Source organism: Dipodomys spectabilis, unplaced genomic scaffold (genome assembly GCF_019054845.1).
Source record: "Dipodomys spectabilis isolate Male_0828 unplaced genomic scaffold, ASM1905484v1 ptg000069l, whole genome shotgun sequence".
Classification (NCBI taxonomy): domain Eukaryota; kingdom Metazoa; phylum Chordata; class Mammalia; order Rodentia; family Heteromyidae; genus Dipodomys; species Dipodomys spectabilis.
The window spans coordinates 24646285-24787137 of NW_024870746.1; the positions used below are offsets into that span (position 1 = coordinate 24646285).

At 45.9% G+C, this 140853-nt stretch overlaps 4 protein-coding genes and 1 non-coding gene across 7 annotated transcripts; 3 read left to right on the top strand and 2 right to left on the bottom strand.

Moving 5' to 3' along the window:
- The first annotated feature begins 10422 nt into the window (after positions 1–10422).
- Positions 10423–71069, top strand: Dstyk (dual serine/threonine and tyrosine protein kinase). The gene is made up of 13 exons (XM_042681328.1): positions 10423–10769; positions 32693–33081; positions 49811–50474; positions 56108–56340; positions 56728–56811; positions 57469–57645; positions 58255–58384; positions 58743–58899; positions 59381–59513; positions 63110–63223; positions 65747–65861; positions 68320–68454; positions 68840–71069. Exons 1-13 carry the CDS (start codon positions 10469–10471, stop codon positions 69025–69027), a joined length of 2820 nt encoding a protein of 939 aa, XP_042537262.1. The 5' UTR covers positions 10423–10468; the 3' UTR covers positions 69028–71069.
- A 6892-nt stretch (positions 71070–77961) lies between these two features.
- Positions 77962–105169, top strand: Rbbp5 (RB binding protein 5, histone lysine methyltransferase complex subunit). Of its 2 annotated transcripts, none has more exons than XM_042681329.1 (14): positions 77962–78080; positions 83709–83734; positions 85161–85333; positions 87425–87565; positions 89510–89672; positions 91099–91208; positions 93163–93282; positions 93371–93524; positions 93622–93693; positions 94173–94290; positions 95585–95654; positions 96018–96247; positions 97878–98069; positions 103107–105169. In XM_042681329.1, exons 1-14 carry the CDS (start codon positions 78062–78064, stop codon positions 103133–103135), a joined length of 1617 nt encoding a protein of 538 aa, XP_042537263.1. In that variant the 5' UTR covers positions 77962–78061; the 3' UTR covers positions 103136–105169. The 2 variants fall into 2 exon arrangements, with proteins under 2 accessions (XP_042537263.1, XP_042537264.1); XM_042681330.1 differs by having other exon boundaries at positions 97878–97955.
- Positions 88452–88558, bottom strand: LOC122109795. Its single transcript, XR_006147760.1, has one exon. It is a non-coding gene; the product is annotated as a U6 spliceosomal RNA (small nuclear RNA).
- A 1392-nt stretch (positions 105170–106561) lies between the features above and the next one.
- Tmem81 (transmembrane protein 81) lies at positions 106562–107434 on the top strand. Its single transcript, XM_042681919.1, has one exon. It carries the CDS (start codon positions 106562–106564, stop codon positions 107432–107434), a length of 873 nt encoding a protein of 290 aa, XP_042537853.1.
- A 6086-nt stretch (positions 107435–113520) lies between these two features.
- Cntn2 (contactin 2) lies at positions 113521–131670 on the bottom strand. 2 transcript variants are annotated; one of them, XM_042681882.1, is made up of 23 exons: positions 131560–131670; positions 126502–126646; positions 126242–126417; positions 125956–126051; positions 125442–125651; positions 125072–125171; positions 123875–124050; positions 123323–123334; positions 123079–123215; positions 122596–122725; positions 121108–121258; positions 120861–120988; positions 120548–120723; positions 120340–120460; positions 119660–119818; positions 119212–119361; positions 116824–116894; positions 116309–116543; positions 115978–116090; positions 115344–115530; positions 114741–114853; positions 114170–114338; positions 113521–113805 (listed from the first exon to the last, which is right to left on the bottom strand). In XM_042681882.1, the coding sequence occupies exons 1-23, from the start codon at positions 131639–131641 to the stop codon at positions 113696–113698; spliced, it is 3147 nt and encodes a 1048-aa protein (XP_042537816.1). In that variant the 5' UTR covers positions 131642–131670; the 3' UTR covers positions 113521–113695. The 2 variants fall into 2 exon arrangements, with proteins under 2 accessions (XP_042537816.1, XP_042537818.1); XM_042681884.1 differs by lacking the exon at positions 123323–123334.
- Positions 131671–140853: the final 9183 nt, after the last annotated feature.

Consider the following 140853-nt stretch of genomic DNA (forward strand, 5'->3'; position numbering starts at 1 on the left):
GTGGGTTAGGTACGCGGGCGGAGGGTTCCTGGGGGCTCAGCATTGGAGGGACCCTGTCAAGGGAAGAGTCTCGCCCATCTCGCTGTGTTGGCGGTGTGTGTGTGTAATAAGGGTGTTTTGTCATCCTGCCCCGCACACATTGCACGCGGGGTTGTATCCATCCCTCCCAATTCGGGAGACACGAGCCCTTCGAGGATACCTCGTGTGAGTCACCAACCTACGGCTCACTTAAAGCAGGAGGAGGGGCCAGCCCACCACCCCCTCTCTGTTTGCACCTCTCGCGAGTACTTGGTGCTTTGTGCTCAGAAATTGACACTTGCACAGTGAGCGTAGCGACTTGGGTGAGAATCTCCTGTTCTTGTGAAGCAGCTTCGAAATAAGAATGGGTACTTAGGGCAGGAAGAGGATACATACAGAAGCGGGGGGGGGGGGAAGGGGGGAGATATTGTCTCTTTTCCCATCAGTCAAAAGGCTTGGAGCAAATCAACACGGAAGAGTGCAAACGCTGGGGATCCCAAGATAGACAGCATAGGAATAGTAACTACCTGTGTGGCAGATTGCACACCTACTGTGCTAAAAACGGAGGGTGCGTCTCCAGAAAGCAGAGGACCAGCAGGATCAAGCATCGCCCGGGAACCGCATCCAATGTAAATTCTTGGCTGGGGGCAGGATAGACGGAATCAGAAGTAGTGAGCCCACAAGTCCGTGTTTTGACAAGCCCTCCGGGAAATTCGCATGCCAACCAACATCTGAGAACCACTGGCTTACACTGTGACAATGAAGGACTCAGTCTGGGAGTCACAGTGACATCTGAAGGATTTTACAGTTTACCAGTCTCTTTCACACACAAGGGAGGCATTCTAGCCTCCCTGCCATCCCACTGCTCTGTGAACTTCCTCTGTTCCATATCCTTCCCATTCTAACCACTCATTTCAATGTGTATCCTAAAAGAGATTGAGTTGTTAGGGATTTGCTAAAGTCAGCAGCCACTTTCTAAACTAAGCCGCTCCGTTTTTAGAAGACAGAAATTTAGGATGGGCTGAAAAGGAAAACCTCTCTCCTCACCCCCAACACACACACATACACAACACACACACAACACACACACACATATCCACTACACGATCAGCCCAGCCAACATGTAAAAATACAAAGCTATAAGCCTTTGGCATTTTCAATGGTGAGAAAGGGCAGAGTAGATGGTGGGCAAGATTAGACAGAACCAAAGGGGACAGCTTACCCTGGTACAAAATGTAAGGGAGATGAACACACTGCCTCTGTCCAAGCTGGCCCAGAAGGCCAAGGCCCCACAAATCCTAGGCAAGGGACAGGCTAAGTGGTATGCTAGCAAATAGCCTATATTCTTGACTTCAAGCTGGAAAAAAGTAGGATTCTATAGAAATCCTAAGGAAATAGAGAACATAATTTTGAATTATGGCTCATTTTGATACTGGATTGAAGTTGATCTTAAATTTGGGGGTTTATTTTGTTTTGTTGAGACATGCTCTTGCTTTTAGCCCAGCCTGGTTTCAAACTCCATCTTTCTGCCTCAGTATCCCAGGTACTGGGATTCTGCATGTGTGATATCACATCCTGCTTCAATTTGATTTTTGTATTATTTTGTACTTATATACAACATCACAGCCAAGCAAGGCTTAATATAGGCCAGGAAAAAGGTTTTGGTGTTTGTTTTTGATGCTGAGGATTGAAGTCAGGGTAGGCTAAGCATGCACTTTACCACTGAGTTACATCCCCAGCTCTCATTCCCTGTGTCCTAGTTTCCTAGCTATTTGCAATAGGGCTAGAAGCAATACCTACCTTTTAGCATGTTGGGTAGCGTATGTCAAGTTCTTAGACATTTTCTGACACACAATAAGTCCCATCGCTCTGTGTTACAAAAGGGTTACATGCTTCAGTCTAATGGTTCTATCCTTGGAAGCTCAAGCTCAATTTCAAGCAGTGACAGTGTGTTTTGTAGTAATGAATATACTACTGCCAAACAAGTTTGAATGGTGAGTCAGTATAGAGACCTGAGGGACATCAGCCACTGTTTTCCAGCCAATTGCAGATTCTCATTGACCACAAATGATTGAGTACTTCAGATACATAGAACTTGAAAGTACTTGGGCTCCTTGATTTAATTTAAAGGATGGGATCATTCTACTGTGTTGTGATTCTTCAGGGGAAAAACGCAAAAAAAAAACTATGTTTTTATATTTAAGATAAGACAAAACATTTGCAGATTTACAATGCAAGTGGTTCTGTTTAGTATGTAAGCATTTGCCATTCTATTTTGGCACATTTAGTTAATTGTAAGTAAATGAATGGTGTAGTGGGAAGAATGCTGGTCTGGATATTAGAATTTCATGTTAGAATTCAGGTTCTATTACTCTGTGAGTTTTTGTACAGTTGAATATATTCACCTCTTTCATCTTTGTTTTTCTCACCTGTAAATAAGGACTAATCCTATCTGCTCTTGAGTAGTTACTTGAAGATTTAAGTAGCTAAAGCAGATGACACTGAGGGAATGGCTCAAGTAGTAAAGCACTTGCTGAGAAAAACAAAAAACAAAAACAACAAACAAGAGCCAGAGTTCAATCCCCAGTATCACCCTCACCCAAAAAAAAAAAAAAAAAAAATTCCTTGTTTCTTGTTAGAGCTATGGCTTCGTGATAAGAGTACCTGCCTATAAGCATGAGAAGGCCCTGAATTCAAACCCCAGTATATCCAAAAGCAAACAAGACAGCCCAGATGAAGTGAACATAATTAACTTGTCCAAGCCCCCTGAATGACAGATAAAAAAGGCAGATTTAACCCATGGAGCCAAGTACATTCTCCGTGGAAACCTCAGTTAGATGATAAAAGCATTCGGAAGTATCAAAGCTGGTCAACCAGTAAGTACATATCAAGGAGGATGCAGAGCAGTTACAACATCTTGTTCCCTGGCCAACACTCAGATCCTATGGTTTGATAAATGATGGCTTTTTAATTGCAGAGGATAAGGTGCCAAGATTAAAGTGAGTTTTCTTTTTATAACAGCAATTAGGTCTGAATAAAACTTTTTTTTTTTATTTTTTGCCAGTAGTATAAGGCTTGTCAAGTATCAAAGAAAATAATTTCCTACTTTGTACGAATGTTTGTCTTTAAAAATTTTAACTCTAAAGTTGGATTAGCATCTATCTATAACATTAGGGAGCATCATTTTGTTGGTACTGGAGTCTAAACTCAGGTCTCAGGCTTGCTGCCGGGCACTCACCACGTGAGCCACTCCTCCAGCACACACACCCCCTCTTTTTTACACCAGCATTTAAACATCTAACAGTTAAACATCAAACGGATAGGATAAGTAGTCGTCAGAGAGCTACTTAAAGATTTAACATAAGATAAAAGTGCTGCCTGGAGGGACAAGATCTAATTTTGAACACTATATTTGGATAGCAATACCATTACAAATACATCTTTGTTAATATAATTTTCTTCCTTTTCTGCTGCAAAGTCATACTTCCACTCAAGGCTTTTCCTTAAAAGAAACTGAGTTCTGTTGGATTAGAAGGAGTAAACTATGCAAATACTCATCAAAGAGATTGGCTGTCTTATTGGTGATGTCACAATCCCACCACCTAAATAGGAGGTTTTTATTGGCTATTACAAGAGACTGGAAAGACCGGGAAGATTCTGCATCACTCTAGAATTGGAGAAAGCCCTAAGCTAAATTTATCCTGCTTTGTTTGTTTTTCTCTTTAAAATGTACACTGAAATATTTTCCACATTACTCTATTTCACACATTATTCCATGTTATTCCTTGGTCATATTCTGCATATCTAAATAAGTATTTTCAAGAGTTGTTTAACATTCTATCAGCTGAACATTTGTCATGATTTAACCACTGTCCACCTCATTCATAAACGCTAAGAATTGTTTCAGATTTTTTTTTCCACCTTTAGAAATAAAGGTTCAATGACTATATAATATGGAAACAGTATGTATTATTTCCTCTGTGGTGTAGAGTCTCTCGTATATCACTGGCAATATTTCAAAGGCGTAGGCAAACCTCAATTGCCTACTTGTGCTCACTACTGTCACAGTGTGTCCCTAAACTGCACAGGACACCCCAGTTCCTAGTTTACTCCTAGAGCTGGTGAGCCTCCTCCCCAAAATATGGAAAGCTGGAAGTTCTTCTCAGTTCAGGTAGGATTCATATTCCTTATCTGGATACTCGTCAGTAAAGGGAGAAATATCATGATAACCATATAAACAGAGATGATCTGCCTAAACTTAAACCCTGATTGTGCTGTGCTGTGTGAAAGCCTAGACTATCAAAATGGCTGCTTTGTGTCTTTTCCCATCTCTGTGGGGGAATCTACACATTTTTCAGGACAATCTGTTACTTAAAGCTTAAAATGCTACACCTTAAAAACAATGTAAGAGAAAATACCAGCTTCACTTGGAGAGCATCAGTTGCTATTTTACATCTGAAAATAAATATCTAAAGCAGTTCTGCCTTAGATATTTTAGGTATACCTTTTAGATATGATAGAACAAGTGTCCACTGCTTAGAGAAACTGCAGATATGAGGCATTGTGAACACTCTCACACAAGGTAAATATTCTTCCTGTTCTATTATGAGAGAAACATAGGTTAGGGCATTTATGTACCTGGGGCTCAGTTCTGCAACGAACACTAATTTGAATCCAAACCTAAAAGTCTAAATAGCTCATCCTTTCAGGACTGTAATCCTGAGCCACTCTATAGTAAAGAATTTTTCAGTGACTATGAATCTAACGGTCAATATACATATCCATATTTACTAAAATGTATTTCTGGTCAAGTGCCTGTGGCTTATACCTATAACACCGGAGGCTGAAATCAGAATTGTGATTCAAAGTCAGCCCTGGCAGACAAATCATGAAACCCTAATCTCTAATTAACCAGCAAAAAGCCAGAAGTAGAAGTGTTGCTCAAACGGTAGAGCCCCATCCTTGAGTGAAAAAGCTAAGGGAGAGTATGCACTCTGGCCTGAGTTCCAGCCCAGTGTCAAATATGGTCTTTACAAGATGTACAACACACCTGCATCTCTATTATGGGAGTTAAAACAATGAAATGTTAGCCAAGTGCGGTGGCTCATGCCTATAATCCTAGCTACTGGGGGTGAGGGGTGGGGGCTGAGAGCTGAGGATGGAGGTTCGAAGTCAGACTGGACAGGAAAATCCATGAGACTCTTATCTCAAATTAATCAACAAAAAGCTTGAAGTGAGGTATAGTTCAAGTGGTAGAGTGCTAGCTTTGAGCACAAAAGCTCCGGGACAGCGCCTAGGCCCTCACTTCAAGCTTCACTACTAGCACACACACACACACACACACACACACACACACACACACACACACACACACCACACACACACACACACACACACACCTACACAAGAATGAAGCATTGCAGCCGGGCGCTGGTGGCTCACACCTGTAATCCTAGCTACTCAGGAAGCTGAGATCTGAGGATCGCGGTTCAAAGCCAGCCCGGGCAGGAAAGACCGTGAGACTCCTATTTCCAATAAACCACCAGAAAACCGGAAGTGGCGCCGTAGCTCAAATGGTAGAGTGCTCGCCTTGAGCTGAAGAGCTGAGGGACAGCACCCAGGCCCGGAGTTCAAGCCCCACGACCGACAAAAAAAAAAAAAAAAAATGAATGAAGCATTGCTTTTGGACAATCTTAATTTCTTTAAGTAGGTAAGAACTGCATAAATTGTCTTGAAAATAGAATCATTCCATATTTAGGTCTTTTGGACACTGTAGAGTTTCTGTGGCATATTGGAGATAATGTGAGTTGCTTCTCCTTCCCTTCTCTTTTTACTTCTCCTTATTCTTACTCTCTGGCCCTGTAGGGCCGTGTTTCTTAAAGTATAGTTTAGAGGTTTAAGCCATAAACATGTTTAAGCAACATAAACAACTTGGAATTTAGTTGTTGTTTATGAAGGTTCCTTAGAAATTTAATTTCTGGGGAGGGAGCCTGAAAATTTGCTCAACATGTGATTTATTTCAACCTTTTGGTACCAAGTGTAGAATGAAAAATCGAGAGCTAAAGTGTAGTCCTTGTTTCTAAAACCCACCATTACTTTTTATCCCACACAGGAGTAAGAGCTGTTATCTGAATCAATTGTTTGGAAAACCTTCTGCTGATCTTATGACTTCAAAAAGACAAGTCAATCAAGGAAGGGCGAATCATACCAACTCATGTGAGATCTTATTCTGGAATAACCATACTTATGTCATAAATCATGTTCAAGGAGTGTTAGAAGGCCCTAGGGCAAACCCACACAGACAGAAGCACAAAAGACTGCTTTCATTATTGAATCCACCAGTCTTGCCTTATAGCTCTCACAAAGGGCTGGGGAAAGAAGATAGTATACTCATTCAAGATGCAATGATACAGTAGAATTCTTTCAGAGGACTGTTAAGTTATATATATAGAGAGAGGGGGGGGGGAGGGAGGAGAAAGCCAAATAGATATTTATAAACCTTTCACTCAGTGATACCTTCCTGGGAATTTGTCTTCAGGAAATAATGTACAAGACAAAAAGAAGCTACCAGAACAACAAAATTTCTAGCTGGGAACTCATGGCTCATGCTTATAATCCTAGCTACTGAGGAGGCTGAGATCTCAGGATCACTGTTCAAAGCTAGCCTGGGCAGGAAATCCTGAGAGACTCTTAATCTCCCAATAACCACCAAAAAATCATGAGTAGAGCTCAGGGACAGCCCCAAAGCCTGAATTAAAGCCTCAGAGAGAGAGAGAGAGACAGAGACAGAGACAGAGACAGAGACACAGACACAGACACAGACACAGAGAGACACACAGAGATAGAGAGACAGAGAGACACAGACAGAGACAGAGACACAGACAGACAGATAGATAGACAAACAGAAAGAAAGATCACTTTGTTGTTGTTGTTTCTGTTAGTTGTGGGGCTTGAACTCAGGGCCTGGGTGCTGTCCTTGAGCTTTATCAACTCAAAGCTAGCACTCTACCACTTTGAGCCACAGTGCCACTTCTAGTTTTCTGGTGGTTAATTGAAGTTAAAAGTTTCACAGACTTTCCTGCCCAGTCTGGCTTTGAACCACAATCCTTAGACCTCAGCTTACTGAGTAGCTAGGATTACCCAGGCATGACCCATATATCATAGGTTTTTATGTAACTGCTTTCTCCTTCCAGGATCAACCCAGACTGAAGAACATACCCTGTTATAAGGTTTGATTCTAAGTAAGGAAAAAACAAAACAAAACAAAAACAAAGATGGGTCCTGAACTGTCAAAGCTACAACCATTGAGACTTGAAAAAGTCATACCTACCTACTAATCTTATTGATACAAAGTAGTAACTTGTAGCAAAACTAAGTTTGGGGCTGTTTCTGAAAAGATTTGGTTTACTCTAAAACATTTTTTTTCTTGAAAACATTGTTATTGCACTTGGCAGTGAAGCCCAGATGAACTTTGTTTGAGGTTATAGCAAATTGCCTTTAATTGATTGCTTTTTTCCCCATGGTCTGCACCCTAACAGCCAGGGATGCCACTGATGAAATATTCAGCATCCGATGATACTTGATGTATAATTAAATAGGGTGCTTTTTGCAGTTCAATTTCCTAGACCTTTAATCTTCAAGTTACTAAAGCTTCATGGAGAGAATCTCCTAAGCAAAACCAAAATATTCTTGGAAATACTACCCTAGTTACTGTAGATAGAAAAGAAGATGTATCTTAAACATAATAACTATGCCAGCTAAGGTGGTACACATTAGGTCATTTCATCTTCACAAGTTTGCTATATATGTAGCACTAGTATCCCTACCCCATATGGAAGAAGTAATGAAGGCTCAAAGAGGTTGAATGGTTTGTATAAGATCACTAAATAAGTAAGTACCACAGCCAGGACTGGAACTCAGGTCAAATTCTCTGGGACTCTATTGCACTTCTCTAAAAATTTACAGGGTTTCCATTTCACTTACCATGGCTCACCTAATCCTTCTAATAACCCAGTAACATTGAGCACAATTACAAGAGTTTTCCTTTTATCAGAAATCACAGACTAGGAGTAGACTCAAGGTTTCTCACCATCATCACCACCATCATCACCATCACCATTACTACCACCACCACCACCACCACCACCACCTGATCATCATCATCTCAGTTACCTTTGTTGGGTGCCTTCTATGCATAGGCTCTGTGTGAAGCACTTTTGATTCTTATATTTTCATTCTAATCTCACAATAACTTCTGGGGTGGGCATTCTTTTTCTCCCAGTTGATAGATGGGAAACTCAGACTTAGATACAGAGCTAATCAGGGGCCAAAGATTTGCTCAAGACTGTTGAGTAGTAAGTCAGAACTAGAACAAGATGTGTAATTATAACACAATTGAAAAAAGCATCTGTCATTTATAGTTTTGTCATATAGCAGATTATGCTTTAATAAAAACATTCATTTTGCCCACATTTGAGATTAGTTGATCTAGCTCTTTTAGTCCTCACATTACTGAAGAAAGTACAATTATTCCTAAGACTCATTGAAAATAAGTAAGGTCTTCAAGAGTATACAAACGAAGATTTGAATGCACTTTCTTTGGCTTATTTCCTTAACTATGACACAATGCTGACTCTTGGTATGTCTCCTTACATCCATGCTGCCTAACCTGGGGTCCAGAGGTTAGCAGTATTGGCACCACCATGGAGCTGGTTATAAATGTGAAGTCTCAAGAATCACTACAGATGTTCTGGACAAGATCCTTTGGCCCTTAGGATGTGAGAGGCCTTGTTTGCCTCACTACCAATGATATATGGAATAGACAGAAGGGAGCAATGTTGTCTAAAGCAATCTAGATCTAAACAGGCTCTTTAGGAAAGCTGTGTTGGGCTGGGAAAAGATATACTTTGTAGCCAAATTTAATATTGGCAGTCATCTCGCAAGTTGGAGGAAAAAGTAAGCCAATAAATGGTATTTTATCATTTTTCTTTGCACCATTTTCCTTAAAGTAAGTTTTTTTGTGTGAAAATACTGTACATAGGGGTTACAATTACAATTACATGAGCAAGGTAATGAGTACATTTCTTATCAAGCATTGTTGCCTCCTCCTTTGTTTTCCCCTACCATCCCTTCTCTCCCATCTCCACAACTACACTCCCCCCACTTTCCTTTTTTTTTTTTTACGAGTCCAATTTCCCTGACCTGTTAGTAACTTTAGGAGATTATAATAATTGAACATGTAGCAATGAAATCAGTGCCTTTGAAAAATTTAGGTATACACAAATTTGCTTATTATATATATTATTATATATATTTAAAAATTTTTGGACTTGGGATTGTTATTTCATGTTGCTTTACAGGAAACTGGTTATGCTTTCGGTCATTAACTTGGTCTTAATTTATACGGTAGAACCGACTGTTCATTTTCCACGTTTTACAAACCCCAATTCCTACCTACATGCAGAGGAGGATTAAGAGTTCAGAATATCTTCAGAAATAATCTATTAAATAAGAATAATTTATAATAGCAAAGTAAAGTTAGAAAGACAATTTCTCTGCCAAGCATGTGAGGGCATACCTGGTGACGAGCAGCAAAAAAAATAAGAAAGAGTGGGAAATGGGAAAACGGGTGGTAGGGGTCAAATTGTCCCTTTGATGTTTGTGTGCAGAGATTTATGTCAATGGCAGAAGTACACATTGGCAGAAGTAGAGTTAAGATAATCAGAAATGGTTTTGGAAGGCTGCAAACCTCAACTTCCCCTTACCCAGACCCATTTCCCTACTTCAAGAAGCAACCATTTAGAAGTTTTAGTGATCCTTTCACATTCCCACTTTTCACATCTGGAGGAGAGAAGATGGAAAAGGAGAAAGTAAAACAGCCCGTTAGCTTGAGCCCGTGCTCAAGTATCTGCTGTGTCCAGAAAGTGAGAGAGCCATTTAGGTAACCATGGAAATATTAGTGGCCCACGTCTTATTTTCTTCCTTTCTTGGCCATTAAAATCTTTTGCTCTGATTTCAGTAAGGCACCCCACTTCTGCTAGCTCCGCAGCTCCCCACTGTCCACGGGGACTCATTCAGGGAGCAAGAATACATATTTGAATCAATGCAGCATATTTAAGCCCCAGGGCCGGTGAAGACAGTCACCTCCTTACAGGGGTTAGGGGGTCAGTAATTCATCTGGCTTTGGGACCGAACTAGAACTACAAGTCCCAGGAGACTGCGCGGCGACGGCGCCCTTAAAAACTCTTCCCGAGTCTCCCGGAGAGCGGAAAATAAGGTTCCACGAGCGGCGCATTGCGCGGGTGGTTGCAAGAGACCGAGGCTGGAAGCCCGGCGGACTTGCAGGCGGGGGCGTCGGGTTCCGCCTCTTGGGAGCACTGAGGGGCGGGGAGGGAGGAGGGGGGCCGGGCCAGCGCCGGGGACCGAGCCGCGGAGACAGCGGGCCAAGGCGATGGAGGGCGACGGGCTGCTGTTGGGTGGCGAGCCCGTCTCGGGACCCGGCCCGGGCCCGGGGGGCGGCGGCGGTGGGGGCGGCGGAATGATCCGCGAGCTGTGCCGGGGCTTCGGTCGCTACCGCCGCTACCTGGGACGGCTGCGGCAGAACCTGCGGGAAACCCAAAAGTTCTTCCGCGACGTCAAGTGCTCCCACGACCACAGCTGTCCGCCCTCCCCCGCGGGCGGCGGCGGCGGCGGCGGCGGCGGGGCCGAGCCGGGCCCGGGCGGCGACGTCGCCGAACTCGAGCTGCAGGCGGGTAAGGAGGCCAGGCCGGAGGAGGAGCGGGAAAGTGGAGGGTGGGGCGCCCCGGTCCGACGGACCCCGGCTGGAGGCGGAAAGTGGGAACCGGGTCTAGAGGGGGCGAGGCCGTCCCGGGGTGGGGCTGGGGGCGGAGGGCGCCGAGGGCTCAGCTGCGGACCTGGAGGCCCGGGGTCCGCGGATGCCCAGGCCGGGGAGCCGGCCGCGCGTGGGCAGGGCCGGGCCGGGGAGGGCCCGAGCTTTGCGGAGTGGGGGAAAGTTGCTCTGAGTGCGGGGGGAGGGGGGCTGGGGGGGGCGCCAGTGGGGATCGGAGTCCCGGATCCGGGATGGAGGAGATGAAGCTGGCAGGGTGTCCACTGTAATGATGTGTGTAAGTGTGGGACATGCTTGCACACCGATGATGAAGCAGCTCAGTGAAGGAGGAGGAATGTTCTCTAAATAGCGTGGGGGAGTTGCCAAAGAAAATCATGATCTGATGGGTGCCAGGGAAATTAGTTGCCCAGAAATGTTGCTTCTGCTTATGGTGAAGGAAAGGAAGGGATGTTTTTCTTCTTGTTGTTCGTTGGGTTTTGTTTCTGTGGGGTTTGTTTGTGGTCCTGGGTGTCCTGAGAACTCGGTACTGTTGCCCGTTCTTGACATGGATCTTTTCTGCAATGAGCCAGCCATCCCCCAAATCCTGTATGATTTTCAGGCTTTTCTAACATCGTGCTTTCTTTCTAACTACTCTTGGTTGGGGGAACTGGAGGGTTTTATTCACAACTACTTATTAGGAATAAGGATGGGACTGGCACCCATATAGGTAAATATTTGGGGAACATTGTAGATGTGGGTTTCACTTAGGGAGTCTCAAGCTGAAGTTCTTATTAAAATCACCCAGGATCATATTTAAAAAAATGCCATGTCCCAGATTGCTCACAGATTCTGACTGAGTGTGATAAGTGATTTTAAGAATCTCATTTGAACATGAGAAGACTAGGGTTTTGATGCAGGTGCCCTGAAACACTTTTGAAAACATACATTTAGACATTGATAACTAATTTCAAACTTGTGGTGAGTTTGTACGTTGGACCCTGTATTCCCCAAAGTGTGTGTTGAGTGGTTTAAATTTGTCCGAGGCCCCTGAAATGGTAATAAAAATGAGCTCACAGGATGCTGAGGTCCATTCAGTTGCCCTGCATATCAACTAAGAAACTTTTCTTGTATCTTGGGATACAGGGCATTAGGGGGTTCACTAGCATTTTTGCAAGTGTGTTTAGACATGTACGGGGAATGTACATTCAGGAGATGAACTTGTAGAGGAAGCTGACTTCAGGGAGGTTGTGAGAAGACAGCTGGGAAGGGGAAAGGCGGGTGCTTAGAAAGGACCCCCAGGTCACACACTTTCACCCCTTAGCAGTACCTCCAGCCGCTTGCCTGCTCATCAGCTTCTCTTGAAAAGGCCTTTGCTGCTGCTGCTCTTATTTTAAAACAAGTATTTTAGTTACTCTTTTCAAAAAATTAGAATAAGTTTGCCTTATGGTTTGCTTTTGTTTTTATTTTTTAAAGGCTAGTTTAAGGAATGCAGTAAGTATCCCTCTGGGCTGGGCTCCAGTGGCTCATGTCTATAGCTACTTAGGAAGCAGCGATCAGTAGAATAGCCTTCTAGGCCTGCCCAAGCAATAAAGTTCTTGAGACCCCCATCTCGATCAATAACTGGGCATGGTATCTGCACCTGTCTTAGCTACACTGGAGGTTGAGATCAGAGTAAGGTTCCTGGCCAGCCTAACTGCAGGTTGATATCAGAGTGAACTTCCTGGCCAGCCTAGATAAAAAAAAGTCTGCTGGATCCCCATCTTAACAGAAAAAGCTGAGTGTGCTGATGTGGGCCTGTCAACCCAGCTGTATTCGGAAGCATAAATAGGAGGATTTTGGTCCAGGCTTGTTTGGGCAAAAAGTGAGACTTTATCTTAAGAATTACCAGGACAAAAAGGGCCAGAGGCACGGTTCAATTGGTAGGGCACCTTTCTGGTGAGTGGGAAACCCTGAATTCAAATCCTCATATTGCCCCAAAAGGAAAAACAGGGTTGCCTTTGAATTGGATTATGAGTTAATCTTTCTATAATCAACTTTTCACCCTCTAGTATCTATCCACCCCCCAAAATAACCCAGGAGGATGCGGATGACAGGATCGGGGACAAAGAGATTTTGTTTCATAAAATGCTTGGAGGAAAATTTATTTTGGGGAAAGAGGATATGCCAGGGAAAATAAGGTGACACTTTCTAGGTATACTTTAGAGATGCCCAAGACGAGAATGGTCCTGTTCTTTTCCCAGTTTATCTTTGTGAGGTCAGTCATTCAAACCCTGTCTCAACTCTTGTTTTGTGAATGTTTGTTTCTACTTAGTAGGAATTTGGAATGTGAAGGAAGTAGGCATTTCTTTCCTTCTTTCTTCTCCTTTTCTTTTTTTGCTAGTCTTGGGGACTGAACTTTAGACTTGGGCAATATTCCTGAGCTGCTTTTGTTCAAGGCTAGCACTCTACCACTTGAGCCACAGCACCACTTCCTGCCTTTTCTGTTTATGTGGTACTGAGGAATCGAATCCAGTGCTTCATGCATGCTAGGCAAGCACTCTACACCTGGAAGCAACTACTTCTTAATTTAATGATCTCTGCAAGATTTAGGATTGGAACTGTTTCTAGGTTTGATGCAGTACTTGAACAACTGAAGATCAGGAACTGACTCTACATTTGAAATTGTTGGACTGCAAGGACAGCAGCAATAGCAAAACAATTTTCCTATCTCTTTATATACTGTTTTCTGTCCTGTAATACCAAGAAGTTGCATTTCACTCTCAACCACAAAGAACTGGGAAGAACCCCAAACTAAAGCTTTCCTTTTAATTTGGATAGTTTTCTGTTTACTTGGGTTAGGGTAGAGATTGTATAATGTTCCTAATGTTTTAGAAGTTAAATAGAGGGCTGGGAAGGTGGCTCAGTGGTAGAATGCTTGCCTAGCATGCATCAAGCCCTGGGTTCGGTTCCTCAGTGCCACATAAATAGAAGAAGCTGGAAGTGGTGTTGTGGCTCAAGTGGTAGAGTGCTAGCCTTGAGCAAAAGAAGCTCAGGGACAGTGACTAGATCCAGAGTTCAGGCCCCAGGACTGGAAAAAGTTAAATAGAAGATGGAATTAAATTCTATAATGACAAAGTTTTGTGCGGCTTGAACTCTGGGCCAGGGCGCTGCCCCTCAGCTCTTCAGCTCAAGGCGAGCACTCTACCACTTGAACTACAGTGCCACTTCCGGTTTTCTGGTAGTTTATTGGAGATAGGAGTCTCATGATCTTTCCTGCCCAGGCTGGCTTTGAACTGAGATCCTCAGATCTCAGGCTCCTGAGGAGCTAGGATTATAGGCGTGAGCCACCAGCGCCCGGCAATGACAAAATTTTTAGAGTAGCTTGCCTTTTACAAAGAAAACTGAATTGTAAGTGAAATTTTCTTATTTGGTTCTTCCTCTGTTGTCCATTCATTGTCTGCCTTTTGACTTAACTGTAGAGAATAATCAACCTCTAGTTGGTGATTATTTTCTTTGTCATAGGTTCAGAAGTAACTTATTTATATTTATTTGTTCATTTATTTAATGAGCAGGAACTCAGCCCAGACTGGCCTGGACCTCATTCACTATGCAGCCCAAGCCATCTTCAATCTTTTTTTTTTTTGGGTCCGGTCGTGGGCCTGAACTCTAGTCCTGGGCGCTGTCCCTCAGCTCTTCAGCTCAAGGCCAGCGCTCTACCACTTGAGCCACAGTGTCACTTCCGGCTTTTTTTTTCCCTGCTTATGTGGTGCTGAGGAATTGAACCCAGGGCCTCAGGCATGCAAGGCAAGCACTCTACCACTGAGCCACCTTCCCAGCCTGCCATCTTCAATCTTGATCCCTCCTGCCCTGCCTCCCTAAGGGGACTTAGAGCGCATCTGAAAAAGGCAAAGTAGAATATTACAAAGCAGAAAAAGGAAAAGTACTTTTCTTTATGACCTAGTAGCAGTCCTAAGTATTACAGTTTGTCATAAACCTCTCAATTTTAAGAAGATGGAATGACTGAAAAGTGTCCAGTTGGAATGCTGTCACTTGGGCTATCCTCCATTCCTGTTCTACTTCCTAACTGAATGACCTTTGACAAGTCACAGCTTCACTGTGCTACACTTTCTCATCTGGAAAAGGGGACTATAATATTCGTTACGGCTAGGATTGTTGAGAACTAAGGTATGTACGTGTTTAGAACGATGCCTGATTAGATGCTATATAAGTATTAGGTATTATTTGTTTACTTGTTTCTCAAACAGCATCTCACTGTGTGCTAGGCTGGCCTTAAACTCCTGGACTTAAGTGATCCTCCTGCTGCCTCCTCCCAAATGTTGACTTATAGGCCAGGGAACCATGCCTGGCCACATATTAAATAGACATTAATTATTAAAAAGATGTTTGAATACCTAGGATTGTGTTGGTCACTGTGTTGTTCACGGGGATAAAGAGCCAAGTAAAGAAAGATAGTGATCTTGGCCTCAGGCTAGTGAAGGTCAGTCTTTCCCTTTTGTATGCTTTCTTCTCTTCCCTGCCATCGTTCCTCTCCCCTCTCCTCTTACCTTTCAAAATAGGTTCTCAAGATACAGTCCAGGCTGGCCTTGAACTCACAGTGTAGACCAGGCTGGCTCAAGCTTGAAATCCTGCTGCCTCAGCCTGCCAGTGCTGTGTTACTGTGCCCAGCCTACCCTTTGCTTATAAGAAAGAAAAAAGATAATTATCATCATTAAAGTTTGCTAATTTGGTTATATTGGATGATGGATAACAAAAAGGACTAGAAAACTGAACTTGGTCCTCTATGGAAGTATAATCTAAGTCCTACATATCTAGAATACAGAAAGCTGGAGGAAGAAAGAGAAAGCTAAGGTATGGCTAGATTATTGACATTTTAGGTGAATTTTAATTCTTTGGTTTTAAGAGCTCTCTACCTTTTGTTAGCCAACCGCTGTGTTTCCCCAAGATTCTTTTTTTTTTTTGGTCCAGTTGTGGGTCTGAACTCTGGGCCTGGACGCTGTCCCTCAGCTCTTCAGCGCAAGGCTAGCGCTCTACCACTTGAGCCACAGCGCCACTTCCGGCTTTTTTCTTTTTGCTTATGTGGTGCTGAGGAATGGAACCCAGGGCCTCAAGCATGCAAGGCAAGCGCTCTACCACTGGGCCACCTTCCCAGCCCCTCCCCAAGATTCTTTACAGACTTTATTATTTAAAAAAATCACACCTAGTATAAACTGGTTGCCAGAATTTTTAAAGAGGAAAAACACAGGTGCTGCACTTAGTTAAAATACACATTGTCCTAGGAATTTGTATGAATAATAAAGAGAAATATTTTGAGAAGGGTCAAAATGTTGGGGAGAAAGGACCTAGTTTCCCTTTGGTTTGTTTTTTGTAGTGCTGGGGATCCAACCTAGTGCCTTGCACTCTACTGCTGAGCTACATCCCTGATCCTTATGATTGACATATTTATATATATATACATACTTATATACATATTTATATTTATATACGTATACATAATTTTAAAAATATCTTTGGGTAGTTGTACAAAAGGGTTTCAATTCAGCATGTCAGTTAATGAATACAGTGTATCTTAGTGTTACCCCTCCCATAATCTTTCCTTTTTTTTTTTCCTTTTTGAGAGTGGGTATTACTGTGTAGCCCAGATTGACAAGGAACTTATTATGTATCCAAAGCTGTCCTTGAACTCCCAATCTTCTGGCCTCAACTTTTCCAAGTACTAGGATTATAAGCTTATAAGCATATGTCATTATCTCCTGCTTTGGTTTGTTTTGAGATAGGGATTTGTGTGGCCCAGGCTGGTCTGGAACTTTCTGTGTAGCTCAGGTTAGCTTTGAACTCTTGATCCTCCTGTCTCAGCTACCCAAGTATACAGGTTAGAGGCATGCACCACCATGCTTCGCCGTTTTCTTTCAGCTGCCATCATGATGGGGCTGAGAGATGTCAAGACAGCAGGGTTGGGGACTGGGAAGGTGGCTCAGTGGTAGAGCGCTTGCCTTGCATGCCTGAGGCCCTGGGTTCTATTCCTCAGTACTACAGAAGCAGAAAAAGCCAGAAGGGGTGCTGTGGCTCAAGTGGTAGAGTACTAGCCTTGAGCAAAAGAAGCTCAGAGACAGTGAGTTGAAGCCCGAAGACTGACCAAAAAAAAAAAACAAAAAAAAAAAGACAGCAGGGTTGTTAGTTGAAGTGGCTTTCTGGTACTTTACCAGGATCTTTTGGAAGAGTTGCTTATGTATGCCCATTTAAGCTCAGTAGAGACAGTGCCGTAGTTGTTGTCACTTTTTTTTGTTTTATCAGTCAGGGGTTTGAACTCTGGGCCTGAGACTGTCCCTCAACTCTTCAGCTCAAGGCTAGTGCTCTATCACTTGAGCCTCCGTGCCACTTTTGGTTTTCTGGTGGTTTATTGGAGATAAGTCTCACAGACTTTCCTTCCTGGGCTGGCTTTGAATGGCAATCCTCAGATCTCAGCTTCCTGAGTAGCTAGGATTACAGGCTTGAGCCACTGGTGCCTGGCTCCCCCCTCCCCTCCCCAGGTCATGGGGCTTGAACTCTGGGCTTGGGCACTATCCCTCAGCTCTTCAGCTCAAGGCAAGCGCTCTACCCGCTTGAACTACAGAGCCACTTCCAGTTTTCTAATGGTTTATTGGAGATAAGAGTCTCAGGGACTTTCCTGTACGAGCTTTTCATTCTCCTGAGTAGCTGGGATTACAGGCGTGAGCCACCAGCGCCTGACTTTTTTAAAAATTACTATAGATTAACAGTCTCCTTTCCCAAAGTAAAATGATCTCTTGCTTTCTCACCTTTGTTTCCATGTGGATGCTGCATGCAGTGGTCAAAAGTAAGCACAACCATTGAACTAGCTTTGGGGTCCTACTGTAGTGCATCTTACTTAGGCAAGTTTCTTCGCCTGTTCGTCTTGGGTTCTTTCTGTGCAGAATAGGAGTGATAAACATGCCACATACTGTGATTATATTTATATGTAGTGTCTCAAACAGGCACATTTCTAGAGATAGAAAGTAGATTAGTAGTTGCCAGGGAATGTGGGACGTTCTGGTGGATCTCTTACCTTTGTAGGGGAAGGGCTAGTAAGGGACTAAGACTGACCTTGGGCTAGTAGAGATCAGTTTTTCTACACTTTTCTCCTATGAAAGAAATAGAAAAATTATAATAGTAATTTTTTTTTGTGGGTAGGGGGTTGAAAATGCTTTGGAACTATATAGCGGGAGTAGTTGTACAACTCTGTGAACGTACAGAAAACCACAGAAGGCCAGTCATGGTGCTTAAGGCCTGTAATCCTAGTTACTTGGGAAACTGAAGCAGGAGGTTTGAAAGATCAAAGTTAATCTGAGTAATACCTGGCACCCTGTCTCAAAAAGTAGGGGGAGGGCTGAGAAGGTGGCTCAGTGGTAGAGTGCTTCCCTTGCATGCATAAGGCCTTGGGTTCAATTCCTCAGCACCACATAAGCAGAAAAAACTGGAAGTGGTACTGTGGCTCAAGTACTAGAGCACTAGCCTTGAGCTGAAGAGCTGAGGGACAGCACCCAGGCCACGAGTTCAGGCCCCACAATACACACACACACACATACACACACACACACACACACACACACACACACACACACACACACACACACACACACGAAGAAGGGGGAGTGGACCACTGGTGGCTCACACCTGTAATCTAAGCTACTCAGAAGGCTGAGATCTGAGGATCATGGTTCAAAGCCAGCTTGGGCAGGAAAGTCCATGAAACTTTTCATATCCAATTAATCACAGAAAAACCTGGAAGTGTTGCTCTGGCTCAAGTGGTAGAGTACTATCCTTGAGCAAAAGGAGTTCAGGGACATTGTCCAGGCCCAGAGTTCAAGCCCCATACCCACACACAAAAAAAAAAAAAAAAAAAAAGAAGGAGGAGTTGGGAGTGTGTGGTAATTTAGTGGTAGAACACTTCCCTAGCTTGTGAGAGGCCCTCGGTTCAATCTATAGTACCACAAATGAACAAATAAAGCCATAAGCCCCACTGAATTGTACATTTATAAAGGGTTTATTCTGGGCTCTCAAAACTAGTGCCGAGAGACTGAGGCAGAGGATCAAGGGCTTAAGGTCAGCCTGGGCTATGTAGTGAGACCCTGTCTCAAATGTCAATAACACTAACAACAAACAAACAAGTGTTAATTATATCTCAAGAAGTAAAAAGGAGTGATAATGACTATCTCACAAAATCGTGCTATTTGTTGACAAAAACTCAGGAATATAGTTAGTGCTGTTTGTGTCAGGAGCAGGCCGTTGGAACAGGGTTTGGAGGAAGAATAAGCCAGCAAGAGGTAATACGGGACAGAACAATTTAGTTGGTTGATTTAGGCCCAGGCCTCTGGGTTCTCAGTCCAGTTCTGCTTCTGCAGCTCCTCATTCTTCTTTGCCCTAGCTATGGGAATACAATGTACACTCAGTAGCAGAGACTTTGGTAGTGAGTCATAGCTCAGGCTCCATAGCTTGCCATGGCCCATCATTCACTTTACTAGGAGACTGTCTGGATCAGTGAACATAATGTGACATGGCCTACTTAGGGCCTTCTTGCCCTTTCCCCCTGCTGAGATTCAGGGTGTCAGGCCCCTTTTATTTGACCAGGGAGGAAATGGCTTCCCAAACATAATAGCGCTCTATACTCTTTTCCTTTTTAGCCTGTCTTTCCCCTTCCTAATCTTCCTTTCCTGGGAAGATCTGTAACCCATGGCATAGGGCAGCCTGTTATTTTAAAATTCTGCTTGGTCCTAAAAGAAAAAAAATCATTGCTTTTAAGTCTGTTATCAATCGCAGTTTATCATTACATACTTCAATATATTTCAGTATAGCTTGTTCGGTATACATTCCTTCAGTCTTGGAAGTAGTTCTTATTTGCTTATTTTTATTTTTGTTTGCGCACTGGCCAAGAACTCTTGATCCTACTGCCTCAGCCTCTCAAATGCTGGAATTCTGGACATGGTCCACTTTGCTGAGCTTTCGCAAGTTATTTTTCAGGTAGTATTAGAGTTTGAACTTAGAGTTTGCACTTGCGAGGCAAGTCCTCTTACCATCAGCTCTACACCTCAGCCGTCTTTGCTTTAGCAGTTTTTCAGATAGAGCTTGCACTTCTCACCTGGTTCACGTAGGACAGTGATTCTCCTTCCTGTGTCTTCTGCATAGCTGAAATTATGACACCATGTCTGGCTTGTTGTTCTTTGAGATAAAGTTTTGCAGACTCCCCCACTACCTCCTGCAGTCACAGATTTCAGGTACGATCATTGCTTCTGGTCTTGCATGTAGTTTATAAGAAAGCAAGCATTGAAATATGGTGGTTGTGTGTGTGTGTGTGTGTGTGTGTGTGTGTTTGGTCGATTGTGGGGGACAGGGCCTGGCACTGTCCCTAAGCTTTTTCTGCTGAAGGCTTGAACTTTACCACTTAGAGCCACAGCTCAAAGCCACACCAGCCACTTCTGGTTTTCTGGTGGTTATTTGGAGGTAAGAGTCTCATGGACTTTCCTGCCCAGTCTGGCTTCAAACTGTGATCCTCAGATCTCAGCCTTCTGAATAGCTAGGATTACAGGTGTGAGCCACTGGTGCCATCCATTAAATTTGTTTTGCTATATCTACTTTCTCTTTCCTGTTTTCTCTGCTTATTGAGTGTGTTGATCCTTTGGCTCAAACTCAGGACCTAGGTGCTGTCCTTGTGCTTTTTTTTAGCTCAAGGCTAGTGCTTCTATCACTTGAGTTAAAGTTTCCACTTCTGGGTGTGTGTGTGTGTGTGTGTGTGTGTGTGTGTGTGTGTGTTGTCTGTGTGTGTGTGTGTGTGTGTGTGTGTGTGTGTGTTGTCCAGGGTCATGAACTTAGGGCCCGGGTGCTGCCCCTGATCTTTCTTTAATCTTGGCTAGTGCTCTACCACTACTTGTAGCTTTTTGATGTTTAATTGGAGAAAAGAGTCTTTTCTTCCCAGGCTAGCTTTGAACCTCCATCTTCAGATCTCAGCCTTGTAGGTGGCTGGGATTACAGGCATGAGCCCCTGGCACTTGGCATCTGTCTTGTTTTCTGTTTCACTAGATTGCTAGAACAAAAAAGGAATCTTCCTGTGATAACTGCACTTCAAAAACAATCTTTTGAGATGAGTGCAGTGGCTCAGAACTATAATCTGAGCTACTATAGCCTTAAATCAGGAGGATGTCATTTTAAGGCCAGTCTGGTGAAAAAATATCCCATCTCAACCAGTGAAAAAAAACTGTTATCCCAGTTATGCAGGAAATATAAATAGGAGGATCAAGGCTGACCCATGCAAAAAGCAAGATCCTATTTGAAAAACAATAAAAGCAAAAAAAAATGCTGGAGGCATAGCTTAAGTAGTAGAGTGCCTGTCTAGCAAGCATAAGGCCCTGAGTTAAAAATCTAGTTAAAAAACTAGAATTGCACTGGGGGTGCCAGTGGCTCAGACCTGTAATCCTTGCTACTCAGGCTGAGATCTGATGATCGCAGTTCCTGTGAGACTTTATCTCCAATTAACTACTTAACAAATGGAAGTGAAGCTATGGCTCAAAGTGGTAGAACACTAGCAAAAGAGCTCAGGAACAGTGCCCAGGCCCTGCGTTCAAGCCCTGTAACAAACAACAACAATAAAGTCCACAATTGGCTCCTCAAAAAAAATACTAATCTTTTGATGCTGAGGATGTATCTCAGTGTCAGATTATTTAAATCAGCACATGTAATGCTTTAGGTTCAGTCTCCAATACTGAAAAAAAAGAAAAAAATGATACTGTGAAAATAAAACCAAGTAATATGCAATTGAAGTAAACAGAAAGGACAATTTCACATTAGGCGTGTTGCTTAATTCCTATAAGCTCTATAAAAGCAGGTCATACTTTTATTTGCTTTTTTTTTTTTGGTCTTTATCCTACTGACTAAAGACTGTTATTACTCATCATTATATCCCTTGTACCACTGTACTTCATATATAGGGGTAAATTAATGTATTAAATTATTTCCATGTCTGGAGGGGTGGGTCTGATCAAAGTCCATTGTATGTATCTACAGGTATGTTAAAATGAAACACCCTTGTACAACTAATTGGTACTAATAAAAAGTAGAAGAAAGACACAGAAAGGTATTTTCAAGTCTGGTAGATACTGAAGTAATCTCTTGAAAGATGTTCTGAAGTTAAACACAATTTAATTTCTACTCCTGAAGGGCATTTTCCCCTATAGAGGGTATGGAGTTTTGTAGAATCACTCACATTTTGCTGTTTGGATCCTTTTAGAGAGAAAAAAGAATAGTGATACCCATTTGATAGATGACCAGTTGGGCTGGAGTTTTTGTTTGTTTTTAATGTTATTTTTTATTGTTTTATAAAGGTGATGCACAGAGGGGTTACAGCTACGTAATATTTGTTTTTTGAGATAGAGTTTTACTCTGTTGCCCTGGCTGGCTTCGAACCTCCATACCCAGCTCTCAGCCTCCTGACAGGCTAGGAATAGAGGTGTGAGCCTCTTTCAGAGCTGCTCTATTTCCATGTCCTTCTTATTACAGAAGAGCCAGTAGCTAGAGTGTGAGGGATATGGGTGGATGCGGTTTCTTTTCCTAACAGTTGTAAGACCTAAGGTGACTTTGCCTCTTCTGGTAGGAAAGTAGTCAGTATCCAGTATGATGGCTTCTGCTTCCTGCATGGCTTTGGTGTCAGCCCTAACAAGAACAGAGGGTGAATCCATGTGGAAGATGCGGGTTTTCCTTCTTGCTTCCCAGAAACCTGACTGGAGTCCTTTTAAGGACTTCTTTTCTCTGATTCAGTTCTTTGCCAGATGAAGAGTTTTGTGATCTTGGGATCCTAGAACTAGATACCTGACAACATCAGTGTCTGTAGGTGAGATATGAACCCCTTCCTTCCTTTCACCTGTGAATCAGGGTCTCTGAGAAAGTCCCATAGGCATAATGTTCCTTTAAAGTCTAAACCAAAGCTGAAGGGAAGTTGGTCAAAGCATAGGACCATGGTCCCCTGTGGGGACTGGGTTAAAGTGCCCATCACACGCAGTCTCTTTTCCTGTCATCTTTATTAGGCAGTAAGAATGATTTAGGTGTATTCCCCAGTGGTGTACCATGTGGCTGTGGGAACCTTTTGGCCACTACTTTCTTTGTGTGGTGCTTCCGTTCCCAGGGGTGCTGTTCTGTGGGCAGGACCATGGGAAAGAGGAGTTGAGGTTGTTTTGCCTTTCACTTGAATAGCTAAATGATGTATCAGAACTGTCCCAAAGAATGATATCTTGTTAGGAAAGCTTTTGATTTTTTTTTTTTTTTTTTTGGTTGGTCATGGGGCTTGAACTCTGGGCCTGAATGCTGTCCCTCAGCTTTTTATCTGAAGGCTAGTGCTCTACCACTTGAGCCACAGTGCCACTTCCAGCCTTTTCTGCTTATGTGGTGCTGAGGAATCAAACTCAGGGCCTCATGCATGTGAGACAAGCACTCTACCACTGAGCTACCTTCCCAGCCCAAGCTTTTGATTTTTTTTTTAACTCACATTTCTTTTCTAAAAACTGCTTTTATTTTGTTTTATTTACTTATTTATTCTTGGGTCCGGTCATAGGGCCTGAACTTTGGGCCTGGGCGCTGTCCCTCAGCTCTTCAGCTCAAGGCTAGCACGCTACCACTTGAGCCATAGCACCACTTCCGGCTTTTTTTTTTTCTGCTTATGTGGTGCTGAGGAATCGAACCCAGGGCCTCATGCATGCAAGGCAAGCACTCTATCACTGAGCCAACTTCTCAGCCCCTTTATTTTTTTAATTTGTATGTGAAGTGTCTAAATTTAGCTTCATCAGATTGAGAGTTGTAGTGCCTTTTTTATCCTTTCTAGTCCAGATAATGGGAGAGAAATTCCCCAGCTCTCTTTCTTCTCCATTCCCCTTCCCTCTCCTTTTCTCTCTTTCTTTGAACTGCAGTGCTCAGATCTCAGCCTCCTGAGTAGCTAGGATTACAGGCATAAGCCACTAGCACCCAGCCCAGCTGGCACCAAAAATTAAAAAAATAAGTTAAAAAAAGTTCAAACATACATAAATGATTCCAGAACAAAATACAGAGCTGTCTTACCTGCTTTTTGCAGATCTCCCAGTTGTTAATGTTTTAATGTGTTTGATCCATAACCAGCTTCTTGCCTTACATCTATTATGTTGTGTCTCTTTCAGAACTATTTAAGAGCAAATTACAGACAGGTTCTTTTATCTGAAGAGTCCAGTGCATAGTTCTTGCAAACAAAAATAATCTTTCACATATAGTGTACACCTCCAAGTTAGGAAATGAGCATGGCTTCCATGCTGCTCCTCAGTCCCGAGACCACAGGCAGGTTTGCTAAGTGCTCTACAGTGACTTTGCTCCAGTGCTATCCAGGAGCACATGTTGCCTTTCACTGTCGTGCTTCTTCAGGCTCCCTTAATACGGAACAGTTAGTTTTTTGGTCTTGACGTTTTTGTCTTTGATAAGCTCAAAGAGTAGGTGAGGAGTTCCATTTTATAGGATAACCTTAAACCTGATCCTCATGACTACTCAGGTCATGACCCCTTAACAGGGAGAACCAGGCTGCATGCTGCCTCAGCAAGCGCAGGCTCCTCTCTCCCCTGTGTTAGGTTTGATCTCGAGTCAGGTGGGTGTCTTCTAGATTTCTCCCCCTCAAGCTCACCATTTCCCGCTTTGTACTTGATTAGTCTTGTGGGAGGTATCCTGACATTTCACTGATGCCCTGTTCCTCAAAATATGGTCTTCTGGACAATGCCCTCCCACTTCAGAGGTGCTTTTTATATTCATCATTCTTTCTATACTTATTTAGTTCATTTCTGCCATAAAGTAGGGATTTTCCTTTTCCCTTGTTAATTCATTTATATCAGCATGGGCTGAGTTTTCCACTGGATTTTAACTCACTGTTGTTCTATCTGTGTCCGTCCGTCCGTCCGTCCGTCCGTCCGTCCGTCTACCTACCTACCTACCTACCTACCTACCTACCTATCTGACTAAGTTACTTTGCAGGTCCTGAGGTTTGAACTCAAAGCCTGGTCCTTGAGTTAGTTTCTTTGTTTTTGCTTAAGTCTTTGCTCTATCACCGAGCCACAACTTCACTGGTGACTTTTGATGGTTCATTGGAAATAAGAGTCTCACAGACTTTCCAGCCCTGGCTTCAAACCATAATCCTCAGATCTCAGCCTCTGATTAGTCAGGATTATAGGCATGGGCCATCAGTGTCTGGCTTTTTTTTTATTTTTATGCATAAAAAATGCATCCCTACCTTTGAATCACTCTTTTTTTTTTTTGCTGGTCATGGGCTTGAACTCTGGGCTTGGGAGCTGTCCTTGCGCTGTTTAGCTCAAGGCGAGTGCTCTACAGCTTGAGCCACAGCGCCACTTCCAGTTTTCTAGTGGTTTATTGGAGATAAGAGTTTCATGGGGCTGGGAAGGTGGCTCAAGTGGTAGAGCACTAGCCTTGAGTTGAAGAGCTGAGGGACAGTGCCCAGGCCCAGAGTTCAGGTCCCACGACCGGACCCAAAAAAATTTTTTTTTCATGGTCTTTCCTGCCCAAGCTGACTTTGCACCGCGATCCTCAGATCTCAGGCTCCTGACTAGCTAGGATTACAGGCGCCACCAGCTCCCGGCTCTTTTGAATCACTCTTAATAGTGGTAAGCTGCTAGTATTCTTCCTTCCAGATGACAGAATTTTAGTCTTCTTTAAAGCATAGGTTTGGCTTGCTTCAAGGAACCACTTCCATCTCTGTCCCATAAACCGCAGTCACCAGCTGCCAGCTGTGTTTCCCTTCCCTCTGGAGCATGCCCAGCCTCAGGAGCAGTTTCACCCAGAAGGGAACTTGTCAGCAGGATGCTTAGTGCCTTCTCATCATTTCACTAGGATTCCAGGGGAAGGAAGCCTCTGGGGAGGATGTCTCTCTCTCTTTCTAGGTACCAGTATAGCCTACTTTTATTCTTATTTTTTGGCAGTACTGGGGATTGAACCTCAGGTCCTCATGCTTGCTAAGTAGATGCTCTGTCATTTCTGCTGCTCCACTATGCTTTTTGCATTGACTCTTTTCAAATTAGGGTCTTTATACCCAGCAGGCTATTGCTCTTCTTCTGTAGCTGTATGATAAAAAATGTTCTTGTCTAGTATTTTTTCCTCAGCTCCTTGGATTTTTTTTTTTTTTTTTTGGTTGTTGTTGCTCATGGGGCTTGAACTCTGGGCCTGGGCGCTCTTTAGCTCAAGGCAAGCTACCATTTGAGCCACAGTGCCACTTCTGGGAGATCAGAGTCTCCCAGACTTTCCTGCCTGGGCTGGCTTTGAATGTCAATTCTCAGATTTCAGCCTCCTGAGTAGCTAGGATTACAGGTGTGAGCCACCAGTGCTCCCAGGATTTTTGCAGCTCAATATTTTGAAGCTTGTAGTAGAGTGATACAGTGGGAAGAGAATATAAAACCTTTGCTTTGCTTTGCTTTGCTTTGCTTTGCTTTGCTTTGCTTTGCTTTGCTTTGCTTTCCTTTCCTTTCCTTTCCTTTCCCTCCCTCCCTCCCTCCTTCCCTCCCCCCCCTTGTTTTGTCATGGAGTTTGAACTCAGGGCCTGAGTGATGTCTTTTAGCGTTTTCTGCCAAGGCTATCACTCTACGATTTTGAGCTACATCTCCACTTCCAATTTTTGTGGTTAATTGTACATAAGAGTCTATGGACTTTCCTGCCCAGGCTGGCTTCAAACATTGATCCACAGATATCAGCCTCCTAAATAGCTAGGATTATCTATGTGAACCACCAGTGCCCTGCTTAGAAAGTAATTTTTTTTTTTTTTTTGGTTGGTTGTGGGGCTTGAACTCTAGGCCTGGGCTTTGTCCCTGCACTCGTTAGCTCAAGGTGAGCACTCTACCCCTTGAGCCACTGTGCCACTTCTGTTTTTTTTTTTTCCTGGTGGTTAATAATTATAGTTAAAGAGTCTCGTGGACTTTCCTGCCCCAGCTGGCTTTGAACCATGATCCTCAGATCTCAGCCACCTGAATAGCTAGGATTAAAAGTGTTAGTCACCGGCACCTGGCTACAAAGTAATTTGTATTTTGTATTAATTATATGTGCCAAAAGTGAAGCAAAGAATAAATCCTACATTAAGAAAGGAATGTTAAAAAAAAAAAAAAAAAAGGAAAGGAATGTTAAAGCAGGCACTGGTGACTCACGCCTGTAATCCTAGCTACTCAGAAGGCTGAGATCTGAGGATCACTGTTCAAAAGCCAGACCAGGCCGGAAGGTGGTGAGACTCCTATCTCCCTAAACTATTCAGAAAAAGCTGGAAGTGGCACTGTGGCTCAAGTGATAGAGTGCTAGCCTTGAGCACAAAGAGGCTCAGGGACAGCACCTAGGTCCTGAATTCAAGCCCCATGCCTGGCAAGAAAAGAAAAAAAATCCCATTACTTCATTTGACACAAATGTGTAATTAGGTTACTGGTGGCTTTAATTATAAATCATATTTCATTGGCTTTTAGAAAGCACCTAGGTAGATGGGTTCCCTTGTCCATCATAAAAGTCAAAATCTATTCTTGTAACAAAAGACAAGTTAGCAAGAGTACATATTATAAATGTATTTAATCTAAGTTTTACATGCATGTAACTAATTCAGAGTACTCAGCAGGTCAAAGCACCATACTTTAGGTTGTTTTCTGAACCCCCAACAAGTTGCAATAATACACTAAAGCAAAGGTGCAGAGTTCCACTTTATTATTACTTCATACAGTGCCTTCCCTCCCTTGCTCAGAGTCTGCTTTAAATTGGGGTCCTACAATAAATAGATTTTGTGTTTGGCCCAAGATTGGGAAGCAGTTTGGCATGAAGCATGTCTGTTGCCCTTGCCTACCACTAACCTGAGACCTAGAACAACCTGCCTGTTTTTCACCTTTCATGTGTTTAGGTGTTTTAGGCTTCTATGTCCTCTTTTTTTTTTTTTTTTGTTAAATTATTGTTTCTTGTAAAGGTAGTGTACAGAAGGGTTACCATTGTAAGTCAAATAAAGAGTACATTTATTTTTTTAAGCAATGTCACCCCTTCCCTTGCTCTCCTGGCTTCCCCCCCCTGTAAAATACACGCTGTCTCCACCCACAAGTTGTATAGTTCATTTTCAACATAGTAACTATCACTGCTGCATTTGCTCACCCTTTGTCCACACCATTTCTGTCCTTCCCTTTACCTGCCAAAGACAGATAAATGAACAAATAAGACAAACAGAATGAAAACAAAAACAGCAACAAAGGAAAAAAAGCCTCTCGTTTCTACTGCCTGGAGTTCATTTCCATAAATACTATTTTGTACCATCACATGTACAGGGCTACGTGATCCTTTCCTAAGATTATCCTCTTTTGGTCTTATTCTATGTGAGTGCCTAGAGTGTATCCTGTTTGTTTGTTTTTTTTTCCTGGTCGTGGGTCTTGAACTCTGGGCCTGAGTGCTGTCCCTCAGCTCTTCAGCTCAAGGCTAGCACTCTACCACTTGAGCCACAGCTCCACTTCAGGCTTTTTCTGCTTATGTGGTGCTGAGGAACTGAACCCAGGGCCTCATGCATGCAAGGCAAGCTCTCTACCACTGAGCCAACTTCCCAGTGTCCTGGTTTTTAACTGAGAAATTCTTGTCCGGTTGGATCTGTAAGCTTTAAATGTGATAAGGCAAATAAAGTGATTAGTACTCAACGTGGACTCAATAAATGTTATCTAGAACAAATAAAGTGGCTTGCTTCTTTAATTCTTCTTTTCTTCCCCCTAACTTAAAACCTTTGCTTAAAAGTAACTTCAGTCTTTGGGGCTGGGAAGGTGGCTCAGTGGTAGAGTGCTTGCCTCACATGCATGAGGCCCTGGGTTCAATTCCTCAGCACCACATAAGCAGAAAAAGCTGGAAGTGGCACTGTGGCTCAAGTGGTAGAGCACTGTCCCTGAGCTGAAGAGCTGAGAGACAGGACCCAGACCCAGAGTTCAGGCCCCACAACCGACAAAAACAAAAAACAACAAAAAAAGTAACTTCAGTCAGAAAAGCCTTGGTTGAAGACAATTTGATTTGAATTTTCCTGCAGCCAGGGCTGGCAGGGTTAATGCATGCCAGCTGAGAAGCCATGCTGTTTACCTTCTGGCAGCCCATATGCAGATGCCCTTGTATTAATTACATAAGAAACCCCGATTAACTTAGAAGTCCTTTAACTGTTAGAGAGGCAGCTGTTGTAGCTGTGAAACAGGTTTCCTTCCTCCCTCCTACTGTCAGTCTACAGCTTTTAATTTCTTCTTTAGAGATCTGCTAAGGCTGCACTGTAGGTCCTCTGAGCCCCTGGCTAGTTCACTCAACTTTTTGATCTGTAGTTACAGAAGTCCTGAGGGAGCTTGCATAATTAAATTCACAAATAATTTAAAATAAAAACAACCAACCTCCCTTCGTTCCCACATCCTTACTCTTTCAACAATTAAAACATCATATCCAGTATTTTAGAACTGGAAAAGACGTTAAAGATAATCAAATCTAACACCTTGAGTTTACAGATGAGCAATTCAAGGCTTAAATGGCGAGTGGACTGCCAAGGTCACAGAGCTAGTCAGTGGTGAAGCCTGGGGTCAGAAATGTGCCCTCAGTTTAGTGCTGTTCCCTCACCATGCTACACTTCGTATCCTGGAGCTGTGTTCCCAGAGAAGGAAGGACTCCAGCTGTCTGCTTTCAGCTTCATTTTTCTCATGTCCTTGTTCAAATCTTACAGACATGTTAGAGGTCAGTGAGGAAGGTAAAGATTCTTGGGAGAAGCAAAGGCTGTGGACAGTGATGTCTCCATGAAGCCCTTTCTTGAGGATAGTAGGTTGCACATGGAACCCTTGCAGAGAGCATACAAGTAGAGAATTAGACACTAGGCTCAATTGAGTCCCCTTTGCATTGCACTAGTCCTTGGTTGCTTTGACAGTAGCAGGTTTATTTGTAGTGGCTGTTTTTGCAGGAGAGATGGAAACCGGAGAGGTGATAATTTGGGTCTGATGAATAATGTGGTGTGCCTGTGGTGGTTTTGCCAATGTAGCATGTTTTATTAGCTTTTCTGTCATGGACACTGTCTCAGAGGTGTTGAGGCCTTTCTGTCTAGCCTCTAAAAGTGGTTCAGTTGGTTTTCTTCTCTATTATCCACCCTCCTAGTAATAGCAATCACGAAGCTCATGTACGTTGGTTAGTTTTGTCTAAATTTTGAAACAAGGGCTGGGAAGGTGGCTCAGTGGTAGAGCGCTTGCCTTGCATGCTTGAGGCCCTGGGTTCCATTCTTCAGCACCACATAAGCAAAAAGAAAAAAACCGGAAGTGGCGCTGTGGCTCAAGTGGTAGCCTTGAGCTGAAGAGCTGAGGGACAGCGCTCAGGCTCAGAGTTCAGGCCCCACGACTGGACCCCCCCCCCAAAAAAAAATTTGAAACAGCTTTTGTTACAAGAATTTATTTAAAGGTTCATTGATACTTAGATTGTTAATTCTTAGGTGAGAATCTGGGAGACTTGAGAAAAGAGTAAATGGAGAAATGGTAGGCAAGAGAGAAGTCAGTGTCTGGGCTTCTCACAGGTTAGGCTGAGACTGTGGTGGCTAAATTCTGCAATTCTACTTTTGTTTGTTGCTACTGTATATGTTGAGATAAAAGTCATTTTTAGGAGTGATCATTCTCCTGAGACTATTCATCATGATACTATACATTTCACAATATTTAATGGGTTTCCTTGTTGCTTTCTGTAGACAACTCCCAATAAATGGATTCTTAGCAGAATGAACTTTAAGCACTTACATATATCAATCTCTGTGTTGGATGTTGAAGATAGGATGATGGTTGTGATTATTATAAACAGATAATTAGAACAAATTGATAAGTGAACAAGATACAAAGGGACTCAGGACTTACTACTGCCCAAGTGCTTATGCAAACACTGTTCCTTCTTGGTTTTGGTTATAGGTCAAAGATGAAATCAGTAGTCTAATCTTACTCTTATGCTTATTAAATATCTTACACAGAATTAGGCACTCAGTGAATACTCTTTGCTTTTTCAAAGGAGTCGACTTCTTTCCCATGGGAGAAGTTTCTTCTTTTCAGTGTCTGGTGTTGCTGCTGATGTACTTGTTCAGGCATTCAGAGACAGACATGAAAGGAGAGGCACAAAATGTAGAAAGAGCCTGGGTGAATACAGACAGATCTCTTTAATTTTTTTGGAAGTGGAGGAGGTTTGAGGATTTGAAGTAGAAGCAGGATAGGTACATTCTGAACCATCTTTTAATGAATCAGGCCTCTTGCTGCTTCAATTACACAAACAAAATAAGCAGCCTGAAAATATTCAGTGTGGCTTATGGGCTAAATGACTAAAATGAATAGTATTTCACTTAGTAATACCACCCAGACTTCAGTTATAATGTGTGTAGTTTCGCTCAAAGGTTGGCCTTTCTGAATCTTAGTTGTAGGGGATCTTGATGCTGAAGAAGTAGGAGAGTGAGAGTTCAGATTCTGACAGTTTCAGTAAAATAAATTGTGATTTCCCCCCTCCCCCAAACTGGTACTACTTGAATCTGTGAGAGGAGGTTAACCAGTTAGATTAGTGGTGATTATCTTCAAAGGGAAACATTTTTGAGATAAATCACATTTCTTCCTAGAATTGTTTTATCCTAGTGGGGAGTTCTTCTCTTTGTCTTAAGCAGTGTCTTTTTACCCATAAACAGAAGTATGACTTGATTGGCAAGTGTGGCATCGGTGAGCTGGCAGCTTGGGCACTGTCTCAGCCATCAGAGGTATGAACTGAATGTAGTATAGCTGTCAGTCTTGAAAAAGTTTTCAGTGGTGGGTGCTGGTGGCTCACGCCTGTAATCCTAGCTACTCAGGAGGCTGAGATGAGGATCACAGTTGAAAGTCAGCTCTGACAATAATGTCCATGAGACTCTTATCTCTAATTAGCCACCAGAAAACTGGAAGTGGTGCTGTGGCTCTTCAGCCTTGAACTGAAGAGCTCAGGGACAGTGCCCAGGCCTAGAGTTCAAGCCCCATGTCTGACCAAAAAAAAAGTAAAAAAAGAAAATATTTTCAACGCGCGTGTATGTGTCTGTGTGTCTGTGTCTGTGTGTCTGTGCATGTGTGCACACACATGCCCATGTGCAGATCAGCTCATACATTTAGGTAAACATGTGAGAAGCATAATAGGATAAAATTGCATATGGATGGCAGGGAAGTTTGAGGTCTTAGTGAGAAGGAAGGTTTTAATTTTCACACATTCAACTATAGTTTCTCCTTGGACTCATGTTCCAGTGATTGACATTTTAATGATTACATTTGTATGGAATTCTTACAAACTCCTGAGGCTGTCCCTCTTCAGAATGAAAAAGGGAGGAACAGGTTACTGCCATCTTCTAATAGAAATAACAGCTTGTTCTCTGGGGATGTGCTGAGGAAGGAAACTCTTTGATATTTGAAGAACCTTTTTTGACTGGGATATTTCCTTTTTTTTTTTTTTTTGTGGGTCATGGGGCTTGAACTCTGGGCCTGGGCGCTGTCTCTCAGCTCTTCAGCTCAAGGCTAGCGCTCTACCTCTTGAGCCACAGTGCCACTTCTGGTTTTCTGGGTGGTTTATTCGAGGTAAGAATCTCAGGGACTTGCCTGCCTAGGCTGCCTTTGAACCGTAATCCTCAGATCTCAGCCTCCTGAGTAGCTAGGATTACAGGCAGGAGCCACTGGCGCCTGGCTTTGGGATATTACCTTTAACTTAGAGTTCCTGGAAATTTTTCCTTTAGGACCCTGATGTCCTAATGGAGTCTCTCTGTTCCTTCTCACTCTTCTCTCTACTCCTTTTCTCCTCCACTCTCTCCTCTACCAGGCCAGCTGAGCTGCATTTCCTTCCCAGCTAAGGAAGAGAAGTACCTCCAGAAGATGGTGGACTGCCTCCCCTGCATCTTGATCCTCGGCCAGGACTGTAAGGTCAAGTGCCAGCTGTTGAACCTGCTGTTGGGGGTGCAGGTGCTTCCCACCAGCAAGTTGGGCAGCGAAGAGAGCTGTAAGCTTCGGCGCCTCCACTTCACCTATGGGACTCAGACCCGTGTCAGCCTGGCTCTCCCTGGACAGTATGAACTAGTGCACACACTGGCTGCTCACCAGGGCAACTGGGAGACCATCCCTGAGGAGGACTTGGAAGTTCAAGAGGACAGTGAGGATGCTGCTCATGTTTTAGCTGAACTGGAGGTGACAATGCACCATGCCCTCTTACAGGTACCCATCTCATGTACCAATTGTACATTTTTGTACCAGCTTGGCATTTATTTTGACTTTTTGAAAGAGTGACTTGATGCTGTACACTCTGGGCCCTGAGCAACAGCTTGCAGAGTCAGAAGAATTATTTCAGAAAGTTGAAAATAGACCAGGCTGAGGCAGTGCCCATCACTGCCTCCAATCACTATTGTTGTATGGTCCTGGGTAATGTGATGTCTCCTAGCATGAAAGGAAAGGATTATGTGATAATTGCATCTTTTTTTTTTTTTTTTTTTTTATTTCAAGTGATCTTTAATATGGTAAATTATAGATTATCTTTTTTTTTTTTTTTTTTCCCCCTACCATCCCCTCCCTCCCTCCCTTCCCCGAGGTTCTTTTTTTTTTTGATTGTGATTAAATGATTACATAATTTCAAAGTCACAAGTTCATTCTAACTTCCCTGGAGCAAATTGTCTACCACAGTCTGTAATATATAACAGTGTTCACATGTTATATACCATATTTGTGATCAGCAGCATGAGGATATTTAGTAGTGGTTCAACCAGATGAGTGGGAGTTCTTTGTTTCTTAAGTCCTGTTAGTTTTGTCGTATCACCTAACCTTTTGGATTTAGCATCCACTTATGAGGGAGACCATGTACCGTTTGTCTCTTCGTTCTTGGCTTACCTCGCTCAACATGATTCCTTCTAGCTCCATCCATTTCCCTGCAAATGCCATTATTTTGTCATTTCTAATGGCTGCATAATATTCCATTGTGTATAGATACCACAATTTTTGGATCCATTCATCTGTGGTGGGGCACCTAGGTTGTTTCCATATCCTAGCTATTGCGAACAGTGCTGCAATAAACATGGAGGTGCACGTGTCCTTGTATATTGGTTCCTGTTGTTCAGGGTAGATGCCTAGAAGTGGTATGACTGGGTCGTAAGGGAGGTCAATCTTTAGCTTTCTAAGGACCCTCCAGACTGCTTTCCAAAGTGGTTGTATAAGTGGACATTCCCACCAGCAGTGTAATAGGGTTCCTCTTTCTCCACATCCCCTCCAGCATTTGTCGTTGGCTGATTTGTGGATGTGGGACATTCTGACTGGGGTAAGGTGGTATCTCAGGGTTGTCTTTATTTGCATTTCCTTCACCACCAGGGATGATGAACATTTCCTCATGTGTTTCTTTGCCATTTTTATTTCTTCATTTGAGAAGTCCCTCTTTAGCTCCCTTGCCCATTTAGTAATTGGTTTGTTAGGTTTGGGAGGGATTAGTTTCTTGAGTTCCCTGTATATACAGGATGTTAACCCCTTGTCTGATATATTGCTGGTAAATATTTTTTCCCAATTAGTTGGTTGTCTTTCTAGCTTAGTTGCGATAGATTTAGCTGTGCAGAAGCTTTTTATTTTAAGGTAGTCCCATTTGTCGAGTCTCTCTCCAACTTGTTGTGACCCTGGGACTCTGTTCAGGAAGTTCCTTCCTGTGCCTATTAGTTCAAGTGTCTCTCCTACTCTGTCCTGCAGTAGTTTCAGAGATTCAGGTTTAATGTTAAGGTCTTTAATCCATTTTGAGTTGATGTTGGTGCATGGTGATAGGCTGGGGTCCACTTTTAGTTTTCTGCATGTGGCTGCCCAGTTTTCCCAGCACCAGCGGTTGAAGAGGCTGTGTTTCTTCCATTGTATGTCTTTGGCTCCTTTGTCGAATATCAGCTGGCTGTAGGCCTGTGGATTTATATCTGGATCTTCTATTCTGTTCCATTGGTCTTCGGGTCTGTTTTTGTGCCAGTACCATGCTGTCTTTGTGATTATAGCTCTGTAGTAGAGTTTGAAGTTCGGCATGGATAGCCCTCCCATATTGTCTTTATCCCCTAGAATTGTTTTGGCTATTCTAGGTCTTTTGTTGTTCCATATAAATTTTTGGACTGTTTTCTGTATTTCAGTGATGTACGTCATTGGGATTTTAATAGGAATTGCATTGAATTTGTATATTAGTTTTGGAAGTATCACCATCTTTACTATATTAAGTCGGCCTATCCAGGAGCATGGGAGGTCTTTCCATTTCCTAGTGTCTTCTGCAATTTCTTTCTTTAACTTTTTATAGTTCTCATTAAATAGTTCTTTTACATCTTTGGTTAGGTTAATTCCTAAATATTTTATTTTTTGGGAGGTTATTGTGAATGGGGTTGCTCCCTTTATTTCCCTCTCTTCCTGTGTGTTATCAGTGTATAGGAAGGCAACTGATTTTTGTGGGTTTATTTTGTATCCTGCTATTTTGCCGAAGTGACTTATGATTTCTAAAAGTTTGGGGATGGAGTTTTTGGGATCGTGGAGGTATAGTATCATGTCATCTGCAAAAAGGGATAGTTTCACTTCTTCTTCCCCTATGCGGATCCCTTTAATGTCTTTTTCTTGCCTTATTGCCCTGGCTAAGGGTTCTAGGACTATGTTGAAGAGGAGTGGAGACAGTGGACATCCTTGCCTTGTTCCTGTTTTTAGGAGGATTGGTTGTAGCTTTTCCCCATTAAGTATAATATTGGCTATTGGTCTGTCATAAATGGCTTTTATTGTTTTTAGAAATGTTCCTTCTATTCCTATTTTCTCCAGAGCTTTTAGCATGAATGAATGTTGAATTTTATCAAAGGCCTTTTCTGCATCTGTGGCGATAATCATGTGATTCTTGACCTTGGCTCTGTTGATATGCTGGATTACATTTATTGACTTACGTATGTTAAACCATCCCTGTGTCTCTGGGATGAAGCCTACCTGATCACAGTGTATTATTTTTTTTATGTGTTTCTGGATTCTGTTAGCTAGAATCTTGTTAAGGATCTTTGCATCTGTGTTCATCAAGGAAATTGGCCTGTAATTCTCCTTTTTGGTTGGGTCTTTGCCTGGTTTGGGGATGAGTGTGATATTGGCTTCGTAGAATGAGTTTGGGATAGCTCCCTCCTTCTCTGTTTCTCTGAAGAGCTTGAGGAGTATGGGTATTAGTTCTTCTTTAAAGGTCTTATAGAATTCTGCTGTGAATCCATCTGGTCCTGGGCTTTTTTTTGTTGGAAGACTTTTGATAGCTTCCTGTATCTCATTATAGGATATTGGCTTATTTAATTGGTTAACTTCTTCTTTGCTCAGTTTGGGTAACTTGTATTTCTCTAAAAATGCATCCATTTCCGCCAGATTTTCTTCCTTTAGAGAGTATAGCTTTTGAAAGTAGTCTGTTAGAATTGTTTGGATATCTTGGGTACGTGTTGTGATGTTTCCCGTGGCATCCCTAATCCTATTAATATGGGTTTCCTCTCTTCTTTTTTTAATTAATCTTGCCAACGGGCCATCAATTTTGTTTATTTTTTCAAAGAACCAGCTTTTTGTTTGGTTTATTTTGGTTATGGTTTTCTGATTTTCTAATTGGTTAATCTCTGCTCTCAATTTGGTTATCTGGCTTCGTCTAGTAGCTTTAGGTCCCATTTTTTCTTGTTTTTCTAGCTGTTTTAGTTGCAACATGAGATTATTTACTTGGTCTGTCTCCATTCTCTTGATGTGGGCACTGAGGGCAATAAATTTGTCCCTCAGGACTGCTTTTGCTGTGTCCCACAAGTTTCTTTGTGAGGTGTTTTCATTTTCATTGAGTTGTAGGAAATGCTTTATTTCTTCTCTGATCTCTTCTGTTACCCAGGCGTTGTTAAGGAGTGTGCTGTTCAATTTCCATGTATTAGAGAAATTTCTGCGGTATGCTTTGTTATTGAGAGCTAGCTTGATTCCACTGTGGTCAGATAGGATACAGGGGATTATGTCGATCCCTTTGTATTTGCTTAAGTTCCTTGAATGAACTATGATATGGTCTATTTTGGAGAAAGTTCCATGAGCTGCTGAGAAGAATGTGTACTGTGTTGTTTTAGGGTGAAATACTCGGTAGATGTCAGTTAATTCCGCTTGAAGTATGGCCTCACTTAATTCGGTAGCTTCTTTGCCAATCCTCTGGTTGGTAGACCTGTCCTTTGGTGAGAGTGGCGTGTTAAAGTCTCCTAGTATTATCGTATTGGGATCTATTTTATTCTGTAAGTTTGAGAGCATTTGTTTAACATATCTGGGTGCACCAATATTTGGGGCATATAAGTTGATGATGGTTATATCCTCCTCTTGGATTGTTCCCTTTATTAATATGTAGTGTCCGTCCTTGTCTTTCTGTACTGATTTTAATGAAAAGTTTATTTTGTCAGATATCAGGATAGCTACACCTGCTTTCTTATTGGGGGAATTTGATTGGTAGATCCTTTTCCACCCCTTCACTCTGAGTTTGTTTGTATGTTTGGCTGAGAGGTGGGTCTCCTGAAGGCAACAGATGGATGGGTCTTGTTTTCTGATCCAGTCCTCAGTTCGTTTTCTTTTAATTGGCGAATTCAGCCCATTTATATTAAGAGAAAGTATAGAGAGATGCATTGTTGTCCCTGCCATTCCGTTTTCCTAAGTTTTTCTTCTTTCCTTTCCTCCTGTGCTTGCTCAGTTAGACTTTGAGTAATGCCTGTTTGGGGCAGGTCCCAGTTCCTGGTTGCTTTCTTCAGGTTGTGTCCCCCCTCTTAGAATTCTTTGTAATGCTGGCTTAATGTTTATGTATTCATTTAGTTTTTCTTTGCTATTAAAAGTTTTCAGTTCTCCATCGAATGTGAATGCTAGCTTTGCCGGGTATATCAGTCTGGGTTGGCAGTTATTGGCTCTCAGGGCTCGTATGGTGCTTTCCCAGGCTTTTCTTGCATTCATTGTTTGTGTGGAGAGATCTGCAGTGATTCTAATTTTTTTCCCGTTGTAGTATAGCTCCTTCTTCATTTTTGCTGCATGCAGGATTGTTTCCTTATTATTCAGATCCATCATTGTTACTATTATGTGCCTAGAAGTGTTTCTCCTGGGATCTTGCTTGTTGGGTGTTCGATAAGCTTTTGTGATGTAGTTAAGATGGTCGTTTTTGAGGTGGGGAAAATTTTCATTGACTATCTTGTTAAATAGGTGTTGCATTCCCTTGCTCTGGAATTCCTCACCTTCGTCCACTCCGATTATGCGAAGGTTAAATTTTTTAGCATTATCTGCTTGCTCTTGAATTTCCCTTTGGTTTAATTTGAGTGATTTTTCCATATCTGTCACTTTTTGGTCCAGTTGGTGTATTCTGTCTTCTGTATCTGACACTCTACCTTCCATTTCATTCACTCTGTTGACCGTGGCTTCTATTGTGGTTTGCATGGTGGAAATGGATCCCTTTATGGATTCAATGTTGGTTCTCAGAGTACTGATCTCACCTCTCGATGAGGTGAGATCAGTATGCATTACCTCTAATTTGGCGTTTATCTCACTTCTTACTGAGGTTTGTGCAGCTTCTATTTTTGCATCCAATTTTTGTTTGATATCCTGTATATCTTTTGATAGTTCATCCTTGTGCTCTTTCAATTTCTGATCCATTTCTCGCTTTATTTCTTGAGTCATTGCCTCCAGCAACCCTTGGATGTAGTTTTTGTCTTCCATTCCTGCTTTGCTCCCACTGGGGCTCTCCCCTGCGTGGCTGCTGGCTTTTGAGGTGAGCTTGCTGTCCTGGGTAGTGGTAAACCTTGTGATTTTTCTCTGTGATTTTCGCATGGGGGTTCAGGAGACTGCTCTTCAATCTTGTTTTGGTGTGTCTGTCTTTGCTTGGTTGCTGATTCTGTATTGGTAGAGAGAGTCTGTGCCTGATCTGGATTCTGTTGGGAGCCTATTTCCAGCTGCTATTCACTTAGGATTCTCAGCTCTCTGCTGTAGCAATTCCCGCCTTTGGAAGGGTTGAGCAGCCTAGATTGCTTGTGTTTGCTCCTGCGGGTGCTCTTGGGAAGATCAGATGCTCTGGATGCACTCTCCCAAATACTGGAGTCTGCTATGGGCTCCTGATGTGTTTTTGTTTGTTTGTTTTGGGCTGGTTGTGGGCTTGAACTCTAGGTTTGGGTGCTGTCCCTCAGCTCTTCAGCTCAGGGCTGGCACCCTACCATTTGAGCCACAGCCCCACTTCTGACCCTTTTTGCTTTGTTCAGGTGCCGGTCCCCTGGCCTGGTTCCGGCCCCAGCCTGGAGCGCACTCGTTAGGCCTGTGCTAATGTGTATACCACCTTGGTTATGCAGCCTGGAGGACACAGTTCAAATTTCTTCTACTGTTGGTAGTCTTGACCCAGGGGCACTGTTCCTGGCTTGAGCATTTAAGCTCCCTTCCAGGGGCGCTCTTGCTCTGGCCTGGCCAGCAGAGTGTCCTGTGGTCCGGGTGTTGGGGTAGGGAGTCTAGGTCAGGGTCTGGGGATTCCCTCCAGCTCTGGTCTCCCTTGATGGATTCCCTGTCCCCTGATGGGTACTCACCCTGTAGGTCGTCAGTTGTTGTTGCAGTCCGTCAGTTGTTGCAGTCCGAGTTCAGTTGGGGTGGTTGCGGGCTGGGTTGGGCGGCCCCCCGCCGGGTAGTTGCGATCGCGATTGGGCGGGTGTTCTGCGGACAGGTCCCTTTGTGGCGCTGCTGGTGCCGGGCGGCTTTGGCGGGATGGAGCCTCTCCGCTCCGGTGGAGAGTGATGGGTGGGGTGGGATCCTCCTGGAGACTCCCGGCTGGTAGGTTTCTCTGTTCCTGGCGATCTGCTGTTCTGCAATCCGGTACCTGGTGATCTGCAAGCAGCCCCCTGTGTCTCTGTGGCTCCGGCAGCCCCCGCCGGGCCGGCTGGCCGGCGGCTTGGCGCACTGCCGCACGGCCAGTAAAGGTTGGGGGAGGGGTCTTTGCTCTTCTCTGTTCTGAAATTCTTCTTTTCCTCTCTTTCTTTTTTTTGTTATTTTCCACCTCTGGTTTTTCTCTGAGTGTTCGTCTTTTTGTTGTTGTCGGTCTCTTGGGGAGATTAAAGGTTGGAACTCGAACTCTCTTTTTGGTTGGAGAGAGCTGTGGCGTTTCCCTACTGCCCCGTCGCCATCTTGGTCTGTTAGCCGATAATTGCATCTTGACAGAGTCCTTACCATCAAAGTTAGAAAGCCTTTTTTTTTTCTTCCTGGTGGTACTAGGAATTTTTTTTTTTTGTGGGTTGTGGGGCTTGAACTCTGGGCTTGGGCCCTATCTCTCAGCTCTTCAGCTCAAGGCCAGCGCTCTACCGCTTGAGCCACAGTGCCACTTCCGGTTTTCTAGTGGTTTATTGGAGATAAGAGTTTCACAGTCTTTCCTGCCCGAGCTGGCTTTGAACCACGATCCTCAGATCTCAGCCTCCTGAGTAGCTAGGATGACAGGCGTGAGCCACCAGCGCCCCGCCTGATACTGGGAATTTGAACTTAGGCCTTGCTCTTGCTAGGCAGGTGTTCTGCCACTTAAGCCACACCCCCTAGCCCGTTTTTGCTTCTTTATTTTTTTGTTGGTCATGGAGCTTGAACTCAGTGTCTGGGCACTGTCCCTGAGCTCTTTTTGCTCAAGGCTAGTACTCTACCACTTTCAGCCATATCAGTTTTCTGGTAGTTAATTGGAGATAAGTGTCTCATGGACTTTTCTGCCCAGGCTGGCTTCAAACCTTGATCCTCAGATCTAAGCCTCCTGAGTAGCTAGGATTACATGTATGAGCCCCTGGCACCTGGCTGCTTTCTTTCTTTCGTTTATTTATTTATTTTGGTCGGCCATGGGGCCTGAACTCGGGGTCTGGGCACTGTCCCTCAGCTCTTCAGATCAAGGTGAGTGCTCTACCACTGGAGCCACAGCGCCACTTCCGGTTTTCTGGTGGTTTATTGGAGATAGGAGTCTCACGGTCTGTCCTGCCCGGGCTGGCTTTGAACCGTAATCCTCAGATCTCAGCCTCCTGAGTAGCTAGGATTACAGGCGTGAGCCACCAGCGCCCAGCTTGCTTCATTTATTTTTAAAAATAGAGTCTTGCATTTTTTGCCCAGGGCCAGCCTTGGACTCTGATCCATCTATGTTTGCTCTCAGATAGCTGGAAGCACAGGTACATACCATCATGCTAGGCTTATTAGTTGAGCTGGGGATCTAGCTGACTTTTACCTGGGCTGGCCTTGAAACCTCAGTCTTCCTGATCTCCCCCTTCTGAGCAACTGAGAATAAAGACAAACACCATCTCCCCCAGTTCCCTTGTTTCATTCTTAGTAGTAAGTTGTTACTGGAATTTATCTAGCCATCCCTAAGAGACAGTAGGATGATGAGTAGTTAACATTCTTAATAGAAATGAGACCAACTGAAAATTTTTGTTGGTTTTTCCTGAGATCTAGCCATTAATTTACCAAATGGAACAGTTGATTTCTTCTGCTTTATAAGGAGCCAATATCTGGCTCAATGTAAGAAGACATAGAAGTTTTGTCATTTGAAGACTATTTAGGCTTCTCTTTTCACATAAACTACCAAAGAGAGTACACCTGCTGTGGTATTTCCTGAGAGATCATAGTTTTTCTCTGGTGTTCCTGCCTCCACTTAGGAAGGACTCTTCTCTTCTGGGCTTCTGTTGCTACTGGGTTGCTAGGACTAGGCCATCTGACTTGACTGAATGAGGATTGGCAAAGGATGTGCCTGTCAGCAATCAGGAGTGGGTAGGAATAAAAGATGGTGATCATGCTTGGAATGAAGAATTCCCTTAGGTGGCTATACCAGAGAGGTCTGGCTGGTTTGGCAGGACTCAGGAGTGTGGTTTCTTTTGCCTTATAAACTCTTCATCTGTCCCTCTTGAGTCCTTTGGTGGTAGCTGCGGTTTGTGATGCTCTTTAATTGGAAATTGGTTTCTCGTTTCCTTCTACAGTCCATGTTGTTTTTTCTTTATATGTTGGAGAGAACTGTAACAAGTCCTTATTTTCTCTTAAAGTTTTAGTGATCGGTTTCTTCTAGTGTTCAGACTGAGAACTTGACACTTCTTAGATCCAGGAAAATGTGTAAATTCCTCGATAACTCTGATAATAGCTCTGGTAGTAACTCTTCTCTATTTTCATTATTTATTTATTTTTGTTGGTTGTGGGTCTTGAACTCTGGGCCTGGGTGTGATCCCTCAGCTCTTCAGTTCAAGGAGAGCGCTCTACCACTTGAGCCACAGTGCCACTTTTGGTTTTGTGGTGGTTAACCAGAGATAAGAGTCTCACAGACTTTCCTGCCCGGGCTGGCTTTGAACCATGATCCTCAGATCTCAGCCTCCTGAGTAGCTAGGAATACAGACGTAAGCCGTGAGCACCTAGCCTTGTTTGTTTATTTTTGAGGCAGGGTTTCCTGCAGAGCCCAGGCTGATCTAGAACTTGTAATCTTTCTGCTTATGCCTCCCAAGTGCTGAGACTACAGGTGTGAGTCCCTATACCCACCTCAAGTAATCCTTATGTACTAAGGTCTTTGCATCTGACCATAAGCTTCTTCATAATTTGTCACTATTTGATCCATATGCAATCTCTGTAGAATATTGCCTTGGTGCAGTTCTTTCAAGGTTCCAATTGCTTAGCTTTCACATGTTTTTATATTTTTTAATTCGTTGTGAGAAACATATTTTTGATCCTACCATTTGTAAGAACATGGATGGACTAGAGGACATCTATATTAAGTGAAATAAACCAGGCAAAGAAAGAAAAATACTGCATGATCTTTTTACACAAGTGATTTAAAAGGTCAGATATACTTAGATAGGGAATAAAAAAACTGGGTTGGGGATGTGGAGAGAAGGTAAAAGTTGGGAGGAAGAAATAGAGTGATACAGGTTAATGGACACAAAATAACAGACATACAGAATAAACAGGTATAGACAGGGAATGTTCAACATGGAAACGGTGGAAACATGGAAAAGATAACAGAAATTGTACTGTACTTGGAATTTTTGTTAAATAACTAGATCATAGCTCCTCTTATCACAGAAGAATTTAGGTGATATGGCAGGTTGCTTCACTGCAGTAATGGTTTTATTGTCTACCTGTATCTCATACATCATGTTGTAACCTTAAATGTGCACAATAAGTTTATTTGAAAATTTTTCAAATAGATCAGGTGCCAGTGGCTCATGCCTCTAGTCCTAACTATTCAGGAGGCTGAATCTTGGTTCAAAGCCAGCCGTGGGCAGGAAAGTCTGTGAGACTCTTTATCTCCAATTAACTACCAGAAAGAGCCTGAAGTGAAGCAGTGGCTAGCCTTGAACAAATAAGCTTAGGGACAGTACCCCAGCCCTGAGTTCAAGCCCCAGGACGGACACAAAAAGTTATTTTAAAAAATATTGAAGAGCCGGGCGCCGGTGGCTCACGCCTGTAATCCTAGCTACTCAGGATGCTGAGATCTGAGAATCGCAGTTCAAAGCCAGCCCGGGCAGGAAAGACTGTGAGACTCCTATCTCCAATAAACCACTAGAAAACCGGAAGTGGCGCTGTAGCTCAAGTGGTAGAGTGCTCGCCTTGAGCTGAAGAGCTGAGGGACAGCGCCCAGGCCCAGAGTTCAAGCCCCATGACCAACAAAAAAAAAAAAAATTATTGAAGAAGCGCCCAGGCCCAGAGTTCAAGCCCCATGACCAACAAAAAAAAAAAAAATTATTGAAGAGTCTCATGAAGGAATACCCTTTCTTCCTGTGGTACACTTTTATATTCTCTTTGGTTCAAAAAAGATGGTAGCAGGCTGTGGGGGAGCGAGGGTGACAGCAGCCCACTTAATTGATGTGACCCAATACACCGTGACCTACACCTTAAAAGCTACCATTAAATAGCTGAAACGATTCCCATTTTTACTTTACAATCTTGGAATGTGAACAAAGCCATCTGCATGAGAAGCAAATTAGACTGATTAAAATTTCTAATGTTCATTTCCTTTTGTTCCATGAGTTGAAGTGATAGAAGAAGGCTACAAGAAGGAAAGTGCAGGCTGTTCCTCATGCGTACATGGGAGTACATTTTTTCACTACCAAGAGCTCCCAGGCTTTGCTCCTGATAATGCCCTGAGCACACAACTGAGATCACAGTTGAGGAGGTTACTGAAATTGCAACACCAAATCAGCTTTATCTCGGCACAGTTAAAATACAGATCCTCACTCTCCTGGAGGAATTCTCTAGTCTCTCATGTTGTTTCACGTGGCCGACAAGGAGCCGCGGTGTTTTTCCGGATCTGCCTTCTTCTTCAGTGGTTATAATGTACAGCTGGGAATAGACCCCAGTGATTCTAAGTTTACACCACCTGATGCCAAGCTCAGAGGACTTTGCAGACTGTGTGGGATTCAGGAACTGACCTTTTCCTGCAGTTGGACTTGTATCTCTGTTAAACAAATCAGAGATGTTCAGCTCACTGCTGGGAGCAGTGCACAGAGCTACCCAGAAGACTGCTCATGTTAGTAAAAAAAAAAAAAAGATCTTTTTATATTGCTTTGGTTATATTTAGGAGCTACAAGTTTGCTCTAAACAGCCCTTGTATTTGGTTTGTAGAGGGGGTGGCAAAGAAAGGAAATATTAGCTAAAGGAAACCAAGATTGAATTAGGGGAAATGAGATGTTCATTTTGAACTGTCAGATTATCAAAGCAGAATTTCCCACTCCCTTCGTATACAATAGTCATTCTTCTAATACATTTCTTTAAAGTCTTCATAAATTAGCCATTTTCAGTTTGTTCTAGAATAGACCAATTCATATGGACCCAGACTTATTGATATCCTCAGCTTTTTAGTTCTGAGTCCCTTGAGATTCTTGGCTCATAATTCAACAATAGAGGAACAATTTGAAGCCATAATTGTCTGAGGCCTTGTTTAGTGTTAGAACACAGTATTTTTCCAGTTGGCAGCACATTTCTTCATTGCTCATATTCACTGCTTCTATCTTTATATGCAGATGTACTTCTCTTTCCCCACCCTCCCCTCCTCTTTCTAACACCTACATCTGCTACCTCCTTTTTAATCTTACAGGTGTAATGAACTGTTGACAGCCTCGCAGTTGCTCAATCTGGTGTGTGTGTGTGTGTGCACGCACACGCATACACACGCACACACGTAAATAACTGTAAAAAGGAGCCTTGAGAAAAAAAGCAAGAAAACAAGGTCCTGAGTTAAAGAAAAGAGAAAAATGGGAATAAAAAGCAGCAGAGGTGATTCGACCTGCTCAGCGTGAGAGGTTCCTGCTGCCTGGCAGTGGCACTTCATTTATTTTGGCAGTTGCATACATTCTGTTGTTCTGCTCGTAGCAGTAGCCTGCTTATCCCACCAGCCGCGTCTGCCCCTTTGGATAACTATACACATGACCTGGGAGCCAGACTGCCATACTACTGACCATGGTCACTGCTCATGGCAGTGTCCTCCCATTCCTGCTCACATAGGTCATTTCCCATATACTTTGTGACTTCTTTGTGATAGCTCAGCCAGTTGTTGGAGGATATTATCTTGATTCATACAGTATCTGTACTGTTTATGTCAGCATAAACTTTTTTTTCCTCCCTTAGTGCTGGGGTTTAAAGTTAGGGTCTTTTTGTGGTCTTGATGTACTTTTTTGTTCATAGCTGGTGCTTTACCATTTGAGTCATATGTCTACATCCAGCTTTTTGTTGGTTAACTGGATGAATAAGTCATTGTCCTGATAGCCATCCGCATTAGAACTCTTTGCTTTTATGCAACTGACTTTGGGATGGTAAGGAAGCGGAGACCTTTTCTGGCTCACCATTTCAGCCCGAGTATATAACTGTTTCTGGTTTGAATCATCAGTTTGCACAGTTACCCTTCACTATAATTGAGCTTTAGGCAGTGTGTGGTGAGCCCATGTTCTTAGGAAACAATCTTTTTTAGTGGGTGAATTTCTTCATTAATTCTATATTTCTTCATAAGCAATTGCTTCTTGCCATGTGCCATGTTGTATAAAAAGCAAAACCCAACAGGCAATACTCTGGTGTTTGGAGACTAGCAAGCACCATTCTATTTCATTCTCTTATCTCTGCCAGGAAAATTAATAGTGACAGATGAATTTCTATAATTCCATGGATTTGTGCTTTAGGAGCTACATCTCTTTAGGAGCTGAATCTTCAAAATGGGAACTGAGGAGTGCTCTTAAGATTCTCTGAGCTTCTTTTTCCTTTATTTAGGAACGAAATGCTTACTCACTGCTTCTTTCTCGAAGTGAAGGCAAACAGCAATTTCAGTTAAATATATGGGATAAAATGTGTGGGATGTGGGCTGATAGATTTTACATGATGATTGAATGCGGTTTTGAGCAAGTAATAAAGGTGTCATCTCTTCACTAATTCATTCCACAAGTATTTGCTGGATGCTTACCAAGTGATAAGTACTATACTGGGAGCTGGGAAGGAGTGTAGCACTCTTCCATGCATCAGGCTGTGGTCAGATTGCTGGCTTATGTGGCTGTAATAGAACCCAGGCCAGCTTGGCTCATCTCCTTGATAGGAACTTTTTATTTTTTCACTCCCTGTCTCTAGGAGACAGTGCTGGCTTCCCTTTTGTTTATAACTGTCAAGTGTGAGTCATCCCTTAGTTGTAAGTATTGCAGAATTGCAAATCACATTTCATTTTAATTTGTACTGTTGCCAGGTCTCAGCCTATGGCCCTTTGCCTGTCTCCTAACAGTCATGATAGAGCAGTGAGACCAGCTGTACAACTGAACTGACTGGGAAAGAGAGAAGACAGAGTGTGGTACTTACTTTTTGTCCCCCCCCCCCTCCCCTGCCCCAACCATTGTGGGGCTTGAACTCAGGGCCTGGGTGCTGTCCATTAGCTTTTTTGTTCAAGGCTAGCTCTCTACCACTTTGAGCCACAGCACCAGTTCTGGTTTTTGAGTGGTTAATTGGAGATAAGAGTCTCAGGGGAACTTTTCTTCCCCAGGCTGATTTAAACTGCAATATATCTCAGCCTCCCAAGTAGCTAGGATTATAGGTGTGAGCCACCAGCACCCGGCCAAACAAAATTCTGAGAATTTTCTAAATAATATTTAATTTAATTTTGAATATTTGGCTTTTTTTCCTGTACCAAGATTTGTTGATTTATAGCTTTAAAAATTATATAATTGTGTATATATATATATTGGAGAGCTTTGCAGTTAAAAAACTACCTAATATAGTTTTTATTTCTTGGGGTTTTTTTTTGGTCTTTATCTCATCACTAATACTGGTATTTATACAGTTGTATATTCCATTCTAAACCTTGAAATTTTTCTTAGATCCCAAGTTTTAAAAAATGCCTCCCTGAAGTGACTCATTCTCCAATAAATGTGACTCAGGAGGTCAAAGGAGTTGTTTTGAATAGCAAGATGAGCATCAGACTAGTTTTCCAACCAGAACACATGCAGTCCCTGCAGTTTGAGGCACCGATGAACCAGCAAATTCCTCTTGGCCTGGGCTTGGGTAAGGAGTAGGTGGATTTGTGCAGTGTTTGCTCAAATTACAAAGGGGCACATTAACTTTACCCAAGTTAAAAGTGGCCGGCCAAATGAATGTCATGTGACCTACCTGAAAATAAAGCCTAGCTCTTTGTTGCAAAGATGATGAGTGAGACATTTGTGCTTTGCTGAGGAGGGAAAAGATAAAGAACAAACAAAAAACCAGTAGACTCACAGACAAATGTCAGTGTTGATGAAAACTAGATACTAAATGTAATAGGTAATATTTCCTAGTTCTTGTTCAATTTTTCCCTTTTTATTTTTGAGACAAAATCTTGCTGTTTAGCCCAGGCTGGCCTGGGAATTGGCTGTGTAGCTCAGGCTGGCCTGGGAATTGGCTGTGTAGCTCAGGCTGGCTTTGGAGTCATCTTCCTACCTCTGCCTCCAGATAACAGGTGGGTAAGTGCCACCTCACCCATCTCCTCAGTTCTTTTAAAATTTTCCTAGGCTTTGCTGTCTCACTCAGCCTTTTGCTTACAACTGGCACTTTACCATGGAGCCACGCTTTCAGTTCTTCTTTTCTGCTGGTTAATTGGAGAGAGACTCTCCTGGACTTTTTTTTTTTTTTTTTTTTTTGCCTGAACAGGCTTCAAACCATGATCCTCAGATCTTACACCTGAGTAGCTAGGATTACAAGCGTGAGCCTAGTCACCCCTTTAGGTAAATTTCAAATACAAGGAGGGAACTGTGACTGGGGTAGAAATAATATATTGTTAAGTACCTTGACTCTTCTCAAGAAGGAAGTAGAAAATAAAAACAGAAACAATAGACTAAGAAAAAGACCTGTTTATTTCCAAACCAAAGATCATTCTGGAAACTGGGATTGATTATACACAACAGATTGTCATAAAAACAAGATTTTAAGGGGAGGATTGGGGGAGGGCAGGGGGAGGATGGGAAGGAATGGGAAGGGGAAACAAAGGAGGAGGCTACAATGCTTGATAAGAAATGAACTCATTATCTTGCCCATGTAATTGTAACCCCTCTGTACAGTATTTTCACAAAAACAAAAAACAGAAAACAAGAGCTTAAGCAAGATGGATGTTTTCCTTTCTTGTGAAAGAAATCTGCAGGCAGGCAGTTGAGTTGGTGTGGTGGCAGCTCAGTGGTTGACAGGGACCCAGGCAGGCCTCCTTTCTTGTTGCTTCATTGTCCTTAGCATTGGCTGCCTAGGTTTGCTGCATATTAAGGCTGATCTAATTGTTACATCTTCACTGTAGGCAGGAAGATGGGCAAGGCAAAAGATCATGCTTACTGCTAAAATCCCGACTCCCCAAGAGTTTTCTAGAAGATCTGCCCCAACTGTAGAGGAAGTTTCCTTCTCAAAAAAAAAAAAAAAATTGGCCATGTAAACACCAGTCTCTTGCATTCCAAATGATCACATTGAAGGTTTTAAACAAGACTTAGGTGGTGTGGTAAAGACTGTAGAGATACCTGTAGAAGTTTTGATGCACTTGGCAGTTTGATTCATAACTGATGGGTTCAGTAATACTAAGGACTTGTGTTAGGCCTTGGAGTTTTGTTAGTGAAAAGGATAAACATGTTTTCTGCTTTTAAAGGGCTTACAGGCTACACGTGGGGAACACGTGGGTTTTATTTTTATTTACTTATTTTTGTCAGTTGTGGGATTTGAACTCTGGGCCTGGGCACTGTCCCTCAGCTCTTCAGCTCAAGGTGAGTGCTCTACTACTTGAGCCACAGCGCCACTTCCTGTCTTCTGGTGGTTTTATTGGCGTTAAGAGTATTGCGAACTTTCCTGGGCGGGGGGGGGGGGGGGGGGGGGGGGGTGGCTTTAAACCATGATTCTCAGATCTCAGCCTCCTAGCTAGGATTACAGGTGTGAGCTCCCGGCGCCCGGCTACAAGTGGGTTTTAATTAAGTAAATTACAAATGTGTTGAACTTTGAAGTAAAGAGTGTCTGGGACTATGTAATAGGAAAGACTAAGGATATGAGATACGTGTTCATTGAGATCTAAAAGATGCTCCAGAGTTAACTAGGTAAGAAAGTAGTCATGAGGGTGTGAGAGGAAGGCAAGGAGAAAAATGTTCTGGGCAGTCTTACTTCCAGTCTGATAATTTCCATATCCTTTTCTTTTTCTTCTATTATTTGTCTAATACTTCATCAGAGGAAATGTGGGCATTTCTAAGCACCAAAGGAAGACAGAGACTAAATATAGTTTTCATCTGTAATGGCTACAGGACTGCCATCCTTCCTGGTTGTTTGTTCATTCTCTAGATGAGTGGCTGCCTGTCTAAAGTTGCACAAGGGAGTGTTGGTATCAAACAGATGATGGCACTGCACTGAAGCCCAGTTGCTCCCACGTACATGTGGATTTTGGTCTCAATGTGGGACTTTGGGAGGCAAGGGTTGGTTATGATCCTGTGGCGCTGATGTGACCTCCCCCTTCCTCTTCTAGGAAGTGGACATTGTGGTGGCACCATGCCAAGGCCTTCGGCCCGCAGTGGATGTTCTGGGGGATTTGGTGAATGATTTCTTGCCTGTGATAACCTATGCACTCCATAAAGATGAACTTTCTGAGAGAGATGAGCAAGAGCTTCAGGAAATCCGAAAGTATTTTTCCTTTCCCATATTTTTTTTCAAAGTGCCAAAGTTGGAGATAATAGAGTCCTCCACCAGGACAATGGAGAGTGAAAGATCACCACTGTATCACCAACTAATTGACCTGGGCTATCTGAGCAGCAGTCATTGGAACTGCGGGACCCCTGGCCAGGATATAAAAGCTCAGAGCATGTTGGTGGAGCAAAGTGAGAAGTTAAGACAGCTGAGTACATTTTCTCACCAGCTGCTACAAACTCGCCTGGTGGATGCAGCCAAGGCCTTAAACCTGGTGCACTGCCACTGCCTCGACATCTTTATTAACCAGGCCTTTGACATGCAGCGGGACCTGCAGATCACTCCTAAACGGCTAGAATACACTCGCAAAAAGGAGAACGAGTTGTATGAATCATTGATGAATATTGCCAACAGAAAGCAAGAGGAAATGAAAGACATGATTGTTGAGACACTCAACACCATGAAGGAGGAACTCCTGGATGATGCTGCCAACATGGAGTTTAAAGGTAAGTTCCAGAGAGGGTGAAACGTGGGCTTCAGAAGTCAGACTGCATATTTTCAAATCTATTACTATACTAACTAGCTGTGAGGGCTGGGCAGATGACTTAACTTTTGACTTGTAAGGTTCAGCAGGACTCCCTGCTAAGTTAGTTGTCTGAGGTGGCTTTTCTTGCTCTCAGACTTTCCTGGAAGTGTCTTCTCCTTTGCAGGGCCCAGCCCAGCTTTTGGGAAATTTATCCCACTCTCTCTCTTACTTCCCTTTTTGTCTGTGTACCTTGGCCCCATGGGAGCTGGAGAAGAGTGGCTTGGAAAGGTTTACTACATTGTGCTGTCAGCATTTCTCCTTGTTCTTGTTGTTTCACGCTCTCATTTTCTTTTTTTTTTAAATTATTAAAACTTTAAAAATTGTTATTATAAAGGTGAGGTACAGAGGGATCACAATTCATGTCAGGTAATGAGTGTATTTCCTTTTGGACAGTGTCACCTGACCTCATTTTCTCTTCAGGCTACTTCTTCTAAAAGCACAGAAGGATTTATTTTTATGCCTTCGGACAGTCTGATTCTTCACAAATGGTTATTAACAAAATTGGGCAAAAGCCCTTGGAGAGTTCTTTTGGTGTCTGAGGTTTAGATGCTGCTGACTGTACACTGACTACTTGTGTAAACCTCAGTACATGAACTTAATTCTACTACCTTTTAATTACAGTGATAGGGTTTGCTGCTTGCTCTTCAGATCCTCAGTCATAAGTACATACCAAATTGACTGGGTAGCTTTCTGAAAATACTGGTGCTCAGGACCTCTGATGATAACTCCAGACTTCATCAGGGTTTCTGACATGGGACCTCTGTGTTGTAGAATCTTCCTAGACAGATTCCATTTATTTCTATCAAAAAATGATAGAACTGAGGCTTAAAAGGACTAATTGGGCTAGTTAGTGTAGTTAGTGTTGCTCGGATAGTAGAGTACCTGCATAACAATTATGAGGCCTTGGGTTTAAACCCCAGAGCTGTTAAAAATAAAAAAAAGTTAAGTAATCTGCCCAGCCCTCACAGCTGGTTAGTAGAGTAATAGATGTGAATCTATGCAGTCTGACTTCTGAACCTGTACTGTGCGTGTGCGTGTGCTGGTACTAAGGCTTGAACTCAGGGCCTAGCTTTTATCCTTTAGCTTTTTTGCTCCAGGCTGGCATTACACCATTTGAGTCATACCTCCACTTCTGGCTTTTTGGTGGTTAATTGAATATAAGAGTCTGATGGACTTTCTTGCCTGGACTAGCTTCAGACCTTGATCCTCAGATCTCATTCTCTTAAGTAGTTAGGATTATAAGCATGAGCCACCAGTGTTCGACTCTCACTCTGTCCTTTTAATTCCTGTGTGTTACTGCTTTTTAATCTTCCTAGTTACTGATGTCACCTTCCTGATGCCTAGCTTCAAAGCCTCAGCATATCCTTACCTCATCTTCTATCCCATATCCCCATCTCTAACCAGTTGCCGAGTATGGATGCGCGTTCCTTCATATCTTATATTAACTTGTGCTGTTGTTATAAAGGTGATGTATAGATAGAGGGGTTACAGTTACATTGGTTAAGTGTACTTTTTTTTTTTTGGACAATGTCACCTCTTCCCTAGCTTACGCGAACTTTTTCTGTTCTGTCTTTAGCCTAACTGAACTAGTGTTAACTAATGATTCTTTCTGATGTCCTTCTCTACTTAATCTTTATTGGTTCTTTGTTTGTACAGACTAGGTTTAAAGTTCTCAGTCTAGTAGTAAACATCTTCCAAAACCAAACCCTGTGCCAATCTAATTTCCCACTACCGGCTTTCCTATAATTTTTGGGTGTTGGTGGTCACAACTGCTTACTGTCCTCCCTTCCCCTTTTTTCTTTCTTCATGCCCTGCCTTTAGCCTGAAATGTCTTTTTTTTTTCTCCCTGTGAATTTCTAAATCCTTCCTACCCTACAGGCTTTTCCAAATGCCATTTTCACAAAGTTCTTTTTAGTTTTCTTTCCTACAAACAGTAGCCAACTGAGCCTCCACAGCGTTTAATCTGTAACTTTCATCGATAATTTAATTTCACGTATAACTTTCACTTTACTGCAATACGTTACTTTCTTTTTCTGGTCGGTTGTGGGACTTGAACTCTGGGCCTGGGTGTTGTCCCTCAGATCTTCAGCTGAAAGTCTAGTGCTCTCCTATTAAGCCACAGTGCCACTTCCACTTTTCTGGTTGTTAATTGGAGATAAAAGTTTCACAGACTTTTCCTGCCTGGGCTGGCTTTGAACTTTGATCCTCAGATCTTAGCCTCCTGAGTAGCAGGATTAAGGCGTAAGCTACTGAGGCTTGAACTCAGGGCCTGGGCACTGTTCCTGAGCTGCTTTTCTCAAGGCAAGCACTCTACCACTTGAGCCACAGGCCACTTCTGGCTTTTTCTGTGTACTGAGGTACTTTTTATTCTTTTTTGTCGGCTGTGGGGCTTGAACTCTGGGCCTGGGCGCTGTCCTTCAGCTCTTCAGCTCAAGGCGAGCGCTCTACCACTTTGAGCTACAGCGCCACTTCCGGTTTTCTGGTGGTTTATTGGAGATAGGAGTCTCATGGTCTCTCCTGCCCTGGCTGGCTTTGAACCTCAATCCTCAGATCTCAGCCTCCTGAGTAGCTAGGATTACAGGCGTGAGCCACCAGTGCCCGGCTTACTTTTTATGTGGTACTAAGGAATCGAACTAGAGCTTCATGCATGCTAGGCAAGCACTCTACCACTAGGCAAGCACTCTACCACTAAGCCACATTCCCAGCCCTATTTGTGTACTTTTAATTACTTTCCAAAAATCTGGGAATGAAGGAAAATAGAATCTGGAGATCACTCATTATCATATTCCTTGCAACAAATTTTGGTGTTTTGTTTTTTTTTTTTTTTTTGGTTTGTTTGTTTTGGGGTGCTGGGAATTGGACCCAAGGCTTCATGCATGCTGGACAAGTGCTCCATACTGAGCTACATGCCCAGCTCCAGTACAATCTCTTAAATATCTTTGGAGACTGTATGAATTTGTGAATAAAGGCATCTAACTATGACATGCTTATAAATACAAAGGAAAGTAGTTGACTTTAGTGAAGATAGGTGCTTGAGTTCTTATCTTTGTGAAGAGGAACAAAGATAAGTCTTTGGCAAGTTCCCAGTGCGGGGAGGAGTGGCTGAGAATTGTTAACCCACAGTGGGAATTCTAGAAAGTCCTCTCCCATATTTAATTAAGGGTACTGGTGCATCAAAGTGCACATGATGGAAACAAGTCAGGGCAGCCAGTGAAATACTTGATTGCCCATTCTATGGCAGGCATACCATGTTAGGTACCTAGGACAGAATGGTTAGCTAAACAGTTGATCAAATGTCCGATTTGTGGATATACTTACTAAGAGCTCTGTATTAGATACAACTAAGTGTTTGGTTCTCGCCTTGTTCTAAATCTTTTCTAGGCAATTACAGGATAGACTTAAGAGCGTTCGTTACCTCTCATATATCCTGAGGAGTCAGATGCTGTGACTGTTACTTATCTTTAAATAAAGTAATGTATGCAGCTGGGCACCAGAGACTCATGTCTGTAATACTAGCGATTTAGAAGGCTGAGATCTTTCCTGTCAGCCTAGGAATGAAAGTCTATGAGGCTCTTATTTCCAATTAATCGCCAAAAAGCTGAAAGTAGAGCTGTAGCTCAAGTAGAGTTCTAGCCTTGAGGAAAAAAAAACAAAACAAAATTCAGGGACAGTAGCCAGGTCATGAGTTCAAGCACCAGAACTGGTGCACGTCTGCACACACACACACACACACACACACACACACACACACACACACGCACACACACACACACACACACACACACACACACACACACACACACACACGTGAGTTCTAGCCTTGAGCAAAAACAAAGCTCAGGGACAGTAGCCAGGTCCTGAGTTGGAGCTAGAACTGGTGTGCACGTGTGTGTGTGTGTGTGTGTGTGTGTGTGTGTGTGTGTGTATACATACACAGACACATGTAATGCATGCGTTCTGGGTAACATAATATGCATAGTTTTGAAACTATTAATTATTTAAAAGATAAAAAGAAGCACACATGGTACTTAATTCAAAGATGTCAAGTACACCATCCCCAGCCCATCAAGCTCCCATTCCCCATTTCTTTGCACCTTGCTTCTTCACTTTTCCTATTTGTGTCTTAGCTTTTCATAAAGGTTCCTGCAAGTCTGTCTTTATGGACACAATGTATTTATTCTACTGATGACAGTTAGGCTGCTTCCTTTCCCTCCCTACTACAGACTATACTGTATTGTATAAATCTACTTATTTGTGAGAATATATTTCTAGAAAACATTTCTGAAAGTAGAACAGTTAGGTGAAAGAATGTTGGTCAGTTTAAATTTTGGGTAGATTTTAAATTTTCTCTGGAGAGCCAGTACCAAATTAAGTTTCTACTAATAGACTTCTTTTTTATAGTATATTTATATTTTTTGTTGAGATTAAGTGACATATATTTCACAGTATTGTAAGATAGTGATACTTAGCTAGTCACGTTTTAACTGTCACAGGGTGCTTTGTCATTATCATATAAAGCTTATGAATTCTACAAACTTTGACACTACAACTACTTTTTCCAAATCGGGTAATATGTACATTTCTTTCCTTTTCCTTTTCCTTTTGCTGTTCCCTCTTTCTCTCTCATCCCCTCCCTCCCTCCCATCGCTGCCCTTGAGTTGCTTAGTTCACTTTCATCAATGTCCAGGGCAACTGATGGGCCCCTCGGTGGTATTTTTTCACCTGTTTCTCTCTGATTCTGTGCCATCCTCCTAGCTTCCCTCAGATGTGCACATTTATATAATATATGTGAGGTCAAGCACACGGAGTCATCTGTAGTGGATCCATTCATCTGTAGTGGGGTGTCTGGGTTGTTTTCCCATCTTGGCTACTCTGAACAGTGCAACAATGAACATGGGAGGTGCTTGTGCACTATAGACTTCTAAACACCAGTAGAAGTTTCCTACTTTCCTAGAAGCAGATCGTGTGTGTGTGTGTGTGTGTGTGTGTGTGTGTGTGTGTGTGTGTGTGTGTGTGTGTTTTCTGTGTGTATGCTGATACTGGGACTTAAGCTTAGGACCTCACATTCCCACTTCTGGCTCTTTGTTGGACAATTGAAGATAAGACTCACAGAGTTTTCTTCCTGGGCCAGCTCCAAACCTCAATTCTCTGATTTCATTTTCTTGTGTAGCTAGGATTATAAGCATGAGCCACTGGAGCCTGGTTGGAGCAGATCTTTTTTTTAACTTAAGTTCTTCTGTTCTCTGGCTTACTAAACAGATTTTTTTAATTCTAAGAGGTAATTATGTAATAGAGACAATTAACCATTTAAATTTATTTAATAATAATTGATTAGAATTGATTTCCTAACTCTTGGAATCTTCTCATTAGTATGCTAGGCAATGTGAAGTTTTACATAAGTCCTAGACTTTGACATCTATGAGCTTTGTTACTTCCTAACTATACCTTCTGTTTCCCAGTGCCCACGTTGTCTTCTCTCTATAGCTATCGTTGTGAGAGTTTATTGGCTGTGACTTGGGATATGCCCTTATTTAGTGTGTTTGCCCTTTTTAGATATCATTATACCCGAGAATGGAGAACCAGTGGGTACCCGAGAGATCAAATGCTGTATCCGACAAATCCAGGAACTAATCATCTCCCGGCTTAATCAGGCAGTGGCTAACAAGCTGATAAGCTCAGTGGATTACTTACGAGAAAGCTTCGTGGGGACACTAGAACGGTGTCTGCAGAGCCTGGAGAAATCACAGGATGTCTCAGTTCACATCACCAGTAATTATCTCAAACAGGTATATAGGGAATGGTTGTTAAGATGCTGTGTTATGGATAACACATGGAACAATTCACACAGAAGCCAAACTTCAGATTAGCAAGAGTCTCCCTTTCAACTTTTGGCCAGTTCAGTTTGAATTTTAATTCATTTTTCTATCACATGACCACTGTCTGTGGGAGGTGTTAGTAAACTGTAAAATTGCAGTTGATGAACATGGAGAGATAAAAGGGCTTACATAGTCATATACTAAGTAATTAACTTGAGTTGATGCTGTGTATAAATTTAGAAACCCTGAGACTGGACTGTGCTCTTGAAGTAAATATCATGTCTCATGTTACTCCTTGGGGGCATAGTTTTAGATACTTAGGGCACTTTTTTTGTGTGTGTATGTATTCTCTTTCAGATCTTAAATGCTGCCTATCATGTTGAAGTCACTTTTCACTCAGGGTCTTCAGTTACAAGGATGCTGTGGGAACATATCAAGCAGGTAAGGGTTGCTTAGAGAAAAAGATTTCAGTCCCTAGTTGGATCACAGGAAACCTAGTTACTCCAATAGAGAAATGATATCTAAGATCTGCTGTTAAAGTAGAGTGGCCATATGTTTTGGTTTACCTGCTTTGAGAGGATTCTTGCTTATGCCTACTTTCAAATAATTATCAACAGTGCTTCCTTTAGGTCTTGAAAATTGTGAGTTTAAATGATACTTCACAGAGACACATGGTGCCACCTCATTAGCTTCTTCCTATTTCTTTTATCTAGTCTTGTATTTATTAGGCATCTCAAAACTAGGCATTACTGTTGCTAGAGGCCAAGAATGCAGTTCCTGTTGTAGAATTGGATCTGGTTGTTACAGAGTTATTTACTGCTTATGAAAGAGATCTCACAGGTACTCCCTGACTCTGAATGTAATGCATTGAGGGTTTGTGGGCATGTAGTCTAGGCCTAGTGTCTTTTGATGCTTCCTGGCTGAGCCCTGATTTTGAGGGATGTAGAATTGGAGAGGATCCTGGAGTTTATATGGCTCCTATCTTAAAGAGTTTACTCTTCAGTCAGTGGATAACCTAGAAAATGGAAGATGTTGTTGGAGCCTTCTGGTAGTTTCTTTCTTCATGCTGCAATGACCTCACTGTCTTTATCTTTGCAGATTATCCAGCGTATCACATGGGTGAGCCCACCTGCCATCACTCTGGAATGGAAGAGGAAGGTGGCCCAGGAAGCCATAGAAAGCCTCAGTGCCTCCAAGTTGGCCAAGAGCATTTGCAGCCAGTTCCGGACTCGGCTCAATAGCTCTCATGAGGCTTTTGCAGCCTCCCTGCGGCAGGTTGGTATGTAGGAAAGAGGCACAGCTGGAATAAGCAAGGAACGGCTTCAAAATCTTCAAAATCAGAATCTTCCAGTCAGGAAGATTTTGCTCTCTACCCTCTGTATAATTGAAGAATCATCAGTGTCTTTTCCTTTTAGTCTGTTTGTTATAGGATAGTATTATGGTAAAGAAAGTTTCAGCAATAAGTTTTTCATGTGGATATTTTTCTAACTCTAGGGAGAATGGAAGGAGCTCAGTTAATTTGTCCCCATTTCACGGAGAGAGAAAAGGATATAGAGGAGTAGGAACTTTATGTAAGTTAGCATGGTGTTTTAGGAATGAGTGGTGGAAAGGGATAGCATTTCAGCTTTCGTACTAACGTATGTTTATGAGACATCTGCTTGTCTGTTGAGTGTGTGTGCCCTCTGAGTGTATGTGTGTGTGTAGAGTATGCATCCAAGAGGTAAATCACTGTCCTGACAGTTCACCATTTGCTAGTCACTTCATTCAACATGTCATGTGCCTGTTACTTATTTCTCCTAATTGTCCATATGAGGTAGATAGTATTATTCCTACATGACAGGTGATGGGGACTTGGTAAGTCAGAGTTTTCTCTGTCCCTCCCAGCTGGAAGCTGGCCATTCAGGCCGGCTGGAGAAAACTGAAGATCTGTGGCTGAAGGTTCGGAAAGATCATGCCCCACGCCTAGCCCGCCTTTCCCTTGAGAGCCGTTCTTTACAGGATGTCTTGCTGCATCGTGAGTCCTTGTTTTTTCCTTCTAAGTAATTTAGAGAGTTCAGGATCTCTGACATTCTTATGCCCAGCCTCTGAGAATGAATTCCAGAGTCTCAGGTTGCTGCCTTGAAAAATTCTATTGAGTAGTTCCTAATGTGTTTTTGGATTCTGAAAGTCTATTTCGTCTTGCTATTCATATAGCTTAAATAATGTGACCCAAGCTTATGTTAGCTAAACCAGTTCAGATACTTTCTAATGGTTTAGAATGTCAGATTTTCTCCCCCTGTACTTAGGTAGGTCTACATCTAAGAATCTTAAAGAAATTGCCAGGTAAGTTGCCATCCCTCCTGTCTTATTGTTGCTGCCTCTGTATCTTACAGGTAAACCTAAATTAGGACAGGAACTAGGCCGGGGGCAGTATGGAGTTGTATACCTGTGTGACAACTGGGGGGGACACTTCCCTTGTGCCCTCAAGTCAGTTGTCCCTCCAGATGAGAAGCACTGGAACGATCTGGCTCTGGAGTTTCACTACATGAGGTAGGTTCTGATCTACAGAAAAGGGAAAAGACTGGAATAGTTTGTATCAAGAGCTCCTGCCTGCCTTTTGTCTCCATACCTAGGTTTTACTTTTTCTTTTTCTTTTTGTTTATGTGGAATGCTAGTGCATGCTAGGTGAGCACTCTGCCATTAAGCCACATTCCTAGCCCCCCATACTTAGGTTTTAAATTCTATAGACTAGTGGGCCTTTGGTATCTTAGCTTGCTCCTTTCCCACCATTGTAACTTCTCAGACTCCTCATTCCATTTGTATTTCACTCTCTTACTTAGAGGCTGTTAATGTGTAGATTTCATGATTCATTGCCCTTGGTGGAGAGGCTTTGCTCTGCTGTCTGCACTGAGATCCATTCCCTCTGGATGCAGACTAAGCATGCCTTGAGGTTTTTTTCTTCCTCTGTTCTGACATCTTAAGCAGAGTTAGAGTCCAAGTGTTGTGGCCCAGACCTCTCTCCTTTCCACAGATCTCTGCCAAAGCATGAGCGATTGGTGGATCTCCATGGCTCAGTCATTGACTACAACTATGGTGGTGGCTCCAGCATTGCTGTGCTGCTCATTATGGAGCGGCTACACCGGGACCTCTACACAGGGCTGAAGGTGAGGCGAGGCAAAGAGAGGGCAGGATTCAGCTGGAAGCCAGATCTACCACTTCTGCTCCTCCCTCCTTTCCCTCTTTCCTTTCCTTCCTTCTGTGTCTGTCTCTCCTCTCTTCATGATCTTTCATTCTTTCCTGTTTATTCAGAATTTCCTACTTTCATAAAGGGGTAATCAGGCAGTTATTTCCAGAAAAACCTTAAGCAACTCTCAGAACCTTTTTTTTGGTCGGTTGTGGGTACTGAACTGAGTGCCTGGACATTGTCCCTGACCTCTTTTGCTCAAGGCTAGTAGTGCTCTACCACTTTGAGCCACAGCATCACTTCCAATTTTCTGGTGGTTAATGAAGATAAGAGTCTCACAGACTTTCCTGCCTGTGCTGGCTTTGAACCACGATTCTCAGATATCAGTCTCCTGAGTAGCAAGGATTACAGATGTGAGCCATCACTACTGGCCTTTTTTTTTTTTTTTTTTTTGTCAGTCCTGGGGCTTGAACTCAGGGCCTGGGCATGGTCCCTGAGCTGCTTTTTTGCTCAAGGCTAGTGCTCTACCACTTGAGCCATAGCACCACTTCAGGCTTTCTCTGTTGATGTGGTACTGAGGAATCAAAGCCAGGGATTCATGTATGAATGGCAAATACTCTACCACTAAGCCACATTCCCAGCCCCTTCTTTTCTTTTCTACTTTTCTTTTCTTTTCCTTTCATAATACCGTCATTAGCCATTTTCTGGTAAACAAATCTAGACTTCTTAGATGTGAACAGTTTCCTTGTTGCTTTCATTTTTTCTTTTCCTTTTTTGCCTTTTTTTTTGATGATGAGTCTGGGCCTGGGCGCTGTCCCTCAGCTCTTCAGCTCAAGGCTAGTGCTCTACCACTTGAGCCACAGCGCCACTTCTGGCTTTTTTCTTTTTGTTTATGTGGTGCTGAGGAATCGAACCCAGGGCCTCAGGCATGCAAGGCAAGCGCTCTGCCACTGAGCTACCTTCCCAGCCCCCAGGCCAGTTTTTGTTTAGTCAGTAAATATGTACTAGGGACTAATGTATACAAGGTCCTATGTAAAGTACACATGGTGACTCACACCTATAATTCCAACTTCTTGGGAAGTGGAAATTGAGAGTATCAGGTAGCAATAAGATCTCAATTCAACAAATAGCACATGCCTGTTAGACCAACTACATGGGACATTAAATTTTTTTTTTTATTGTAAAGGTGATGTACAGAGGGGTTACAGTTACATGAGTAAGGAAGTGAGTATAATTCTTGTCAAACAGTGTTACACCCTCCCTTGTTTTCTCCTGCTTTCCCTCCCCCCTACATGGGACCTTTTAAATAGGAAGGTTTAGTCTAGGCCAGCCCAGACACAGGGTGGGACTGCATCTAAAAAAATAAAAAAGGATGGAAGTATGGGTCAAGTAGTAGAACACCTGCCTACTAGGAGAAGTACGACAAAAAAAAAAAAAAAAAAAGGCCCTGTATTAAGCACTATAAGGGTATATTAAAAAGTCTAAGTTCAGGCAGGTACCAGTGGCTCACACTTGTAATCCTAACTACTCAGGAGGCTGAAATCTGAAGATTGCAGTTTAAAGCCAGCCCGGGTAAGAAAGTCCATGAGACTCTTACCTCCAATAAGCGACTCACAAAAAAAGCTGCAAGTGACACTGTGGCTCAAGTAGTAGAACGCTAGCCTTGAGCCAGAGAAGCTCAGGGACAGCGCCCAGGCCCAGCAAAAAAAAAAAATCTGCCTTCTAGGAGCTTTTTGTTGTTGTTGTTTTGTAGTTCTAGGGATTAAACTCAGTGCCTTGTGCTTGTTAGGCAAGCACTTTGCCCTTGAGCTACACTGGCAGCCCAATTTCCAGAAACTTTAAGAAAGTTGTAGTTGGTGAATATTTCATGAAGATGTGGAGTTTGAGTTTGACCCATCTAGCTGGATGGGTAGCATGTGTGTAGTTTGAAAGAAGCAGCCACACCAGGGGAGAGGAAATGCCAGAACATCTGAAGGTCAGTTGGAAGCAGCTATTTCATTTTGGGAATGGAGGAGGTAACCTGCAAAGAGATACTGGAAAAAATTATACAGGAGTCAAAATGTTAAGAATTTCCATAGAATTCAGGTTTGTTGTAAACAAGAGGCTGCACAATGTACACATTTTTCTGACACAAGTCCCAGGAGGGTTTAAAGCAGAGATCACTGATACGGGGCTAGGGATATAGATGAGTGGTAGAGCGCTTGTTTAGCATGCACCAAGCCCTGGGTTCATTCACCAGCACTACCAAAAAACAAAACAAAACAAAAATCACATATATGAACTTGTTATATAATCTGATTTTAAAAAAATCATATGCTGGCATATGCTGCTGAGGAACTTTAAGTATCTGAGGGTGGCTGCTGAATTTCAACCCCTCATCTAAAACAGCTACCAAAAGCAAATGAAGTTTTTCATCTGTCCGTACATTAGGGCTGGGTAGGAGAGAAAAGCCAACCTGAGTATGTCAAAACAGGTTTCTTTTCATAGATTCCTCTTTTCTTTTTCTTTTCTTTTTTTTTTTTGGGTCCGGTTGTGGGGCCTGAACTCTGGGCCTGGGCACTATCCCTCAGCTCTTCAGCTCAAGGCTAGTGCTCTACCACTTGAGCCACAGCGCCACTTCCGGCTTTTTTCTTTTTGCTTATGTGGTGCTGAGGAATCGAACCCAGGGCCTTGAGCATGCAAGGCAAGCGCTCTACCACTTAGCCACCTTCCCAGCCCGATTCCTCTTTTCTAAAGGCTTCCAGAAGTAAGAAAACCTTAGACCTGCCTCGAGGACTCCTGAGGAATCAGTAAGATGAACTTTCCAAGGGTTTTTCTCTCTCCATCTCAGATGTGTTGAGCTCAGTAGTGCCTGATATATTTCCATAAATGGGATAGAATGCCCCATTTGGCTTTTGGATATGTAATATAGTGGCTTTGGTATTTGAACTCATAAAACCAAACCTGGGTAACCAGGCATGTGAAGCAGTTAATCTGTCTGAAGGATCTAGAAGCAGCTTTAAGGGTAGGTCTAGAGTTGGTACGATGGTAGAAATGAGCTCATACTTTTAGTTACTTGCTTATGCCTCTTCTGTTTACATCTGGGGGTCGTCCAGCAGGACCAGCCGCGCCCTACAAGGGCTTTATCTGGCTTTGTGATTTTTGGCTTCTTCTTTTACTCTGCGCTTTTTTTTTTTTTTTAGTACTGGGTTTTGATCTCAGGACCTTTTGTTTGTTTGTACTCATTAGGGAGGCAGTCTGCCACCTAAGCCACTTTTTGCTTTGATTATTTTTGAGATAGGGTCTGGGATCATAGGTGCATGCCACCATACCTAGCTCTAATTGGTTGAGCTGCAGTGTCATGCTTTTTTTTTTCCTGAGCTGGCCTCAAACCACAATCCTCCCATTTTCTCCGTACCCCCTCCCTCCTAGGTTGCTAGGATTAGGCTTTTTCTTAACTGCTCCCCCTTATTTGTTTTGTCCTCTGTGTCTTAATGCAGTTAGTTATTTAATACCTCACAGACTGAAATCTCATTTGGGTCAAGCTGGTTGAGCAGTTGCACTGTCATGACATGTCGGCTCTTTTGTCTTCTAAAGGCTGGGCTGACACTTGAGATGCGTTTGCAGATAGCTCTAGATGTGGTGGAAGGAGTCCGTTTCCTACACAGCCAGGGGCTTGTTCATCGTGATATCAAACTGAAAAATGTGCTGGTAAGTAAGACTGGTGTCCAAGAAACTCCTATGCTTCTTGGATTTAGCAAGCTTCTGTAGAGTGCATGCAAATATCAGACTGTCCTAGGAAACGTCCAGGAGGAAAGTGGTAGAGTTAACTGCTTCATAGGTGGACGGTATTTAGGTCTAGGAAGGAGTTTCAATAGAGACCTACTTACATTGTGGGGGTTTTCTCTCTACACTGTTGAAAAATGTTAACCTTACAGAAAAGGGAAGAATGTCACAATGAAGACCCATATACCCTTTATCAAGATTTATATTCTATTCTGTCATACTTTCTAACAGTCTTGTTGTCTTTATACACACACAAACGCACACTTTTTTCTGAACTACTTAAAAGTAAGTTACAGATCACATTTTGTAGCTAAATGTACCTTCTAATAAGAAAGGACAATCTTCTACATAATTAAAGTACCATTACTACACTCAAGAAATTTAACATTGAGGGCTGGGGAGGTGGCTCAGTGGTAGAGCACTTGCCTTGCATGCTCGAGGCCCTGGGTTCGATTCCTCAGCACCACATAAGCAAAAAGAAAAAAGCCGGAAGTGGCGCTGTGGCTCAAGTGGTAGAGCACTAGCCTTGAGCTGAAGAGCTGAGGGACAGCGCCCAGGCCCAGAGTTCAGGCCCCACGACCGGACCCAAAAAAAAAAAAGAAATTTAACATTGATATACTATTACTCAATATATGATTTATATTACACGGTCCACTTTTCCTAGTGAATCCAATTACTCCAAATATGATGTTGGTTTGATCCAGGACCCAGTCCAGTGTTAACACTGTGCATTTTGTTGTCATGTTCCCTTTGTCTCTTTAATCTTATAGAATAGTTTTTCTGCTTTTTGTTGTTATGACGTTGATGTTTTTGAGGAGTACAGGTCTTTGTGATTGCTGAGGGTTTGATGAGAGATGCTGAATGAGAGGTGAGGTGAGTATATGTACTTTACAAGGTGGAGCTTGTCAGAACTGTCACCCATCCTATAAAGAATCTTTTAGTCAGGCACTGTGAGCCAATTACTTCTGTAATCCTAGCTACTTAGAAGACTGTGATTTAGAGGATGGCAGTTTCATGCCAGCCTGGGCAGAAAACTTCATAAGATTTAATCTCCAAAATAACAAGCAGAAAACACACAAAACAAACAGATGTGGAGGCATGATTTCCAAGTAGTAGAATAACAGCTGAACAAGTCCTCTGTTCAAATCCTAGAACTACCTCCTCCCCCCAATCCTTTTTTTTTTTTTCTAAATAGCTTTAGAAAGCATTTATTTTAGCATATAACAAGATTATAGTATGCAAAATGGAGGGGGAGGGGAGTGAGCGAGAGAGATCGAGAGATTGATTTCCAGCTCCCCTTGTAGGAAATGGGAGATGAAGACTTAAAAAAGAATCCTTTGACATATTCCTCTTGAAAACTATATTAGAGTATAATTGTAATGTTTCTAGCAATACTTTAATGTTGTATAAAGATGACAGCAGTTTTCAGAAAGAGAAAAAAATCTCCCTAAAATTACAGGAAAAAACATAAGAGACTAATCAACCTCCAAATGAGATGGAGTTGTTCTATCAGGTATTTTTTTTTTTAATTGTGAAAATACCATACAGAGGGGTTACAATTACATGGGCAAGGTAATGAGTACATTTCTTATCAAGCATTGCTGCCTCCTCCTTTGTTTCCCCTTTCCATTCCTTCTCATCTCCCACTCCCCAGTCAGGTATTTTGTGTGTGTGTGTGTGTGTGTGTCTCTCTCTCTCTCTCTCTTTTTTTTTTTGGTTGGTCGTGGGGCTTGAACTCTGGGCTTGGGCGCTATCTCTGCGCTCTTCAGCTCAAGCCAGGTGCTCTACCACTTGAGCCACAGCGCCACTTCCGGTTTTCTAGTGGTTTATTGGAGATAAGAGTCTCACGGACTTTCCTGCCTGGGCTGGCTTTGAACCGCAATCCTCAGATCTCAGCCTTCTGAGTAGCTAGGATTATAGGCGTGAGCCACCGGCACCCAGCTCAATCAGGTATTTTTTATTTGTTGTTTTTGTTGTGCTGGGGATAGAACCAGGGCGCTGCCTGTTCTGGCTAAGCTCTCTTCTACTGACCTATAGCCCCAGTACTTTCTTGGATCTTTAGGAAAGGAAACTTGAGGAATTATAGAAAACTCCACACAGCTCACTAGAAGACCTCAGCTTTTTGCTCTTTAGTTACAAGAATCAGGAGCTGAAAGTTCTCCCTCAGTGTCCTTCTGAGAATTCTTATTCTTTCAAGACTGAATATTCTGGTTTGTGGTAGCACTATGCTAGGTGCCAGAGATATAAGGATGAAGACACAATCCCTGCAAACAAAGTGCTCAGAGAAGGGAAGGAGGACAGTAATAGGAATGAATTTGGAGACTGCAGGGTTGGAGATGGGATTTGTTAAGTACAACTGTAAGGTACCTGCTTTGAGCTTGGGTCTAGAGCTTAATGTTATACACAACCTTAGAGGCAAGGTGACTTCATTCTACTTTTTTTTGGCAGCTGGATAAGCAGAACCGGGCCAAGATCACTGATTTAGGATTCTGCAAACCAGAGGCCATGATGTCCGGCAGCATTGTGGGAACACCAATTCATATGGCCCCTGAACTTTTCACAGGTAAGGCTGCAGTACATGGAGGGGTTTGGGCAGGCCTCGGTGCTTTAACCTTGAGTGCTACCTCGCAGGTAAGTAGTACACACAAGCTCTGCCGGATGTCTGCTACAGGCAAGGAAGAAACCAGAACAGGAACTCTAAGGCAAGGAGGGGAGCAGTGAAGAGGGATAGGAGTGAGAGAGAAATGTTCAAATGAGAGTCACAAGTACCCTTACGCATGTGACTTTGGGTTGTCTGTGTCCTGAATGTCATAATGGGCAACAGTCATGATTGGTTGAATAACTCCTGTGATAGTTATGTATGTCTTTACTGAAGAACTTAGAGTTGATAGATTCACTGAAAGAGTAAAGTAGTTTGGTATAAGGCAACACTAAATGCTAAAGTAAGGGCTAAGTTTTTTGATGTTAGTATTTGGCAAAAAAATAAATGATGGTTTTGGATAGAACTTTAGTCCAGTCTAGAAAAGTGGTAGTTGGAAAAGGATTTCATATATATTAAGTATATATGCCCAATGTGGACATATTTCTGCATATTTTGTTTCATTTAATCCTCACAACAATCTTGTGATTGTTTTGATACATTTTTAAGTCAGTTTCATGAACAAAGAGACTAGGTTGGTGAAGTAACTCACAAACACTGGGGATAGAAGGTACTAGACCTGAGTATTGAATCTTGTCTTTCTGTCTTAGAGTCCAACCTTGTATATGGAGGAATACTGGAGACTGGAGAAAGGGAAATACTAAGGACTGTAACACAATCGAAACAAATAGTGGCAAACAAGATTGGAGTAAATATATTGAGCTTGAAAATCCTGCAGAGGACTTAGGCTTGCTTTTGAGCTTTTGATCAGGACTGCAAAGAAAATGTTTATGGAATATTAGTTTAGCAGCTGCAGAAGTTGGAGTGTGAATGAGAAGTCAGTGCAGGGAGCCCGGTTAGATGGTGGTTGTCTGCAAGACGAGGTTGCAATTAATGTTGAAACCAAACAATGCAACAGATTTGAGAGCAATTCAGAGGAGAAGAAGAAAGATTCTTTAATGTGACCAGTGAGCCATAAAGAACACAGAAGAGAGAAGACTGAAGTTTTGAGCCTGAGTGGATGAGGAATGGTTGCCAGAAAAACAGGAAGGTAATATAGGTCAGTCCTTAGTGTTGGGAGAGCTTCTAGTGGTAGCAATATATTTGAATATTTATTTCATTTCACTCTCCAGTCTTCCTCCCAGCTCTTCATCAAGTAATGAAGAAGGTTAGGAGTCAGAGAACTGTGATCTTGCCCATATCAGAACCAGACAGACTGGGCTGGGAAGATGGCTCAGTGGTAGAGTGCTTGCCTTGCATGCCTGAGGCCCTGGGTTCGATTCCTCAGTGCCACATAAGCAAAAAGAAAAAAGCCAGAGGTGGCACTGTGGCTCAAGTAGTAGAGCGCTAGCCTTGAGCTGAAGAGCTGAGGGACAGCGCCCAGGCCCAGAGTTCAGGCCCCACGACCGGACCCCCCCCCCAAAAAAAAAAAAAAAAAAAAACCAGACAGACAGTCATCATGTTTCTTTCCTAGGTTTACTTTTTCAAGTTTCTCTTCCCACTGCTCATACTCGGTTTTGGCTATTCCATTTTTAAATACCTCTGGTTATTTCTGCTGCTGTCAGAATAAACTTCCTGAAGTACATTATTTTCATACCCTGCATTAATACATAGATGACTGTCCACTGCTCACTAGATAGGAATCCTTCCCTCTGCCTTTAAAACTGGTTATTTTGAAACGGCATTTGATTGTGATGTAGTTTGGGCTGGCTTTAAACTCATGATTCTCCTGTCTCAGCCTCCCAAGTGCTGCTATTATAGGAGTGCACTACCATGCTACCATGCTCAGCTCAAAATCTTTATCTTACATTTCTAGTATACCTAATTACCTGTATTTCTCTAATATAATTCCCCCCGCCCCCCGCCCTTTTTTTGCCAGTCATGGGGCTTGAACTCAGGATTGGGTGTTCACTGTCCTTGGGCTTTTTCTGCTCAAGGCTAGTACTCTACCAGTGGAGCGACAGCTCTATTTCAGGTTTTTGGGGGGTTAACTGGAGATAAGAATCTCATGGACTTTCCTGCCCAGGCTGGCTTTGAACTGTGAGCCTTAGGTCTCAGCTTGCAGAGTAGCTAGGATTACAGATGTGAGGCACCTGCACCTGTCTCTAATACAAGTTTTCAGATTTATGTTCAGACCATCCCATTAACATGAAAGGCCTTACTTTTCCTTCTTTGTCAAGTTCAAATCTTGGCTTATTTAACCTCCCAGAACCATGGTTTTCTGGACTGTAACTACATATAAATGTGTCCTGTCTTCTGGCAAAATGGTATGAAGGATAGTAGATGTTTCAGGAAAGGCATAGAAAGACCTGCAATTTAAAAGTGCCAGCGATGCTGCTGCCTTCCCCTCCCTGCCTCACTGCCTTTCATCCTTTCTTACTAGGGAAGTATGATAATTCTGTGGATGTCTACGCTTTTGGGATTCTTTTCTGGTATATCTGCTCAGGCTCCGTGAAGCTCCCTGAGGCATTTGAGAGGTGTGCTAGCAAAGACCATCTCTGGAACAATGTGCGGAGAGGTAAGATCCACAAGCACCACCTTGTCCTACCTGCCCTGGTGAGAGCAAGTGGAGCCCAGACATTGTACAGGAGCCCTGTTCGCCTCTCTGGCCAGTCCAGAGCAGGATTCCATATATGTTTAGACCGCCACAGCATGTGGAAAGACAGTGCTTCTAGGAATGCTAGATTGAACTCTCAAAAATGCTTTTATTTAAAAAATAGCCAGTTCATTTGTTTCCTGTGCCAGTGTATTCCAGTTTTGTTGGCCACTACCCATTAGTTATAACCTACACTTGCAGTACAAGCCAGAGTTCCCTGCATTCCACACTGTCTGGAGCCCCAGCAGGCAGCGCCAGCCTCTAATGCTGGGCCCTTCTTGCCTTCTTTCCATGCTCCTCTCTCCAGGGGCCCGGCCTGAACGTCTGCCTGTGTTTGATGAGGAGTGCTGGCAGTTGATGGAAGCCTGTTGGGACGGCGATCCCTCTAAGAGGCCTCTCTTGGGCATTGTCCAGCCCATGCTCCGAGGCATCATGGACCGACTCTGCAAGTCCAGTTCTGAGCGACCAAACAGAGGATTAGATGATTCTACTTGAAAGCAGGGACTTTCCCCTTTCACTCTTCAATCCTTCCCTTCACCTTTTGGCTGTGGGGAGAACTTGATGTTTATTCACTATGGAAGCTCCCAAGGGAATTGGTGCTTGCTGGTGACCTCATGGGCAGAGATGGCTCCTGGACAGTGAAGAGTTGGATGACCAGCTGAGCATTCTGGGCAGTTTGCTGATGCCCACACTGTCCCTGTGGTATAGATGGTCTAAAATTTGTAAAAAGGAGACAAATGTTACTTTACCACCGTCTATAGATACTGTATTAGGTTGCTAAGACAGGAGTGGGAAACGCAGAGGCAGTAGGATTAAAATGTATTGCTTTCATGTTCTCAGCTCTAACTAGGCTTGGTTCTGCCCAGTGGTAAGGACCACTTAGAAAATTTGTGTGAACACAAGGACAACAAAAATAACTTGAGGTTGCCTGGTTCCTGTTATAAGTGACCAAGGATGTCACAAGGTAGGACAGACAAAGCTGTCTGCGGTGGCAGTGCAGTGTGTTTACATTTTAGGGCCACATGTCCTTGATACGGGGGTGGGGGGCTCACTGTTACATTTTGAAACCACAACAAAAAAAAAACAAGCATGTGCACATAGGGTGTGTGTGTGTGTGTGTGTGTGTGTGTGTCTTACTGACACACAGTCACAGCGATTATGGGAACTGCAGAGTGGACTCTCTCCTTGGGTCTTTCTCTGCCTGCTGCTCTCTTGATCTCAAGGAGGAAGAGCTGCATGTACTAAAGGTGGCTGAGGCCCTCCCCCTCCGCGCCCGCCCCCCTCCCCAGCAGTGTGAAACATGGCGAGACTGGGATGGTGGAGGCCCCGGTGGACCAGGGTCTGGGCACACACACCTCCCAGATGGGTTCCAACTTGTTTCTGCAACTTGAAAAAGTCAATTCTTTTGTGTTTGAATCTAACACACTAATGTTTTTAAAGCTTGACCAATGGTTAAAAAGCCAAGCTTTCTTCTGTTCCTTCTTTTTGCATTACTTTAATTTGTTACAAGAAAAAAGAACCAGAAAGAGGAGAATAGTGAGATTCTCATGAAGTGTACCTAAGGAAAGAAACTGATTTGTCAGAGCAGGGAGACAGATTAAACGTGGATACATCTCAGGGCTTGGCTTAAAGCCTCCCTCTACCAAACTAGTCCCATTAGATAGAGACAGAAGAAGGAGCAGCGGAGGGGAGTCACCTCCATCCATAATTCCAGTACAGACTGTGGTCTGGCCCTTGTGTCCACCTCCAAGGTATATGAAACAGTCAGGTGTGGTGGCTTCCTCCTATAATCTTAGTATTTCAGAAGCTGAGGCAGGAAGATCACAAGTTCAAGGCCAGCTTGCTAAATAGACTCTTTCAAAAAACAAAACCAAACAAAGTCTATGAAATAGGTCCCCAACTAGTTTTGACAGTAAGTGTTAAACTAGCTGCTATTTTCTAGAGTTGTTACTGAATGACCATCCTTAACATGTATAATATACATGGAATCTATAATCAATTTTTATATAACTTTTTTTTCCAGCAGTGCTGGGGTTTGAACCAAGATCCTCATGCATGCTGGTAAATGCTCTACCACTGAGCTACCCCCAAGCTTGATGTAACTTTTAGTTCAGTTTTAACTAGCCACTCTGGGCTCTGGTTAGGATGCACTTGAGCAGAAGCCCCCACGCACGTGTATTCCTTCAGAGCTCCATGTGATGCTGTGAACCTGCTTATGTACAGATGCCAGTGCCTTTGGGTTCACCAGCTCCAGCTCTGCTCTGGTATTATGTTCAGTATATCTCTTAGAACCTCAACAGCTATTCAGCTATACTTCAGGCTACTGTGTTCTCAGTGTAACCTGTTACCCTCCCAGGGACTGCAATGGACTTTCAGAAATCCAGGTGTGCAGTTAAGAAAGGAGAAATTAATAGTCTCTACTTAGTGAAAAAAAACATGTCTGTGCTGCATACGATTTCTAGAAAAGGGTCTGGGAATGTAGTTCAGTGGTAGAGTGCTTGCCTTGTATGCATGAAGCTTGGGGTTCAATTCTTCAATACCACATAAACAGAAAAAGCTGGAAGTGGCTCTGTGGCTCAAGTGGTAGAATGCTAGCCTTGAGCAAAAGAAGTTCAAGGACAGTGCCCAGGCCCTGAGTTCAAGTGCAAGGACTGGCAAAAAAAAAAAAAAAAGAATTTCTAGAAAAGCCCTTCATAGTCAGGGAACTGTAGACTGTTTCTTTTAACTCTTTTAATCAGGATTCTGTACTTCATTGTGGAGACCACATTCCTTACATTCTTTGGAAGTCTTAGCTCAGACACATACTTGGGAGGTTGGGTTTTTTTTTCTCCCCATCCAGTCTCTTTTCCATTTATCCCCATGGCTCATTTAGTCTGCTCTTAAATATGTTTCCTGGCAGACTCCCTACAACTTTTGCTGAGTGGGAGGGAGAGAGAGAGACTAATGGTAAATAAAGAGACGAGTGGTTGTTTTATAGAAGAAAAAGGTTAAAAAAGTATTCTTAGATAGGTGCAAAATATTCCTGAAAGTCTCCAGGCTAGCCAAAGTCCACTTGAGGACATTTGGCAGTATTATTTAAATACTCAGCAGGCTGAGTGCAGGATACGTGTGTATAATGTGTGTACTTGTGTTTTATAACATTGTTAGCTAATTCCTTGTTCCTTGGCATCCATATTATTAAAGTGATGGAATGCCATGAAATGTACTGTATTGTATATCACTTGGGAAGACACTAGATATTCAGAGAAGCATGGTGGCACTTGGGCAAAACAGGACTCCACAGAGCCAAAGTCCTGACTGACAGTTGTACCTCCCAGCTTTGGTTGTGTTGCTGTGTGGTTGGGTGAGCTTGCAGCTAAGGGAGGAAGGATAGCATGAAGAATGACGCTCGCTGTGTTCTGTCCTGCTAAAACTTTTAAGGAGAGCCTCGAATAGAGAGGCCTTCCTGCAGAACAATCAGAAGAAATGCCAGTGAAGCCCGGGGTCCTAGGTTGGCTTTGCCTATGTCTGGGGAGCTAGCAGCGACTGGTGGGGAGTGGGGAGGGAGAATCTCCCCCAGGCAGGCTCTGCTGCCCCTGGCCTCCACAGTGACCTCTTCACTGAGGAAGCTTTTCACTGCCCTGCTTGTTCCTAAACCAAAGAGAGTCACTTGGGGATGGAGGCTAGTCAGTAGCTGCTGCTACTGTTTAACACTAAAGCTCAAAACAGGGAATAGAGGACCTGGTAGGAAATGGTAGAACTTGGTCAGTAGCTTCGCTTGAGCTGCCAAAGAGGGCTGGGGGTGTAGTTCAGGGGTAGGGGAGTGTTTAGCATGCACATGGCCTTGGGTTCAGTCCCTAGCCCCACCCCAAAAAAAACAAAAGTCCATTGAGTTGGGAAATTATTTCCTGACAAAAGGGGCCCATGGTGGGGCTGCAGAGTGACAACTGCACTGAAAGACACTTTATTTATTTTATTGGCTTAGCACTGAGAAGTCCAGGGTGTTTGGTGACTACAATAGCACTTTGGGAAACTGAGGTACCCGTTAGCCTTGTTTGGGAGACTCCATCCATATCCATACTTAGCATCTCATTTGGCTAATGGGAGGGGGACTCCCAAGTCCACATTTTATCAAGTGGGCTTAGAGCTCTGGAAAGATTGATGGTTAGAAGACAGTTGCTTTCTTAGTTTTTAAAACTTGCTTTGGGGGTTTGCTGGATCAAATTACCCACTTTTTAAAAAAATAAAACAAGAATTTATTCTTCTAAACATGGTGAAGAGGGGTAGACCTCATGGGAATTAAAGTGGGTAAAGCTGTGTGCCAGTGCCTCATGCCTATAACCCTAGATACTTAGGAGGCTGAGCTCTGAGGATCGTGGTTCAAAGCCAGCCCGGGCAGGAAAGTCCATGGGACTCATCTCTCCAGTGTTAACCACCAAAAAAGCCAGAAGTGGAGCTGTGGCTCAAGTGGTAGAGTGCTACCCTTGAGCCAAAACTCAGGGACAGCACCTAGGCCCTGAGTTCAAGCCCAGGACGGCACATACTTAGAAAGTATGTAAGGAAGGAGTGACCAGGGGACACGTGTATCACAGACTTCCAGTAACACTATTGTTGAATAGTTTCCTGACTGCATCTGCTTTGTAACATCTAGTCCAACTGAGGCCATGGCAGAGACAGTATGAGGACATCTAACACAGGAAGCTAGCTTCCCAGAGGGCTGGCAAGAAATTGGTCTGCACGGCTGGTGGGCTTGTCCTTATGTAATGTTTTTTGTTTGTTCTAAAGGACTAATGGTTATTACAGTGTTAAATAAAAGTAACATACTAGTGTGTAGAATAAAAGTGCAATAACAAAAGAATTATTTTGGCACAGCCCTCTCTTCTCCCTCCTTTCCTGTTTCTGGCTCTTTCCATGACATTGTTACAGCAGGACCATGTTGATTGTGTGTATTTTAAAGATACACAACTGTGGGCTTAGTCTTTATTTTGTGTAACTTTGAAAGGTTTGGGTTTGGTTTTACAGAGTATTCTATGTAATCCTTAGGTTGCACAAATACCAGATGTGCTGTATAATAAAGGTCATATTAACATTTTAGTTTAACATCTGTTTGGCTTTGGCTTTCTTTCCCTGTTCTACCAGTGTTCACAGGTTGCTCCCTAATCTGTCACTGCCCACCATGTCTTTCAGTTTGCCTTTGGGGGAGTAATGACAGTTACTCTCCCAGCCAGGGCAGACTCCCGTCATGATCAGCCCACCTGGTTGCTCTTGGTAACAGGGTTCTTTTTATTAGCACTGCTAGAAGTGGGGCGAGAAAATGGTTGATGATAGGATGATGGAGAAGAGGGATGCCAGAAAGTTACTTTGCCAAACCTATCCTGGGGTGATACCTTTTCTCCAACATTCCTTTGGATGGAGAACTTGCAGCATCAGGAGCCTAGCTCCTCCCTCTTGTGCTGGGAAGAATCTGGGGCTGTAACCTGTAGGCCAAACACTGCATTTAGAATGTTTTGAGTTCTCTGTTCAGGCTGACTCCTCTTCAGTTAGCTCACTCAACAAGCCACCACCTGAAGAATAGCACTTTGTAGTCACCATGGAAAGTCAGTGATCAATATGCCTTTCCTCCCTTCCTTCTTCCCTCCTTAATGTGTACTATGCTAGCACTACCTCTGAGTATACTCTACTCATCCATCATCGATTTGCAAAGTTCTCCAGGCTCGGCTTGAACTTCTGGCTTTTGAACATTATTCAACTCAACTTCAGTAATTCTACTTTCAGCAGGATCCCAAGGACTCTTAACAAAACCAAAAAGCACATATCCTATATTAATGGATTTATTTCTCAGAAAACCTTATGGCCTTGGCACTTAATCCCCATTTCATAGGTGAGAAAGCAGAGGCACAGAGAAGCTAATCTCAAATGCTCCATTAGTGTCTAAATTTGAAATTAAAAAATAAAACCAAAAGCTGGGTGCCAGTGGCTCACCTGTATAATCCTACCTACTTTGGGAGGCCAAGAATAAGGATCATAGTTGGAAGCCAGACCTGGCAGGAGGGGCCACACTACCCCTTCACAACCCTATGGCTAGGCACATGCTTGTCATCCTAAGTGGTAGGCTGGGATTAGGAGGATCACAGTTCCAGGCCAACCCAAGCAGAAAAGTCCATGGGCCCCATCTTAAAGAAATTGGCACAGTGGTGTATACGTATGATCCCATTAACAACGTGGAGCCTGAAACTGGTCCAGGCCTGTGTCTGAGTTGGAAGCAAGCTCCTGTCCCAAAATAATCTGCCCAGAAGGGCTGGCTGAGCTGTAGAGTGCTTGCCTGACAGGCACAAGATCTGAGTTCCAACCTCAGTATCAATCAGTCAAAAAATGGAAGAAAGGAGAGGGCACAAGCTAGAGTGGATTGGACCTGAAAGGGGTGGTACCCAAAGTCTGTCAGTTTGTAAAACAGACAGAGCACATTCTTAGCTAAGAGAAAGCCATACTCTGTATTTTAAGCAAGATGTTAATTCTCCAACGATCAATTCAAGTACTAATGTCTGAATGGGATGCTAGAAGAAATGCCAAAGCTGGGCTCCATGACTCATGCCTGCAATCCTCACTACTCAGAAGGCTGAGATCTGAGGATCCTGGTGAAGCCAGCCTGGGCAGGAAAGTCCCTGAGACTATTATCTCCAATTAACCATACAAAAAGCCAGAAGTGGAGCAGTGGCTCAAGTGGTAGAGCACTACCCTTGAGCAAAAAAGCTCAGGGACAGCACCAGGCCCTGAGCTTAAGCCCCACAACCAATAAAAAAAAAAAAAAAGTAAGAATGGGTGCTGGTGACTCATACCAGTAATCCTAGCTATTCAGGAGCTGAGATCTGAGGATTGCAGTTCAAAGCCAGCCCTGGGCAGAAAGGTCCATGAGACTCTTATTGCCAATAAACTACTCAGAAAAAGCTGGAAGTGGCACTGTGGCTCAAGTGGTAGAGTGCTAGCCTTGACCAAAAGAAGCTCAGGGACAGTGCCCAGGCCCTGATTTCAAGTCCCTGGACTGGAAAAAAAAAAAGTGTCCATATAAAGGTTTTATGTTTCTGAAACAGGATCCCCAGATACCTCAAATGCTTTTGTCTTTTAAAAAGCTTCAATATCAACTATAGCAGTGATCGGTTTATTTTTTTTCTCTATCTTTTTGGGTTAGCTTTGAAAATATATAAATATTCCTAGAAAATCACCTCTAGATTTCTAAAGTTTCTTTCTGTTTTGTTGGTCATGGGGACTGAACTCTGAGCCTGGGCGCTGTCCCTCAGCTCTTCAGCTCACGGCAAGCGCTCCACCACTTGAGCCACAGTGCCACTTCGGGCTTTTTTTGCTTTTGGGTGCTGAGGAATTGAACCCAGGGTCTCATGCATGCAAGGCAAGCACTCTACCACTGAGCCACCTTCCCAGCCCCTCTTAGAGTTTCTTGTGATATAGTTTATGCAAGTATTTTTTTTTCAGTGCTGGTGATCAAACCCAGGGTCACAAATGTAGCAAGCAAACATTTTACTACTGAGCTACATTCCCACTCTAAAGTGATTTTTTTTGTTTTGTTTTGTTCTCCCCCCACTTCACTCCTTCCCTCCCTCCTTTTTACTCTCTTGTTGATACTGGGTTTGAATTCAGGTCCTCCACTTCACTGCTTTTTCAGCTGGTGTTCGGCCACTTGAGCTATGCCTCTAACCCAGCTTTTTGCTAGTTATTTTAGAGATGGAGTCTAGCCAACAGGCTGGCCTCAAACTCAGATTCTCAGATCTCAGCCTTCTGAGTAGTAAGGGTTCCAGGCATGAGCTACTGGCACCTGGCTTCTGCTGTCTTAAAAAAAATAACTGGCAGACTCTCTACCATACCATGTTTTTCAACTTGTGAATGGTTTTGTTACCCTTCTAAAGTATAGGCCTTATTTATTAAGAATCATTAAACGTACTTTAAATACATGAACTCATAAAGCATAGCGACGATGGCTCTGAAATGGTAATCATAATCTGAATTCATGAACTACCAAGGCATTGAGCTTTCCAAATAGATGTCAAAAAGCTCAAACTGTTTTGAGGAGACCATTTCAGTATTTTTTTTTCCTGTAGAAAGAAGAAAAATGAACATGCAAGGCTCCTTGCATTGCAAACATTTCAAAGTTATTTCCAATATTTTGCACTCACAAACTATTGCAATGAATAATCTTATGTAGGCATATTTTTCCATCGTTGGAAGTATAGCAAATGACGTGCACGCTTGCGCTCGCGTGCACACACACACAACGCACATACACGCATATAGCTTCCCTTCTCTCCAGGGAATTAAGAGCTGTGTTTTCTTTTTTAAGTCTACTGTAAAGCATGAAACCTCACTGGTAATAAACACAGATCAGGGTGCTTTCTCTCCCTGTTTCAGCCACTTCCGTCGGTGGTGCTACCACCCAGGTGCTAGTCTGGGCATTTTTTCCACATCTGTAGTCGAAATTTGTTCACATAAAACTCACCCACCCCACCCCATACTCTCCCACTTTTACTTCAGGGCCTGGACGCTGTCCCTGAGTTTTTTCCACTCCAGACTACGTTCTATCACTTGAGCCATAGCTCTACTTACGACATTTTGTTAGTTATTGAAGATAAGAGTCTCATAGACTTCTGCCCAGGCTGGATTTGAACCGCGATCCTCATAGCTCAGCCTCCTAACGTAGCTAAGATTGCAGGAATGAGGCACCGGTGCCCAGCCTCCTCCCTTTCTTAACCTAAAAACCAACAGTTCCTATCGCTTTCCGCATCTCCAGTGATTGTTTCTTCTAAGTGTTCTGCGGATCTCACCAGCGTTCCCGGGTTGAGCTCGGGAGAACGTCATGACAGCACCTCGCACCCCAGTTCTTTTTCACGGCGTCCTAAGAAATGTTATCGCACCTTTCGGTGGTAGCAGTGACATATTTTTATAGAAGTGCAATCATTTCCCAAGCAACAGAGTGGGCCGCCCGGCTCCCGGTCTGCACTCAGCACAGGCGAGCACACACTGCCGCGCTCCGACGCTAGGGGACGGCCTTTCCCACTTCTCTACGTTAGTAGGACCCTTCCGGAACCTTTCCTGCGGAGCCCTAGGCACTCCACCCGGACAACGCCGATGAACACACAACACAGCACGGATTAGCTGGTGAATTCTCTGCCTGAAAAGTTTGGCGAACTTGTAAGTCGCCAGAGACGGGAGGGGAATCCACCCTCAAGCATGACAGGCTTCAAAATCTAGAATATTTATAATGTTTTGTATCTTGAAAAGCAATAACGAATCGGTTCCAAGAAAAGTTGTTCTTTTTGGTCAGGCACGTATACGAACAGCCACTTGAAACGACCGAGGGAGGCGGGCCGGGAGGTGGGGAGCGGAAGTGGTGGGGCTTTCTACATCCGGAAGTCCCCGGAGCTGGTGCCGGGCTTTTCGCGGAGCCCCCACTTCGGCGCGGGGCTTCGAGGCGGGCCGGCGGGCGGGCGGGCGGGGGCGGAGGAGTTCTGCCGGAGCGGGGACCGGGCGGCCCGAGTCCGCAGGGATGAACCTCGAATTGCTGGGTGAGTAGGGGAAGGGGTCCGGCGGCGGGGCCCGGCCGCCGCCTCGGGGTGCGGCTCCAGGCTGCTGCGGGCGTTCGGGCTGTGGAGTTGCAGCCGCCGGAGGAAAACCAGCATGTGCGCGGGCAGAACGCGTCTCCTCCCCCGAGCCGCGCTCAGATCCCAAGTGGGGTAGCGCCGAGACACACGGCACTTGTCTGGGGCCGCCTGAGTCGCAGGGACCGAAGGAGTTCGGAGCAGGGTGGGCCGGAGGTGTTGGAGACGCCAAGGCCTGAGCTGAAGCCTTGACATGGGACTGGGTTCCTGGACAGGTTTTGTGAGGACACGAGACGTTTAAGGATAGTTTCCAGTAGAAACCCTCCCCTCCCCTTCCCCATTGAACAGATTTTGGGGGAAAAAAGTTTCAGATGGTCAGGACCGGGCTCTAGGCCAGAAAGTGGAGTAGTTAACACTGAATGCAGTTGTCTCTTCTTCCACCAGGGAGGGATGCGTGTGAAGCACTAACGTGTAGTTGCAGAGACATGTGCTTTTAGTCACCTTTTCGTGAAGTAATTTCCTCCCCTACCCCTTATCCAAGTTGACCCTGTCTTCTGAGTTTTCATTAGTTAATGCTTACTATGATAGCTTAGGGATGTCTGAGGTTTTCGGGAACTCCATGCCCGACTTACCGTTTTTAGTCATTAGCTTTCTTTTTTAAAAAGAAAGACTCGCAGAAGGTGTGCTGACTATCCAAAAGGCTACAAAGAACTTTTAAGAAATAGTCTTACCCAGGCAAAAGCGGCTCATGCCTAGAATCCTAGCTACTTAGGAGGATGAGATCTGGTGATTGTGGTTCAAAGCCAGACCTGGCAGAAAAGTCAGACTCTCCAATTACCCAGCAAAAAGCCAGAAGTGGAGCTGTGGTTCAAGTGGTAGAGCAACCAGCCTTGAACAAAAAAGTTCTGTGACAGTGCCCAGGCCTTGAGTTCAAACCCCAGTAGGGAGACTGGGGGGAGGGAGGAGAAAAAAAGAAATGCTGTCTTTAAAGAGCTTCTTGTTAAGCAGGGACTTTAAGGTGATTATGTAAGCAACCTGAATACATTGCAAAATATAGCCTTGTTAAGAGTCATTGCCAGGTGCTGACAGTATTTAGAGGAAGAAGAGGGGGATCGGGCAAGGCAGTCAGGAACCGCCCCCCCAACTGGTGAGTGGGGGAGTTGGAGGCTGTGTGTGTTTGTGTGTGTGGTTTTTTGCCTATGCAGGCATGTATGCTGAGGATTGAACCAGGTGTTGGAGACCTAAATAGGTATCTAAAGTTGACAAAATACTGACAGAAAATGTGAAGACATGTGAAGGAATGTTCACTAGGAATATGTTTGAATTGAGACAACAGTGAGAAAAGACACAAAGAATTTTCTTCTTGGCCAGAATGTGGGCACTGTGATACAGAAAAGACCATGAGATGGGTTTGGTTTTATAGAGACTTGAATACCAAGCTGGAAAGGTTGCCTTTTAAGGAAGGTAAGGGTAGATTGTAGTATTAACCTAGTAAGAAACTCAGTTGGAGCACTGATTTATAATGTTTATGTGTGGTTGGTTCTTGGAGGGCTATAAAACCAGTTTGGAGGGCTACAGAGATGAGTGATAAGGAATGTCTGAGGTAGGAAATGGAAAGAAAACACATCAAGACAGTTTTGACACAAGCCAAAATTTTCTTGCATGTAAGAAGTGAAAAATGGTAGGCACAAATAATAGTCCTGTTGATAAAATAGAAGGAATTGGAAAGACAGCTTGGGCATGTTGAGTGGCTGAGCTCAGGTGATATAGGTTTAGTGAGATCCATTGTACAGGTGGACTAGTTGAAACCTTGTTAGTAGCTGATAGGACCAAGGGAGGATGTAGGAGGGGCAGAAAAGTGCCCAAGACAGAATCTTGGATAATTTGCTTTATTTAGGGGGAAAGAAGATGAATAAATGATTGTAAATCAGCTAGCAACCATCTAGTACTTAACTATGGATTAGGGACATTTTCAAGTGCTTTTTGAATGTTTTTTTTTTTTTTTTCTGGTCGAGTGGAAGAGAATGCAGGCTAGTGTGATGCCAGCCCATTGGGGAGCAGGGGGGCGGGGAGCAGAGGGCTGCTCTAATCAGTCCTTGGGAAGCTTTGAGAGACAAAATATTGGCAGGGAAACTTTTATTTTTTATTAAAAAAAAAAGGATGGAGGAAAGGTGATACACTAGTCCTTTGAAAGATACATCAGAGTCACATAAAAGATTTTTCTTAAATGATCGAAGATTCATGAGGGTGAAAGTTAGGAATATTTAGCATTGGAATCTTAGACAAAAACGATCTCAGTTTGGATAAATAATTTCTGTAGAAATGTCTGAGTTGTAAAGTGAGAAAGTTAGTGATTTCACAGAGAGAGGAGAAGGGTAAAAAGAGGAGAGGAGAGAAGGGGGAGAGGAGAAACGAACAAAGAGTTGGGCCAGATCAAGAAAATGAATTGATCGTGTGTTGTTAAAGTGTCTCGTAGGCAGGATGCTCATTTTACTTCAACAACCACTTTTTGAGTTGTTTTTCTATCAGGTTGAACACTTTGGAGGCACAAAAGTTAAAAAGAGGGACTGGGAAGGAGGCTCAGTGGTAGAGCGCTTGCCTTGCATGCCAGAGGCCCTGCGTTCGATTTCTCAGCACCACATAAGCAAAAAGAAAAAAGCCGGAAGTGGCGCTGTGGCTCAAGTGGTAGAGTGCTAGCCTTGAGCTGAAGAGCTGAGGGACAGGGCCCAGGCCCAGAGTTCAGACCCCACGACCAGACACCCCCCCCCCCCAAAAAAAAGAAAAAGTTAAAAAGACCCTTCCCACCCCACTCTCCCATCTTAGACCTGTATGCTGCGCTGGTTGCGCCCACCTCAGCTCATTACAGCTTTTCTTGTTCATTTTTACTGCATCTCATAGTAACAAATACATTCTTTATCACAACCCACTATATAAACGTGTACATGTAACTTGACCTTTCAAGATTATATGTAATCCTTGTGCTCTATTCTAATCTATTAAAAAAAACTTGTTGCAACTAGTTACATTGATTTATCCATTTATAGGGAGTTGAGTCCCTACCATTTGAAAAATATTAATGTATGATAACTGTCTATATCCAGGATAAAAAGCAGACGTAGGAAAAGAGGCAAACATGACTGGATAATACGGAATCATAATAAAATAATACTTTGCAAAATCTAGAAGAAAGTAGGAAATTTTGTACTATTGGTGTGATTGGCTATAGAATTTGGGGAAAATGGAAGTGCCACTTAACCTAGTAAAGGGCTGGAATTGCAGCTAAGTGGTAGAGTGCATCCATCCCTAGCGTGGTAAGACCTGTGACTCTTGTACCAGACAACCAGATAAATAATCTTTCATGCTTTAATTTCCTATTGTTATTATTTGTTAATTTTTTAAAACGGTACTGAGGCTTGAATTTGAGGTTCTGGGCTCTTGCTTGCCTTTGTGTTCAAGGTTGACACTCCACTACCTGAGCTATATCTCCACTTTTAGCTTTTTACTGGTTATTCAGAGACAAGAACCTGGAACATTTGTCTGCTCAGGCTGCCTGTGAACTTTGATCCACACATGTGAGCCTCCTAAGTAACTAGGACTGTAGGTATGAACCACCTGTGCTTGGCTTTATGTTGGTTTTTATAAAGGAAAGAATGTAATAAAACTTTTGCAAACTTAAAGCAGTAGATTTTTGTGTGTGTGTGCCAGTACTGGGGCTTGAATTCAGAGCCTGGGTGTTGTCCCTGAGCTTTTTCACTCAAGACTAGCTCACTGCCACTTGATGAAACTCCTTATAAGTAGGGATGGTATTACTATATATGATAGCTCAAAGTGCTTATTACTGGTGTACAAATACCAGGAAATGCATTGTGGATGTCTGTACCAAAGTGTATAAGAGATAAACCTAGAGAATTGTTCAGTGAACTGCCAAATTATGTTAAAACCTAAATGTTAGGCATAGTACTTCACCTATTGTAGGTATACATTCTGGGATCACTATTCCTAAAACCCTGCAGTACTGTTTTCCTGTGCACACGTGCTTCTGTGATAATGGTGCTGAGGCTTACACCTATAATCCTAGCTCCTGAGGAGGCTGAGATCTGAGGATCATGGTTCATAGCCAGCCTGGGCAGGAAAGTCTGAAAATCTTCTCCAATTAACCACTAAATAACAGAAGTGGAGTGGTGGTTTAAGTGGTAGAGCACTAGCTTTGAGCAAAAAAAGTTCAGATATAGCATCAGACCCTGAGTTCAGGACCCAGGACGGGCACCAAAAAAACCCCCAGAACCAAGAAACGACAACAAAACCCTTTCAGAGAGTATTTGGGATGAAGATAATGTGACTGGTTTGATTCTTGCCTTCCCTTGTAATTCGTTTTAGTAAATACAGAAATAAATTGTGAAATGTTCACAAAATGATGGGGAAAGACTTGCTAGAACTTACCTACCTATATCAGCATGTCTGAAACATTTTGATTCTAGGGTCCCTTGCTTTACACTTTTAAGAAGTTGAAGAGTCCCAAAGATGCTTTTGTTTATATGAAATGTATCCACTGATACTTGTTAATTTAGAAATTAAAATGTGTTTTTAAAGCATATTATTAAAAAATCATTATAAATGCATTAGAATTTGGTATGAAATATGTATGTATATATAGCTGGTCTTGGGGCTTGAACTCAGGACCTGGGCATTGTCCCTAAATATTTTCTTTGCCCAAGGCTAGCTAGTGCTCTACCACTTCTCGCATTTTGAAGATGAAAGTCTTAAGGACTTTCCAGCTCAGGTTGTCATCGACATTATTCAAGATCATGGCTTTCTTGAATAGTCAGGGTTACAGGTGTGAGCCATTGTCATCTGGAGAATATTTGGTTCATAAAAATATCTTTAATTAAAAATATTTTTAAAAAGTCTTTAAAACCTATAATACCAGCCACTTAGGAGGCTGAGATCTAGAGGATTGAAGTTCAAAGGTAGTCCAGGCAGAAAAGTCTGCAAGACTCCATTGCCAATTAAGCAGCAAAATCCAAGACTAGAGGCATGGCTTAAGTGGCAGAGTACCAGCTGTGTGAGCAAAAAAGCCGAGTGACCATGATACTCAGTAGACACTATTGAAAATGACCTATGCAACTTGTGGGCAGGATGGATGGGGAGGGGGGGGAATGGGGAAAGTCCAAAGAGAAATGTATTCATTACCTGACTTGTGGAATGGCAGCCCTTGTGTGTATCACCTTAATGATAACAATTTTTTTAAAGTCCAAATGAGAGCGCAAGGCCTCAAGCTCAAGCCCCAGAAGCAGTGCTCCCCCCACGGGTTGATGTTTCACCAGATGAAAGCTGGCTGGATTGTCATATATCTGCGTCCATATTTATTTTGTTGCAATATCACAGGTCATATATCTATCTTCAGGAGAATTCATGTACTACATAGTTACAAAATAAGAGTAAACTGGCAAATACCCTTTTGTGTGTGATATTGGACATAGGTGTGACTTCACGCTTAAAAGGGCATCAGTTCCCTGTCAAGGCAGGGAACTGTTGGTGCTGTTGGTAAGCTGGTGTGGCTAATGTGTTCCTTACGCTCTCTTTGCTTCCTTGCAGAGTCCTTTGGACAGAACTATCCAGAGGTAAGAGTCATTTGGTCATTATGGAACATGGTGACTACATAGTAATTATGTTTGATGAAAAGAAACATTAAGTGATTTGGCATATAGTTTGTTGTAATTAAAAAATGAAGTGTCTAACTTAGAGCAAGGAGAAATAGGCGGTACTGATTGGAGATCTTAAGTAAAAAATTACAATTTTAGGGGCTGGGAATGTGGCTTAGTGTTAAAGTGCTTGCCTAGCATGCATGAAGCACTGAGTTTGATTCCTCAGTACCACATAGAAAAAGCCAGAAGTAGTGATGTGGCTCGAGTGGTAGAATGCTAACCTTGAGCAAAAGAAGCGCAGGGACAGTGCTCAGGCCCTGAGTTCAAGTCCCAGGACTGGGGGAAAAATTACAATTTAATATGTTTTTCATAAGTAATAATATCAATTGTTGCATAGGTTTTTTTGTGTGTGTGTGGTTTTTCAGATTTTAATCATTGCTTTTGCTCCTACTGACAGTGTGAAGTGTGTTTTTTTTTTTAAACTCTGGCATAAGTTTCAGTACAATAATTGTTACTTTCAGAGGCTTGATACCGATGTAAAATCCGATGTAAAATAATGTATTTAATTTCCCCATTGTTACACACCTGGTAAATTAAATTATTTCATTTGGAATGAATTCCTGGAACACTGATTACTAAGTAAGTGTGACTATTTTCAGGATGTTGGTTATGCTTTTTCCATTTGGCTTCTAGAAAGTTTGTACAGTTACAGTGGTAATGTAAGGGATTGACCACATCTGATTCCAAAATTAGTGTTTAACTTTTGTGAATATTTCTTCATTTTAATTAATTTAGAAAGTATTAACGACTATGCAGAGATTATTTCAGCATGTGTTGCAACTTAAATTCATGACATAAGTGATAGGGAACACGTGTGCGTGCGTGTGTCCGAGCCCGCGCTGGGGCTTGAATTCAGGGCCTGAGCACTGTCTCTGAAGCTTTTGTGCTCAAGACTAGTGCTCTACCACTTGAGCCACAGCTCCACTTCTGGCTTTGTTGGAGATAAGAATCTCACAGATTTTCCTTCTTGGGCTGGTTTTGAACTACAATCCTCAGATCTCAGCCTCCTGAGTAGCTAGGATTACAGGTGTGAACCACTGGTTCCCAGGATAGGGAACCTTTAAGAAACGGTTTAGAAGCCAGGTGCAAATGGCTCATGTCTAGTACTAGTTACTCAGGAGCCTGCTATCTGACAATTGTGGTTCAAAGCCAGCCTGGGCAGGAAAGTCCCTGAGACTCATATCTCCAATTATCCAGCAAAAAAGCTGGAAGTGGAGCCTTTAGCAAAAAAGTTCAGGGATAGCAACCAGTCTCCTGAGTTTAAGCCCCAGTAATGGCGCTTAAAAGAATTTTCGTACATGGCCATTTTTGTGTGTACTTGCTTGTCTGCTTTGGTTTTTAGGAAGCGGATGGAACTTTGGATTGTATCAGCATGGCCCTGACTTGCACCTTTAACAGGTGGGGCACCCTCCTTGCTGTTGGCTGCAATGATGGCCGCATTGTCATCTGGGATTTCTTGACCAGAGGCATTGCGAAAATAATAAGTGCACACATCCATCCAGTCTGTTCATTATGGTAAGAATTTTTTATTTTATTTGTGGTGAACCCAGGGTCTTGCACATGCCTGACAAGCCCTCTGTTACTGCGGTGCAAATGGCCCAGAACAAGAACATTTAAATTAATATGTTAAATGTAAGTTGAAAAAGAAATGAGTGGTAACTATATTTGCTAAGCTCTACATAGATTTTTTTTTTTGGGTTGGTCGTGGGGCTTGAACTCTGGGCTTGGGCGCTATCCCTCAGCTCTTCAGCTCAAGGTGAGCACTGTACCACTTGAGCCACAGCCCCACTTCTGGTTTTCTAGTGGTTTATTGGAGATAAGAGCCTCACGGACTTTCCTTGCCCGGGCTGGTTTTGAACCATGATCCTCAGATCATAGCCTCCCGAGTAGCTAGGATTACAGGTGTGAGCCACCGGCACCTGGCTTCTATATAGATATTTTAATAGTGATTTAAGTATTTAGCCATTAATCATGCAGTTTCTCATACAGGTCCTAGAATCACCTTTGGGGAAAAATTTGTTGTAATATGGACTTATATCAGGTCCTGTCTAGAACATTTCAGTCCTGCAAGGACCTCTTTTCAGATTGCAGCTTATAGTATAACTGTAGTGTTTACCTTTCATTTAGAATGAAGTCCTGGTTAGGAGGAGAACTTGGAGTCATCTAGCCCAAGGGCTGGAATCCCAGTTGAAGGGCTGGAATCCCAGCCACTGTAGCAATCACAAGCATGCCCCTATTCCTTCACTGGAATAAAGTTTTCTATCAAATATGTTGATTTTTTTTTTCTTTTTCTTTGTCGGTTGTGGGGCTTGAACTCTGGGCCTGGGCACTGTCCCTCAAGTCTTCAGCTCAAGGCGAGTGCTCTACCACTTGAGCCACAGTGTTGCTTCAGGTTTTCTGAGTGGTTTATGGAGATAAGTGTCTCATAGGCTTTTCTGCTTAAGCTGGCTTTGAACCGCGATCCTCAGATCTCAGCCTCCTGAGTAGCTAGAATTATAGGCGTGAGCCACCAGCACCCAGCTTTTTTTTTTTTTTTTTTGCTTTTTCTTGTGCTAGTCTTGGGGCTTAAACTCAGGGCCTAGGTGTATTCCTTGAGCTTTTCTGTTAAAGGCTGGTGCTGTGCCACTTGGCCACAGTTCTGACTTTTTTTCTGGCTAATTGGAGATAAGAGTCTCATAGGCTCCTCCTGGACCTGGCATCAAGCCAGGATCCTCAGATCTCAGCCTCCTGAGTCACTAGAATTACAGGCGTGAGCCACTGGCACCTGGCTAATGTGGAGACTTTTTAAAGATGTTTGTGTTTCTTGTTTCACCAGGCCACTTGAAGGATTCTTTTGAGGTAACATTAGATATAAAAAAAATACTATGGCTAGCCAGTCGCTAGTGCCTCACACCTATAATCCTAGCTACTCAGGAGGCTGAGATCTGAGGATCACAGTTTGAAGCCAGCCTATGTAGGAAAACTGTAAACTATAAATAGATAAATCCTGGCTTAAGCTGTGGCTTAAGTGGTAGAGCTCTAGTCTTGTGCAGAAAACCTCAGAGACAACTCCTAGGCCCTGAGTTCAAGCACCAGGACTGGCATCAAAACAGAAATATCATGGCCAGGCAGAGTGTTTTTTATCTTCATTCAATAATTGTATGGCAGGCAGAGATCTAGAAGACTACAGTACAAGGCTAGCCTGGGCAAAAAAGTGAGATACCCATCACAACAAAACAAGCCATGTGTAGTGCAACCCTACTGCAGTCTCAGCAATGTAGAAGGCATGGTAGGAGATCATGGTCAAAGGCTGGCCTGGTCAAAACTGTGAGACTATCCAAAAAAATAGCTAAAGTAAATAGGGCCTGAGGCATTACTTAAGTGGTATAAAAGGCCCTGGGTTTAAACCCAAAACTACCAAAAAGTAGGGCAAGGGGAGGTGGAGGGTCAATCATAAGAGCATTCTTATTAACTGCTTAGTTAAGAAAGTTTTTGTAATTTGAATAGGTTATAAAACATGTTAACTTGCACAGTTAGGACAGTTTGTGAGGCTTCCACATTTTATCCATAATAATGCTATGATATTTTTACTTCAAAAATGTACTAAATTACCCATTTTCTTCCTAGCTGGAGTCGAGATGGTCATAAGCTCGTGAGTGCTTCAACCGATAACATAGTGTCACAGTGGGATGTTCTTTCAGGCGACTGCGACCAGAGGTTTCGATTTCCTTCACCCATCTTGAAAGTCCAGTATCACCCGCGAGACCAGTATGTTTAAGATTCCTTCCCCCCGGGTGGGGTTTAGTTCTGTGTGGACAGCTTAGGTCAGGACAGTTGCAGTTTAAGACTTCAGGAGGCAAAAGCACACACAAAAAAAACTACAGAAAATAACTGTTCTTTGATGCATGCATTTTAAGGTGATTTTCATGGATTTTTGAAATTGTATATGTACTCAAAAATCAGTGATAAGACTTTGGCAAAGAGCAAAGAAAGGAATATATATATATATATGTATATATATATATGTATATGTTTTTATTTATTTTTATTTTTTGGTCAGTCCTGGGGCTTAAACTCTAGGCCTGGGCACTGTCCCTCAGCTCTTCAGCTCAAAGTGAGCTTTCTACCACTTGAGTCACAGCGCCACTTCTGGTTTGCTGGTTATTTATTGGAGATAAGAGTCTCACAGACTCTCTTGCCTGAGCTGGCTTTCAGCCTGATCCTCAGATCTCAGCCTCCTGAGTAGCTAGGATTATAGGCGTGAGCCACCAGCACCCAGCTTGAAAGGAATACATTTTAACAACTAGACCTTGACCTGGAGCTTTTTCTTCCTTGATTATTTTGATTTCTTTTGTATGAGAAAACAGTTTTTAATATTAAAACTACTCCATGAAAGAGTAATCCACCCTGCATTGTCCACACATAGCATTTTCATTTCTCAGAGGTCTCTTATAGTCAACTCTTTAAATGGAAAACTTGGGTTAAATAATGCCCCATAGCTCAGTCCATATTTGATATACTTGAATACACGTTTTTGTTGATAGTGGTATGGGTCTTGAACTCAGGGCCTGGGCACTCTCCCTGAGCTTTCTTGCTCAAGACTAGGTTTCTACTACCTGAACTATAGTGCCATTTCTAGTTTTCTTTTAAAAAAAAAAATATGGACCGCTTCACGAATTTGTGTGTCATCCTTGTGCAGGGGCCATGCTAATCTTCTCTGTATCGTTCCAATTTTAGTATATGTGCTGCCGAAGCGAGCACACCATTTCTAGTTTTCTGGTGGTTAATTGGAGATCAGAGTCTCATGCACTTTCCTGCCTGGACTGGCTTTGAACTGTGATGCTGAGATCTCAGCCTCCTGATTAGCTAGGATTACAGCAAATTAGGATTACGGGCGTGAGCCACCAGCACCTGGCTTAAATAGACATTTTGTGTGTGTGTGTGTGTGTGTGTGTGTGTACATGCGTGTATACAAGTATTGGTGCTTGAACTCAAGACCTCTTGCTCTTGCTTTATCATTCAAGGCTGTTGCCATGCCTCTAGTTCTAGTTTTTGCTGGTTGATGGGTGGGAAAAGTCTCTAGGACTTTTCTGCCCAGGCTGTCTTTGAACTGTGGTCCTTAGATTTTAGCCTCTTGAGTTGCTATGATAATAGGCATGAGCTTCCAGTGTAACCTGCTAAAATATACATTAAAAATATATATTAAATAAAATAACCAGTATTTTTAAAACTTTATTTCGTATTTTGCTAATTTATCATAGCTTTTTTTTTTTTTCCAGTCCTGGGCCCTGAGCTAGGTTTGAGTGCTGACCCTGGACTCCTTTTGCTCAAGGCCAGTGCTCTACCACTTGAGCCACTTGCCTTTTTTTGTGATTTCCTGGAGATGAGAGTCTTACAGAGTTTCCTGCCTGATCTGGCTTTGAACTGTGATCCTCAGATCTCAGCCTCCTGAGTATCTAGGATTACAGGCTTGAGCCACCAGTGCCTGGCTCATAGTTTTATTTTAAATGATCAAATTTTGTCAAAATAGTATCCCATGATTTCATTCAATTTTTCCCGTTATTCAACATATAAATTTTGTGCTTTTTATGGTTTGAAATCTGCATGGCTTGGGAGAGTGAGAGTAGGGGACAGGAATTGGGGGAGAGGACAGGAAATCAAGATTGTTGATACCAAAGCAGTAGCCAATGTGCTGTTCATATTTTTAAACAGGAACAAGGTTCTCGTGTGTCCCATGAAATCTGCTCCTGTCATGTTGACCCTTTCAGATTCCAAACACGTTGTTCTGCCGGTAGACGATGACTCGGATTTGAACGTGGTGGCATCTTTTGATAGGCGAGGGGAATATATCTATACAGGAAATGCAAAAGGCAAGGTAAGCCAAGCCTGGGAGTTCTTGTGCCATGTTCACTTAAAAAAAAATTTTTTTTTGTTATTATAAAGGTGATGTACAGAGGGATTACAGTTACATAAGCCAGAAAAAGAGTACATTTCTTGTTGGCCAGTGTTACCCCAGGTTCCCTCAGTCTCTCTCTCTGTTTTTCACTCCCATCCCCACCCACAAGTTGTATAGTTTATTTTCAACATAGTGTCTAGTGTGTGCCACTGCTGTATTTGTTCACCTTTTGTCCTTCTACTTTTGTGACTTATTATTTTTAATGCCTGTTTGGGGCTTTAACTCAGGTCTTGGTGGTGTTGCAGGGTATTAGTGCTCAAGGCTACCACTTGAGCCATTGCTGCACTTCTGGCTTTTTTCTGATGCTTAACTGGAGAAAAGTCTTATTCTGCCCAGACTGGCTTCATACTTGGATCCACAGATCTCAGCATCCTGAGTAGCTAGGATTATAGGTATCAGCTACTGATGCCTGGCTTTTTTTTTTTTTTTCCCCCTTTAAACTGGGGTTTAAACTCAGGCCCGTGCTTTCGCTAGCACTCTAGAACTTGAGCCAGAGCTCCACTTCTACCTTTTTGTAAGTTCATTGGAGATAAGAGTTTCTCAGACATTCCTGCCTGGGAAGGCTTTGAACCACAATCCTCAGTTCTCAGGCTCCAGAGTAGCTCTGATTACAGATGTGAGCCATTGATGCCTGGCTGTAGCCCAGCTTTTTGCTGGTTAGTTGTAGGTAATGTTTAATGGACTTCACTGCCCAGACTGACTTTGAGCCTCAGTCCTCTGGATTCTCCTAAGGAACTAGGATTATTAGCCTGAGCCATTAGCTCCTGGCATGGACTACTTTTTTGAAATGTCTTTTATTCCTGAACTAAGTATGCCATGAGCAAATGTAGCTCATTTTTCCTTTATGCCTTAATAATAATTTTGTTCCTTAGATTTAGAATGGACAGAGGTCATTTGACCTAGAAGAAGCTAAAAGGTCTTTTATTAAATGGTAGTAATGAAAAGACATTTCAGCTGGCAGAACTGCAGCACTATGCCTATTAAGTAATAATTTCCCAGTTCCTGCTCTTAACTAATCCTTGGCAACCATCTTCTGCTTTGTCTCTATGACTTTGACTGTTGTGGGTACCTCTTATTTGTGGAATCATGTGTTCTCCCTTGCCATACTTGGGTTGCTTCTACTTCTCAGCCTTTGTGAATAATGTTAAACACCATATTTTAAGAGTGGATGCTTTAGACTCAGTCCTTAGTTTGAAGAAGTAAAAGGTAACACCAGTACTGGCATTAATAGACATGTTTGCATTGCTATTCAACCTCTGCACTATTTTAGAAAGAGGAGCCAGATCAATTACTATCAGTTATCAGGATACTTACTTAAAATTCTTTTTTTCCCTGTAAACTTTAGATTTTGGTCCTAAAAACAGATTCTCAGGATCTTGTTGCTTCCTTCAGAGTAACAACTGGGACAAGCAATACCACGGCCATTAAGTCAATTGAGTTTGCCCGGAAGGGGAGGTGAGTGTGGCCTTGTCGTCTTTGTATGTGGTGGTGTTTTTTGTTTTGGAGTTGTGTTCTCACTCATTCTAAGTGCAGGGATTACAGGCATATATCACCATATTTGGTCAGATCCTGTTCTTTTAGGAACAGGTTTTAATAATGAGTAGAATGTGAAAGAATGTTGTTGTTTTGTTGTATATTCTAATATTGTCTGAAATTGTTAGAAACACAAAGTCTGGTTCCTGATTTTATAAAATTTCCCTCATTGAACTTGAAGTTATCTCTTCTTTGTTTGATAACCAGGTCCTTTACAGAAAAGGTACTCAAGAGGCCAGTGCTTATTCCCAAAATGTCTGGGACATCCTAAGCATTGGATAGTTTTATTTCATTTTTCAAGTGGGGGTTGAGACCCCTTGCCACTAAGCTCTACCACTGAGCTAAACCCCAGCTCCTAGTATCATAAAGTTTATGTTGCAGTCAAACATGCATATATGCACTTACATAAAGCATATTTACCTATTTTTGCTTTTTGGTTTCTTTTGGTGCCAGTACTAGGACTTGAACCCAGGCCCTGGAAGCTTTCCCATTAGCTTTTTTGCTCAAGGCTGGTACTCAATGTCTTGAGCCATATTGAGCTCTATTTACACCTTTTTGGTGGTTACTCTTCTTGCTTGGGCTGGCTTTGAATCCAGTTTTCAGATCTCAGCCTCCTGAGTAGGTAGGATCACAGGTATGAGCCACAGCACTAATTCCCTATTTACCATTTAATTCCAGATACTATCTTGCTAAGTTTGTTTGTTCAGTTAGAGATAGATGTATCAACAAAAACCGGAAGAACCAGGTGTCAGTCAGCAATACCAATTATCCTATTCTGTTTAGGAACACCCATATGTACTTAGAGGACTTTCATGTTCAGGATACTCTGTGTGTGTATGTGTGTACACCTGTGCATATGCATGTGTATGTTTATGGGACTGAGGATTGATCTAGGGCCTTGTATACTATATACTAGCCAAGCACTTTACCACCAACTCAAAATACTCTGAATTAAGTACAGCACAAGGCTTGTAGAAACTGCTAAAATACTTTGTGTTTTAAACATACTTCTATGTTTTGTTATTACAGAAAAAAGTTGGGTGTTTAAAAATGACATGCTTAGTGGCTCATGCCTGTAGTCTTAGCTGCTCAGGAGGCTAAGATCTGAGGATCATGGTCCAGAGGTAGTCAGTGAGACTTTTATCTCTAATTAACTACCAAAAAGCCAGAAGTAGAGCAGTGGCTGAAGTGGTAGAGTACTAGTCTTGAGCTAAAGAAGCTCATGACAGCACCTAGGCCTTGAGTTTAAGCTCAGGGACAGACATACACAAAAAAATAATGACCTGTTTAGTTTATTAACTCATTAAGAACATACTATATTCTAAACAGGCCAGAGACATGAATTATTAATGTACATTGAATATAGGCTTGTGAATTTAGTAAGCTCGCGTCAGTTTAGAAATCTTGGGTCTCGGGCTGGGAAAGTGGCTCAGTGGTAGAGCACTTGCCTCGCATGCGTGAGACCCTGGGTTCGATTCCTCAGTACCACATAAGCAAAAAGAAAAAAGCTGGAAGTGGTGCTGTGGCTCAAGTGGTAGAGCGCTAGCCTTGAGCTGAAGAGCTGAGGGACAGCGCCAATGCTGAGAGTTCAGGCCCCATGACCAGACCCTCCCCCCCCCCCCCCCCCCCCACCAAAAAAAAAGAAATCTTGGGTCTCAGTTAAGTACTGATAGCTTAGATATGCTGGATTCAGAGTATATAGGAAGAATAAAAAAATTCTCACTGCTTTTGCTTTAGAAGTTGACAGAAGTTTTTAAGTATTCTAGTCTTAGATTTTTACTTGGTTTCTCCTTAGTGAATATACTATTTATGTTACCATTCTAATAAAATGATAGTAGTAGAAATTGTTAACAGGATATTCTTCTCCTTTCTGTAGTTGCTTTTTAATTAACACAGCTGACCGGATTATTAGAGTTTATGACGGCAGAGAAATCTTAACCTGTGGAAGAGATGGAGAGCCTGAACCCATGCAGAAATTGCAGGACTTGGTGAATAGGTGTGTATGGTAGTCCGCACGTGTGTGTGGTAGTTCTTCCCTTGGCCTCAAGTTCCAGTTCCCTTTGGGGACTTTCTTTGTCCTTTAGGACCCCATGGAAGAAATGTTGCTTCTCTGGGGATGGAGAGTACATAGTGGCAGGCTCTGCCCGACAGCACGCCCTCTACATCTGGGAGAAGAGCATTGGCAACCTGGTGAAGATTCTCCATGGGACAAGGGGAGAACTCCTTCTGGATGTAGCTGTGAGTGGAGCATGCCATCTCGCTTGTCATCTGTATAGCCCAGAACATCTTCAGTCTGTTCGAATAACTCATTTTTCTTTGCCTCATTAAATTTTAGTGGCATCCCGTCCGACCTATCATAGCATCCATCTCTAGTGGAGTGGTGTCCATCTGGGCCCAAAATCAAGTAGTAAGTATTCCTCTGGTTGATTTGCTTTGAAACTCGATACTCATTTTAGTCAAAGAACTTTATATTATAAGCTCAAGACTACCTAAATTACTTTCTTTGCATGTGATGCTTACAGACAAAGTAGATTAAGTTCATTGTATCTAGTTCTACTTCATTTTGGTGAGAAGTTCTTATTTTCAATTCAAGTTATTTTATGTCTTGGTTTTACTTTGGACAATTTTAAGCTTTAATTTATTCATTGTAGTCATAAGAATTTAACATTTTACTTCAAAATTGTATCTTAAAGAAGGCAGGCAATATCAATTAACTTGAAACCATTTGGGTAGAATATACTTTAAGGTGGCAAACCTTACACACCTACTTTTTACTCTTATCTCCACGTTCAAACAGAACTCAGCATATTACGCACATTTTTCACTTGTCAGTGTCTAGTTACTGCTTTCTCATATGGTGAACTAGTGTTTTTTGTTGTGGTGTAGGAAAATTGGAGTGCATTTGCACCAGATTTCAAAGAGCTGGATGAAAATGTCGAATATGAAGAAAGAGAATCAGAGTTTGACATTGAAGATGAAGATAAGAGTGAACCTGAGCAGACAGGTAATAATTCTCAGTACAGATAGGACTGCCAGAAGGAGGAGCGATTGCTTTACTTAATCTTAATTTCTTTCAGCACTTTCAGTCTCAATTTATATAGCATTACTGGGCCCAAGCAGCTCTCTTGACTTCTCCCTCTAGGTGATTAAGTGACATTGCGCAGCAGCACCCATAGTGGGGCTGAGTACTCAGCTGTTCTTTCCTTTGTTAGTAAGAGAAAGGTCAGGAGCATGGGCTGTGGACTCAGACCCCTTTGCAGAATACTTCCTCTATAAAATAGTGCAATAGTAGTATTTGTTCTGTCCTTTAGGATTATAGGGAATAAATGTTCAAGTAAAGGACTTAATATATATCTAGCCCATAATAAACACTCAAATGTCATTTTCTAATATGATTATAACTATGTTCATTGTTACTGTTATCTTCTGGACTTCTATATAAGTCTTTTTTTGTGAGAAAGTGGGTATCTTGAATTCTGGGCTTTTGCTAAAGGCTAGCACTCTTTATCACCTAGAGCTACACTATTTTTGTTTAGTTAACTGGAAATAAGAATCTCACAGACTTTTCTGCCTGGGCTGGCTTTGAACCTCCATTCTGAGATCTCAGCTTCCTGAGTAGCAAGATTACAAACATGAACCAGCAGCACCCACTTTTATAGATAGGACTTCTTGAAGATAGAGATTAGCCATTTTATATGCTTCATGGTGTATGGCACAGGCTTTTACACGTGGTGGGACTGGTGAGTGGACATACTCGTTGTGCTCTGTTGGCACTACGATAACGCCACATGGCAGGGGTTCCTGGGCTACTTCTGGAACAGGACCCCGGGGGTGGGATTGAGGTTGGCGTTTGCAAGGGGCTTTTCCTCACTCATACGGCACACTGGCATGCCTCCTGTGCACTCCGTTCTTTTCACCAAGGGATACAGAGTGCGCTGGGTAGTTCTAGCAGCCTTCTCAGACTTTCACATAAATTTTCCATCCTTCCTGTCCCCAAGCACGTTGCACATACCTTCACTGCACTTATTGTAGTAAAGTCAGATGAACACTTTGTGTCTGTTTTCCCAGGAAAACTTCAGTTTTTACTAAAGAACTGTTCCCAGCTTTCTTGGTCATTGGTCATTGCTATTTCCTGTGCCTAGCCTCTGGTGAAAATTCGGCCCTTCTTTGCTAGATGATTAAGCAAATGAACTTTTTTGTTTTCTTCCCTGGTAGCTCCTGGTTTGTAGTTGGGAAGATCATGAAGCTGTAAGTAAAAAGCAATTTTCTACCTCTGAGACTTCTCCTGTGTATTACAGGAGCCGATGCCGCAGAGGATGAGGAAGTCGATGTCACCAGTGTGGATCCCATCGCTGCCTTCTGCAGCAGGTGAGCTGCCAAGAAGGCAAGGTGCATTTGTGCTGTTGCTCCTGTTTCTGCTGGGGTACTGCTTGGTCCCCTGCAGTCCCATCTTGAGTGTGGAGAGAAAGAACTCCTTTGGTGTATAGGAACTGAAATGCAGTCTTTGTCCTATAGTCCTGCTTTCCTGGCCCTTCTCCCCGATACAGAACTTTAAAAAATGGAGGTCATTTATTCAGTTTCTGATTACTTGTTCTGATTTCCTTATTTGTCTTGGCATTCTTGATCCATACCCGTTGTGTGCACTTAACATAGGTGTTAGAGTAAGGGCTCGTGGTTTAAGCAACTGTCTCCTCTTTTTTCCAATCCCTTGTCTGATCCTGTCCCAAATAGTGATGAAGAGCTGGAAGATTCAAAGGCTCTGTTGTATTTACCCATTGCCCCTGAGGTAGAAGACCCAGAAGAAAATCCTTACGGCCCCCCACCAGACGCAGTGCAAACCACCCTGCTGGACGAAGGGGCTAATTCAGAGAAGAAGCGGCAGTCCTCAGCCGATGGCTCCCAGCCACCCAAGAAGAAACCTAAAACTACCAATATAGAGCTGCAAGGAGTACCCAATGATGGTAAGGGCCACCTCCACGGGCACTCTCCAGCACAAACTGGCAGTTTCCTGCTTGAGTGACTTTTGCCTTAAGGGAATTTCCCCACAAGTCTTTTTATAGTGCTTTACAGCCTTGTAATGACTGGGTCTGGCATGCACATGCGCACGCGCGTGTGTATGTGTGCGTGTGTGTGCGCGCGTGTGTGCGAGTGTGTGTGCACTGGTCCTGGACCTTGAACTCAGAGTCTGGGCATTGTCTCTGAGCTTTTGTTTGCTTACCACTTGAGCCACAGCTCCACTTTTTTGGGGTGATTAATTGTAGATAAGGGTCTCATGGGCTTTCCTGCCTAGGCTAGTAGTTTTGAACCACAATCCTTAGATTGCAGTCTCCTGGGTTCACTTTTAAATTGGGGAAATTATGCTCTTTAGTGCCTTGCCTGAGATGACACGTATTTGTCTCCTGACACATGGCTCAGAATTTGCCTCCTTGAACTGTTGGTTTTCTTTAATAAAAATGTTTTCCCCATAAGAATGGTTTTACTAGGTGGTGAGATACTGATCAAATGTGAGTGGTCTTTTTGGTGTTTGTTGTTGTTTTTACTAGTACTAGGCTTTGGACTCACAGTCTCAAACTTGCTTGGCTTTGCTTGTTTGACTTGGCATTCTGCCGCTTGAGCCATGTTTCCAGCCTGGCTTTTTGCTGGTTAGCTTTTTGAATTAGAGTCCTGTAGACTTTCTGCTTTTGCTGGCTTTGAGCTTGGCTTTTTCAGTAGCTAGTACTACAGGCATGAGCCACCGGTGCCTGGATCTCATTTTATTCTTTCTGCTTTTACAATGTGACTTTAATTTTTTTTTAATTAAGGTGACATACAAAGGGTTTACTGTTTTATAATTTATAATTATATAAATATACTTAAATAATAAATATATAATTTTATAATTTATAATGCTTTTGGGGGCAGTATTACCCCTTCCTTCATACTCTCCCAGTTACAGTGCAGTTTTGAAAGGTTTTATTACTACGTTTTATTACCCACGTTCTGGGGTGGGTAAAGGGGTGTGTGTTTGTGTGTGTATGTTTGTTCCTGTACCATTGGGCATCCTCCTCTCCTTTAGCAATCTACAGATCAATTAACTGTGCAACTACACATTTTCCTGATGTTTTCAGTGCATCTATTCTGTTCCAGGCACCATAGTAGTTTATATGCCACTGCTGATATTTCATTGACCCTGAAAATTGTTTTACTGTTCCTGCTTTGCAAAGGGGAAAATTTAGGCTAAGGTTATGTAACTTGCCTAGGATCCTACAGAAAGTGCTGGAGTCAGAACTCCACTCGGGTCTGTCTGGTTCCAGAGTATGTGCATATACTCATGAATGCATTCTGTTCTGCCTTGGTTTGCTGTGGTATCTTTCAGCTACTTTATCAATTTTGAGTTACCGTGGCTTTTAAGGGCCATGTATGCCCTTTGCTCTAACCTCCAAAGATACTTGATGACCATTCCCATTTTTAAAATAATGGACAAGACAGACTTTCCTGCTTGTGTAGGTGACTTGGACCACAAAAGCAGTGTTGTTTGTGCTCAGAGGTCTGGTGGGGTGCTGAGACCAGTGTTGTGAGGATCCCTTTCCATGCCTGTCTGTCCTTCTACAGAAGTCCATCCACTACTGGGTGTGAAGGGGGATGGCAAATCCAAGAAGAAGCAAGCAGGCCGGCCTAAAGGATCAAAAGGTAAAGAGAAAGATTCTCCATTTAAACCGAAACTCTACAAAGGGGACAGAGGTTTACCTCTGGAAGGACCAACGAAGGGTAAAGTGCAGGCGCCCCTCAGCCAGCCCTTGGCAGGTAAGGACACATTGGGAGCACTGTCTGGCTTGCTTTGTGGCCTTGCTTTGTTCAGCCCCTGACTTCCTTTAACTGCAGCTTTTTTTTTTTTTTTTCCTTCTCTCTTGTTTCCAGCAGCAAATAATCTCTGAATTTTAAGCAGCTAAAGACAGGCTAAATCAGAATTGGATTAATTCAGTGATTCTTAACCTTGGGTCTATAAATAGGTTTCAAGGGGCCTACATTCTCCTGATAATAAATGAAAAATATTTTATGGATATTTTTCTGGGGAAGATGCCCATAGCTTTCACCCAGTTTCTATAGAGGAATCCATGACCCCCAAGAATAAGAACCCCTGGTTTAATCCATTTCTTCAGCTGTTTTGGCTCTAAGTTTCTTTTGTTTGTTGGTATGTTTTTTCATTTCTGGTGTTTTGTTTTTTTGCTTCAAATAAAAGAGCCAAATACTCAGAAATGTAAGCTTATCTTACAGCTTCTGCTTGTTTAACTGTAGCATCTCTTCTGTCTCTTTGTTGCGTGAACTCCACCAGTGGTGGTTGTCTCTGTCTGGGGACTCTAGAAACAGTGAAGCTGTTAGTATAACTAACAGGAGGAAAAGAAGGCTTTCAGTATTTCTCCCACTGAGAACAGGAGGAGGAGAGAACCAAAAGACCAGAAGCATATAAGTATACCATGTAGTATGTTAACTCCTCAGCTTTTTCTTTTTTCTTTTAGTTTGTTTTTGTTTTAGACCTAAAGCTTTTGAAAATATCTGTTAGTTTTTTTTCACTTTTCTATGATAGAGGAATTTTTTTAATGTTCTTATTTAAGTAGTTGTACAAAAGGATTACTATTCAACACGTCAGCTTATGAGCACAAAGAATCATGATCAGTATCACCTCTTTCATTAATCTCCTCCCTTCCTCTCAACCCGACCCTTCCTTTGATGGAAGAATTTTATTGGGGAATGGGAAACTTTTTCAGTCTTCCTGTCAAAGAGGGATACTATGAACAAGATTAAATGGTCTTTTGCTTAGAAAATATCAGTCTAGATTTCATTTCTATTAAGATATTGTTGGATTTTGGAAGTACATGCACTAAAACTTTAGTTAATACATTGCTCTTAGTTTTTCTTTTTGTGGTTTATTGTGTAGACTCTAAGCAGAATTGATGAAATACCAGTAGTTGTATTTAGGTTTTAGATTCTTTTCTACAGGGAAGCTCAAGTGATCACTGTGTTAAGTATTCTACTCCAAGTTGGCTAGATTTAGATTTAGTTTTCATAGGCCAACACCATACCACGAACACCAATATTTCTTTTCCGAGTAGCAGTATTTATGATGCATCACTGACAGTCAGTTACCAGCTCCACATTCATTTCTCCTTAGGCTATGTCTGTCTGCTAATAGCTTGAACAGTCCTATGAGCCTTGCAGATCGATGACTGACTAGACATAAATAAACTCCATCCTTCCTTGGCCCATTTCTTGCACAGACTGGTGCCACTACATAAGAAGCTTGATGTGGAGGTGAAATGCATTTTCTTGGCACGGAGAGCTCAGTTGCTTTAGGGGGATTTAAAACGAGGCCAGATGTGTTCAATTAATTAAAATGCTGTCGATATAGTCTCCTAGCTTCTTGGAAGCCTGTCTGTAAGGACTGGAGGTGCAGCCAGAAGTGCTTGCCTAGCATGAGTGGGGTCCCCAACACCACCACCAAAAAAAAAATCCCAAAACTCTGTTATTAATCATGTCTTTGCATAGGAATTTTATGGTAAATGGTAAGTAAACCCCTTAATTTTTTTTAAAGCTCACCCTTTCTTCAATAACACAGTAAATTTAACTTTGACTTATAATTGATGTGGTCACTTAGCTCTATAAATGAGAGTCAAAAATATTTGTTTTTTTCAGTCCTGAAGGAATGGGTCTTATTCCCTAAAATTCTCAAATACTGAGGACATACATTTTAGTATTTATGCATCTAAACATTTCATAATCCCTTCTAGTAATAGATAGTGCTGTTATGGACCATTAAGGACATAATCCATACTCACTTGGTTAACAAGATTAGAGGAAACACTCACTTCACCAAAGGCTAATACTTGCATCTTGGAAGAGCAGGGTGCTTTATGCTTTATGTGTGTTCATTTCTTAATTATTTTTGTTAGGTGGGTCAGCCATAATGGAGGCACTTTATCTCTCACAAGGACTAACAATACCCTCTGTGGGGTGTTGGCATTTTATAATATACACAAAGCAACCGCATAGAGTACTACCACATTCCCCACCACTCCTGATTGCATGCATTATGTGCTTCCCCATGTGATCTCTTCATCCTCCTCCAATTTTCTTCTTCTTTTTTTTTTTTTGTCAGTCGTGGGTCTTGAACTCTGGGCCTGGGCACTGTCTTTGAGCTCTTCAGCTCAAGGTGAGCGCTCTACTGCTTGAACCACAGTGCCACTTCCGGTTTTCTAGTGGTTTATTGGAGATAAGAGTCTCACAGACTTTCCTGCCCTGGCTGGCTTTGAACCACAATCCTCAGATCTCAGCCTCCTTAGTAGCTAGGATTATAGGCGTGAGCCACCAGCGCCCGGCTGGAGCCAATTTTTTTGAAGGCAAGACTACAGGTATGCACCGCACATACCAGTCTAGGCAAATGACAGATGGTAATATCTGCAGCTCATAGCTACTGCAGAATCAGTTCTATAAATTTTGAGTAGCCCTACCAGAAAGCCAGTGTAGGCTATTGTGTTATAACAGGAGATTGTGTATTTCAGGGAAAGTTGGAAGGCAAGTAAACCACTGTAGAATTCCACCTGGAATGTGGAATGATAGAAAGTTGTTGGCCCTCAGCTCATCAGTGTCCAGTAGCAACAGGGCCACATCCATGAAGATGCACTGTATTGAGGGAGGATGCACCCATTGACGCTTGGTGAAGGTGACCCTGAGTTAGGGACTGTCCAGGGACTATCTTATCAATGTCTGTTCCTCACTACCTTGAATGCTCTCCAGTGGACAGGACTCAAGCCAGAAGTTTGAGATATGAGCAGAACCTGTAGTGTATTTATTGCCTCCTGAGCAGCAAATGCCATCTGTAACAAAGTGCCCAGAGGTGTGGTTTGTCATATACATCATCCAAAGGCCTCAGATGGTGGCATGAAGTACTGATGTGCACCCACCTGGGTGTGTTACAGAAGTATAGACCAAAGCCAGAAAGTACTGTGTGAGGGGGTGGGTAAGGTTTGCCATGCCAATTTCCCTGCTCTGGGCTGCTGTGCAATACTGCTACTCCCTGGTGCTACCACCACCTTGCACTTTGAGCCACCTGTAGGTCACTTACTGAATTATTGGTTGTTTTAAATACTTTGTATGAGCTAAGTGTTCCCTCCCTCCCTGCCACTCCTTTCTTTCTTGGCAGTTCTTGATGACTGATTTATGAATTCCTGCAAAGTCAGTTGAATGTTCTTGTCATTCTGTGTGATCTTACTCTTTGTGTGCTGACGAAGCTGGGGTTTGGACATCCTGATGGAGTATTTTCTTAGGCAACTCTAGTTTGAGGGGACCACACATACTGTTGATCTTAAACTGAACTTTCCAGATTTCCTGTTTGTTGCAGCAAAGGACTTGTCTCTGTGGTGCTCTGTCTATATCTGTTACCTTGCTTTGGTTTTGATTTGTTGACTAATGTTCCCACAAGCCTGTAGTGTCTATGGGTTTTCACAAGAATGCTGATGGTGTGGAACAGGAACTGCTCACATAGTGTAAAGTGTTTGTTTTTTTCCTTTTCCTTGGGGGACAGTACAGGGTTTGAACTCAGAACTCCACACTTGCTAGGCAGGCACTCTGCCACTGAGCCACACCTTCAGCCCTTCATTGGTTGTCTTGTTTGCTACTGAGGCTGTTTATTAGTGATTAAGTTGCTTTCTACTTCATGATTTAGTCTCTTAAGTAACAATGTTGTGTTCATTTTCAAAGGTTGCAAGGAAATTGGCCAGGGCACCTATAAGAACAGTCAGGAAAACAGACTTAAAATAGCAAAGGCCTGCTATCATATTCTTCAAGTTTAAATTTGATTTTTACAAATAAATTTGATTTTTTAAAAACATTCATCTTCAGTAGAGTTTGTGTCTTGATTTAATTACACTCCATCCTTAGGCAAATATGAATATATTTTTTACTGCCAGTTTTCATTTGTACTGGAACTTTGGTGTGTGTGCTGGTCCTGGGGTTTGAACTCAGGGCCTGGATGCTGTCCCTGAGCTTTTGTGCTCAAGGCTAGGTAGTGCTCTACCACTTGAGCCACAGTCCCACTTCAGGCTTTTTTAGTAGTTAAAAATGAGGCTTATCACATTTTTACAGACAAGTTTGTTCTTTCATAATCAGGACAGTTAGTTTTCCATTATTTGCTTGCCTTCAAGCAGTCTGTTAGCCCCCATTGCAAATGCTGGCTGGATCTCTTTACCTCATTTTTCCTTTTATACTCCTAGTTACTATTTCATAGCTGCCCATTTGAGGAGGACCCCAGAAGTGGGGCAGCTTCTGTGGAATAATTAGGGATGTGGTCATTTGATTTTACTCGGTAGGATTTTGTCTGTTTGCAGAGATGCACACAGTGGTTTTCATTAGCATTCTCCTCAGGATTCTCTAAGACACAGTGGAGCCTGAATAAGGGTTTCTTGTCCAGCATCAATCATTTAGTAGATAATTAGTCTAATAAATGAAAGGTTGAAAGGTTATTTCCCTAGAATTTTCTTTATTTATTGCACTTTTTAAGTTGTCAGGTACCTAGGAGAATGGTTACTAGCATAGTAAATGTGTAGAGTGCCAGTTATTTTGTCTTTGGGACAGTATGAGAAAAATCAGGACTGGGGTGAGGGTTTGGATTTGGGCTGCTGCTTCTATAAGGAATACTTGGGAGCTGGAGTTGGCTATGACTTTTTCCTCAGAGGGGGAGTCCTTGGCTTGTGTACAACCAGTACCCAGGAGTATGTGTACCCTTCAAAACAGAGCTGGTCTAAAGTGATGCTAAAAAAATCTTTTTTGTGTGTCTAATCTCTTTAGCAGGAGGAGCGATCTCAGAACTGTTATGAAGGCTTGCCAGCTCTTCGCTCTTGCCCATGCTGCCATCAGGTGGCCTCCGGACAGTGTGTTCAGCCATTCAAGATAGACTTTAACTTAAAACCGTCTCCGCTTCCCAGCCAGGAGGTGGAAGGAGTGAAGTTTATGTTTGAATGAAGAAGTGAACTATGGAAGAAGAGCGTATGTCCCTTTCCCTTCCAAGCATAAGTCCAAATCGGCTCTCAGGAATGAGGATTCATGAAGACATCCTTTAGGAGATTTGGCTCTCTCCACCTTTAACACTTGGTTGTGGTGCTGGAAAAAGATGCCTGTGGTTTGTCCTCCAGCTATATCGCACCGGCATCGCTCACTTTGATGTGTCATTCCTGTCTCCTGTTTGCCTTCGTCCTCAGTGCATGTCCTTGAGTGACTAGTCCTTACCCTAGGAACACTTCCTTCATTTTAAAAACGTCTCCTTTCCCACGTGCCGCCTGTATTTCCATGCTGTGTACAAAGGTTGGGCAGAAAAGAAAGTGCTTGAAAAGATTTCAAATGCGCAGGAAAGGAAGGACGATACAAAGGCCTTCTTCCTGTCATAGTGCATTTTGTCCAAAAAGTTGGGCTCTAAGAGATTCAGGGTTTTTCCTTGTATTGCATGTTTTCTTCCAGTATTGGTTCAATCTCATTAATAATCATGGTTTTCGAAGATAGCTAGCTTTATCCATTTCCAGCAAAAAACAAATCATCAGTAGTTTACCTGTGCTGGCTTCCAGTGTTGGAAACAAACCAAGATGTTTCTCCACAGCTTTTTTGTGGGGGTGGGGGCACTTGTGCAGGGACTGAAGTGAAACCCCCAAAATCAAAGCAAAAGCAACTCCATTCAAAATAAAGATCAAGGGACATTATTGTATCATTGCCTGTGAAAACCTGTCCCTGTCAGCCATTTTTCCCTTCCCATAGCCATGCCCTTCTAATTTTTTAACTATGTTTTCAGTCACTTCCTTTCTGTGAAAGGTTGCTAGCTTTCCCTCCCTGCCTCCCTCCCTTCCTTTCTTCCTTCCTTCCTTCCTTTTACTGTTCTTTAAATAAAAAGCAGATCGGATGGATGTGTACATTAAGTGTTTGAAATTTTCTGAAAATCCAGTCAGGAAACCAGGTGTGGAAAGGGCTTAGTAACCTTCCTTTGAGTAGCGTTTTAAGCTGACCAGAAGTGCTTGCTTACCCTGGATCATATTTTCAAAGGGGAGTTTGAATACTACACTAATTGTGAAATCTGTCAGTTGGTGGATGCTCCTTTAGCAGCCAGACACATTGATCACCTTTCAAATTACAGGGTAGAAATCGAAGGGCACACCAGTGAGAGCTTCTTTCTCCCAGCCCATCTTTTAGAGCAACAGATAGATATTTTTTAAATTTTGAAAAAAGATTTTTTCCCCCAGAAGTAGGAGAGAGAGCTCTGCCCACGCCAGTTGCAAAATGTCTATTGTTAGTTGCCCCTGCCCCTTCCCCCAGTGCTCATTCTTGTGAATTTATGTGAGTTGGACAATGGTTGAGAGAGGGAGGTGGCACACAGGACCTGTTTTTGCCTTGCAGACATCTGTCTGCCCCAGTTCTCTGGGCTGCACACTGCAGTAGTGTGCAAACGATGATACAGAGGGTTCTGCCTTCTATCCTATGTGTGAAGCAACTCGGTCTTCTCCGTGCACGGGCCTCCTCTGTGCACGTACTACGTTGTCTGTCAGCTCCCCAGCTGACTCCTGAGGATGGGCTCAAGCCTCCATCCGCATTGCCTTTAGCAGCAACTCCTAATAATGACTTAGGATTTTAGAAGTTTTTTTCTTTTTCTTTTCTTTCTTTTTTCCTTCCTGCTCCTCTCAGCTCTCCTCGCTTGTTTGAATTTCTTGATTTGTATAAATGTATATTCTCTTTTCCCTCTTGTCATCTTTCCCCCACCCACTGTTTTTGCTTTTTAAAATGTTCTGTAGTTTTGTACAAGATGAGACTTAGCCTTGGGTATTTCTTGCTAAGCTTTAATGCTTTGTAAATAAAATTGAATGTTTATTAAATAAAAGGTGTACATGTTTGTTTCTAAACATCACTTCCAGAGCTCACCCACTTGGCTTTTATGTAACAGAAGTTATCTGGGTTGAGGTTGGATCTCTGGACAGACAGAGCTAGAAGTAGGCATTCTAGAAGTGACAAAGACACATGCCCAGAGATCTAGAAGTAGGGGGGACATTCTAGAAGTGACAAAAACACATGCTCAGAGATTCCAGCCTTCCGTAGATATTTCCTAGTCCAAATACAGTTAAAATCCTCTTCACTAGGCTTTACCCCAGATCAAATAGCTTTAAAATCCATTGAATACCTAGATGTTTCAAAAAGTCTGTTGGTCTGATTTTAACAAAGCCCTAATCTGAATGTTTACTTACTATTGTATGTGGCTGAGAGCCCATCTTTGACATCATAGCTGTTTCATAGCAACTTTGCTAACCTAAGCAATGGATGAGCTCCGTTCTGTGGGCAGAGGCAGAGAGCTGGGTAGCACCTTCCATGCCCAGGGTCCCCTTGGGAGAGGAGAGTTGTGTGTGTGTGTGGAGTGAAGCTGAGAGTGTCTCGCTCCTTGTCTTCCTGATTGTTTATTTTTGCAGTCCCTTACCTGAGCAGTCTTTACAAAGTGTTCTGAGAGAACTGTATTTTGGCATTCAAGATGACTTTCCTGAAGTAGGGAAGTCTACATTTACTCAGGAGGACATAGAATTAGAAATTCAGGAAGGGTAAGTCACGTGCTTCCCGGTCCAACGTTCATCAGCCTTTTTCTAGAAGGTTTAGGCAAATTCATAGTAAGGAATTCAGCATATTGAACTGAATTCAAATGCATCTTTTTTCTCTTAGACTTCAGTAAAAATTGCTTAACTTGGTTAGCTTTAACTGGGGATTTGGAAACCTTTAATGTTTGCCCCACGGTTAGAAATGGAGGTGTAACTGCACCATGCACTTAGGGTAATGAGAAAATTCACTCCAATTTTTGAAGTCGTCATCTTTCTCCTCTTAAGAGGTGGATGTAAATTCTTTGAGAGGATGTGAGGAAGTTGGGGTGTGACTCTGGTAGAGTACCATCTTGGAGCAAAAATCAAGCAAGAGGTCAAGTCTCTGACTTCAAGCTCCAGTACTGGTGCACATGCATGCGCATGCATGCATACGCGTGCGTGCGCGCGCGCGCACACACACTGGTACAGTGCTCATTAACAATCAGACTAAATCATAACATCGTGACTTTTTTTTTTGCCTTACAGCCTTAACCTGGGAGTAAGGTCTGGACTTTTATGTACTTGGTTGTATTGCGTTGATGATGCATGCTCCTATCTTGAAAGGATAGCCATGTGGAAGGAATTTAGTTAGCCAAAGGGTTCATCTGGAATTCGTGGAGTGCTTGGCTGAGTGATATCTACCAAGACATGAAGGCCACTTGTTCCATCCTTGGGATCCTGGTGTTGGCCACCTACCCTATGGTGGTGACCTCACCAGAAACAATGGATATCCCTAAGCCGCTACAAGAAGCTGTGGGGGAAGTTCTTGTCAATGCCACAACTTGTTCTGTCACATGTGGCCTTGGCTATAAGGAGGAGACGGTCTGCGAGGTGGGCCCTGACGGGGTGAGGAGGAAGTGCAAGTCTCAGCGCTTGGAGTGTCTGACCAGCTGGAGCTGTGGGATGCTCCATTTCACCGTGCTCGCGGGGAATGACTTTGAGCTCAGCTGTCTCAGTGCAGATATCCTAGAGGATGGGAAGGAATCATTCCGCTTCACCTGGAAAGTCGCTCGGGGTATTATCTCAATTAACGATGTGATCTTCAAACCCTACCGATCCACCTTGCACTTCCTTCTGTTCAAGCCTGCTCTGGAGTCTCACTCGGGCACGTACCGCTGTGATGTGCATCAGCTGAAAAACTTGAGGCTTGTCAAGAGGCTCTATTTTGGGCTGAGGGTCCTTCCACCCAAACTAGTGAATCTGAATTTCAATCAGTCCCTTACTGAGAATCAGAGGTTGGTAGATGAGGGCTTGGAAGTTAATCTAGACAACTATACCAAGCCTTCCCAACCCAAGTGGCAAAAGAAGGTGGCATCAGCCTTGGGCATAGGTGTTGCCATTGGAGTGGTTGTTGGGGTACTGGTGAGCATTGTTCTCTGCAGAGTGCTGAGTGGGACCTATAGCACCGAGAGCCTGGGGAAGCTACAGGCCTTGCTCCCGAGGAGCTGGTCTCAACGCCCCGGCCAAATGGCAGGGGAAGAAGAGCACAACGCGCAGCTCCGTGGTGGCTCTGGGTGGTGATGTCCAGCTTAGTGTCCCAGATGGATTACTTTCTTAACTCTCAGCCACTAGGGTTAGGGATCCTGACTGCAGACACTGCTCCTCTCCTGGAAAGAGTTGTATCTGCAAGCCTGCATTCCCTTGCTCCCTTGCATAGCTTGTATGCTCCCCATCAAGAGCCGGTTATCATGGCGGAGAATGCTGTAGCAGCTGTTACAGTAAAAACATTTTTTCTTCTTCAATAAAGAATAACTCACAGTAGCTATATGGAGCCCTCACTTGTTGCTTTCTTGTTCTTTAAAATTCCTTGTATTTGTCTTGATTGTCCCATAGCCTGGGTTTCATTTTCCTTGGGTTTCTTGGACAAATGGCTTTGTATGGGGAATGTAGCAACACCTGACTCAGCTATGTAATAGACACTCAGTAAGTGTAAATAAATGATCTGCCCTCTTTGTCCTCCTGGGTGAGCCCTCTGTATTGAGTGTTAAGTTGAATTTCCTGGAAAAACATGAGATCTTTCACCTGATCATGGAGACAGTCCCTGGCCTTGATCCCTGCTGCTTTCACTTTCCATGCCTGGAAAGTCAAATGTATTGGTTTCTTGGAGTAGCCTAGACTCCCAGAAGAGAACTAGGACTTTCAGTCCTTCATGGAAAGGCCAATCTAAGAGCCTCAGGAACCACTCAGTTTGGGTCTGAGCTAGCTGGATTATGGTACCATCAAAGAAAAGGCTCTTGGCCACATGTGAACTGATAGAGCTCAGCTTCCCTCATCTTTTCTAGCTACAGGAATAGCAGAATCACAGTGACAGGATCACCTGAATGACTAAAAAATATGCCTGAGCTCCAGCCCAAAGATGCTAGTCAGTTTCAGTTATGGCTAAGAATTCATGATTAATTTTTTTTTCTGTCAGGCACTGATGGCTTATGCCTATAATCTTGCTACTAAGGAAGCTGGGATTTGAGGATTGTGATACAAAGCCAGCCCAAGCAGGGAAGTCTGTGAGACTCTTACCTCCATTTAACTACCAAAAAAGCCAGAAGCGGAGCTGTGGCTCATGTGTAGATAATCAGCCTTGGGTGAAAAAGTGAAGGGACAATATCCAGGCCCCGAGTTGAAGCTCTAGTGCTGGCACGCATGCATATACACACCACATACACACTTCCTTGTAGATTAAAACTTTCAAATCCAGATAAAAGTTGAAAGCTTCAGTGCCCACCCACAGTCTGCCTCCCCTTGCTGAGATTCATCAACATCTTTCTAAATATGTATTCATTTTTGCTGAACCATTTTGTTGTGACTGTGAAATCTTAACCAGGTGCACGTCTCCTTAACCAGGTGAACAGGGCCTTTGTCACAACTTTACATGCAGTCTAGATTTAGTTTTCTTAGTTTACAGAATCAAAGCTTTTTGATTTTTGATCCAGAATCAGATATAAAGGTTCATGTACTGTGTATTAACTTTTTTTTTTTTTTTTTTTGCCAGTCCTGGGGCTTGAACTCAGGGCATGAGCACTGTCCCTGAGCTGCTTTTGCTCAAGGCTAGCATTCTACCACTTGAGCCACAGAGCCACTTCTGGCTTTTTCTGTTTATGTGGTACTGAAGAATTGAACCCTGGGCTTTGTGCATGCTAGACAAGCACTCTACCACTAAGCCACGTTCCCAGCCCCATTGAAAAGATCCTAAGATTTTACACAGCTCTTCCCCTCATCTGTCTGCTGCAGAGATGATTTCAGAAGACCTGGTCCTGGTCTTGCCTCTGCTATCAACTGTAATTGAACAAGCAGACTGATGCTCTGTAGAGCCTCATCTTTGAAATGTGTTTGTGAGACAATCCAGTCAGGTTCTGCGTTGTAAACTGCTTTGGAAACTGAAGTGTGTGATTCATGATGCCTTTGTTCAGTACTGAATAGGTTGTTAAAGCATCCAGGACTTTTGTACTTGAAAGAGGACAGTGAAGCAGTATATTCCTTTGTATGTCACGAACTCAGTATCATTATGGAGGGGCACTGCTTCCTATTATCCAGATGAAGAGACTGAGACCCAGAAAAGAGCTGAAAATCTTGTCCAGCATTCTGCTGCTGGTCAACTAGTGAAGATAACCCAGTCCAGTGCATTGAGTTCTGTGCATGTAATGTGCCCCAGCAGGGCTACTGGGCCCAAGTTGAGTTCTTTCATAGCCAGCACTCCCAACATCCCCTTTGGGTGTCAAATATAAGATGTTCCCTAGTCAATTGCAGTGCTATTCTGGAGTCTATGTAGACCCCTTCTTAGGCTGAATAGGCCTTGGGCAGAGAGCTAAGCACTGAGTAGAGAGGGGCCTCCACCCACCTTCCCTGTGCATGCCTTATCTGTAATAGAAGTCTGATCACATGTGTGGAACATAAGTGAGAGAGTTGGCTGGAAACTGACTAGTAATCCCAACCCTTTGGGTGTCCTGAGTGGAGAATGGCGGCAGCAGCCATGTCTGTACCAGTTGCAGGGTATTAATCTCTCCGGGATCATTGAATCCATCACCCTACTTTGTGTTAGGCCACACTGGTCCAGGCTGGCAAGATGCCTGCTCTTCCCCTCCTAGGTCAGAATGGAGCAGTGTGGACTGAACGTTGGAACGTTCTTCAGGGTTTTCCACTTCGGAGCTGGCTGGCCCCTGGAGTCATAGAACAGACAAGGAGATATGCTCGAGCCAGGTGATCAAAATACCCACAGCTGCTGCCAGCTGTCTGAGCAGGTTGAGAAACCAACTTTATTTAAGAACTGCCTGCTACCAGAGTCAATAAATAACTACCGTTACACATACAAGAGTGGAGGAGTGGGCTGATGGGGGTGGGGCCCCATTTGAACAGGAACTGTCTGTTGAGTCAGCAGTCTGACAACATGCTAGCATTTGCCCAGCCCTGAGAGTCTCTGAGCTGTGGGTGCTATGTTGGAGGTCTCTGGGATCGAGGCAGAATGGATCCCAAGGGCACCTTCAGGCAAAGCTATCTGACCTGCTTGCTTCCTCTCCAGTTTTCTCCTGTTGCTGTGACTCCCCAAAGCCAAAACCATATATACAAGTTCCCAGTCACCCCCCACCCCCATGCCCAGCCACTGGCACCTGCTTCCATGGAGCTCTTTCAAGTCCCTTAGAAAAGTGCCCATCTGATCTCTCTTAACACTCCTCCAGGTAAGGCCCAGGTTCAAGTGAGCTAGGAGACAGCACCACAGCTGTGCCGGGGACAGCTGTGAGGCCACTGCTGTCCCTCTGACTGCGTGCAGATGCCGTCTGTCAGACTCAGGTTGACAAGGAAGAGAAAAGGTTCCTGTGTTGGTGGGGAAGGGACGAGGGCAGTAGGCTGTCGTCAGCCATGGAACTTCCTGACAGCACGCAGGCTGGTTGGCTGATGGGACTGCCTAGGGGCAGTGCCTGCTGGGGAAGGCACTGGGTTGTGAGCAAGTTGCTGGGGCGAGGGCCCGCCCTCCTGGTCTCCTTCGAGATGCAGGGACCACGCAGGTGGTGTCTCTAAGACACTTCCTGTGCCAGATACTTGGATTCTAAGAATCTCACCTCTGGAAGGACGTTCAGCATACCCCACCCCCCTCCATCGATGACGTCTCCACGCCCACTGCCACCATGCCTGGAAAGAAGCTGCTCACTCCCGAAGCCTTGCTGCTGTCTAACTTCAGCCTTTCCTCTCAGCGTGACTATCCAAAGAAAAAGAACCCCCACTTTCATACCTGGGCTTTGTTACTCCCAGGCCCCCCTGCGTATCCTTGGCTGCCGGGAATGGAAGCAGAACTGAGATTCCCGGGGCCTGAGTGCCGTGGAGAGAGCTGCCCTTTGCCTGGTACACATCTGTAGTGCCATGGCAACAGACCCAGCAGCCCAGCACTGGAGCCTGAGCCTGTGTGCTGAAGGAGAGCCCCGAAGAGCAGCCTCTGTCCGAGTCTGCAAGACATTGTTCCACGGAGCTCTTCCAGTAGGACCACATTCTGAGAAGCCATCTATCTAGCCTAGCCTGCTTCTCGAAGCAGTCCATACATCTCCACAGGAAGCCATTCCATTCCCCAACCTTGCACATCCTCCTACTGTCTTACTAAACCTTCATGGGTGCTCTACCCCCAAACCTCTGGCTGCAGGAGGTTAGAGTTTCCTCCCTCTGGGCCTCCCAGCAGGCTGCCCTCCTCCCTTTCTCACAGGCCTCATTAGAAGCAAGGTAAACGTAAGTCTACGTAGTTCTTCAAGCCAGCATCGGCACTGCAGCCTCCACGTTCCTGGTGAGATTCAGTGCCAATCCAGCTCATCTGCCTGCCAGGCCCCGTGTCCCTGAACTCTCCTGCCCTAGCAGCAAGGGAGTAAGCAAGGAGTCAGACGTTGGAAGGATTCCTTAGTTCAGGGTCACTGGTCTGATAGAGAGCCAGGCTCAGGTCAAATCACAGCCAGCAAGACCAGGGTCTGTGAGGGAGGTCGACTGTATAGCTGAGCCCCTGGTCCCCTGGCACACGATGGCTGTGAGCAGACACTCTCGCTGGAGGTAAGGCTGGCCTGGGGGTTCCCAGGAGATGTGTGAGCTTCCGTTTTTAAAAAATTGTACTGAGTAAACATCAACATAAAAACTGCCCAAGAAAATAGAGCAGGACTGAAACGTTTAAAAAACCATAACAAAATAGAGCTCTAGCTGTAAACTACAGAAAACAGGCTCCCGAAGCTGCAGTGGCGCCTGCCCTCGAACACCCATCCTGCGGCTCCCATAGGTGAAGAGTCACCTGTCAGAGTGCAGGCTTTGGGGTCTCCTGGTTGTGCTCCCCACCATTGCCTGGGCGAGGACTCTCCTTGCTTCGGCCTCTCTTCTTGAAGCAACAGGGAGGGGAGGGCTTCAAGCCAGCACTATGTACTTGAGTTCCCAGCAGAAGCCAGGCTCAGAAGGCAAAGAAGGTCTGGAAGTAATTCTGGATTTTATGCTGACCCCCATGACTGCCATTCTGAACTCCTTGTAGCCGACATTCAGCCCTCACTGGCCTTAGCCACCTTCAGAACCACAGGCCCTAGCTATTCAGCACTGCCTCCTTGCTGTGCATAGACAGAGCCTGGGCTAGGTGGTTAAAGAGACTTAAGTTCTATTCCCAGCCCTGCCACTTACAGGCAGTGTGGCCTTGGGAAGTCTCTGGCCCTAGTTAGACCTCCATTCTCTCATTGGTCAGGGATAAGTTGAGCTTTCAGGTCTCTTTTGGCTCTGCTAGCCTGGTCTGAACTCAAGGTAGGAGTTAACCCCCCCCCTTTTTTTTCCTTCTGGGGACTTGAGAGATCAGGGGACCCTTGGGAGAAAGAGGTGTGACCGTTGATCCAAGGAGTTTCTGGGAGCAGGCAGGGGACCCACTGATGCTGGCTCGTCATTCCAGGACAAAGAATGAATGCTGCACTGAGACCTGACATCCGGGGCCTTCAGGCAGGGGCAGTGGGGGGGGGGGGTCATTCGTGGGTCTGCTGCAGGGTCTGGAGGAAGAGGGTCATTGTGGCTGGCTGTCTCCTGCCCCCAACCTGGAGGGGCCATGCAGGGTCAGTCTTGATGAGGTTCGGGGTCCCCCCTCAAGCCCTTCGGTCACCCAGCCACCTGACGTGGCTTTGTCTCGGAGGGTGACAGGGTTGGGTTGGCAGTGCTGGCTGAGAGGAGGAGGGCTAGTTCCTCTTTTTCACCAGGTGTCCCAGCCTCTCAACCCTCTGAGCTCCCACCCCAGCAGCCTGAGGGCTAGGAGTCCTGGGGGACTTCCTAGGGTGGAGGTCTAGGTCCCAGGGCGCGCCCTCCAGCCCAGCTGAGGGAGGCAGATGTGTGAGCCCTGCCTCACTTCTTCAGCCCCTTCAGGCCGTGCTCCTGCGGGGCCTTGGGCTGTGCTCTCAGCTGGCGGAGTCCACGTGCCTCCCAGAGCACCATGGCTGCTGATATAAAGGAATGTCCTAAAACTCCTTTTCCTCATAGGCTGTTCCTTCCATCCGGGACCCCGAGGGATCCAGGCACCTGGCTAAATGGCAATAAGGAAGTCATTGCCCTGGGGCCTCTTGACTTAAAGAAAAAAAAAATAAACTAATAAAATCTTCGCATGGTTCTATCCAGCTGGCAGAATAGGAAATACCCTGCCCCCCTATGGAAAGAGCTCTGATGAAAATAGGAGTTTAAAACTGACGGTTCTCAGGCACAGTGTTGGGCCATGTTGGCATCAGGAGGGGGCCGGGGCCAGCTGGCTGTGTCCATCCGAGGTGAGTGTCCAGCTCCGGGGTCGGGGGTGGGGGGAGGGTGGCACCGAGATCAGAGCTCCAGGTAGCCGATGAGCAGCAACATCACCGTGGAGTGGGAGAGGATGGGGCCGGGGTGCGGGGCCGGGCGGACTGCCAGGTTCTCCACCATCATGCTTGTGCCTGAAACCCGCAGAAGAAATGGGGAGCTGTGTCAGTGGGCCTGGAGCGAATCCACCCCACCCTACTTCCCAGAGAAGACAGTGCTGGTGGCTCATGGTAGCCCTGCTACCCACAGAGTTGGTGAGGGTCTTTGGCCCTTGGCCTTGAGCCTGATTCCGTACCCCCATAAAAGGCACACTCATGGCCCTGGCCCTCAGGGAGGTTTTAGGGGTACAGAAAGGTCAGCAACATGGAGGCTCCTCTGGCCCCTGCCTGCCTTGTCCTTAGCCCTGGGGGTCCAGGTGGGAGCTGGCTGGGGTGGAAACGAACCCTTAAGCAGGCGTCTGGGTTGGCCCTGACACTTGTGGGGTGGGGGAGACGGCACCTCCTTTCCTCACGATGTGGACTTCTGCTGGGGTACCGTCGCCCCCAGGCCCCGTGGTCCGGATCTGTACCCGGGCGTGGCCAATGTCTTCCAGTACCGGGATTTCTATCCAGTTCTTGCCGGTGACGTGGAGCGTGGGGGCTGGGTGCAGGTCATTCTGGTACAGCATCTGTGAGAAGGGGGGTTCCCGGTGTACCCTCCTCTGATTGGGGTACTTCCTTCTGTCTTTCCCAGCTCTAGGCATGGAGAAAAGTCCCTACAGTTCCTGGCCCTCAGGTTCTGTCTCCTCACTCTTCCTCCAGTTTCCCACTGGCCTGGCTAGTTGGGGGAGGCAAGCAAGCAAGCAGCTCTACTTTCTGCAGACACTGGAGGCTGGCGGGCCTCCATGGTGCCCATCCCCGCTCCCCCCGAAATCTGGTGTTCCCACAGTGATCCCCGAGTGGTCCCCATTCTCCTAGTCTTCTCCTGAGCTCCCAACAGATTTCCCAGATACAAACTCTCACTCAGACCCCACTAGTGATCACTGCAGCCTCCAGGTTCACTCCAGGTCGGGAAGGAATCCCTTCCTCACCTTATAGCCAGTAACTGCAGATTCATTTCTCAGGGGGACCACAGGGTCCCATTTGATGCTGAGGCTGGAGCTTGAGAAAGTCCAGGAGATGTTGCCCGGAGGTCGCCGGGGAGCTGCCGGAGAGGAAGGGAGACGTCACACCCTCTTGCTGCTAGCCAGCCCCTTGCCAGATGCCTGCCTGTACAGCAGGCACACCCAGAATATTCTGTAGCCACTGCCTAAGAAACAAAGCCAGGACAATTCAAAGGGTGGAGAAGAGGCATTAGCCACTGTCCTTGAGCTTTTGTGCTCAAGGCTAGAGCTCTCCCATTTGAGCCACAGTTCTACTTGCAGCTTTTTGGTCTTTAATTGGAAATAAGGGCCTCATGGACTTTGCTGCCCAGGCTGATTTCAAACTGAGATACTCAGACCTCAGCCTCCTGAGTAGCTAGGATTACAGCATAAGCAACCAGTGCCCAGCTCACCCTCTTTTCTTAGTGGACCCTCTTGTTTCTTTCCAGTCGAGGGCATGTGGGGTATAGCAACTATCTTGTCATCGAAGCATGATCCTGGAGCCCCTGCCTGGACACACACTCTCACCTCACCCCTGGTGGACAGACTCACGGGACTTCATGGTGGTGGCGTTGGCAGAAGGGCTGGCAGGCCCGGTTCCTGCCCTGTTGTAGGCCCGCACTGTCAGGTGGTACTTGGTATTGGGCTGCAGGTCAGTGATGCGAGCAATGGTATCCAGTCCTGCTGTCCTCACTCGGTCCGCTGCTGCTTCTTTGTCTCCGGCTTTCCAGTAGCGAATCTGAAGTGAACAGGGTGTGCTGAGGTCTGTGATGAATGAAGCCTGGGGTCTTGGGGTTTCCCTGCTCTGGGCCCTCTAACACGCTTTTCCTCTCCTGCTCACCCAGTCCTCTGAGCCAGACTCTGCTCAAGCACCTAGAGAGCAGGGCCATGCATGTGAGTGCAGGCTCTGTGTCTCTGGGTGCCTGGCAGAGTGCTCAGTCCAAGGGAAAGGAGCTCCATACACGGGCCGAATGGGGGAGCAGGTGGTGGATGGATGATGGGAGGGACAGGCCGAGCCTGGAGATGGCCAGTCATATTGCCTTCATGGTGTTTATACCTAGACCAAATAGCCCGTCTGCACCCCATGACTCTGCAGCCGCAGTAGGGGTGACCAATGAGTTATCATTGGTCCCCACCGAGTCCTGAAAGCCCAACACCCCTCTTTCTCCCGCCCCATGCTGCTCACCTCGTACCCCAGAAGGATTCCGTTCACGTCCTGCTGCACGGGTTCCCAGGTCACGTTCACCTCGGAGGCGGAGACCCCCTTGGCCCAGACCTTGCTGGGGGCCACTCGGGGTTCTGGGGATGATATCCGATGGGTGGGGACTGCCCAGCCCTGCCTGGGTCTTGCAGGGCAGTGTTCCCCCGCCCCCGTGGGCTCTGGAGGAGGGCCAGGTGGGGCTCCAGGTGGTCCCCTCTTGTGCAGCGCCCCACTGAGGGGACCAGGATGTCCAGGACTCCGGGGAGGTGGCTGGGCTGGGTGGTGGGGTGCGGGTGGGGGTTGGGGGGCAGCCCACCTTCCTCAGCCGAGTGCACCAGGGCGGTGAGGCTCTCGGGTCCGGTCCCACGGCGGTTGTAGCTGCGGATCTTGACCTCGAAGGGCGTGTAGGGGAGAATGCTGCGGTTGCTGTACACGAAGTACTGGGCATCGGCACCGGGCACCTGCGCCGTCTGCCAGGCGCTGCTGCCCTGCCTGCGGAAGGACAGCAGGTAGCCGAAGCCGTCTCCGTTCTGGTACTCCCGTGACATGGGCTGAGGGCGAGAGCGGGTGTGGGCGAGGGGCACGGGTGGGTCACCTGCCCATCACCCAGGGGAAGGGGTGGCCTGGGGACACGGGGGGGGGGGAGTCTGTGGGGATACTTAGGGGGGCAGGGGACAAGGGAGCCAGGAAGAGGACAATGACAGCTTGAGTCAGAACCGATGGTGGCCCAGTCTGGGCACTGCTCAAGGGGGTGAGGAGGAGAGAGGAAGGGGCGGGGCTTGTCCACCCCCAGAGGCAGAGGGCTCATCCTGCCCACCCTGGCCAGCTTACAGTCCAATTGACCATGAGCTCTCCCGGGGCCCCGCCGCCCCCGCTGAGTCCGGATGGTGCCACTGAGGGGGCTGTCAGGGACAAGGACACAGGAGTGGCTCGTTAACAGATATCTAGGCACCAAAAGACTCACCCCTTCCCTTCCCTTCCCTTCCTTCTCCCTTCCCTTCCCCTCCCCTTCCTTCTCACTTTCTCTTTCTCCTTCCCTCCTTCCTCCCTCTTCCCTCTTTTCCTTCCTTCCTTCCTTCCTTCCTTCCTTCCTTCCTTCCTTCCTTCCTTCCTTCCTTCCTCTCTCCCTCCCTCCCTCATTCTCTCTCTATCTCTGTCTCTGTCTGCCCCTTTCTGTTTTGGTAGTAAAGGAGTTTGAACTCAGGGCACTTGAGCTGTGCCTCGAGCCCTACATTTTGCTGGTTAATTGGAGATGGTGTCTTGGGACCTCTCTGTCCAGGCTAGCCTCAAACCGAAATCCTCTGGATCTCAGACTCTGGAGTAGTTAGGCCATCTTGGCCTTCAGCCCACCTCTTTTCTAGCAGTATTTCCCTAGGCCTGTTACTTAACCGATCTGAGCCTAATTCTCCCTCAAGGTGCTGTTTCTCTCAATGGTTATAACAGAAATAAAATTAAACAAAGAGTGGCTAGCATATAACTTATCTTTGTCCTTCCTACTCCTGTTGGCTTAAATCACAGAGCCCAACTTCACTTTGCTTTAAATTAAGGGCAACTAATAGCTCAGCCAAAACCAAACCAACAAACCCATTAAGAAAACAAAATCACTGTCTGTAACCCTAGCTACTCAGGAGGCTGAAGTCTGAGAATCCTGATTCAAAGGCAGCCTGGGCAGCAAAGTCTGACTCTAATTTCCAATAAACTACCCTCCCCCCCCAAATAAAGCAGAAAATGGAGCTGTGGCTCAAGTGGTAGAATGCTAGCCTCAAGGAAAAAACCTCAGGGACAGTGCCCAGGCCCTGAGTTCAAGCTCCAGGACTGGCACACACACACAAAAAAGGAAAGGTAAAGAAAAGAAAAGAAGAAAATAAAACCAAAGACCAACTCATCACAGGGTATTTTATCACTAGTTTTCTTCTTTAATTTCCTGATTGCCTCTAGCGTTACACAGACTGCTAATAAGACAAGGGCAGGTTCCATCAGCTTGAGCAGCACAGCAGAAATCTTTCTGCCCAGAAAGCTGTACTTAGAGACTTGAGCGGGTTCTGATGCGGGCATCTTCACCTGCATGAACTCCCTCTGGCCCTGAGCAGCAGCACACTGTGCCGAAGGTGATATAGCTAGAATTTGAACCCAGCTCCTGTGGTTTTAAAGTCTATCATCTTTCCTTTGCACAGTACTTGTCTCTGGGCTCCACCTATTCTGGTATACTGCAAGAAAGACACGTCCTCCCCACCCCACCTCATCAAGACGCTCAGAGGCCAAGAAATGGCTTCCTCGGGGATGTCTTACTCAGGAGAGGAACCAGCTAAAAATGCTGAGTGACTCCCCAGCCAGAAGGAGCTTGAAGGAGAACATGCTGTGTGGGAGTGCGTGGGCCACAGGACCGGGCAGGTGTGGGGAGGGATGCAGGGCTCTTGTGCCAGGCCCGCATCTGGGATGGGTCAGAGGGTGGGTAGGAAGCCTTGGGTAGATGCTGCTGGGGGGGGGGCGGTGATGAGGAGTCTTCCAGTTTCTCCCCCCTTCCCCACTCAAGTTCTGCACCCATACCTTTCTCTGTAGGCAGGGGCAGAGTATTACTCCTTCCTGCTGCTCCCAAGGAGCCATCTAAAGCAGGACTTGGAGACACTGGCTCCTCCAGCATCCTGCAGTGTCTCTCGTCTCTCTCTCTCTCTCTCTCTCTCTCTCACACACACACACACACACACACACACACACACACACACACGGACACACATCACCTCCCAATAGAATCAATCATTTAACGAAGTTTTGGAGAACAAACCTTTCACAAATGTCCCTTCAGGGTATATTTAAGATCCAAACTAGCTTGGCGTGGTGGTACACACCCATAATTTTGGCACTGGGGAGGCTGAGGCAGTAGGATTGCAAGTTGGAGGCCAGCGTGGGTTACACAGTGAGTTTGAGGCCAGCCTAGCTCAGGGTGGCACTGACTCAACAGAAACAAAACATAGCCAGATGACTGTGGCTCACATCTGTAACCTTATCTACTTAGGAAGCTGAGATAGGAGGATTTTGAGGTCTGAAGCCAGCCTAGGCAAAACAAAAAATCCAGGTCCTGACTTGTCTTCTCTCATGAGTTTTGTCAGTAGAGTTGGAACTCTCTAGTGTTAAGAGGTGGGTTGCTCACTGGGGGTCCCCTGAAGAGGGCCAAGGTCTCCCTCTGCTGAGAGTTCCTTTCTGGACACCCCGAATCCTGACCTGCTTCCTTGGTCCGGATCCTGCTGGAGGGCCCACTGGGCTCTCCCGTGCCCAGGATGTTGCTGGCTATGACCCGGAACTGGTAATCCATCCAGGGCGTGAGGCCCAGCACCTGGGCAGTCTCTGCATTGCCCTCAATGTTCGCGGGATCTGCAAGGAAAAGCTCTTGATTCCCCTTTAGAAATGATGGGGGGGCTTTTGCTAATGTTATGTGCACCCCTACACCCCATGAATATTTTCATTGCTCCAGTAATAATACTTCCAAGTCTTAAAGGCGCAGCTCAGAACATCTCAGACCAAGTGTTTTATCCTGCTGCGCTTCTCCCACTTTCTGTGCAACTGTCTCCCTGCCTGACCAAGGGTTCTCTCTTTCTCCAGACCCCTGCCTCCCATCACAGCACACAGCCAGGCCTTATCAATACCCACCCAAGTGGGGCCTCACACTTACTGGTCCGAACCTGCTTCCATTTCCCTGCAGGTAGAGTGCGAGCTTGCAGGGTGTACTTGGCAATGGGGCTGTGGTTGTCAAAGCCACGGCTCCAGCTCAGCTGGACGGTGGTGTCAGCGATGTCCCTCACGACCACTCCTCCTGGGGGACCTGGTGGGCCTGTATAGAAAGACAGATCCCACCGCAGGGTCAGCTTCCAATGGAAGCCAACCCCTTCCAGGCCCAGCGTGGGGGTGGCGCAGTACCCAAACTGGGCAACAGAGGGCGTAGCGAGCACACATAGAAGGGGGGTGGGCAGTGCCATGAGTGGGAATAAGGCATTGTGTGGTGGGAAGGCTGGATCTCAGGCTGGGGTCTGGGCCGGGCTCCCAGAGGTGATGTACAGATTTCCCAGCAGTGACCTTGAAAACTGACCTTGAAAACTGGGCTACTCACTGGGCTCAGCAAAGTGCTCCCCCATTCCCAAAACCTTGGCTTTCAAAGAAAAATATTCTATTTGTCTAGGACTCATGGAAGCCGGGCTCATGCGCCATGGACATGTCCCCCTCAGGGACTTCCGATGGCAGCTCCTCCCGCACAGCCTGGGGGTGTGAGGAGGCTGGAGAGCAGGTCACACGGCCCAGGGCCTCCAGGGGAGCAGGGGTGTATGTGTGTCAGGGCAGAGGTGGGAAATCTGTCACCTCGAACCAGGACAGTGGCCTCCTTCGATGCCCCGTCCACCACTGTCTGGGCCAGGCACGTGTACTTCCCTCCGTGGCGCAGCTGGGCATTCAGGAGGGTCAGGTCCCCAATCGTCTCCTTCTGCACCCAGGGGACGGAAGCAGGCGTCAAGAGATACGGCCCACAGAAAACAACCGAGCTTGGGGGTCCCCTGGCCCTAGGCCTTACCACGCTGGCCCTCCGGTAGTGTCCCCCAGGCTTGTGGAAGTCAATGGGGAAGTCGTCCAGGGTCCAGGTGAACGTGAGGTCCATGGTGGGGTCGTGGGAGGCGTGGCACTGGAGGGTCAGGTTGTCGCCCAAGTTGATGTCCGCGCTCGAGGGGGCTAGAGTGATCTTGGTTGCATCTACCAAAACAACAATGGCTGCCTGGGGGAGTTGGGGGAGGGAAGGGCCCAGGGAGGGGCCCTGGGATAGGGCCAGAAGCCCCAGGAAGGGAAAGGAGGATGGCACCCTGCGAGCTGAGCCATGCACCCTCTCTTACCCCGCACAGACAGGACCCCGGTGCTGTTGGCTTTGCCCATGAAATTCTCAGCAAAGCAGGTGTATTTGCCTTCGTCGGAACGACTGATGTTCCTTATAATCAAGGTGCCATCTGGAGTCACAGTCACTCTGCGGCAAGGACAAAGCACATCTGCCAACCCAGGGGCACGCAGGAATCAAGGGGAGAGGATCCCCCCACCCTGGGGAGGGCTCGGGGGAGCAAGAGCTGCTTGTGGGGCCCAGGGTACCTGCTGCTGTTCACCAGAATCTCAGTGCCCTTGCTCCAGAGCACCGTGGCTTTGGGAGCTGCCCGGGGCTGGCAGGGGATAGCGATCTCCCCTCCACGGGCTGCAGGGATGAGGCGCCGCACAGGGTTCTGCCTGAAGTCGGGGGCCAGGGCTACCAAGGAAGGGGAGAGACGCAGGATCTGTGTCACCGTCCATTAGGAAGGCACCTGACTACGCAAAGCTGCCTTTGTACTTTCTGATGTGCGATGTGCGATCTGTAGAACACACCCAGCATTCTCTGGACCACACCACCAAAACTGCCTGGACTATGGCAAAAGCCCCTACTGCTCATGGCCTTTTTCTTTTTCTCTCCCTTCCTTCCTCCCTCCCTCCCCCTTCTTCCCTCCCTCCCTCCCTTCCTCTGTCTTTCCTTCCTTCCTTCCTTTCTTTCTTTCTTTCTTTCTTTCTTTCTTTCTTTCTTTCTTTCTTTCTTTCTTTCTTTCTTTCTTTCTTTCTTTCTTTCTTTCTTTCTTTCCTAGTTGTGGAGCTTGAACTCAGGGCCTGGGCATTGTCCTTGAGCTTTTTACTCAAGGCTAAGTGCTCTCCCCCTTGAGCCACAGAGCCACTTCTGTTTTTTGGGGGGTTAACTGGAATTTAGAGTCTCACAGAGTTTCCTGTCCAGACTGGCTTTGAACTGCAATTCTCAGATCTCAGCATCCTGAGTAGCTAGGATTACAGATGTGAGACACTGGCACCTGGCTCAACTTCCTTGATACCATGTTCTTTTTATGACTACTGGCATTATTTATTGGATTTTGTGCTTCATTTGTCCCTCTCCAGTAATAAAGTTTACTGGACTGTAAGCTGAGAACTGATCACTAGTGTTCATTCTTTAGGAGGTGTTGAGTCAATAGCAGTGAAGAATTGAGTAAATTTTAGTTAAACCTCAATGAAAATGAACAGGGCAGATATCATTACATCCAGCCCAGAGAATGCTGGGCTGCAGCCCTCTGCAGGGCAGACAGTCTCTTTGTGGCTCAGCTCATTTTCCCCTCAGAGTGGCAGTGTGTGGGTGAGGCCATCACTGCCTCCATTTCTGTACAAGAAACTGAGGCAGAGAAATGCATAACACAGTGGAAGGGTTGGATTAAGCACAGAGTAGATCGATTTGGTTTTCGATGCCTCCTGCCATCTTTTTCTCCTAATGTCACTGCAGCAAGTATTTGCTTTGCCCAGGGGTTTGAAGCCCCTTCCCACTCACCCCCCCACCCTCACCCCCCCCCCCCCGCCAGAGCTCTCAATTTAGTGTCCTGCCTTCTTTCTTGAACCTAAGTCCTTCTAATTAGAAGCCCCTGGAAAACCAAGGAAGACTGGCCCCTGTGTGTATGTTCATGTGTTGTGGTGTGTGTGCATGTACATGTGTGTGCTTGGAGGCTCAGAACCCCTGCACCCCCACCAGGGGGCCCAGGGATGTCTCTGCCCCCTCCCCCGCCCCACCCCATGTTTTACCTTGCACAGCCAGCTCGGCGCTGGCGTAGACAGTGCCATGTTTATTCTCTGCCACACACTGGTACATTCCTGAGTCCTCCAGGCTCAGCTTAGAGAACTGCAGGTCCCCGGCTGACACCTCTACCCGGTTCTGTGCAGAAAAGCCCAGCAGGGTGGGGTAGGGGGATTAGCTTGGGTGTGGGGAGGGGCAGGCAGGGACACATACCATGGGGGTTCTAGACCCATGGTCCCTTGGCTTGGGGCAGCTCTATCTCAGAGCTGTCCGGAATCTCAGAGCTCTGAGACACACCTAGGACCACACTCTTGGTTTGTGGCTGAGTTGTGCCTGGATTCAGGTCTCTGGAATTCTACCCATCTACTCTGGGATGGAAAGAAGCTCCTCAAACCACCACCTGACACCTTGATCGGCCTGGCAGGGAGGGAGGATGGGGCCCACAGGAGAGGGAGGTGGTGTGTGGGAGGGAGGCAGCCCCGGTGGCCTACCTGGGAAGCCAGAGGCTCTCCGTTCCGCAGCCAGCGCACGGTGGGCCGGGGCTTGCCTGCAGCTGCGCAGCCCCAGCGTAGGTTGGAGCCGATGTCAGCCTCTGTGTCTGAGATCACTTTGAGCCACTCAGGCTGAGCTGGGGAACAAGGGCAAGAAAAAGATGACTAGGAGGAAACCGAGGCTTCTGGGATGGGCTGGAATGGCAAGACTGCAGTACTGGTGACAGACAGCAGAGGACGCCACCTGCTTTCTGGGCTAGAGAAAACAAAAGGGGGCTGGGGGTGGGGGGCCAGAAAGAGGCTGCCAGAGGAAAGATGGTACTCTGTGGCTGTACCAGTGGCTTGTCATTTTATTTTATAATTTTGTTGGTCATGGGGCTTGAACTCAGGGGCTGGGCGCTGTACCTAAGCTCTTTTGCTCAAAGCTAGCGCTCTACCACGTGGAACCACAGAGCCACTTCTGGTTTTCTGGTGGTTAATTGGAGATTAGAGTTCCACAGCCTTTCCTGCTGAGTGGGGCTGGCTTTGAACCATGATCCTCAGCTCTCAGCTTCCTGAGTGGCTAGGATTACAGGCCTGAGTCACTGCCACCCAGCTTTCATTATTTTATTTGACTTTTTAGCAACTTAAACCACTGCAAGGCCTTCGCTGTGCTTTCTGTAGCCTTCGCTGATGGTCTGGACTGGCCTCTGTGTGTTCAGAGAGGTCCTGGCCGGGACCAGAGATGGGAGGGTCGCTCCGTCTTCTCCTCGGGGACAGGGTGGAGGCAGGAAAGGGGAGCAGCCAGGCTCTGTACCCTGCACGATGACGCGGCCCTGGACGGTATCTCGGCCCTTGGAGTTCTCCACCTCGCACTCATAGGTGCCCTCGTCCTCAAAGCTCACACTGGGAATCTGCAGGGTGGGCTCGGCCGTGGCCCACTGCGGGGATAAGGTGCCGTCCACCTTGCGCCACTTGATCCTGGGGACGGGGCTGCCAGAGGAGAGAGACACAGGCAGAGGGAGCAAGCGGATCAGGCGGTGCCACCCGGAGCCCAGAGCCCAGCCTTCCTCAGATGCTGGCAGGGGAGGGGCTGAGGGCATGTGTGAACTGCTCTCAGGCTCTTCTCTGGGACAGGCTCAGGACGCAGTGGGGCAGGGAGGACATGAAGCAGGGCTCCTCTATACCTACCCCATGCCACAGCTAGGAAGCCAATGAAGTTGATCTGTACCCCAAAGCTGCCTTTCCCTCCCAGGCACACTGGTCAGCAGCGGCCTGGGACCTGGGTCTTTATGGGTCCCTTCTCCCATCACTCCACTTCCCAAAGCACTTTGACAATCTGTGTATTAGCTTGCATTAAGAATCGGTGAGTCCCACAGGACCTCCATGCCACCTGCCTAATGGTTTTCTAAGGGCATTTCCAAGCCCTGGATCCTGTGTCCTGGGTGGCTACTGCTTTTCTCAGTAACACTTTCCAGAAAGCAGAGGCCCAGGGGACATGTGAGGATCGGGAAGACCAGAGTTCAAATCCCAGTTGCCTATTCATTCCACACACATTTACTGAGCACCTGCTACTGCGAATAGCGCAGTCTCGGTGAAGCCTCTGTGATTTTTTTAACTAATGGTTAACACGGAACACTTCACCAAATGCCAAGCACTGCTCTAAGGGCTGAAAGGTGAGTTAACTTATTTAATCTTCATAACAAGCCCCTGTAGACATAGTGTTATTACCATTCAACAATAAGGAAACAGCCCTGGAGAGGTTAGGTAATTTACCCACAGTCTCCCAGCGAGCCAGTGGCAGAGCTGGGATTTGAACTGGCAGGGTGAGTTGGTGTCTCTACTCTGTGATTCTTGCTTCCAGCCCTGCATAACCTCCATAGGCCTGACCCTGCCAGGCTCAGGAAAAGTAACCCATGTGCGTGGGGCCCCGGGGTGGGGTGCTCAGTGGGGGTGGGCGATGCCCCCTGTGTGCCGGCCCCCCGTGTCCCCAAGGGGCTCCTACACTGCTTACTTCCCAAAGGCGAAGCACTCCAGGGTCACCTGCTGTCCCACCAGCGCGTAGGTCTCTGGGGGGAACCGGGCCTTGATGCTGGGTGCAAAGAGCCGGGGGTCTGGGAAAGAGAGGCATTCGCAAGTCACAAGCCAGCGACCCCAGACCGGTGTTAATGTCACTGCTCACAGCCCATGCATCTGGTAGGGGAGCGGAGTGTCAGAGATTGCCCTTTCCCCTTGCGGCCTGGGGCACAGGTTCGAGAGCTTTCAGCAGGGGGACTGGGGCTCCCAGAGCCTGGATCCTGTGCCCTGCCAGCTGGTCTTCTCCAGCCCCAAGCGAAGCCCTCGGCCCTCCCAGCTCCCTCCTCCGCCATGTCCTCCGGCCTGACCTTCGGCTGCCAGGTTGAGCTGCGCGAACTTGCTGAAGACGCTCTTGGTGGAGAAGTCCATGTGGCTGGTGGCCAGGCAGGAGTAGTTGCCCAGATCCGAAGCGTTGGTCCGGGCGATGTACAGGTTCCCTGTGGTCTGGGACACGAAGTGACGCCCGTCCGTCGGGATGAAGTTGGGGAACTCATTGAGGAGCCAGCGGTAGGACAAGCCTAGGAGGTGGGGAGTTCGAGGCAACCACGGGGTGCTGGGCTCACAGCCAAGCTGGGTTGGAGCCCACCATAGGGGAGGAGGATGAGCACGTTGTACCCCAAGCCCCTCTATACACGAACTGGAGCTGAGGGAAGAAGAGGCTTTCGCTCTGTCCCAGCGGGGAGCACACACACCTTCAGGAAATGATCAACCCAAAGGGAAACTGAGCCATTTCACGCTGGGACTCAGGATGGAGGCGTCCAAGGGTCACGTGCCACCTCTTCTTCCTCCTCCTCTCTGCCGAGCCCCCTGCGCCCCACTCACCTGGGTAGTGGGCCGGCGGGTTACACGGGAGCATCACCCCCCAGCCCTCATGGGTTTTCACCGGGTCTCGCTCTTCCTTGGAGAATTCCTGAAGAACTGGAGGTGGAGACCAGGGCTCAGGGGCTGTCCTGCAACCTGGGGGCCCTCCCGGCTGCCCCCCCACGGGGGAAGAAGCAAGTCACTAGGGTCAGAGGGCAGCAAAGGCCTGATGGGGGTGTCACCTTTCCTTTCTAGGCCCTTCCTCCTCCCCCACCCCCCCAGGGTCTCCGCCCCCTTTGGGTCTCACAGCCAAAGCGGAGGACAGCCTCCCTGCTGACCACCGTGCCCACTGGGTTTGAGGCCAGGCACTGGTAGACGCCGGCATCCTGGGCCTTGGTGGGGTTGGTGATGACCAGGTTGCCCCCCACCAGCTGGTGACGGGACCCAGGTTCCAGCTTCATCTCCGTGCCGTTCATCTTCCACCTGCAGCGGGCATAGGAGGGCAATCTCAGTCCTAGCTGACATAAGGCTGGCATGAGGGAAAAGTGTGCCCGGCAAAGGCCTCACCTATAGGTAGCTGGAGGGCTGGCCCGGGCACGGCATGCCAGTGTCACCTGCTCCTCCGTGGACTCCTCTGGGAATAGCAGGCCGAGTGGCTGGTCTTCAAAGACAGGCCCGAAGGTGGCTGGGGAAGCCCACGAGGAGCTCTGAGCTGCAGGCAGGACACCACCAAGAGGCCTCAGGGCCTGAGGCTAGCTGGAGAATCACCCCTGGAGTGTACCCGCCAGCAGAACAGCAGAACTTCCTGCGGTGATGGGTTTTGCCATTGTTCACATTATCCAATATGGTGGCCACCAGTTACTGGCCACTATTGGGAACTTGAAATGTGGCTACCGTGGCTGAGGAACCAACATTTCAAAATTTGATTTGTGTGTGTGTGTGTGTGTGTGTGTGTGTGTGTGTGTGTGTGTGTATGTGTGCGTATATTCTGATACTGGGACTTGAACTCAGGGCCCTGGGCTCTTCCTTTGCTTTTCCACTCAAGGCTAGTGCTCTACCACTTGAGCCACACACCAGGTTTTTGCTGGTTAATTGGAGATAAAATCTTGTGGGCTTTTCTGCCCAGGCTGAGTTTGAACTGTGCTCCTCAGAGCGCAGCTTCCTGAGTAGCTAGGATTACAGGTGTGAGCCACCAGCCCTTGGCTTGATTTGATTGCATTTTAATTAATTTAAATTTGATTTTAAAGAAGCTGGGCAGGGCCCATCTACTCAAGCTGGTGGAGTCAGCTCGCTCATCCTGTGCTTAGTTATGAAGTGCTGCTGTCTATGTGGCACTGAGCTGTGAGGAATAATCAGACTCAGCTCCTCTCTCTGAAGGAGGGAGAGGGGGCAGAAAAGTGAGTCTGTAAGGTGACATGCTGTCGCGGCGGCTTAGGATGGAGACTCTCAGGTCCTGCAAATGGAGGAGCCCTCCCGCCCGCCCCCCCCCCTGCCCTGGGAGCCTCAGGGGAGTGTCATGGAAGAACCGATCTGCAGATATACGAGGTGTGAGAAGACGCACTGGCCAAGATGGGGGAAACAGGATGTATTCTGGAGTCCAGTGCTGGATGGGACAGTGAGGCCCAGTGAAAGGTTGCTCTGGTTGGGGGCTCCTCCAGCTAGCAGTGTGACCTTAGGGCAAATTACAGGACCATTGGGCTGGGAAGGTGGCTCAGTGGTAGAGCACTTGCCTTGCATGCTCGAGGCCCTGGGTTCAATTCCTCAGCACTACATAAGAAAAAAGCCGGAAGTGGTGCTGTGGCTCAAGTGGTAGAGTGCTAGCCTTGAGCTGAAGAGCTGAGGGACAGCACCCAGGCCCAGAGTTCAGGCCCCACGACCGGATCCCCCCCCCCCAAAAAAGAAAAAAAATTACAGGACCATTGTCTTCATCTGTGTAAAGGAAAGAGGATGCAGCTGGGCATGGTGGTAGCTGCGTGTAATCCCAGTCACCTGGGGAGGCAGAGGGAGGAGGCTCAAGATCCAGCCAGGGCCAAAGTAAGAGCTCCGAAATTGAGAAGCAAACTAAAAGTGAAAGAACCGGAGACACTACCAAAAAGCTGCACGTGGAGCTGTGGCTAAAGTGGTACAGTGCTAGCCTTGAGCAAAAAGAAGCTCGGGGACAACACCCAGGCCTTGAGTTCAAGCCCCAGGAACAACACTTACCAAATACACATACCAAAAAGCCACACAGCAAATGCATGACACGGGCAGACTGAGACCTCCTGAAGTTGCTAAACAAATAGGTGCTACACCTGCAAGGGGCATTTCTCTGGCCCCTGTGCCAGGGGACACTGCTGTCTGCATATGCCATGGGGCAGGGACAGGGCCTCATCTGCCTTTGCCCGGGAGGGTCTGTCTACTGCCTGGTGGTGCCCGCTGGCTCTGCCACTTTGGCGTCAGGTGAGAGGCAGGTCCCCCTAATTGGCTCCTACCTCAATGATTTCCAGCCCCTGTGGTGGGTGGCGGAGGGAAGGGTCCCCATTAACCAATTAGCGCCTCCTTCCTTGGTGCATCCAGCTGCCAGCCTTCTTCCCAGGCTGGACCCCTCCCCCTGCCGCAGCTGAGGCCCAGCCCCGTCCCCCCCCCACCAAGAGTGTGGGGGGGGGCAGCTGTCAAGCAGCTCTGAGAACGGGAGGGGGGGGAGACAGACATCCCCTGGGCCTGAGCCCCTCCCTGCCACCCGCCATTACTCTCCCTCACTACCGCCCGGGGGCCTCGGGGCTGGGAAGCCCAGCTTAATCCTGAGTTAATGAAGGTGGTAGAGGGTAGAGACCCTGCTCCAGCTGGGACCCCCGAGGAGGGAGGAGGCGGCGGCTAGGCTGCAGCGTTTTTGTACACTAGGAGTTTGCAGGAAGTGTGGGGGTGGGGTGGGGCACACTTGTACTTTCAGCCTGTCTTTCTTCCTGAGAAGAAAGCTTTCTCCTTTGTACCAGCCATGTGCATGCCCTCACATGCACCCCAACAAACAACTCAGATGGCCACAGACACATTTATACACACATCTGTTCCTTGCACAAAAGCTGCAAATGACCACGCATGCTCATCTCCCTAGGCATGTATTTATAACCTGCTGATGATAAGTAAAGCAGTGGCAAAAACGAGTGCTATCATTGATTCGTGTTTACTGTGTGAGGATGCCTCCGTCCACACTTCTTTCTTCCTCAGAACCCTTTTACCAGGCAGGCACTGCACTTCCTTTTTTTTTTTTTTTTTGTCAGTCATGGGGTTTGAACTCTGGGCCTGGGTGCTGTCCCTCAGCTCTTCAGCTCAAGGCGAGCGCTCTACCACTTGAGCCACAGCGCCACTTGTGGTTTTCTGGTGGTTTATTGGAGATAAGAGTCTCACAGACTGTCCTGCCCGGGCTGGCTTTGATCCTCAGATCTCAGCCTCCTGAGTGTGAGCCACCTGTGCCCAGCTAAATGCACTGCACTTTCTTATTTCACCAAGGTGGAAAGTGAGACTCAGAAGGGTTTAGTAAATTGCCCCAGGTCACACAGCAGGAAGCAGATCTGGGCGGCAGGTAGGGATTCTGCGCTCAGCCAGCCTTGCCCCTCTCCCCTCCTGCCAGCTTCATGCAGTCAGCACCCCTAATCACCATTCTTGACCTCCATTTCTGGACCATCTGGGGCCCAGAGGTGCGCAAGCAGACTCCCTAGGTGTGAGACTCAACGATCCAGGTTGTGCAAATCCCCTGGTCGCATTCTGAAGGGTTGAGGGACCAGCACCAGGCAGCAACGGCTTCTGGGCATAGCCAACCGCCCCCCCCCCCCATACTCCCATCCCCACAGCTCATGGGCACCCACACACGCCCCACACTTTCCTACGGTACATACACACCCACCTGTGCACGCCCCTTCTCACACCATGTGCACACACGTGCGTGTGCATGCATGCACACACACATGTCAGAAATCTTGCACAGGCCAGGCATGGTAGTTCACACCTGTAATCCCAGTTAAGGAGGTAGAGAGGGGAGAATGACAGTTCAAGGTCAACTTGGGCCAAAAAAAAGAGCAGCCAGACCTTAGCTGAAAACAAAGGAAAGCAGAAAGGGGTGGGACCTGACTGCAGAACACTTGCCGGGGGTCCCCAGCGGAACCCCAATACCAGCAGCCCCGCCCTCCAACAGCCACAACAAAGCCTTGCAGAGGGAGCAAGGGATGGAAAGCACAGGGACCTCCCTTGCGCTCCTCTTGCTTTTGGGACCAGGGATTCAGCACGGGATTCTGGTATTTTGTGGGGGGAGAGGATAGGAGGGGGTGCAGTAGGCCATCAAGAGATGAGGTGCTTTCTGGGCAGGGTGTGGGCACCGGCACGGGATTTGCCTCTTCTGCCTCTCTGTTGCTCTGGGGTGGCAGGCCAGGTCCCGCCTCCCCTGGCAATTGCCCTCTGACCTCTCGGGGTCTGCAGACCCTGAAGGCTGCCCGCCCCAATGGCTCATGTGGAGTGGTCGGCACCAAGTTGTCCTGGGGGGGGGAAGGGGCGGGGCAGGTATACTGAGGGACCCAGACCCTTCCTGTGGGTCCAGGGCTCCCTGCTCTACCTGCTCCTCTGACAGGGGCCCTGGGGAGCTCCCTGACTCTCTGGCTGCAGAGTGGTGGACACGTGTCTGTGCAGATGACCTGGACACAGGTCTGTGGCCTGGTAGGGGTGTGGTGGGAGGTGTGGGGGAGTTGGTGAGTGGGACTCCAGGACTGCAGAGAGGAGCGTAGCGCCCTCCCTGGGAATTTGTTGGGGAGAAGAAATAACCAATTGACCTGGGCCTGGTATCAGGCTCAGAGACCCCCCCTCAGCGGTAGCCCTGGAGACCCCCAGTTCTGGGACCCCCTCCCCTCTGTGGGGACAGGTAGCGTCATGAGCTCCCGGTTCTTCTGTCATCTGCTCTCTGCGTTTTCTCTGCTGGTACGTGGGGCCCCCTCATTCCCTCTCCTGGAGGTCAGCCCGCTGCTCCCATCTGGAGCGCTCTGTGAGCTTTTTTGGATCTGATGGGCATGCGTCATGACCTTCTCTTTCTCTTTCCCACGTGCTGACACTGGGGCTTTCCCACGTGCTGACACTTCCACTTTTGGCCTGCTGCTGGTTAATTGGAGAAAGAGTCTCTAAGATTTTCCTGCCCAGGACTGGCTTTGAACCACAATCCTCCAGCTCTCAGCCTGCCTCCTGCATAGCTAGGATTATAGGCATGAGCTCCAGAGCCTGACGCCATGATCTGTCTTTTCTGGGGTGGCTTCTGAGCCCTTGAAAGGTGGCTTGTGAATCGGAGGACATTGATTGTTTTCACTGAATGGAATGTTAGCAGTCCATGGCCACTGTCTGTTGGACAGTGCAGGCCTAGCTCTGGGTGGACAGCACGGAGATCTGGTCGTAGCATAATTTCCTGTGTGACCAGGGTAACCCACTCACCCTTCCTGGGTCATTCTTTCCTTCACCCACAACACAACAACGACTCATTGTCTCTCCTCCTAACCTCGAAGGGAAGATCCACAGACGGGGCTCTGGGCGCTGTGCCAGGCAGAGGCAATTACTTCTGTAGTCATCACCCAAGCCAAGACAAGAATCACTGCTAGCCCAGGTGAACGCTCTTACCTGGGGAGGAGGCGAGGGTCCAGGTGACCAGCAGCGGTAGCAGCGGCAGTAGGCATGGCTTCTTCCTGGTGAGGGTCCCCATGCTGGGATCCCAAGCCAAGGCAAGAATCAGAAGAGACGAGCCTCAGCCCAACTTGGGAGAGTCTGCCCAGAGGCTGACAAGCACCTGGGGAGGCAGAGATGACAGAGGACTCTGAACCAAGGCCTGGCCTTCTCTCAGGCACCTGCATCTGCTTAGTGAGTGAATGCTTCTCTTGCCTGGGTCGATGCTGGAGAAATCGCTTAAGAGCTCATCCGCCATTCCTCCCTTCCCCCTCCCCCCCAGCCCCAGGGGAGGGGCTTGGCTATTACCTTGGACAATTTCCAAGGGCCTAGTGCCTCCTACTGCCCCTCTGGGAGTCTGGCTCTGCCCTGTTTTTCTGCCCCCTCCCCCTCCATAAGCCGGTGGGGGTGCTGATCAGATGGTAAAAGCTAGGCAGTGTTAATTGGGAGGCAAGAGTCCACCTGCCTGCTTGTCCGGCTAGCTCTAGATGTCCCTCCACACAGAGTCTGGAAGAGGGCGGGGCGGGAACCTGGCTGTGGGGGCCCGGATGCCCTCCTCTGGTGGTTGGCAGATTGGGTGGGACTTGCTCTCCCTGGCCCGTCCCCCATCTCTGCTGGGTAGGAGCTCAAAAGCCCTCTCTGGGAGCTGCATCAAGTCTCTTCAGACCAGCCTGCTTTTCTTAGCCACATCCTGGGGCCAGGGTGCCCAGGTAAGGCACTCACATGACTGATGGGGAGTCATGACCTTAGATCTGTTAGCCATGTCCCTAGCAGGCCTCATGCAAGAGTTCATGCAGCTACCAGGAGGACGTTGGCTAATAGGGACTTGGTTCCATCTGCAGCTCCCGAGGTCCTGTGCTGGACCGGCCATAGAGAGCCAGGCAGCATCCTGACCCAGCAATCTCTCCCTTCCTAGCATCTTGAGAGTAGGGGTGGGCCTAGACCCGCTTCCTCACCCACTCTCTTCCCTCTATTGGAGTGCAGACTTGGGGTCCTGTCTTCCAGTCGCTCTAGTGTGCCTGGTCACCAATACCCTGATTTGGTGTGGCCACAGCAGCCAAGGTGCTTGCCCGGCTGCAGATTCTGCAGCTCTGCCGAATCCCCCTGCCAGCCTGTGGCAGTCTAGGCACAGGACAGGATCTGGGTGGGGGTGTTTGTGCAGTCTGGTCGTCTCTGGACCTGTGTTTTACCATTTGAGATAGGTTTCTCAGCCAGAGAGCTAAGCAGCTGAGAGCTGTCCTCTGGGTGGGGCAGGTGGAGAAGGAAGGTATACAGGGCTCTGGGATGCACCTGGAGGCCAGGGCAGGACCTGACGATGAATGGGACAACTCACATTCACTTTCCTTTCCCTTGGAAAGAGAGTTCCCACCCTCTCCACAGAGAGGGGGGAGGGGGCCTGCGGGGAATCACCAGCCTTCAGCCTTCACAGCCCTGGCTGCCACCCAGAGGGGCTGCAGGAGGGAGGAGAGACGTGGTCCTGGGGCCTGTCCAGGAGAACAGGGCGAGGCTGCTGGGCAGAGTCCAGAAGCAGGGTGCTGGGAGATGAGCAGATAGTGGCCCTTCCCCACCTGATTCCAGCCTCATAGCTACTTCTCCTTGTCAGGAAGGAGTGCAGTCACCACCTGCCAGACACCTGCTCCCCTAGTCCTTGCTACTCTCAGTTCCAGACCAAATCCAGACACCTCCAGCCTTCTCTGACAACCTGCTTACCCGTTTCCCTGCAGCACCTCTGGGCCACACGTTACCCTTCAAGAAAGCTCAGAGAACTCAGATTCATGCTGGGTGACACCCTGTGGGGAGAGCACCTGTAATGCTCATCCAGGATCCCCGTGCCCAGCACCATGCCCAGTGCTTTATCCACACATTTACAAACATTGCTTGTATGCCCACATCTCATCGTGGTTCTGTATAGCTGGGAGACACGGCTGCACCAGGAGCTCAGAATATCTCTGACAGGATGATGGTCTTTGGTGTTCTTTGGGAGAACCCCAGGTCAAACTGGCACACACACACACACACACACACACACACACACACACTGGTCTGCTGGCCAGGTGTCTCTTCATGGGAAAATGCCATACCCTGAGCACTAATGCAAAGAGTTATCCTCAGAATAGAAAAGCACTGGGACAGCTTGGAATCTTCCAGCATTTGGAACCTGGTGGGCTGGAGCTGGTCATATGGGCTTCATCTCCGAACAGCTCTGTGAGCTTGGAGAAGCCCTTTCTCATCATGGAGCCTCAGTGTTCTTATTGGAAAGATGGAGTTTGTAATGAGTGTTTTGCAAGTCGTTCTTGCATGCTACAGGCAGTAACCGACTGTTTTCTGCCTAAGTTACTATGAAGCCTCAGGCCAGTTGGATTGGCAGGGGGAAGAAAGGAACCACGGGGTGGGGGTGGGGGAGGATTGAGAGAGAGAGAGAGAGAGAGAGAGGGGCGGGTGGGGAGAAGATGCTCTCCGCCCCTTCCCCCCTCCCACCGGAGCATCTCCACTTCCATCTGCTTCACTGAGCGAACTTTCCAGGAGGTTTCCTTGTGGGAAGTCTCCTCGAGCCAGGTTCAAAACTCCCTGTTGGCCCTGGCGAGCCACGACCTGGTGCCTGGCAGAGAGAAGATGCTCTGTCTTCATTGGCTCCAGCCTTCTGTCAGCCTGCCAGAGTGGGAGCTCATTGTGGGCTGTGGGGCTGGCCCGGGCAGAGCTGGGCTGCAGAGGTCCACCCGGAAGGGGCCAGACCAAGGCGAGGCCTGGAGAGCATCACAGTGGCCCCCTGTGGTGGCCAGGCTCATCTGCTGTCTCTATTCCCACAGGCGATCACTGTAGATCACGGGAAATCCAATCTCCGGGCTCATCTTTTATGAAGTTCAGTGTAATCCAGATTTCTACCAGCCATCTTTCCAGCCCAGCGGGCTTTGGGGACATCTGGGGACTGGGATCTACAGCTTTAGAGCAGGTGTGAGTTGGGCCAGCAGGGGTGAGGACTTGGAGTGGCTCTTGGGGGGCACTGGACACCAGTGAGCTCCATCAGATATATACTGAGCCCCATGGTGTGCTGAGGTCTTGGATGAACGGTCTTGTACACACCTATGTGTGGACACACACAGACACTCATAGTTTGGGCTTAAGGTTGGAGTGTATTATTGCTCCCTGAAGGTGAGGCAGTCAGCATCCATCCTTGCCTGAGTCTATTTCCATGACAGCATCCCTTGACCATGTGCCAGGCATTGTGCTGAGTGCAGGGGCGACTGTAATGGAGACACTGCCTTTATGGACCTCTGACCAACAGAGAGCAGCCGTAGGACGAGTGTACCAGTTCCCAGACCAGCCATCGCCCCCACCATCTGCCCTAGGACATGTTCTAGGATGCCCGCAATGGAGGGGTCTTTTTGTTAGGAGCAAGCCTGGAGTGGAGCTATGCCAGGCCCAAGCTTGAGCCAGCCCAGCCTCGCCCAGGCCAGCTGCCCTGGTGCAGGAGTGTAGGCGCAGGCTGGCACAGGCGGGCACAGGCTGTTGCAGGGGGGCTGGCCCAGCACATGGGGGAACTGGCTACTTGGGGGTCTAAGGGAGTCAGGGGGGAGCTGGCGAAAGTTCTCAGCCCAGGAAACAAAGGGGAACAGCTGGAAGACAGAGGCAGTGAGCTAGACTCCAGCATGCAACAGGGCTGGTGAGGTTTGCTGGGCTAAAGACTGCTGCTTGGAGCCAGTCAGAAGATAAAAGCCACATTCTCCCCAAATGGTATCTCTTGGGGTGCCAAGATTCTGGAGGCTAGATCTGTGAGGGCCTGCTAACTTCTGCTAACTTCTGTCAGTGGGGAAAGAAGGGAGTTTGGAGCCCAATAGGAGGCAGAGAGTAGATTATTGTCAGCTTCCGAAGTACTCTAGCAGCCCGTGGGGCCCTTCCCTTTGCCTCTATTCTGTACTATAGCCTTAGCCCCAGGGGTTCTCAGGATAGGGAAAAGGAGTCAGCCAGACCCCTGAATAATTATTATAACTTTAGTTATCACTGTCATTCTGAGCCTTTCCTGGCCCCTGGGGAGAAGGGGGCAAAGTCGGAGCCAGCCTTGGCCCTTCAAAAGTGCTTGGGGAAGAAGAGAGTTCTGGAGGAGCCTGTATGGCCCTCCTGTGTCTGTGGATACTCCAGCTGTCCCAGCGGACTTCCTGACTCAGTTCCGGCTCTACACCACACTCACAGCTGCTCAGGGCACTGTGTCCTGGGCAGGCACCTCCCTCCTCTTCCAGGTGCGGTGAACCTACGTAAGCACCAGCAGCCACCCAGCCTACGGCACGATGTATTCAGGTCAGAGGTGTATGTGGGCTCTCCCCCACAACACTCCTCAGCCCCCGCCTCCTGCCTCAGAGGACGGAAGAACAAGTTCAGCACTGGTCCTCTGCTTAAGACAGGAGCTGCCACCTTGGACAGCACCATCGTCCTCCAGGAAGATTGGGAACCAGTTTAAGCGCCCCCCGGCCCCTGGGAGACAGGACTCTGTGGTGGGGGCCATTGAGGTGCTCAGCATGCACGGCTAGGCAGCAGGTGACACGGGGAGGCAGGGGACACGCCAGCTGAGAGGTGTCCACAGAGCCTGGAGCCAGACAGGGACTTAGGGTAGACATGGGATGGGATGGGGCTCTCTCCTCAGCTCCAAATGGGGACAGAGAAGTGTAGCCACACCTCCCCTCAGTCTCCTCTGTGTGCCCCTTCCCTCTAGCCCACAGCTTCTTCTGCCAGCTCTTCTTCGTGTCAGCAGCTGGTTGCCCGAGGCCCCAGCCTGGTGCTGATGCGGGAGTTGGGGAGATGGTGACTCCTGGGGCTTGTGGATCTGCCAGGGCTCTCAGCACTGTACAAAGGGGAGTCTGGCACTTGATGGGAAGCCTGGAGTCTCTGATCATCCTGTGCCTGTCCTCTGGGGCCAGATACCCTTCAGAGTAGGGAGGGGACAAAAGCAGACTTAGGTCCTCCCGGAAGGAGGCTTGGGTCCAGAGACAAGCCACTTTGGGCTTTTGTTTGTTTGTTTTGTTTTTGTCAATTGTGGGCCTGGATGCTGTCCCTGAGTTCTTATTTGCTCAAAGCTAGCACTCTACCACTTTGAACCACAGCACCACTTCTAGTTTTCTGGCAGTTAATTGGAGATAAGAGTCTCACAGACTTTCCTGCCCGGGCTGGCTTTGAACCATGATCTCAGATCTCAGCCTCTTGAATAGCTAGGATTACAGACATGTGCCACCAGCGCCCAGCCACCTTTGGTTTTTCCCATTACCTGTCTGGTAGGAGCAGCAAGCACTGGTTTTGGAAGAAGGACCCTCTCCCCTTTCTGATGTCAAACCCAGGTCCTCACACACTAGAAAAGCACTGTCCTGAGCTACACTCCCAGCCCCTTCAGGGCCCTCTTTAGAGATGCTGGGTGGCGGTAAGAACAATGGTCCCCCTCCATCCCCACAGAAGGGAGACTCCCTCGGTGGTTGGGCAGCTTCCTGCAGGCTGGCTCAGGGCAAAAGTCTGGGCAACACGGTGGATGGGGGGACCTTTGTGGTCTTCTTCGAGGTTGGCAGACACTGTGGGGATGGGGGTCTGGCTGGGGGAGACCCAGCAGGTTTTCGCCAGGGGGCTGGCTTGCACAACTGAGTAGGAGGCTCTGAGCTTCCCTGGGAACCCGTGTGACCCCGATGGGGGAGATGTTCAGAGGGGGAGATGAGGACATCTCATATTTTTGCTTTGGTTGCTATCTTCCTCAAAAAACAAAGAAACCTGGGCTCATGGTAAAGTAAGAACTTGTTAAGTGGAAGAAAGGCTGTGCGTTCTCCAGGACGGAGTTAATGAGGACACACAAGTCCCTTTGTGATCACTCCAGTCACCAAGAGCATTCACCAAGGGCCCCCTGCGGCGTGGCCATTTACAGGTCGCCCAGCCTCATCTCTGCCTCTAGGGATGAAACTAGATCCTGACTCCAATTTTCCAGTCCTCTTGAAAGTCATCTAAAAGAAAGGCAAATGGCTCACTTCCTCCTCAGGAAGTATCTCCTCTGGTCTAACTTACATCCCTCCTGCTTTACTGGTGCTTTCTTTGCTCCGATCTTCCCCATGTGCCAATCAACCACTTCTTCCCCGACCTCTGGTTTTACCCGAAATCCCTCCAAAAATACAAACACCACCCACACTCCGGCTTGGTAATTGTACTTGAAATGTGCTTTCTTGCCAACATTTATCTTGAAAAGGTTTCTTTCCAGGGGATGGGCCATGCTCCAAGCTGGCGGGCTCAGGAAGGAGAGCCCAGTGTGGGGACCATCCTCCCGTGGGCACGCTCCTGGAGAGGAGGGGTGGTCAGCCATGGGCAGGATGGACAACGTCCAGTCCATCAGAGCTGCTCAGAGCCCATCCCACATTGTCTCCATTTGAACAATTGCTACTAGAGTAGGTGCTGGAGTGGAGTTGCATAAGGAGGAAAATCTGGCAGGGGAGCCGAGCCAGAGAAGCGCATGCAGCCAGGGAGGGTGTAGGGGAGCAGTGGGGGCCAGAGCAGTGTATGGAGATGGGAGCAGGGAAGCGCTTGGCCTGGTGGGAGATCACCAGCGGGGAGGAAGGGAAGGGAGCAGACTCAATCCACAGCCCCGCTTTCCTGGGCAGCCGGCCTGGGCTTCCCTCACCACTCCTGGTGAGCACAGGGCCAGGGGCTTCTGTCTGAGGCAGGGCTGGCTTTGGGAGATTTGATACCCCCAGCTCTGTCTCACCCCCTGCCTCCCTCCCTCTTCCTGGCTGCAGACTATTCCCATGGGACATTAAGAAGGACTTTGACCTTGTGGCTGAGCTCTGTGAGCTTGGTGAGCCGGTGGAAAGGGCTTATTTGGGGCTGTCTCTGAGGACAGAACCCCCTTCAGCCAGAGCCAGGGGACGACAGGGCATTTTCCAGTCATCTCCCTGCCTCACGGCGAAGCTAAGTCTGCTCCTGCCTTTCCCATCGGTTGCCTTCTCTGTGCTGCCCTTGATCTCCAGCGGTAAGCCCAGCCCCTGTTGGTGGGACTTGGGAGCAGGTGGCAGAGAGCCCAGACACACCCTTGTCCAGGGCTGTAACCAGGAGCAAAGTCACCTCCGGCTAGCTACAATGGATTCCCAAATCTTTAGACAACTTTGGCAGCTGTTCCCCGGACACAGGCTCAGCTCCAGCGGTGCCTAGCGCTGTCTGGTGTCTGACCTCCTCCCGCACACTCTACCTCACCCTAGGCCACAGAATTCAGCCCTGGACACTTGCTGGCTTGGCTGCTTCCTCCCCTCTCTTGGCTTTTTACGTAAGCGGTGGTGCTGGGCAGGGGGACTCTCGGAGTCCCCCGGAGCACCAAACTTTGAGCCAAGCCTTTCCTCCTACCAGCGGTGGAGGGGCAGGGATACAAGGAGAAGACAAGGTTGGGGAGCAGGAGATGGGGGAAGGAGAGGAAACACAGCCTATCACCCTTGGGGTGTAACTTGCCTCAGTTTCTCCTCCCTGAGTCTCAACTCCTGAGCAAGTCTTTGCCCAAACTTGTGCTCCGCTCTCTCCTGTCTCTCCCACAGTCTCCCCTGCTGTCCAACAGAAGGAAGACTTTGCACACGCAGTCCCCTGGGTGACCTCACATGCCAGACCTGGCACGGGCCACCCAGGAGCTCTGGGGCAAGCCAAGGCCCTGGCTTTACAGGTTGGCGTGGCACTGGACCAGCGAAAGGTCTGAAAGCTCCTGCTCACTGGACAGGCAATCCCCACTGCTGGCCCAAGGGCTGGGATTCCTGGGGACCCACTCCCCCCCGGGGGGGGGGCGGTGCAGGCTATGCCTTGGTGCCAGGGCCCTGGAAGATGTCATGTAGCCAAGACGGAAGACAATCACGACAGTCCAGGATCCCCCATGGGGCTGATGAGATCAGACCCGCCGGAGGGTGGGGGGCATCCAGCAGGGTGGCCGTGTCCCCCCCCACCCTACCTGGTCCCCACCCAAGTTATAAGGGAGACATGGACAGGCTGGGCTCCCCGGGTTGGAGCAGACAAAAGCGGTTGGCACCTACCTGGAGCGCAGGAGGGGCGTTGGCAGGGCAGGGGGCAGGTGGACGCCGCCCGGGGGTGCGGTGGGGGCTCCCGGGGGTGCTGGCCTGAGCTAGCTGTCCTGGCGCGGCAGCGGCGGTGGCCGGGCCGGGCGGTGGCGGGCGAGGGCGCGTGTGTGCGCGCCCAGCCACTGCAGCATCTCCGCATTAAGATGTGCTCCTCCCTCTCCCGGCTCGCTCACTGGCTGGCTCTGCGCCTCTGCCGACGCTCTCTCCGGGCCCAGCCATGGCTTCCTCGCCCCCCCCCCCCCCCCCGCCCCCTCCCGTCCCCACCCTCCCGGCTTTACCTCATTTGCTGTCATTTAAGGACCCGGGGAGCGTCTTCCATAATGCATGGGCGGCTCAGCACTGGCCTGGCCTGCCGGCTGCTTTGGGGCGCTGGCTGGCTGGCTGACCAGCCCTACCCCCTCCCCACCAATCCACAGGGGAACCGCCCCCCGCACCCCCAAGAGGAGGCACAAAGAAAGTAGCTCTTGCTTCTCAGCCCCTGGAGCCTAAACTCCTGGTCTTCCTAGATATCTACCAGAGAGAGGATAGAGTCCAAATTTTAAACATCCCAGTTTGGTGTATGGGAAAGAAGCCAAAAATAGGGGGCCTCTGGTGCAGTTTCCACCCCCCCACCCGCCCCCGCGTTACATACACCTTAACCCCTGCCGTCCTGTCGAAAGCTACCCACCCCTAAATCTGGACTCTGCTACAGATTGGCCGTGTGTGTTTGGCTAAGTGCCTAGTGTCTCTGAGCCTCACCGGTAACCTGAAGGGGTTAAAGATGGCTCAGGTGTGTGCCAGCCCTGAGATGCTTGGTGATCACCTAAGGTGCATCACTCTGGTCTCACTCCTGCTCCAGGGGGAGGTGGTGGGGGCAGGAAGACAGGCCCCAGAGGCAGAAGGACCAACCATCTGCGGCACCAGTCAGCCCTGCCAGGCTGTCCAGGCTGTATCCCCCCCCCCCCCTCCGGCCTGCCTGCTGTCCAGCTCACACAGGCAAGACTGGTGAGCAGTCCAGATGCTGCAACAGCTGGCAGCCCAGCCTCCCAGTTTTAAATGCCATACCTGTCAAATATGAGCATGGCTCTGTGCTCGCTGACTGGCCAAGGGACCGGGGTCGGGGGTGGGGGGTGGGTGGCAGGCGGGCAGGAGAGAGCTTGGAGAAGAGGAGGGATGATTCTGCTACCTGAATGCCCATCGGTGTTCC

Excerpts from the sequence above, each read along its gene's own strand:
- Cntn2 (XM_042681882.1), bottom strand. The coding sequence starts at position 131,641 with ATGGGGACCCTCACCAGGAAGAAGCCATGCCTACTGCCGCTGCTACCG. Across the intron at positions 125,172-125,441 it reads GCTCAACCTGGCAGCCGAAG|ACCCCCGGCTCTTTGCACCC; the intron begins GTCAGGCCGGAG and ends TCTCTTTCCCAG. Across the intron at positions 113,806-114,169 it reads CCACATCGTGAGGAAAGGAG|GCACAAGCATGATGGTGGAG; the intron begins GTGCCGTCTCCC and ends TGCGGGTTTCAG.
- Dstyk (XM_042681328.1), top strand. The coding sequence starts at position 10,469 with ATGGAGGGCGACGGGCTGCTGTTGGGTGGCGAGCCCGTCTCGGGACCC. Across the intron at positions 10,770-32,692 it reads CGAACTCGAGCTGCAGGCGG|GCCAGCTGAGCTGCATTTCC; the intron begins GTAAGGAGGCCA and ends CTCCTCTACCAG. Across the intron at positions 50,475-56,107 it reads TGCCAACATGGAGTTTAAAG|ATATCATTATACCCGAGAAT; the intron begins GTAAGTTCCAGA and ends TGCCCTTTTTAG.
- Tmem81 (XM_042681919.1), top strand. The coding sequence starts at position 106,562 with ATGAAGGCCACTTGTTCCATCCTTGGGATCCTGGTGTTGGCCACCTAC.
- Rbbp5 (XM_042681329.1), top strand. Across the intron at positions 83,735-85,160 it reads TTGGACAGAACTATCCAGAG|GAAGCGGATGGAACTTTGGA; the intron begins GTAAGAGTCATT and ends TTTGGTTTTTAG. Across the intron at positions 93,283-93,370 it reads TTGCAGGACTTGGTGAATAG|GACCCCATGGAAGAAATGTT; the intron begins GTGTGTATGGTA and ends TTTGTCCTTTAG.